Genomic DNA, 143,038 nt, shown 5'->3' with positions numbered 1-143,038 from the left:
CTTTGGGGAGAAAATGCCTTCCAAGTATCACTCTTACCTGTTACGCAGGTTGAAGTTTTGATCACAGTCAGTATTTTTTTTTTTTTTTGCACTGCAGTGTTGTGCCCCCAGAGTTGTGGTAGCAAGTGTTAGAGCATTGTCCTGGGTACACATGGAGCAAGTGAACCACCAAGATTGTATTTCCATCGTTTAAATAGCAGTATTCATGTGTTCCTACTCTGTATGTCACAGTAACAGTTCATGCTGTCAGGAGCTGAACTGTTGGCTCCTGTAGACCAGATTTTCTTTAGTTTTTAGTTCCTAGGACTGGTAACCCCACCCTCTATTGCAAACTTCTGTATGATGTCTAATATTGCAAGTGTTTTCTATAAAAATGCACGTTTGGTGGCATAGCAGAGTTTGACTGAAATGGTGGGTTTTCATTACAGGTACTGCACCCTTCTGTGGAATCTCTGGACCTCCGAGACTGTGATATTTCAGATAATGCGTTATTGCAGCTTTATAACTGCAAGCAGCTGAAAAAAATCAACTTAAATTCTTGCAAGGAGAGCAGATTTGGAATTACTTCAGAAGGTGTGTTATCTGTGCACTGGGATCTTATTTCTGGTTTATTTTTCTTGTTAGATTGGAATAAATTGCAAAGAAAATATCTAGGGTAAATATTGCTTTAAAAAAAATCCCCAATGCCACCCCAGTACTAATTAAAAGTCGCTCCAGTGGTGTAAATTTCAGGCCTAGAGCACTAATTATCTTAGGACAGAGCTATCGGGTTACTCTCTTGTTAGATTTCTGCTAAAACCGTGCTATGCTCTATGTTTTCCACTTTATCTAAATTTTTCCTTCCTCAAAACTTGTTCTAGAGCCTTTGGACTCAGCACGGTGGTTATGTTAAAAAATGAATAACTCTTTCAAGTATTGTTTCTTTGGCAGGGGTCATAGCACTGGCCTTATCCTGTCCTTACCTGCGTGAAGCATCCTTCAAAAGGTGCTGTGATATAACTGACAGTGGAGTTCTGGCGCTTGCACTCAACTGCCAATTCCTACAAATAGTGAACCTGGGCAGCTGCTCAGGCATCACGGATGCATCTCTGCAGGCACTGGGAGAAAACTGCAAATTTCTTCACAGTGTGGACTTCTCATCTACTCAGGTAGCTAAGGTGGCAATTGGCCATTGATTTTAGTTTGTTTCTTTTTGGATTGTCATCAGGGGATCATTTTAACTCTGCTCTTGACAAGATTTAGGACTGCAGTTTACTTCTAATTTCTGCCTCTTAAGGAAAAGGAAAGGTATACTTTGCTTATTGGTGACTGGAAAAATACACATTTTGGTATTAGAGCATGTATGGTGAACTAAAGATAAACTTTTGTTAGAATCTGCTTAGGGTGTTTTTTTTTTTTACAATATTTATTTAGTGCAATCATTTTCTTAAAGTTGTAAATTAATCAGAAATATTCCATTTAAAGAAAGTAGAATCTTGGACAGATTATTGTCTGCTTTCAGTTAGAACAAACTGATATGGGTAATAATCTAGGATGTCAAACAATACAAGCCCCTAGTAGAAGTAATCACTCCGTAATTAAATGATATTTTAGGAGTGATTGTTCTTGTCAGAGTTATGTTGCAGAGTCAACACTGAAAGAATGGCATTTTAAATGTCAGAAATGGCAGGGAAGAGATTTAACAACAGTATTTAGCATGAGAAGGGGGAGACGAGCTGCAAAAGCAATCCTGTAACGTATTTCATAATTACAGTGAGATAATGAATCGAGGGAAAGGTTTTTTGCAGTAAGTGTAGCTTTCAATTGACACTGATTGTTGCCCGGCAGAGAGACACGAAACAACTAGGTTGTTTAGTGCGGTGCTTTATTGAGGGCCCTGGGGTCTGAGGACTAGCGTCCAAAGTCAGAGCCCACCGTTCCCCTTTTTCGTCAGGTTTTTATATCCTTTTACAAAGTGATCTACATACAGAAGTACACATTCTTCAAGACAATACAGTTACGTAAATCTTGTAGATATTATCTCTAAAAGTCATAAATTCTACACACTTGTCTACTCAAAACTATAGGTTACCCCCCTTTAATCCCCCTTGCTTGTCTTCCCACCACCAGAACCCTTTATCATTGATTATACATTAACCTTTATCATTTATTATTTCACTGTGTTCTGCATGCTCTACTAGATCCTTTAATTATTAGTTTGTGGTTCTTAGTACATTCCCAGGTCTGTTTCCCAGGCCTGTTTCCCAGGACCTACTTGTGAACTGCTGCTTTCTAAGCCTTAGCATAACTACTGCTATTGCTATATCTACATTAGTTCTTTTCCTCGTTATTTCGGTATCATGATGGTGAGTAATTATGTTGAATGTGAGTCCAGTCCAGCATTCACAATGAAATGTCATTTCTGGAAATCATGTAAGAGATTCTTATCTTAGATGGTATTCTTCTTTTGATTTTTCCAGAAGTAGAGTATCAAGAGAGTCTTAATATTTTGTTTGGTAATTTTTATTTATTGCCATTTAACTCTCATTTCTCCAGACTTTCTTCACTGCTTTTTTTATTTCCTTGCCTCTCTTCTTTTATAGAAAATAGCTATTTCCTTGTGTGCATTTAAAATGAGGTAAAAGATTCTTGAGTAACTACATGTTTACACTTTTTCTTTTTACTTTTCTGCTATGATTATGTTTTTTCCCCAACCAAGTTGGTCTAGGTAGAGCAGAAATGCTTTTTAAACCTATAAATTAGAAGTGCTGTGCTCTGACCATATTAGTGTACCCACAGTTAAATGAGACAAGGAAGCTGCAGAAATAGCAGTTACATGGTTGGAAACATCCTAGCAGAAAGCCAGGCTGGATCAGGTGGCAGGAAAATGAAACACTATTTAATAGAATGAAAAAAACCCTCACGTTGGATAATGTTCTCTACTAGTTTAGCTGGGAAAAAATACTGTAGTGTTAAGTGTATTCACTGACTGCAGGGAGTGAATAAATGAATATGATTTTCACATCCAAATAGCTGTTTCAATTTTGAAAAAAAAGAGCTGTAATCCATTGTGTTTTTTTCTTCAGGTAACAGATGATGGCGTTGTAGCACTAGTGAGTGGAAGATGTTCAAAGAATTTAAAGGTAACTGACTTAACCTAATAAAGGGATGAGCAAAAGAAAATACCTGCATTTTAAAATCATTTTTTAAAAATTAAATTTATTTTAAAATTATTTTTATTATTATTATCAGCAGCATTATGAGGGAGAGTTTTACTGACTGACCTTCATTTTCTGTCTTCTTTCAAGATCCTTGGAGTTTATTAATTGGAAAGACTTCCGAATAAGACAATTTTTTTTACTTTTACCCTATGATCTCCAAAATATATTTTACCAAATCCTAATTTTGCTAGATTTGATGGTCTTTTTTTCTGCATTTCTTCTTATGTGTTGTATTTATTGATAAGTAAGGCAATTGAGAGGAGGGGGAAAAAATTGGTAATAATCTATTTCTTTATTCTGCTTTTAATCTTTTCCTAGCATGTACAAGAGGCAGTAGTTGTACAGCTGCAGAGAAATTAAGAAAAGAGCAGGGTTTAGTCTAATCTTGAACAGTTCTTTGATTCCTTTTAGGAATCATGTAGATAAATAGAAATATGAGAAATTTCAGCAGAGGCTATTTTGGGAAATTGTGGGAAACACCAGAATTTAGTTTGGGTTCTGTTTTCCTGGACATGCAGTTGGTAGGAGAATGTCATAGGCAAAGTGATGGAACTCAAACACTGTGGAATCTCATTGAAGAGTTTACTCAGATGTCTTGAATAGTATGTGTGTATTGGGACAATTCAGCTTTATATTTTTAGTTTACACTCTCTACAGAAAAGCCGTCATAATTTTCCTTAGGGTGTTTTCCTGCTCTGTACAGGACCACATATGAGGTCAATGCACAGAGGTCATGATTCCTTCTGGCTGGGGACTCTGGCATGGGTTGGGCAAAGGAAAGCTTTGCCTCTGAAACTCTGGGTGCTCTGACAGGCTGTTGTCATTCCTGTGTTGCTAACAGGAGATCCACATGGAGCGCTGCGTGAATCTGACAGACGTCGCTGTGGAAGCCGTCCTTACTTGTTGTCCCAAGATACACATTTTTCTGTTCCATGGATGCCCACTGATAACAGGTAGATCTAATCACAAGAAGGTAATTACTTGCTGTTCATACCTTCTTGCTTTCTGAAAAGCACACTGTACTCCATAAGTAATCCCAAACAAAGAATAACTTAGATAAAATAATCATCACACACTGAGATTTTTCAAAGCAAGGTAGAGTTATATTTTGAAATGTGGCAGCAGCCTTCAAAGAGGGGAATTTTTTTGTTTTTTGTTTGGAAATGGTATTTTTTTCTCCTTCAGCATGCTGATGAAGATCCAAGGACTTCAGAAAAACATTAGTGTCTTAAACACCTGCTCTATTCCAAAAGTGTGGAACAGCATCCATTCAAGAAACAGTGGAATGGAGTAGGACATGGGTGTTAACTTCTGTTGGTTGCTGATGCTTTACAGTTAGGTGATTAGAGAAAGAACCACGAGTGTTTGGATTACTACAATGTATCTGAAGTGTGATATTGTGATAGCAAAAGAAGCATAAATGCAGATATAGAGTTCCTTTACTGTGCTGTGTACCTATTAGAACACCACCTCTATATTCTGAACGGATAACAAGAAATTCCTTTGTTCTTTTTCAGATCGTTCCAGAGATGCTTTAGAGCAGCTCATCATATCGAACAAAATCAAGCAACTAACATGGACTGTTTACTGATTATTTATCCTGTACGTGTGAGGGTCATGTTTACAGGTGGGAGAGCTCCTTCAGCAAACAAGCACCTGGAGAATTAGCTGGTGGCTCCTGTGCCACCAGGTTGCATCCCTCCTGCTTCCCACTGGAGGTCTCCGTTGCCATTCCAGTCTTTGCCTGTGAGCCTGGGCTTCCCCATTGTCTCTCCTTGGAGCCCTGTCTGTCTTTGCATTGATCATACTTCATTAAGGGGAAAGTTAAACTATAATTAATATTACAGGGCCGTTGCTCAGGCTTCATGAAGTGTTGGATTTGGCTGCTTAGTATCCTTTAGCAACTTAGCTATATGTACAAACCCAGTTTAGGTAAGTCTGCTTTCTGAGTTCTGTATTCTGGGATGGTACTTGGAACTGCAAGTACTGAGACCAAACGTAACATTGTTACACAGAAATGTCTGTGTGATGTTGGGAGTTTAATCTAACAAAATTCAACAGACAGAACTGGTGAATGGAGGTGGCATTAACAGCAATAAAAATGTACTTTCAATAGTTACAGAGAATCTCCTTTCACCGTGTGCTTTTGCTAGGTCTGGAATAAAAAATGTAGGTACCTTTCTTCTGATGTTACTGATGCTGCAGATTTCTGTTCTTACTTACCATCAAATACTTGCTGGATTTTTACACATCTGAAACTACAGCTCATGAATGTGTAAACATAAACTTGCTTTGGAATTGTTATGGTGACTTTACAAATTTCAGGGTAGTAGCTATGACCAAGGAAAGGACTTTATATATGGGCAAATATTTAATTTGTTCTGGCTTTTGCCTGTGTTCCTACATGAAAATCCTTTTAGGGAACAAAACACTGGTACTTGTAAGTGTACCTGTGAGTGAAATAGGACCAAACGTAGTGTCTGAGCACATAAATCTCAGGATGGTAGAGTGTGTGTTCTGCTGTATGCAGTTCATTATATAGCCAGTGGCCCCCAGAAGCTGAAAATATAAATAAATTGATTGTTCAGTTATAGTAATATTAAAAATAATTTTTGAATGTAGAATGAGTTTATTACATGATGGAGCAGTGCTCTTGTCACAATTATAAGACATGTTCCTTGGCTTTTTTGAACCACCATAACCTGTAGAGAGAATTCTATGATTTCTGCATTAAGCTCCCTGATGCCAGCTGTTTTAGCTTTGTAAGGGCATGGTGCACACTGGGTTCATCCTCTGGATCTGGAAGTAGGAGGGTTTAGCTAGTGTGGTGTAATGTGGATTTGATGACATTTGGAAACCTAAAGAGTTTAGGCAACCATAAGGGATGTGTTTACTTTACTGTTTAACTTTTGTCATAGCCACACCTAAGTGTTGCAGAAATAAACCAGTCTTATACTAATCTATTTAAAGTTCTAATTGCATGGAAGGTAATTTTGGTTGCCAATATTAAAGGGTATTTTGATGATCTTTGTTCTTCTGTTGATTATATGGTTTATGAAAGTGCAAATCTATTTAGAAAAATTGTTCAGGTGTAAGTAAAAGTGTATTTTTCCAAGATCGGCACCTAAATCCCTTACTCTTGTTGCAGCTCAGCCCAGTGGTGAATTTGTTCCTATGATCCCTGTGGGTATGACTGCACCAGTACAAACCATTGGTGCAAGGAGTTGGTTTTACTACAGTAGCCACAAGCATCTTGGAGCTGTCACTGCAGCAAATCCTTGCACCAGATAGATGTCTAATAACCTAATCTACCAGGTTTTATTTCCTTTTTTTTTTTTTTGCTGAGGAGTAGTTTATTGTTATGCCCTGTGGAATTCCTGGGATCAATCACTGTCCATCATTCCTGTGAACGCTTGGACAATAAATCTGTGTTGCACTATTGTTGATATTGAGTCATACAGCTGTTTGGGCAGCTCTCTGAAACAGTACTACTGTTGACCTCAGTGGCAAGGTTTGCCTTTTTTTCCTTGTTGATATAACCTTGGATTTGTCATGTTGAAGGCAAATACAGCTTATACTGTGTCCTTAAGTGTGCCTGTATATTCACCATCTTCCCCTACAGCCTCTTCTCAGTGTGTAACTTAGCGGTACATCCTCACCTGATGCTTAAAAAGCTGTAAAACACTGCAACAAGGTAACACTGTAGTTTTAGGTTTGAAAGGTTAATATAAGTTATTTTAAATCCTTTACCCTTAGTGTTTGAGTCTGCCCTTCGGTGTTTAATATTTATGTAACTCCACTGTAATGTTCTTTGGTTTACAGTAATTTTCAATTACTAAAATGTTTACTGGCGCTAGGTGAAGTGGGAGAAGAACCTCATGGATATGTTTACCACTTTGTATTCTCTATTGTTTGGATATTGTTGTTGTAAGCCTTGCAGAATGTTCACATATTGTTCTGAAGATTAAAATTTAGAAGTTGGCTGTTTGAATAGTTGTGAAAACTTTTTGGATTATAGAACCATGTATACCTGCCTGTGTTCCTAAACCTCCTCCTTCATGAATACCATGGTTTTCTGAGTGATTACCACATGCTTTTTCACATTTTTAAGCTTCCACCACAGAATGTGGCAGGGAGAGAGTTGTAGGTGCACTGTGTTCTATGGTGCAGTTATTAGCTCCTCATCACTGCTTGTTCAATAATGGACTGCTAAAGTTGACACTTCCTGTAAGCATTGACTTCTCTGGAAGCATTGGTTTTTTTCTTCAAATGGCTACAGTTACAGCATCTGACCTGAGAATCAGATTTTTTTTTACCATGTTTGACAGAGGAAACTGGTTCTTAGGTGGCAGATAAAATAAGAATGATTCTGGAGTTTGTCCAGCATCTCCTCAAAAGAAGAGCAAAATAATAATATCAGACTTTTATTCCCTGTTTTTATTTAGATACCCTCTGTTTGTCACAGAAGTAAAGACTTCTTCATCGCTCAGCAGCTTCCCAAGGTGATAGATTGCCTGGTATACCTTTGCAAAGGATAATGTGAGGGAATGTAGATCATTTTACCCTACTCTTAATGGGATGAAGTTACCCCATAGCTGGTACTATTTATTCACTTTCCGTTTATTAAAGCTTTTACACTGGCTGGCAGTCAAGAAGCAGATTGGGTGCATCTCCTACATAAGCACTCTGGCAGTTTCAAGGAAGAGGAAATTCTTATTACAGAGGGAAAGGAGGAGAATCAAATTAGTTACTTTGACATTCAGAAGAGATGACCAGAAAAAGAGCAAGGCACTTCAAGTTGAGCATATTATGAGCTAATAATCTAGTGGAGAATTTTTTGGAGGACACCAATAATTTAGTATATTTAGAAATTTTCTATAAATTAGCTGCAAAAGCTTATGGAAACAGTGCAGTAGTCCTTCAGCCACAGCACTCTCCCCACAGCAGTATGCTGGACATCCAAAACATTTCACAGTAATGTCAGCAAGATACAAATATACATGGGAAACATCAAGCATGCAAACTCCTACATGTAAGTTGTCTGTAGATCTGCACTTCAGCACAGGCCCCTTTGAACACAGTTTGCATGTAGCTTTTACCTCAAATTGAGAAAAAAACTCAGTGAGTATAACGGGAATCAGTCCAGTCAAGGTCCAGTAAGCTGCTTTACTTTAACAGATAACGTTCCCTGTTTAATTCCCATTTTCATTTTATATACCTGCAGAAAGCCAACCAAGTGAGACAAAATCCCATAGAAAGGCAGCTTCAAGAGTTGTCTAAGCTGTTTGAGGGCTGGTAACTCCAGACAATACTTGATGTTAGCCCGTAGTTTTCTTGTCTTGTATGCTCAGGCAGTGAATATTCTATAACTTTGTGCAGCTGACTGTGAATGCTGTGGCTTAAAAACTGATGTCTGCCAGGGTCACCAATCAGCACTTCAGTCTGGTGAATCCTGATGCACTTCTGCAGCCAGTGATGCAGACCATTAGCAAGCTGTTCATCATAAAACATATCTCCTAGAACTATGAGGTCCCAGTTGCCAGCCTCTGAATTGATGATGTTCTTAATGGTGATAGGGAAGGGATTCAGGTGGTTGAGTTCACAGTTCAAGATCATTGCCATTCCTGCAACTGAAGAAAAGTCATAGGAAAATTAAAGTTACATTTTTGGGCGGTGTGCCAGCCAGCCCCCTTACATATTTCTGTGACACACCTTTCAGTTTTGTCTCTCAAATGTTTTTGTTCATCCTCTCTAGGGGGCTTCCACAGATTTTATTATGAGTTAAAATCTAGCATGAAGTGGTAAAATTTTATCCTCATCATACCGTGACACAGGGAAGAAGTATTCCTAGAACGGATACCAGTGGAAACCAATAATGGAATTGAAGTAGAATGTAATAACTGCCTTAATCTATGGATATCCTTCCTTCCTAACTAATGAGTAATTAAATTATGAATAAACTGTATTCATAAGTCAATTACGGAAAGACAAAGTCTAGAGGAAAAAGGCAAAATCTAGGTCCTGATGAAAGTACAAGAGAATGCTATGGTCCTACAGAGAAGCCAATTTGCTGCTTGTACTTGGAGTTCTCATTCAAACCAGCTGTGATGGTGTATGGGCAACACTTGACAGACACTTTCCTGTTTGTTCTAAGGATATATCTATGAAGATATACCTGAGCCAAGAGAGGCTGGTACAACCCAGCTTCCAATACTGGCAAAACCCATTCCTCTTTTTAGCATTCCTGGGATTCTGTTTGGAACTTGAATTTCTTCCAAATGGAGAGAAGAAAAGTCTGTGTTAAAGATGCTTTAAAAATTAGTATCTTTACACTGAGATGAAAAGAAAAGCCTTACTAGGGTCAATGTCATTGGCAAGGACTTGGGCTGCACCACTCATCACAGCAGCTATTGCTGTTGCTCCACATCCACTTCCAAGATCCAGAACCGATCGCCCTTTAACCACATGTGGGTTATCTAAAATATACCTGAAAAAGAAAAGGTGTTAAAGCAGAGAACAAGATCACACAAATTTCTCAGGTTTACATTACACTGCATAAGTTTCTTGCCAAACATGTAATGAAGTGTGGCACCTAACACTGCTCCACATGTGCAGCTGCCATGAAACTCCTTGTCTCAGATGATATAAAAATCAAGAACCATAATTTTCTCCTTTATTCCTCCCCCACCCACAAACAAAAAGAAATTCAGACAAGTAAGCAACATTTTATGTCAATCAGCTCATTTTCTGACAGGTGAGCTTATCTGTTTGTTAGATACAAACTGGTAAGTAGATGCTTCTGGTAACTAGAATTCATCAGAATGCATGAGAAATAGAGTAAGGATTTGTAGAAATTAAAAGCAATCTGACTGAACAAACATGATGCATTTACAGCTAATATGATGCCCACCTATCAATCTGAAACATTGCTTATACAACTGCTTGGAAGAAAGGGAATTTCTCCTCTTTTTTTCCTGAACCATGCACCTAGAGATGCAAATACTTTGAGACTGCTTGGAGTTGTTCCTGAGTAGCAACAGGAAAAAGAATAGAGCTGTGATAAGTAAAAAGGGTATCCTCATCTAACTGCTGACACCTGCCAAGAGAAATCCTGAAAAACCTTTAGACTGGAAGTGGAGAACTGACACAAGGTAAGAAGCAGTTATTGTTAAATACTATGAATCATATTTTAACCATTGCAGAGGATTCAGAACTTGAACAGCTGCCTTGAAATTCAATTGGCTGCAAAGGGGAAAGCCCCAAGTGTCAGGGAGAAGCGCTCTGGGTTAAATTAATTACTGCAAACTGCCATAATTTTACTACCAATTTCCATAACTTCTTTTGAAGTAGAAACAAGAAAGGATTCTACATTTGTGTTATCTGCTGACAGGGAAAGTGATGGCTGACGCTTCACAGAGTGCTAGAGGTAAGCACAGCTTTTGCGGGGGGATTCCAATGCAGATAACTGTAACAGAAATTTAAGACTGGTGTGCCTTGGGAAAGGATGGATGGAAATGCCTGGAAGCACCAGCAGGAATGGCACCAGGAGCCTAGTAAACTTGTCAAGTGCAAGACATTTGTGTCAAGACTCAGATGTTTAACAGCATTCCCCTAAGGCCATCGCTCCCCTAAGGACAACCCTTAGTTTACCACTAGGACCAAGGACAGGTGTGGGATCTCCACAGAAGTGCTGCATTTCTCCTTTCTAGGGGCTCTGCTTGGATTTGCCATGACTTTCCATTAGACATTTTTGTAGGGCATGATGCAGCCCTAATGCTTGCTTCCAGCTGAGTGGTTACTGAGTTACTGCTGCTGATTGTGGTGGCTCAGGACAGCTGGATGCTGCTGTATCCCCTGGCACAGCGCACACAGTGTCTCTGCTCTCCTGGGTTAATGAAGAATATTGGATTACACCAAGAGTAGCAGCTTGAAACAGGAGACTCCTGATGCTGTGTAAACACCAACTGTGAAAACAGGACAGTTATGGAGACAACCCTATGTTTTTCTGCTCCCTTTTTACTCTTCAAAATTATGCAACTGATTTCTGACATGTCTTAATACATCAAATCAGTGCATAAACAGTAAGAGAATAAAGTAATTAAATGCCAGATAATTATTATTGCTACCCAAATATCTGAACGTACAAAGCATATAATAACAAATGAAGAAATTAACCAATCTATTTTAAATAACCCATGTTTAGGAGCGCTCTAGTTCATCTACATGGCAGGCTAATCAACTCATAATTTAACAGTAAGACTCATCTTTTACCTGGTCAAAACTGCCTTCTTACTTATGCTTTCTTGCAGAAAAACAGTAACGCCCCAATTCAGATTCTTCCCTTTCATCTATGTGGGGACTCTCTGACAGCTTGTTCTCTGCTGTAAAAATTAAGATTTTTTTTCCTGTTGTTTAAGTGAGAGATTTCATTTTACAAAATAACTGTTAACTAGTTCTTGAGAATCAGGAGAATTAAAGACATTTTGACAATCAGTGTCCAAAATCAAAACGTGGCTTCTGATGTGACTAAAAGCCACAATAAGTCTGCTGAAATCCTAGATGAGGAGAGCAATTCAGGGTAACCAGCACTCCAAGTGCATCAGCATTAAACTTATTTTTCTCAGCAGACCAGAGGCACATCCACACTCCTGTCTGTCTCCAACAAAAAACCCACACACATTATGACAAAACAGCAATCCTCTTGTTTGGAGTGATAGAATTAAACATCTCACTAGGTTTTGATGGCAACTGCACAGCCCTTCCATGGCTGCAAATTGACCCCATTGTCAGCACATGCGTGACCACTGAATATAACAAATTTCTAATTAAAAGACACAAGTTATTTTACGCAGCAGGTACTGGAACTCACTGCCAGACAGCAGAGATTGGGACACTCCAGTGTAAACAGAGAGGAGAATGGATAATGCAGATAGGCAAAGAGACATCACTAGGAATTGCTGCAAACAGAGCCAAGTCTGACATCCTAGGACACTGGACTTACTGGCTTGGTGAATTGTGCCACATACCTGGAGAGGGCTTGGCCTCCTGGCCAGTAAATTGCCCAGAAGGGGTCCCCATAAGGCCACAGGTCAGGCTTTTCTCTCCAGAACCTGCAGCGAGGGGTGAGGAGGCGCAGCCGGATCTCTGGTGTGAGGTGCCCACTGTTGGTGACCTCGGTGTTCTCCTCCAAAAATGCTCTCACCTCAGGGTCCAGAGACTTGACTGTGCTCCAGTGGCAGCAGCGCTTCCAGCATAGAGAGGGGCCTCCCCTCCTGCTTCTCCACACCTTGGCAAGGGTGTTCTGCCTGCCCAAAAGGAGCAGCTGCTTCCAGCCACGGAAGGCCATGCTTCCCCAAGGACAACAGCCTTCCCCAGGAGAGCTCGAAGCACAGCTTTTCTGCAGTAAGTGGTGAGGCACAAAGCTTGAAACAAACTCACAGGATGTGTTTTTTCATAGTGATGGATGACAATTCCTGAAAGGAGAAAAATGCTTTGTAAGTGATGTTTCTTCAGTGACTTCCAAGCTTTGCACCACCAGGAACTTCAAGAAGAGATCCCTCTTGTGCATTGTGCATTACCCCTGCCCAGTCTTAAGTCTGAAAGAAATGGTATTTGAGGAAGAAGCTATCAAGAGACCCATTCACAAGAGTACTCTAAACTTATCCAGTGAGAAACAACCAGTTAGTGGGACAGCTGATAGAGCTAAAAATTAAATGTGCAACCTTTTAACATCTCTCTCCCTCTGCCCTGAAGATACACACAAAGCAATCTACTCCCATTTAGGGTTCATCCATTGCATCTTCAGATTTTGCAGGAAGACTCTGGCATTGCAGGGCCTGTGGACATAGCAATCGTTAAATCAGTAGGTTGCTTGAAGAGACACCATTAATTACCAGTTTTATAATGATGATGCATCTTTAATACAAAAACATCTTTGTAAAGGCAAGCAATTAAAGGATTTCCTCTCCCTAGAGTTTATCAATCCACCAGCTCAAAAATTGACAAAAGTAGAAAATAAACAAAACAAAACAAATCTTAACCAGAATAGTCCAAATTTATTGCATTTCACTGTATTTTAAAGGATTGGTTAGTCCTATGGTGCAATAGTCTCATGTGGATGCTGTCAGCTGCAGAAGAAAGCAGGCCTCCAACCCTGTAGCCCACTCTGACAACTATATAAACATGCTCCAAGCTGTCTGAAGAGAGAAACTGAATCCAACACATTTAAATTAAGTTTTAAAAAGGTGATATATTCAGACAGGACGGCCTTCTAACACCACTCAAGATGTGAGTACACTTCACACAAGCAGTGAAGGAGAACAGAAGATGAGTATCTCAGAGTTTAGATTCATTTAAGAATCAAGAGAATGGAGAGTGGAGAGGTACAGCAGTGCACTGAGAGGCAAAGGAAGAGCCTCTCAGCACTTCATCACCAAACTTTCCTCACCTGCCTTCTCTTGCAGACCCTGGGCCTTTCCTATGCTGATCCTGCGAGTACACAAGGAAGAAGAGGCCTGAAGGGAGAGGAAATGTTTTCCAGCCTTCCTGCTTAGATCTCCTTCACCCATCAATAAGTATTTCTGTATCTTTTTTCCTTCCTCACCTTGCTCTCTAATTTCTTTTCAATAATTCAGACTTTCTTGCTTCAGGGCACAGCTTTTGAATCTCCCCTGAAATGACAACCAGGGAAACATTTCAGGCCTGTGCTTCCACAGCAGCAAGACTGCAAGTACAAACAAACAAGAAACCAAACTCATTGTTTTGTAATTGTTTTCTCTCTTCTGCAGTGGTTTTCACAAACCAGCAGAATGATGCATGAAGAAAAACAACTTTCATCCCAGCCTGACAATTTTTCACAACAGAAGGGTCATGGACAAGTTCTCCATCCAACAGCTGCGCAGGTTGTCCTTAAAACTAGACAAAGGGACAACAGGAAGGATCTGTCAATGAAACAGTCTTACCACTTTGTAATTCATTAGATCAGTTTCTCTTTATTTGTCTATATCTTTGGAAAAGAATTCATACATGTTTAGTGGTATTTTTGTTGTGTGCTGGTCTCTGCTTTAAGAATTGGCTTTAGTTTCATCACTTACTAAAACGTTAAGCTGTAACTTCACACTTTGCTATTTAGGCTGATACTCCCACTAAATCTTTGTTTAAATCATTGGCTAGAGGCTTTATGTTTCTATTACAAATAAATACACACGATCAAACATTTTGCATTTTTCCACACTGGAGAATGCCATTCAGCAGAGTCCATGTAATTAATGAATGCAATTAGCAAATGCCTTCTTTCTTGAAGGCAGAGCTCTATAATCCTCATCTGCCTAAGGGAAGCATGATGTTAACTGCAATCAATTGGAGAGATAATTCTTGTCAGCAAATGCTGTATGCTAGCTTTTCTCCACGAATTGTTGCAAATTAGCAGGGCCGAGATTCTGTAGCGTTTATTTGCCTGTCACAATGATTACTCTCCTGAAATTAATCATTGGTACAGAAACACCTGCCAAGAGCTCAGTGCTCAAGATGCCAAACTGAGCTTAAGTGCTTAGTGAGGGAAGGCATCAGGATGGGCACCCCTGTGTTTGACACTCCTGGCCCGCCTATTTTCCTGGGAATAAATTCAGGATGGATAGCAGGATAGATATCCCTGTGTTTGGCACTCCTGGCCTGTCCATCTTACAAGGAATAAAATTAGAATGAATAGCAGGATGGATATCCGATGTCCCTGCATTTGACACTACTGGCCTGCCTTACTATAAATCAGTGGGCAAATAGAACTTGGACAAGAAGACAAAACGTACCAAAACATATAAGATAAACCTTACCTCCCCCCACAAAAAAACCCCAAACCCTCAAACCCAAATTTCCATGCAATTTAAGCTTTTTTTTTTTTTTTTTTTTTTAGGCACCAAGAGCTGCCCCAAGAGCCCGCCGCACCTTCTCCTCGGGGGATGCCAGCCCTACCCACGCCCGCTCCTGCGCGGGAGGCAAACGCGGCCGGGGCCGCCCGCCGCCATCGCCGCTCGCCCGCCGCTGGGCTTCCGCGGCAAGGCGGCCGCCGGCCTTGGGAGCATGGGCGGCTCCCGGCCGGGGCCAGGGCACAGCCGGGCCCGCCGCCCGGCCCGGCCGGAGCCCCGGCGCGCACGTACCTGCTGCTGCCGCCGCCGCGCTCCCGGGGCCGGGCCAGGCCGCGCTCCCGCCCGCCAGCCCGCCTTAAAGCGGCAGCGCCGGAGCGCCCGCACCGCCCGGCCTGCCCGTACCGCCTGCACTGCCCGCACAGCCCGGCCTGCCCGTACCGCCTGCACTGCCCACACTGCCCGCACTGCCTGCACCGCACCGCCCGGCCTGCCCCCACCGCCTGTACTGCCTTGCACCGCACTCCCCGCACCGCCGCCCAGGCCTCGCTGCAGCTCGGGCCGGCTCTCCTTCCCGTCCTGCAGCCGCTCCCAGTGTAGACCCCTGCGCGGTGCCGTGGGCTTGCTCCGCTCCTAATGCTCTTGAAAGGCTTTTCTGAAAGCCGTGCGGCGATGTGAACTGGCCCTGTGTTTAAAAACGGTGATAAAAATCCACGCGGGAAAAGGAGCAATAACACAAGTCCCAGTTGAACAGCAGGGAAAATGAGGGGGTTTTCCCCCCTTTGCACATCAGATCCAGGGCATTGTCAGTCCGGTGTGGCCCAGGGAAAGCTCTCCAGCCCCTAGGACACGGCAGCAGCACTACCGCAGGCAGCGGCTCTCTGCCTTCTCCTCTGCACGTTCCCGTTCCACGGGCTCCATCGCTCCCGTCCATGCTCCTGCTGCTCCAAGGATCCCTTCCTTTCTCCCCCTAGACCCTGTCCGGCGTGGGCAGGAGGGCGGGGGCTTCCCTCCCAGCCCCGTGTTGTTGCTGTCCCTTTGGAGGGCACAGCTCAGCGGCAGATCAGACACACCTACATAAACTCTGGTGTTTCCTCCGAGGCCCCCAAGGACCACATTTTCACGTGGGAGTGGCCGTGACTCATTGGCGTGGGACAAGGAACCAAACCCACCTGCATCCCCTCCATTTCCCCTGTTTCTGAGCTTCACAGAGAGACCCCCCCAAACGGGCTCACCTCCCTCTGAGACACCTGCCACTCCTCAACAGCTCCCACCTAGTCTCTGCCCCATCTCCAGTCCCATCTGCTGGGATTTAGGGAATACGAGCTGCTTCTAACAGGAGTGACAAATGTGAGTTTACCTTCCCGGTGGGACAAACAGTACCACATTTCTCGCTCTGCATTTTTAAAAGGCTCTTGTGCATCGCCAGAAATGATGATTCTGCAGCACTTGGGGTGCCAGGAGTTTTAAACCTGATGATTCCCGAACCCAAACCTGGGTCTGCCCAAATCTCTGAGGTTATGAGGCCATCTAGTGATCTGCGAACTTGTTACAATTAAAATGTATTTTCCAGGGTCGGAAAGCTGCTTGTAGACTAGGATCTCTTCTTCAAGTGCAGGTGGTCTGCAGTCTCCTGAGAGAAGGTGACTCCTGGATGCTGGGCTGCAGGGTGACCAGGACCCAGACAGAAGCTGGTGTCCTCCTGCCATATGAAGGAGCCCGGGATCCACATACATGTTAAACTACCGGGATACTTGCATACCTTTCTCTCTTCTGAAGCAAGACCCTCAGTCTTTCTAGAAATGTTCCCTCAAATTGAATAAACATGGACCTTTGTGGTCTAAGCTCAAGGAAGGACATTATTTCTTGGAGCCCCTAGGGGAACTGTTTAGTTTCAAAGCATCCAAAGCATCCAAAATTGTGAATAAAACATGCAATGTTTGTGAAATAAAAATTGTGAATAAAATTTACCCTCTAGGTACTCACCTCCATGCTAGGAATAACGAACTCATAATGTTATCAACATCAGCTCAGCATGGCATGTAAGATATGGTACCAGGATGCTGACAGGTACAGCTCTACCCTGCACATTTTATTTTATGCCCAACATGGTTCTCAGGGAAGCTTTTACACTTAGATCACCAGCCTCTTTGATTGATATTTTAACAAGTGTCTTCTCAGATCTAGTTTTTCTGAACCTCTGATGATTTTACATAGTAGCTATGTGAACCTCGATGAAGTCACTGGTGTCTGATACAGACCGAGATCACACTTGAAAAGGCAGTTGAAAAGGATAGAATCATAAAACCACAGAGTGGCTTCTGTTGGAAGGGACCTTGTGTTGGAAAGATCAGCTAGTTCCATCTTCTCAAAGAAGTTGTCTGGCTGCTCCCAGCTGAGAGATTTCTTATGTGAAAAAGGAGGGGTAAAGTCTTTGCTTTCCAGTAACAGTGACAGAAATGTTAGAACCAGAATTTTTCTCATTTAACTATAAATAATTAGTTAATTATTAGTTTTATTAGTTTAATTAGTTTTTACAATTTATAATTATTAGTTAATAATTATTAGTTGTGATTGTATGGACTCCTAGCATGACATAAGAAACCCCCAATATCAGTGATAATTGCGATACATCTTATGACAGTCTAGGTGTACCCTTTAACCTTTCAGGACAAGCTTTGTGCTTATTATTTCAGCAAAGTACCAAAGCCTGTAATCTGTGAGAAAAAGAGTCTAATTTCCAAAGGCTTTTTGCTTTAGATGGTGACATCTTAAGAATTTCAGCTACAATTTCTGGTATCCTGTGCAAACTACCAGAAGCGTGCTGGAATTTGCTCAGAGGGCAAGGACGTCTTTGATCACCTAGAACATCGATTCGGTGTATCACAGAGGAGCGCAACACTTGCAAAATGCAGTTGTAGAGTAGCACACAAGGGACTCCCGGGTGTCCGAGGGAATTAGGGGTTACTGGCTGGTGCTACAACCGCCCAAGCGTTAGGGGAAATACTGTTTGAGACAATTAATAACAAAGAAATGGAGCTGTCCAAGGACAGAGAGGAGGGCAGGGCAGAGTGGAGCTACCTTCACATTAGCATGCCCACAAGTAGTGAAGCTTCACAAATAAAAAGCTTAAACTCGAAGGAAGGCAGGCCAGTGGTTCAGCAGCCAGGTGGTCTCCCCAGGTCACTCTTCCTCTTCAGGTGACAAGGTGACAAGGTCAGCTGCTCCTGTTTGCTGTGGTGAAAAGTCCTCGGTGGAAATTCACCAGGAGGGAAATGGATGGATTCAGGATGCTGCTGACTTGTAAAAAGCGTTCCAGCAATTCGGTATGAATAGTCAGGAATTTTGCACATCAGAATCAATTTGTGATTGCCCAGAGGCTGTGGAAGCAAATCATTATCAGAATGTAGCTGGTGCAAGTAGCTAAGGTAAAATTGAAGCTGAGAGCTCTGGCTAGGTAAGGGAGAAGCAATTCAGTTATTCTGTCATGCCTTCAGCTACAATCCAATTTTAGAATAACAGTACATCTTTTGCAGTTGAAGAATAGGTGTCTTAACATAACAGCAATCATGTATTACCTGTGATGTGTCTTGAAAGCACTACATGTGCTTTTCATAGGATTACCTTTCCCCACTGCCTTGCCAGCTGCATTAGGTTAGGAGCAGGAAGGAGCAGCAGCTAGCAGAGTTGAATGCAAGTGCCTTCTAGCAGTGGAGGCAAGAAGGTGAAATTGTAAAGTGCAGCTATTTTTCAGACTGGAGGTGGGGTGATGAAGTGAGGAGAAACGGTATTAATCTTACCCTTGTGCTGCTGTAGATTCAGGTTTTTGGGCACAGAAATCTGTCCTGTAAGAGCCTTGTTGCTAAGAGTGAGAAGTTGTAAACTATTATCTCTGAGCTCATTATTTGTTTTGTCTTTTGTCCATGTCTGTGATTGAAGTATTCTTGCCCTTAGTTGGCTGTATTTATTCATGTGCGGTCAGACATGACAGTACATTTTTAGCATGAATGAAGGTTGGAAAGATGCACAGTCAGGTGGCTTGTACTTCTCTTTGGTGTATTTTTGGATGCTTGTTTTTCTCTTAAAACTAGAGGGTTCCTATTTTCAAGCTGTGTTTTTGAAAAGCTGAAGTCTTCTTTAGCTAGTGGAACTTTGGCTCTTATATATCTCATGCAGTAACAACCCTTGGGCTCCCGAGTTTCAGGTCTCACTAATATTTTGTTATAATCAACTGAGTAATAGTTGTTGACTGGCGTCAGAACATTTATTTGTTTGGGGGTTTTGTAATTATTTTAGGCATTTTCTGTGTATGTACTCCTGCAAAGCCCTGAAAAATTATGGAAGCTGAGTGGGTATGGGCACCCAGGGCAAAAGGCTGCTTTGGCACCATGGAGTGTCTCTGTTCTGCTCTCCAGACATCAGGTAGCTAAGACACAAAGACATTCTTCATGACCTCATCCCTCCTGACTTCCTGGGACCATAAAACCCATCCCATCTGTCTTCCCTGTGACTTTGTACCACATTCTTTCCATGTGTGATATATCAAGGGCGATATGCAAATATTATTATTTCATTGTATACATTAGTCCTTAGCTTCTCCCAGACAGGCAAAAACAATGTCAAAGACCAGAGGTCAGCCAACACTTAGTCTGGAGCATGAGATGAAGAGCACTAGCTGGGACTATAATGCAAGTGGTGCTTCCCAGTCCTGGCTCTCTATGTTGCCAGGCAGGCTGGATTCGCTACTGTGTTTAAACCTCTAATTCATCTTTGACAAATTCTTCTTCTGACTAATACTTCTCTTTTCTCCAGGTAGAGTAATTGGTCCATCTTGTTCCAGCACCTTTGGTCATCTGATTTTAAGGATCATGCTAACAGCAGCTGGTGCCAAGGGACAAGGTAAATAAATTAAGTTTTCAAGGAGCTGCATCAGTTCACAGCAGCTAGTTTGCTCTTGCAATTCAAATTTTCTAGTTTTTCACGTGTGTTCAGAGCCTTGCACTTGCAGAACTTTTCCTTTCACCTTCCACACGGTAGTCTGCCAGAAATTTGGATCTAGGGACAGAGAAAAAAATGGAGGTCTGAGACAGACAAGATAGACAGGTGGTGCTTCTTCTCTAGAGCATCTAGAGGAAGCTCTTTGCCAAGGACTTAACACAATATGCTTCCTCTTTTGGCTGATGTTTGCTATCGTGTCTTGGGCAGGTGTCAGGGTCCTCAAGCAATTTAGTTGTGAGTAGGGTCATGCTATGTCAGGACCTGTGCTATCCATTATTTTACATTAATATCCAGAGGGCATGGAAAACAAGTGATACCACTGCAAGGAAGGGAATGGACAAAAACTCCCCTGCAACACCAGCCAGCTCCGTCACATGATGAAGAGGGTGAAACTGAAGTTGGAGGTGACCAAGGACAGAATATCTCCTGTTTATGCACATGGAGGCATAGAAAGGTCACAAGGAGCTGAAAAAACTTAGTCTTTGAAACCCCTCTCAATTTTCATTGATACCCTACAAAGTGTTAGCTCCACTGGCTTTGTCATCCATACTTATGCAGCATATCCTCTAAACTGGGGTGTTTGGCATACCTCTCCTTTAGGATACAGGCAACTCTGTCATTCTCGTATCAGTAGATTTCAAACACACTTGTTAATAGACTAAGAGTTGGGCTCAAGGATTTCAAAGGTCTTTTCTAATCTGAATGATTCTATAGTGTTGGTTTGCAAAACAACTCAAGCTGACATTAGCCCATATATAATGTCTTTGTGTATTTCAAGCTTCTCCAAGTTCGGTGTGTTGGCAGTGCATTGCAATTTCTTTGCCTGCAGCAGAGGATATGGTACAGTGACACCCAAATGGCTTGTTGGGAGCAGATTGCATGGGAAGCTGCTTGGACACCTCCTTGTCACAGCTCCCAGAACTCCAAAGAGCAAAGGGAGCCTGAGAACTCCCAGCCTTGCACTGTGTGATCTCACATCTTGGGTTTTATCAGCTGAGGTGTCAAGCTTCAATGCAAGCAGCTGCATCGAGTGGAAGCAGCAGTGTCACCGTGACCCTAAAGCTCTGTTACTATGACACCAGTGTCACTGTGACCCTCTTCAGCTGTGGCACCATGAGCTGGTGCTGGTGCAGCCAGGGCAGGAGCACCTGCAGGTGAACTAGTCCTCAATATGAATAAATGGCCCAAGAACGATGAAGCATACTGGCTCTGTTATTTTCCAGATAAGAAGGTAAGCACTTCCACCACTGAAAGCAGCACATCTCAGCTGCGTGTGCTGAGTGTCAGGGCCTTGAAGGCACTAATGGGTCTTACTGGCTCTGGCTCTCCCCACACCCTAATCACAGCCCAGGAGCCTATTTCAGCACCTCTGGGGCTGCCAGTCCTGCCCAAGCAATGTCACTGCAGTGCTGGTCTCTAGCTCCCCACAGTACTGCCGAGTCCATTCATGGATCCCCAGCGAGCCATCCCCCTCCTGCTGGACATCCCAAGGTTGTGTTTGCAATCTGGCTCCCTTCAATGTCACCCATGGGATGACAACAGAGTTGGAGCTGCCACTCTGACAGCGCCTGGCACCAAACGTCACTGATCACCTCTTGCCTTCCCTGCTGGGAAATGTTGAGCACCAGGAAGTCAATGGCTCTGACTTAGCTGGGAAAGAACTTTTTGCTGGGTTTTCCAAGTAACAGCTCAATTTTAGCTTGGAGGGAGGTACTGAGCTAGTTCATTGCCACATTAGACAGTGTCAAATGCTCCCACCCCCAAAGGATATGCTTGATGGGAACTGCTGGAATTGCTCAGCATGGATCTAGGCTTTAATAAGTTGTGACTATTGCTTTGCAAGGAAGTCAGTAAGAAATATGATCTTCAAGGAGAAGCAAACTACTTTGATCTCTGTCTTTCTGGTTGAGCTCCTCTATGTGAGCTCAGAGCTGATTTCCAGTAAAGCATGAGCACAGTCAGCCAGCACAGAAAAGCTGTAGTGTAGCTGCTGTCATTAGTAACTCTTCTAAGCAACAAGTACTGCAAGGAGATGTGCTGTTCTTGGGCATGAGGAATAAGTGGCAGAGAGATATGGCTGAACCTGTGGATGTAAATGTTCAGCTATTTTATAAAAGCACTAATAAGGAAATTGAAATAGACCCTTGATTAGTATGAACTGTTTCTAGATTCAGAACATAACACCACTGCAATGATGTGAACACAGAGGGAAGAGCAAAAGGCAGTCCTTGCTAAATGACATAACTATTCCCAATGCATATTCATTGCAGGAAATACTTTTCATCCGTCCTTGATTGCATGTTGTATATTGGCTATGGATTCGATGGCTTTGGATTTCTTTAGCATGCCCTTGGGCTTTCAAGTGTGCTGGGATGCATTGTAATGTAGATGCAGGGTGTCTAGCACTTCTTACTGAATGAGGCTTCAAAGAGAAGTGGGGATCAGACTCTAATTGCATTTGTAATAAGGCCAAAGGCATTTTGACAAAGAGATTACCTGCTGTTCATGGACAGACTTTATCCAGAGCACTTGAAACCGGTGAGGTTGGTTCATCGGGTTGGTTGCCGCTGGTATTGTCAGACATAGGATTACCTGATTTTTGGTAACTGAGATAAAGGCACGCAATATTTGTGGCTAGGCTTTGAGCACAATGGCGTTACTCAGGTAGATGTGACAGCTTGAACCCATATTCTGTCTCTGGAAGCTTTCCCAGTGCCAGAGATCATCTAACTGGGAGCACAGACTACTGACACAGCTGTGCCTGAACCCCTGCCACTGCAGACAATATTGCTGTGGGCATGTGGTCCAAGCAGCTTGCCAGGATCCCCTCATGCCTTTCTCCTTGCCACAATATGTGCCTTTGAAGCCCTAGTGCTTTAAAAAGAAGCCCACAGCCTTTTTCTCATGCTTTACGTGGGCAGCTGTATTACGTTGCAAGACTCTTCTACCTTCTCAGGTCTTTCCCAAACAGTCAGTTTGTAAGGGACTGGGGTCCTGGAGCACTGAAAAGAGAGGAATTGGAGTTTAGAATCAGGGAAACAAACACCTTTAGCAGAGAGCAGAAATTAGTTTGAAATGAAGAACAGGGGTTCGCTGGCCTCACTGAATGCCTGGCATGAAAGGCATCTGTCAGCAGATGATGGTGTTGGGACTCGTGGGCTGGAGGGACTCGGCGTCGGGGCTGCTGCCCTTGCAGAGGTGCATCTGCCTCCTGGTGCAACGCCATCGGGCTGGCCTGGGGAACAATAGAGCTTTGTGCCTGCCAGATGCTCAGGCAGTTTTGCTTTCTTTTGCTGAGGGTAGTTGAAACACAGTGACCTGATTTGCACAAGGGTGTCTGGTGCTTCTGCAAGTCACGTTACAGGCAATTTGGCCAAGGCCATGCAGCAAGTGAGTGATGTTGTCAGAGATAGATGGAAATCTCAGTGTGGGTGCTTTAGCTTGATGCTCCCAGCACAACACCTCCATTAGTGCACGACATGCTAGTGATTTATCCAAGCAGTACTTTGCTCAGGTTTTATCTCAGCAGCAGTGGGAACAGTCTGTGTCTCCTACATCCAAAGAGCAGAAAATGTACCTTACTCTGAGCATAATAAGGTCTTTGACCCAAGGATCTTGGTACTGGATCAAACAAAAGGTAATGGTTAAATGTGATCTTTCTCCTGACTTCCTGGAGTGAGGGACTGGAGCAAGCTCTCATCTAATGTGCTGCTTGGCAGGAGAAGGTGAATCTCACAAGCTCAGTACAGAATCACAGGCAGAAGATGGAAATGGCAGGAATCACCACAGATTTTTGCCATACTGAATACAGGGAGAGGAAAGACCGAGGTGGTGAAGGACACAAACCTCCAGAAAGCAGGCATGGCAACTGCAGGACTTGCCTAGGAGTGGTTTCTGAGGCGGTGTGTGAAGCCTGAAATCTGTATGCCCTATCTGCCTGAGGGGTTGCTGTCACTTCCCCACTCCAAGACTATACCCTTGAGGAGGCAGATTCAGGCTGGGGGAAGGTTGAAAGGCCAGAGAGGAGGCCAGCCCTGAAGCAGAGCTGCTTCCTCAGCAGAGGGATGAGCTGCATGCTGAGAAGCCTGGCTTTCAGCATGATGATGATGTGAATGAAAACGGACAACACAGTTCCATCTCTGCGTATGTTTTGGGATTCTGTTTGCTGATGGTGAACTGGATGCACTCAGGAGAGGCAGATGAGGCTACAGATTTGTTTGTGAAGGAAGCAGTGGGAACATAGAGCCAGTCCCAGGAAGGAGAGGGGGAAAAGGTGCAATAAACTGTTGCATAATTTCAGTTGCCTCATGAAACCTCTACCTCAAGGATCCTCTCAGAAAGCAGATAAGAGTGGAATGCATCCATGTGTGTTTGCAGTGCAAGGGCATGTGGATGATGAATGTACATAAAATTAATAAAATGCAATGGGCTACAATAGAGAATTCAAGATTTAAAACCTTCAAATTTTAAATCACTAGAGCCTCAGAGGTCCTATGGCAGAGATTCTGGAAAGTAATAATCTTTTACTTTATCTGTAAGTCTGCTGTATGAATAGTAATTGCACAATGTGGCAGAGGAAAACCATGTGCTTTTATTTAAGTTTAATCTTTATAGATATGAAGCAGGTTTAGAAGGTGAGCTATTTGCTTTAGTAGTATTATGATTTGATTAGATATTACAATATGTGCCTGCAGTATCTGCTTTCTAAGCAATGATGGATTGGGCTGGAGGAAGTGTTCCTTGCTTTATGGCTTATTTGGGTTTAGACCCTAAGGTAGCCAACACTTTTTCCATGCTCTAAGCAGTCTTCTTGCCTAAGCTCAGAGAATGAAAATTGCATTCTTTATGAACCTCTCTATAAAATCTTCTGCTGCTGTTGTTTTTCTTACTTCTGCTATAGACTCTTCCACACTTTGTGCCAGAATGATTTGCGTTTTGGTCTTACAGTCCATCCCTAACCCATCCTTATCCCATTTCTTTCAGGTGACTATTCACATCCAGCTCCAATGAAGGAGCTGACAACGCTTGTCAACTGAAAGTCAGCCAATGGTTGAAATGTTCTGAGCATTACAAACCTTTGTATTGCATCTTAGTGGTTTTCCTTCCTTTCACCCTACAGGATCTCATGACCCCATAGATACTAGAGCAAAACAGGAGAGGCTTTCAATGGAAAATCAATGTGGCTTGGCAGCTTGTAAAAGATCTTAGGGAACTGTAGACCTGTGTGGAGGAGTGAGCAATCCATCACAGCAGCATGATTTCCAATTCATGGATGAATGATGAAGAAAATAGAAAGTGAAGCAACAGTGTCACAGCAAGGGGAAGGGACTTAATCTTTAAATAGCAGGTTTTTCCACCTCTCTGAAGCATTGGGCATGGGCTCCTTGCAGAAGTAGGACAAAGAACTTGATGGTCTGATCTTTTATGGCAGATCCTAAGGGCAGTGGAAGCTGACACACTTGTTAGTATTTGACCCAGTTTAACAGGTTATGAGGAACAAAGACTCACTGTGAGGTTATGGAGAGGGAAATCTGAACCAAATTGACATTGAGAGAAATATTCATGGCAACTAGAGATCCAACTACCTAAGGAAGAACAAATCTGCCAAATCAAAAACCTTCCCTTGCTTTGTTGTGCCAGTAACAATCCAGCTGGTGAAGGAACAAAGCTGCTGCCAGGAGAGAGCAGATCAAAGTGAAAGGTCACAGGCAGATCTGATCTATGCCAATAAGTTTTTTGTGCTTGTCCCAGTCTGAAATTCTCAGTCCTACCTTATTCCTGTTCCTTGGAGGAACATGTAAGAAGTTCTGACACTGGTTTATGCTCTGCTGTGCCAGTGATAAACCTTATCTCCCCGGGGTTATTGTTAATATGATTTGAATAGAGGACACTCATCCTGTTCAAATCCCTTGTGGAACTTCAACACTTTTTGTTGCTGAAAGGCAAAAATACTCATAATCCCATCCAGTTATCTCTGATCATCCTAGATGTGTCTCATGGTGCAATCCTATCAGACACTGCTGCTTCCCAGGCTGTACAAATATTTTTTCACGGCATTTGGCTGATTAGTTAGTATGTGCAACATTTTGTGATGTTTTAGGCCTCACCTTTGTTTTTCTCTCACTCTTGCAAGAAGCTCCACAGCACCTTCCTGCTGTGACTTTTGTAAAATTTAAGCACTCAATGTTGCAAGTAGAGCAGAAGTACTGAAAGCAGGGTAGCCTTTTAAGGAGGCACTGATGATCAGTGCAGAGTGGGTTTGGATGGTGAAAAGACACCCCAAATGCCTAGATTTTGCTAAAATTAAAGTTACAGATTCCTTGGGATGAGAGCCAGGATGGAGGGGGGAAAAAAACCTGTAAGAGTGAAGAAGTTACCCAAAGGCAGTGTGCAGTGTCTAAAGTTAGATCAGCTTGGAAGGAAAGACCAGAATAACTTAGATGGAGGGGTTTAGGGGAGAAAATCCAGGCCCAGGGACATGACATATCTTACCAGAGCCCAGGCAAGCTGGGTCTGCTGGCACTGCCTGGCAAAAGATCTGGCCTCATTAGGATGACTTTTGTGCCCAGATGAATAGTCTTAGGAGAAGAAATCAGTGCCCCCACAAAATTCCCCCACAAAAAAGTGTCTGTGGGAGGTGGATGTGCAGAAATGGGAGCTCAACCTCACAGCTAACCCAGGAAGAATGAATTTATTATTTTTACACCTCCAATCCCATGTATTGTGCTTTTTTCTATTGTTTAATGCTCTATGCACTACTGATTTTATTGAGATTGAGGTGTCTGCGCACTGAATTTTATTCAAGCAAAAAATGCTGCCCTGTACAGTAGACAGCTAAACCAAAGCAATCTAGAACCTGCTAGCAGCTGGTTTTTACTGAAGGTAAAAAGGTCAGAACCATTGTGCTAATTTTTGGGTTGTTTTTAGAAGCAGTCTTAACTCATACATCCTTTAGAGAGGCTGGTGAAGAAGCCTCTGTCTTGGACTTCCTGGAGACATCAATGCCATTGGGCCTCAAAAAACAGAGATACCTACAATATGAGCGCTTGGTTTTGAATGAGAATAAAAGACTGACTTGTCAAGCTCTTATCATCTGACCTAAAGCTGAATAAGCAAATACATGCAAGTTAATAAACAAACCAAACTAAATAAAACAACCTAGCTCTGGTGCAAAGTCGAGAAAATGACTGGTCTCATGGAAAATTTCTCTGCAGCTCCAGCAAGGTTCAAGTTGTTACTGAGTGCTGCAACTACAAGAATTGAGGATTGTGAGAGAGGATTCATCCTCTTATTTTTTTGAATTAGAGATTGGGGTTATTGGGAAGGGAAAAAATTAGTTTAGCTCTTATCTGCTTTCACTAGAACACTACAGGAAGTTAAGAAATAAAAGGGAATAAAATTGGTTAATGTGATGGGATGAAGAGAGAGAGAGACACTGACCTAGGTGGCTTCCAGGTTAGACAGTTACTCCATGTACCTCCGTAAAATGACAGATGCTGGATGCAATATCAGTTTCCTCGTAGGCATTTTCTTATCAAAGGCACCTGTTGAACAAGGACAAAAGTAAACCATAAAAAGAAAAGATGTGATTCACACTGCTAAGAGATAAAATAAAGGGTCAGAGGAGTCCACAGTAAGAAAATGACAAGGCTGCAATTATTACAGACGGCATGGACCAAGACTAATAAATAGATAAAACACAAAAGGATGAAAGTGAAAATACTGAATTCTGCCAGCAACCTCCTTATGATGTCTAGATATCAGAATTATCAATATATGGAAGATGTCATCACTTTGGAGAAGAAAGAGTTAGAACTTCAGCAGAATCATCTCTATAAGTCAGTGCTGCTCCCGGACGCAGCCGCCAGTATTTTGGCATCGAGTGATCCTAACGAGAAAGATTCTAGCAGCTGGGGTAAAATAACGCCGATTTCTTTAGGGACGCGGCAGAATAGCCAGTAAATCTTAAATAAACTGGGAACGAAGCAACATTTTAGATTTTTGCTTTGAAACGGAGTAGGGAAGGGGAGGGAAGAAACAGCTCTCCCAAAACGTGGTACGAGCGGGAGCGGAGACGCACAAAAGCCATCCGCCGCGGGTGGTGGCTGCTGCTTCCACAATCGCCTGGGGAGGAGAAGTCGTTGTTTCCCCCGGCAGCATTCCCGCAGGAAGCGCTCAGCGGGCTCGGGCTCGGCCCGTTCCGGCAGCGGGAGCTCCCTCCTGGGGCGGGGGGGAAGAGACATTCCCGGTAGGAAGCGGCACCGTCTCCTGCCTTATTTGAACAAAGCCAGCCTCTCCCGCTCACACGCGGGGGAGCGTTAAGCTTTCACCGCATACCGCGGGGATTGCGGACACCCCGGGTGACAAAGCCGCCCGCGGCTCTCCCGACGCGCCGGGAGGGCCGGGCCGAGGGCCGGCCGCGCAGGGTTTAAATGGCCCGCGGGGGCGGTCCGGCAGCGCGCCGCGTCCCGCCCGTCCCCGCCCCGCTCAGCTGACAGCGGGGCCGCCCGCCGGAGCCGCCGCCGCCGCCGCCGCCGCCGCTCGGTGCCCGCCTGCGCGGCCCCGCGGGGATGGGGCTGGGGGGCGGCGCGCCGTGACCGGCCCGCGGGCGCGCCCGAGCCGCGCTGTGCCGCACCGAGCCGCCGCCGGCGGGATGAGCGGGAGCGGCAACCCCGGGCCCGGCGCGGCGCCCTGCCGCTTCGCCCACTACTTCGTGCTGTGCGGCATCGACGCGGAGAGCGGGCTGGAGCCCGACGAGCTGGCAGGTGAGCGGCGCCGCTGGGAGGCCTCGCCCGCGCCCGCACCGCTGCGGCTCGCCGGGCGTCTGGGATGCGCTGCCTCAAAATGTCTGCTCCCCCCGAGGAGGGAAGGGGGAGGAGGGGGCGCCGCGGCGGTGGGAGCCGCAGGGAGGGAGCCACTGTGGAGGATAAAGCATCCTTCGAAGGGGCTCGTGGAGCATCCCCCCGAGGGCAGCTCCGGCCGGGCGGCGGGCAGCGCGGGGGATGCATCGTGCCCGCAGGTCGGGCAGCGCTGGCCCAGGTCCCCGATGGTGGCGGGGACTGGCAGCCCCCGGCGGGTGGGCTCAGTGGCCGCCGGCGGGAGAAGGGAGCCCAGGGCTCGGAACTGGAGGGAGCCGAATGACCGAGCTTTCTACCGGGGCAGATGCGTTTTCTTCAGTATCTGCACTGGAAAGGAGGGGGAGGGATCTGGAAAGAACTGAATATGTTAATGGTATCGCATCTTTATTATGTCTGTTCAGATCTTTTGTGTATTCGGAAATAATCTTCCTCCATCCTTCTTTCCTCCACCACCCCAAAATGTTAGAGGAAAAAAGGAACAAAAGTATTGCTGTAGGCTCTAACACATTTTCTAAAATATTTATTTTTGGTGGGTTCATGACTGGATATGTGCTGATTACATTGGCATAGGGCAGCAGTTCTTCCTCAATGTCACTTTTGTTTATGCAAAAGAAGCTATTTAAATCAGGTTTTTACATATAAAATTTGATCAACTTCCAGCTTAATAACAGGTATTAATCGCATGGAAGCTGAGCGTTTCCTCATGGAGTTAGGAGTTCGGAAGTGTTAAAGTGCCAGTGTTTGCCCATTCCCGTGTGCTCACACTGCAGGCAAGGGAGCTGTGCGTGGCTGAAGTTGAAGGCAGCTGTAGCTGTCACAGTGAGCACCTCTGCCTGGCAGTGGGATCCTGAGGATGGGATCCTAATGAGCTCTCCGCAGCTATTGCATCAGGAAGTACCTTACCTTCTCGTTGTGTAAGAGAAAGACGTGATGATGTATATCAGTGGTCAATGTACACTGGTTGAAGTTCATGTTTTTGTCACCAGTAAAAGGGGTGGATGCACGTATGTTTCCAAGGAACAACTTTCCAAGGAGCCTTATCTTAAGGCAGGGTAATTAAGTCTCTTCCCTTGGTGAGCACACTGGCCATGGGATCTCCAAGTTGAAGCATGTATTTTCATCTCTTTGTTTTTTTCACGTGTACTTGTGACCGCAGTTGCGTGTTTTCAGTTCTGCTGCTTTTAGTAGAAAACTCCTGACTTGTGAGCCACCTCCCAGCTGATGGCATACAGGGTTTGATTTGCATTATATGACCTATTGGGGTTTCAGCTACCTAAACTTTGAGTCATCTGTCAGAAAAGAAACTGTTTTTAAGCTGTGTTGGCTAGTAGGCTGCGCCTTCCCTGATGTACCCGGACTTTCCAAGTTGTCTTTTGTGGATTTCTGCACCATTTCCCAGGGAAGTGCACAGGTATGTTCCTGTGGAGCACTGCTCAAGGACAGCCTGAGTATGGTGGGTTTGTGCAAATGTTGTGTCTCGACTACAGAGCTCCTCTTCCATGGTCATTCAGTAGGTTTGGCTGAACTGCTCTGGTAACACTAAGCAGATTCAAAGCTAAAATAATCTCCCTCTTCATTTTTCAGTGAAAGAAAGTAATTTAGGCACATCTAGGATATACCCATTTATAAAACACAGTGCAACTGTGACTAATTTCAAAGAGAAATTAGCAATTTTCAAAGCAATGTCTTTGTAACTGGTTTAAACTAGGCAAGGTCCAGCAATATAGTTTGGCTATACAAACATTTTTGGTAATGTCAGTTTGGGAGCCATTCTAAATACCTTAGGAGGGTTGGGATGTGATAGAGGAAGAAGTGGAGTAACAGAAGTATGATGGGACTTAATATTGCCACTGAGCAATGTTATATTTTTAGGGACTCGTGACAGGAGCTTTCTGCTATCAGCTGGGAGCTCAGCAGTGGGAAATGCTGGGGAGGAACAGGGAGTGCTGTGAGCCACAAATATAATGCAGCCATGGAAAAATTAACTCTGGTTTGAGATGTAGCTGAGAAAACATTTCTGTTAAAGGCTGGGGAGTACTAATGCTGCTGTAGGCTGGCAGTAGTGAGAGCCCACCTAGAAATCTGTGTTACAGGTCTCAAAACCCAGGGTACTGTGGTTGAATTCGCTGCTATAATGGGTGGGGAGAAAGATGCTTGATGGAACAGAAAGTCTGTTCTATCACAGGAAACCTACAAATAGCTATTCTTTCTAAATTGCTCTTTGTAGAAGTAAATGACCCTGTTCTTTCAGTATTATGTAGCTGTGATAGCTACATCTTGCTGTCCTTGTGCTTAAAGAGTTTGTTGAGGTAAGTCACAAGGCATCAATGAAAAGTTGCTGACTTAAGCTGCTGCACAGATCATCCCCAGTTTAGCAAAAAAAAAAAGTAATGAAGAACCTGCTTATCTCCAAACCTGTGAATCCCTTGGCAGCCAGTGTTCAGAAAGCACCCTGCTTGCCCCAGCTCTGACTGATGGAGCTGCCTTAGGGCTGAGCAAAGGAGCAGGAGAAAGGACAAGAGGAGCTCTGCTCCTGCTCTGGACGCCCCAGAGCATCTCCTGTGAAGAGAGAAGCAGGAGTTAGAAAATCCTTGAAGATCTGAGATGAACTCGGAGGTGAGCTGCTGATATCCAGGCAGCTCACCGTGGTACATGGTATGCTAAGGAACTGCCTGTGAGTCAGCTCTGGCTCATCTGGAGCTCCCTGACCTGTGCCCTGCCTTTGCTGGGGACAGCCCAGGACTCTCCCCTGTGTGGAGGCTTTCCTTGCTTTAAGCCCAAACTTACTTTCCACAAAAACTCTCTTCAATTAAAAACAAACAAAAAAACCCACCAAAAAATCCTCATCTACTGCATCGGGCATGGAAGTGGAATGTTTCGGTGTTACTTGTGAAAGCAGGGCAAAGAACTGCTTTTCTAATTCTTGTGGTGTTGATAGGTTTGTTCAGAAAATGAAATAAAATCAACATTTATGGTTGTATAACATTTTGACATGATTTTAGGGAAGAGTATTTTTTTTCTAGTTCTTGTTCTACTGAATGGATGCTCAGGGTTTAAAATAAGCTTGGTAGATGAGAATTTTCCACCAAGAAAGTGGTTAATTTTTATTCGATTATTTTTGTCTTTTGAATGTACAAAGTTTTCTGGTACAGATTTTTTGTTGTTGCTGTTTGTTTTTGTTGTTTTCTTTTTTTTTCTTCTTTCTCTTTTTTTTTCTTTTGGGTAGTGAGTTGCTCTACAGCTGGCTCTTCAGATGGCTGATTTGGGGTTTTTAAGTGAACTAATTTTGAACAGCTGAAAGCTGTTTACCTATTGCTCAACTTGTTAGTGTATCTAGGCACACAACAAAATTGTGTGTAGATCATGATGTTGTCAAAACACTTATGGCGCTTATCACAAAACTCTCGCTCAAGGATGGAAGGGAAAAAAACCCCATTTTTTTTCCCCCAGAGACTTTTTTCCAGGCTTTTTCCAAAGACTTCAGGAAAGGAAACTATCTAAGAATTTCTTGGTGTTTAATAGGTGGAGAAAGCTAAGATAAAAGTAGGGTATTTGATGTGAAATATCTTGCAAAGCGTGTAAAGTTCAGTATTGGTTTCAGTGCCCTGTTGAACTTCACTAAAGTAGGGTATAGGGAGCTTTTTTGTCATGTTTAAAGCTGATGGAAAATAAATTTCAGTTCGCTTTCCTCTTCAGGCCTGTTTCTTTCAGGTAAAGCCATCTTGAGACTATCAGCTTTGGAACTGCATGTGCTCGAATGAATTTGTTACAGTAAATATTTAACATTGCATGTAACAAGAAGAACTAGCTGTTCATTACATTGTTTCTGTCATATATTTTGCTACACTGTATGAGCTTCATGTTCATACATTGTGACCTGTATAAGTAGGGCACAAAGTTTTCTAGCTGTAGCAGCTTTTACTGTTCGCTTGGGCAACATGTTGCATTTTGTAGTATCTTGTTTTGAGTGTCATACGCTACAATTTAGAAAAATCCAGAATACATGACTCAATTAAAAATACACTTTATTGGGAAAGTAATGTAATGCAGTGGAGGAAAGTAGGGACAGAATTAGGGATGGGTGTCTTGTTCTGAAGTGGAAGAACTGGTCTCCATTGAGGGTGCACTAAGGAGGAAGACAAAGTGCAGTAAGCCAGTGTGGGAACTGGGACTTGAAGGACTATCTTGGATGGTGCCTTCTCTGTCTTAGAACATGAATATTGTTGGAGTTATGATAGCCTGCTTGCTGTGTGAAAAGATTTATTCGCGTTTTATAGGGTTTTTTCCCCCACATGAACAGTAAATGTTACCTTACACTGTCTAGTTTTGGCCATTATGTAACGATTCAATGTCTTACTGTCCCATTCAGTGTATACTTGGAAACTGAACAGAGCTTCATTACTCTACTTTTAAGATCAAGTTCTTTATTTTAATGACCAACAAAGCAGAGAGTGGATACTGGTCATGCTCACTGAAAGTGCTGAATGTCTTGGCAAAAATGTGCATTTCTTTTACCTCATGCTATTTCCTTACAAATATCCACATTAATTTCCCTTCAATGAAACGCTGAGATTCAAACGGGGTATGCTGCAGTCTGGCTAACTGTGCTTCTTATCTAGTAGGCTCATATTTTTAGAAAGCTAAAAGACTTTTTTGTCCTTGTGCATGCTTGGCAGTGGTGTGCTCACTCCTTGCAGAGCCTCCCCACCGCCTGTACCGTTCTCCTTCACGCTTCCCCCGTGCCAGGTCTGTGCGCGGCGCGCACTGCCAGGAAACTTGGTGGCATTACTACAGCGATACAACTGCTTGTGTGCATGGCTTTTCTGAAAATAGGCAATTGGATCTTTTCCTAGCTTGCTGGAAATAGACTAAGTTTCCCTATACCGAGGAATATCTGATTAGTTGTGATTGCTGTTCGTGACTTACGCAATTGATGCAAATGGAAAGCAGGCTACGGAAGTTTTGCTTTTCATTTTTAAGTACAGTCCAGATTTGCACAAAGAATTTTTAGAGGGATTGTCCAGATTAAGTAACCTGGATGTGGATGAGAATGGTGCAAACAGAGGCAGAGATGGCTTATGCTGTTCAAGTTACCAGAATTTAACTGCTCCTCAGAAGTAGTTGAGGTTGATTGCTTAGGCTTTCTCATCTTTGCATGGCTTGTGGGAGGGATGGAATTCAGCATTTCTCCAGCCACCCTTAAGAAGTGATGCTCAAATGCAGCATTAAATTTGACATTATAACTGGAAAAAAAAACAAGTCTCATGGATTAGATATTGGATGGACTAGCTGGTTTATTGAAGTAACTGTCAGTTACAAAAAGAAAACAAAACACCATTTTTTGTGAACTGTCATAGTAATAGGGAAATACTGTGCATTCGTTTAGGAAACCTGTTTGATAGAAATCTAAGCTGGGTTAATATTTTGTTCATGTGAAACCAAATCTTGTTCTGCATAGATAAAGTGTTGCTTTTCTAGTTAAAGTAGTATGGAGATAATCCCTGCTTTTGGGAAACCAAAATTGGGTGCTGAAACAGAAATAATGTTTCTGCTCTCTTCTACATCTTTCTCTCTTCTACATCTTTAAAGGTGGTGGCATGGATAGTTGCCATAATGGTTCATTCTTTACCTTCTTTTTGCTATTGGAGGAAACCAGAATTCCATTGTAATACCATAAAGATTTTTATTTTATTTTTAAAACATCTGAATTATGCATTAAAGACTTTGCTCCTATAGGAGGATTTCTATAGCAGCCAAAGGAAATAGAGCTTTTTATAAAGAACTGTCAATATTATTGACAAGTATGATCTCCAGTTACAATAACCTTTAATAAGGAGTAACTCTCTTGCTCACTTGGATAACAGACCATTTGTGGAATTGCTGATGGCTGTGACGTATTGCTGTGTTTTAGCAATAGCACTTTCATTCTCTATCTGTATATATGCCAGAGAAATGCTGGATTTAAATGCTTACCCAGCCCTGGTGTGATTATTCTGTTATACATTTGCCTTCATCTGAGTTTTTTATACTGTATTCCTTAGAAAATAATGTACCTTAGAAAATAAGGTACTGATTGGACTTGAAAAACATCATTATTCCTATCAACAGCACTGACTCACTAATGCTAAACCAAGGAGAATTCCTTGTACTTTGCTTGCCAGATAAGCTGCTGTTTTGATTTCCACTTAGGAGGACTAAAGCCTCTTGCGCGCTCAGAGGCTGCTTGGCTGCAGGTGGCTGCTGCGGTAGCACAGAAGGTGTGACAGTGTACATGAGGGGGCTTTTTCAGTGACAATCCCAGGAGCTGCCCTGTTAGTATTGCAGGAGGCAGTCCCTTTCCTAGACACACTGTAAATGCAGTAGTAATCAAAGCAATGCCAGGCAGAGTGGCTGAGCTGCTGTCCTTTATAAGAACGACCTAAATCCAGCCCTAATCTTGTTCCTGCGCATCAGCCTGAAGTCGCTGCTGGCCCCATCCTGATGGCTTAGTGGTGCAGTGGCTGTGGAGAGACGGGGTGCCAGGCCCACAGCCGCTTGCCTGGGGGCACAGAGCTCTGAAAGACGAACGTGGCACACCCCAGGGAGTGCAGCAGTGCTGGATTGGGCTTGGCACGGCTGTGTGTCAGTGGGGTGGGTATGGATGCGGTGGCTGTGAGCCTGAGGTCAAGGTCCCTGCTGCCAGGGGAGAGGCTCCTGTGTTGGTGTCCCCCTCAGGGTGCTGCAGGATGGTGGCACCTGGGGCAAGGCGATGCCCACCTCTGCGAATGGAAGAGCAGTAACCATAAATATGTCAGAATTGCTCAGGGCAGTGAATGACTGTAGTATTGATTTCTCTGCTCAGTTGTTTTCCCGTGTCCTCGCCAGAGCCATTTCCCAGTGCTGCAGGAGCTGTGCCAGTGCCTTGACACCCTTCCCGCAGCTTTCCTGTGCCAATGCAGAGCTCCACGTAGGAATAGCTCCAAAATGAGCTGCTTCAGGAGAGGCTGAGCTGCACGTAAGCCAGCAGGGCAAGGGTGTCAGGGCTCTCTTGCCTGCCTTCTTTCACCCGCTTGTCATGGACTAATCACGTTGTCCTTAATGCCAGCTCGTCCCTAAAACATGCTGGCAAGTACAGCCTGCAAAGCCTCTCTGTGGGCTGGCACTGGATACGCTGCTGGCACACTGCTCCTGCTGCAGTTCTGGTCTGTTGCAATGAGGGCTGGAGTCAAGGAGAAATGTGAATGAAGGGAAAAAAACCAAACAGTGTGTGCACTTTGATGCAGTTAGTGATGTCGTCTTTGGCTGGTGCTGTTAGAGATCACGTAGGACCACTTGCATAGGTGGAAAGAACAAGTAGCTTCTTCAGCCACCTCTGGTGTGCATGGAGAGGAATTGTGAATATGTGAATCTCTATATAGTTCAGGAGTGTAACCATCAAATAGCAGAAATATATACAGTAGGAAAAAATTGCATTGAAGAAAACCAGATTTGGTCAGGAAACAGTAAGACTTCACTGTGGTGTTTTGATCACATTAGGCATATTGATAATCTCAAAAGTAATTAGGGAAGAAATGGTGATAGGTCATCATAGCAAAAGAAACATACTGGGGAGATGGTGAATGTGTGACAGACTGCTGAGGCATCAGATACAGGCATGGCTGGAAGAAACTTCTGTTATATTAACAGTATGAAAATATAAGCAACGCCATTTGTGCTTCTTGCTTGCAGTAAAGGTAATTCTAAATTAGCTGTCTGATCATTGTATCTCAAATAAAGATTCCCTCATTAGGGTGTCCTAGGCTTGGTGGAGGTGCCTGGCTGAAAATGTGAGGCCATTCTCTTTTGAGGTCTGAGGTGTTGCTTTTACCTCCATACCCACCCAAGCCATGAAAAATAGCCTCAAAACATCCAAGCAGATGCTTAGAGAGTGAAATGGGAAGAGTATTCCCATGCTAATACATACTCTGTGATTTGAAGGACTTTGCCAGATCTCAGTGACCTGCTTCAAGTGATAGTAAAAAAATTAACTCTTAGTAGAATATGATATTAGAGTGAAAAGTCTGGTTTTGGTGGATCTATAAAGAAAACGGGTCCTCTCACTGGAGAATAACCTTGGCAATTTCATACAAACATGTCAGCTGTTCTTGGTTTGTGTTCAGAGGCAATGTTTAAATATGTCAGTCTTGTAGAGTGAGCGTTCGCCTCACCCTGGAGCATGAATTTGCGTTTGCTTTACAGTCATTTTAATCATCAAATTGCAATAATAATTCTGGGATCTGGTAGCACTTTGCAAAACCCTATTAAGCTTTATATCAAGCTTGATATGGAGTCAAATCATCCTTTGAATCTGTGTGAGTAGTAAGTTGCACAGCATAAAAGTCAGAAGTATCCTCTGTCCACCCCCTTCTTGGTATTCTCTTGTCATGTTAAAGACTAACATGTGGAAGGGTAAAGGGGCTTAATCTGAAACACCATTCTGTGTAAACAATGACAGGATTAAACAAAATGAAAAAAAACCAAGCTCAACTGTCATGGGTGTGTAGTGGCTGCTGCTTTTCACAGATGAGTGAAATTATTTGTATAAATTTGCATTTTGCCCATAGCATCTCTATAAACCTCTACTCATTTCCATGAAGAGCTGTTTCCACATACAAGCGGATTGGCATGTGGTGGCACACGATGTGATGTCATGTCACTTGTGGGAGGAGGAGCTGAAGTTACAAGGGAAGAGCAAGTATTGCCACGTTTGCTCCTTACACGAGGCTGCCCAGGTATCAGAGGTGCTTTGAGTCCCTTGTGGCTGAAACACAAGAGGGCTGAGCTCCTGGTAGTGAAATGATGAAACCCAGAACTAACTTATCTGGTAATTCCTCAATGAAATATTGATCAGCTGGGCCAAGCAGCGTGCTTTGGACTGACCAGCATTTGGAATGCAGCTGGAGCCTTCTGGGAGAGGATGCTGCTGTCATGGTCCAAAATAGGTATTGCTTACACTGACTTCAGGTGTCTGACAGGTTCTGCATCTGTATTCTCACTGAGAACCTGGAGCCTGCCTGGAGGGTCCAAATCACTTGCTTAAGAGCCCCCTTCTCCTGCTTTTTCTCCAGATTGCTGCTGAGATTAATCCAGTCAGATGGTGTCAATACCTTCTGCTGGGCTCTCGGATCTCCCCTGAGATGCTCAGGAAAGAGAATTGAGACTTGTTGTTTTAAGTTCAAATTATGAAGTATTTGAGCAAAGAATGCAATATGCAATTGAATAAATATTTGGCTTTTCATTGTTGAGGGAGGGGAGGATTTGCTGATGAGTTAGTTATTCACACAATACTATTTTTCCATCAGCATTCGCACTTGATATTCTTGTTTGTTTTATGCTGTGCAATACTTTGACATGAATTTAAAATGAAGAGCAATTTAATGTTTAAAAACAAAACATCAGCTCTGTTAACACAAACTTTCAGCTGTGATGCTGGCTGGTGTGGAAGAGATAAAGGGCTGCTGCACTGCTTCTAGAATTGGACTTTTTTGTAATGTAGATTTTCTGATTTCTCACTTTATTTATTCTTCCAGTAAAGCTATAGGAAAATACACAGTGCTAAATATTTGAGGAAGAATTCACACTTTTTGTTTAAAAAAAAAAAAAACAACAAAACTAAAGAATCCAAACAAAACCAACAGAAAGGCTGAAAACACCCAACCCTCTACAATTTTGTGAGAATATGAGGATTAAATGTTGGTCATGGCTCACACTGCTTGAAAACTGCCAGGTGCTTTATAAAAATGACTGATGGTAGATGTGTGCAAAACTGTGAAGGGTGTATTTTGCTGTACATGATGCCTTGTAAGCACTGCAGGAATATCAAGGCCAGGAAGAATGGTATTACAGTGTCTTTAATGTACCTGCTTTGAGGTTGTCAGCCTTTGTCTGTAACCACCATTGCCATGAATCCATTAAGGGAGGACATTTATCTCTGGAAATCAGGACAGCAGCTATTCAACATGGATGGATTAGGTGTTTAGCCTTTTCCCAAGATGAAGATGATGCTGTTCAAAATAGATTTCTCTTACAACATATTTGCAAATATGTTGACTCTTTCTGGCTTCAGTGAGTATGATAGCAGATGTTGTTTGACTCTCTTAATTCAAACAGGGATGTGTTGTCTAGTGTTGTCTCAAATTGGGGAATGACTAAGAATTAAAGAATCCTGGTGTAGGGAATGCTATTAAGTAATAATTTTTTTCCTCTATAAATATGAACATCTGCATAGGGTGAGGCAGCTGTAGCTGTGGTCTGCTGTTGCACTTAGCAGAAGGGGAATGTTAACTTTTACAACAGCAGTTCTGGGTAATAACTTACTGTCATTTCTATGCCCACGTCTTTGTTTTTTTTGTTTTCTCTCTGCTTGGAGTTGCCCACAGCAGTGGTGAGTTGAGTGGGGAAAGAAAGAACCCTGTTGAAATAGACTGTTTAAAAAAAAAAAACCAAAACCAAAAAAACAAAACCAAAAAACCACCCCCAAAAAACCTCAACCAAAACAAACCCCCAAAAAACAAAAACAAACAAACAAACAAAACCCAACCAAAAAACCCCCAAAAACCTAACAACAACCAAAAACACCCCAACAAAAACCAAAAACAACCTAAAAGAGTTCAGCCTAACGTGGGCTGAACTGCCCATGAAAAGTGTGCCTTAATGAGCTCAGGCCCCTCAGCCCTGCTTTGTCCCTGTCAGCAGGTGAGAAAGAGCTGGGGTCCCTGGTGGGTGCCCTGGCTGTGACCCAGGAGCTCAGGGCCCGATTAGTTCAGCTCTTGTGCTTTGGGCTGGAATAAGAATGGCAAAACATCTTGTCTGGGGGCCAGGATGTATTCTGCTCCTCGCCTTCAGGTCCGTGCTAGCGCTGGGAAAGCCATTTGTCCAGGAACCGCAGAGAACAGGCACAGATTTAGGTCTGTCCCAGAGCTGAGAGTGAATTGTTCAGAGCAGCCATATTCTAGATACAGATCATACATGATGGTGATAGCAATCTGAGAGCTATTTGCAATTCAAAATCGGTATTGGGTGTTGGTTATTGGGTAATATTTTATCAGCACTTTGCAATAATGACTTCTGACCGTGTCCCAGTACTGCTTGTGATGCACTGAATAACTCAAAAGGGAAGATGATGCTAACTAAGCAGGAGACCATCTGTGTTGTTGATAGTGCAGTGTTATCACACTCAAAACTCAGCTTGAGTGATTGATCACACTAGGTTTGTTTCCTTTTTATTAAAAAAAAAAAATCAACCCCCAAACCAATCTTATCCTTGCAATCTTATCCTTATCTACCAACTTCTGAGCACACAGGTCAATTTAATTTTGTCAGAGATGGAACGGAAAAGAAAGGGAATTTTTTTGAGTGAAGTTCCTGCAGCTAGAGCAGAGATCCTAATTAACCTTCCAATAGTACAAAGGCTGCAGGAAGAGCAACAGCACTTTCTAAAGCAAGGGAGGCCTCTCCATGTGGGTATCCTGGCAGGGTAACTGGCAGCCCCAGAGCTGGGATCTGAGCAGAGCATGTGTTGCCTCCTGCCCATCTGGTGGGGTGGGGAGTTAAGGTAACCCCTGGTACTGAGGGGCAAGGAAGGAAGAAATATTGGAGCTAGCAGGCCTGTGTGAGCAAAAGGAGATGCAGATGAGAGGACCATGGTTTGTGTCCTGGCATCCTGTTGCATAATTCCTAGTGCTATTCACCCATACCCGTGAAACCTTACAGCTGTGATAAAGTCATCATTCTGTCTTTCTTGCTCAGCTCCTACAGTGTGATAACAGGCAGTAGGAACAAAGCTATGTTTGGCAATAAATAGCAGTTCTCAGATGCTTGTCTGCAGGGTCCAGGTCCTTCCTCAAGCGCAATGAAAGGATACAGGAGCTTGACTATATTGGTACAAGCACATCCAGAGATGTCTGTGGAAAAACACTTCTGTATCTTTTCAAAATGCACTGAATGGGAGATACAGAAGCAGAATATGCTAGGGAAGAGAGTTCTTCACTATCTTTTTCTTTCCTTATCTTCCCCCTTCCTATATTCAAGAATGAATCAGCTCATCCTCAGGCTTTATTGTTCTAAAGTGCTATTGTGACCTTTCTGATGATATTGTTAAGAACAAAAATCTGTAGTCTGATGTATTAAAGTGCTAATGATGCATTAGGAGTCATAAAACTGTATAAAGTTCATTAAATTTTGAGTAACTCCAGTAAAAGGTACTGCAAGGGATGTCTAATCACTTCGAATTTATGAGTTGTCTTGGAAGTAAATTACAATATCCAGCTGAATCTGCCTGCTGAAATAGCCTAGAAGGAGATGGCATTGCCTTGCAGTCGAAGGTTGGCAATCCATGCTTGATGAATCTGCTCACACCAAAGTGGCATTACTCCATGCTTCCAGCAGCCTTGTAATAGATGAATGCATTAATAAGCCCCTGGGTAACTGAGACAATGCTCAGGGGCCAAGGCATGTGGGGAAGGATAAACATTGCTGACTCAGTTTCTTGTTCTATTCTTGTTATTTTTTATTTTTTCCAAGCTGTGCTTTAGTGATTCTATGTTAAAGTGAGAGTACTAAAGTGCCTTCCTGCATGACTCACAGTAGCAGAGCTATTTGCATGGATTTGACCGGTTGGGTTACTTAGACCTTTTTTGTTTCCCTGAACTTTTTTTACCTGAAAAAATGTTATGATCTTCAGATGTGAAAGACTGACTCCTGGTTAGCTGCTGCTAGACCATGCTGAGTCTTTGTATGTTAGAGAGAGGCTGGGATCAAACCTCCCTTGGGGCCAGCCAGTGATCCACTGAGCCATCGTCATCTTTTGTGTGTATTCAATTAACTGGCTGGTAAAAGTGTGTGGAGGCCTCTGAGGGCTGATGACAATATGTGGTCCAAAGAGTTTGAAAATTATTCTAGCTTTAAGAGAAACAGTTTCAGGAGGCTAGTTAGCTTTTGCAGGCTTGATTATCTTTAATTTTCACCATCTGAATAGGTTTAATAAGAAAATAATTGCAGTTAAATTTAAGCAGGCTTTTGCATTCAGGAATTAAATTTCTGTTTTTCTTTCCTGTAGTAGCTTACTGGCAATTGTCTTGCTAATGCATTTAAATTCTGCTCCTTAAAAATGTATTAACTGGTTTATTTGTAGGAGGTCATCAGTTTCACAATATTGTATAAAACTGAAACCAAATCCTCCTGTCTGCAGCTGCAGTGTTAAATAGAGCATTATTGTCATGTGGTGAGCATGGCTGTCAAAACACTTCGGTCAAAGGCAGTAACATGAACAGTTCTTCTACATTAAATATTTATAGGAGAAAATGCAAACTCAGAGGGCTGCCAGCAGACAGACATACTGTTTAAATACATTGTTATGGTGGTGAGGGCATGAATCTTTGCGCTGCAGCTTTAGAAAGCAGACAGCGACCTGTTTCTCCTGCTCATGGGCTCAAGGGTGTGCTTTTTCTGCATGTGAGCATATATGAAAAGGAAAACAATAGCTGTGCACAAGGGATTTGGCTGCCAGCATCCCCCAAAATGGTCTGTTCTACTGCAGGAGCAACAGAGGAGCACAGCACAAGCCTCTCTTGTGTGCCTGGCCTCGAGGGCCAGCACGTCTTTATTTCAGGTCCTCTGGTGCAAACAGGTGGTGAACTGCAAGTGGCGAGATGCTGAGGAGAAAACCACATAATTAAATCTGGCACTGTAGTATAATAAATCTCAGTTGTATTCTTTAGCTTTCTAGACACCTTTCGAGTGGTACACAATGGCTGTGATTAATGACTGTTGTATTGTCTTAAATAATAAGCTTGAGCCTTTGGATAGGTGACATAATTTAGCCGTAATGAACGTCAGCTTCATGTGTTTGATCTCAATGCTTTGCATTTCAGTGTCGCTGTTGCCATGTCCTTGAGAGATTGTTTTATGCTGAAGAAAACCAGTAAAGGAGGGGGATGGGGAGCAATTTTTATGAGGGTGTGAAGAATCCAACCAAACTGTTGCTCTGAGGACGCTGACTTTCTTGTTGTCTCTTGTTTTTAGATATGTGAGATGAAAGTGATTTGAATTGTTCACAAACAGATCCACTGCTATTGAGAGAGCTCTTTTCTTTGATAAAAGTGTTTCTTGCTGGGAGGTGTCTACTGAGACTACCAGTGATGGGTGTTTTCTTTTGTGTGTCAAGATGCACCAAATAGCCATAGCAGGGAAAAGGCTTTTCCATCCTTTCCACATCATCGCCTCGTCCATCACCAACTCAGCAGGTTTCTCTGTTGTTTTCTCCCTGAACTGAAGGCAGCAGTTCTTTGATATGAGCTCCTACTTCTTTACATTGCCGGGATTCAGCTGGCAGACAAGAAAAAGCCTTATATTCTCTTCCCTGCAGTATCTGTGAAGAGCTTTCCCCATCTCTATGCTGTGTATCTGCAAAGTGCTTCAGCAGAGCTGGAAAGGGAGGGCTGAGAAACTACAAAGCACATCAGACCTAATTATTCAGGCAGCATAAGGGCCTTTCTTTCCTGCTTGGGATATTCATTCTTGCCTGTGTAGGTAGTTTGACTGACAGAGCGTGCCAATCCCAAAACCATTGCACTGCACCATATAAATGCTCCAACCCCAAATCCATCCTCCTTTGGGCAACCTGGCCCAAGGGGGCAGCCCTCATGTCAGGGCTTGTCAGTGGAGGGTCAATGCAGACTCTCCCCTTTGTCTTTATTTTTGCGGGGATGGTGGGGAAAGGGATTTAAAATCCCTCACCCTTTCCTATTAAGTCTGACTCATTTTGTCTGGTTTAGCGTTGTGGTAGAAAGAAACATAATGGATTTGTTAGGGTCAGTGCTTCACAATGTGATGGTTGACTTTGATGCGCAATAGGGCCTAGTTTGCCACTCCAGACAAAGGATTTGTAGGTCTTGCAGGCTGCCATCTGTTTCTAAAAGCTAGTTTTTGTGGAGAAGTGATGCAGCTTGCATGCTGAAAAAGTTGGGGTCTTTTTCTTGAGAATTGCTGTGCCCTTATATTTGAGCTTTTTCAAAACTAAACACAGTTTATTAACAACGGGACTCCCTTTTGCCTTTCCTCAGGCAGGCTGAACATCGAAATAACATTAGTGATGTGTTGACATCTTCTAAAGTATTTGTCTTTTAGAATGCACTCACTGATCCCTGAGTGGGTTCTATTCTTTTCTGCAGCCCCCACCCAAACTCTGAAATGCAACATCTGGCTGCATTCAGGTAGTTTCCCTTTATTCTGCTACATAAGCATATAAGGCACAGATCGGAGAACAAATGTTCAGCTTTCATTTGATTTTTCTCTTGTGCTGAAGTTTTGTCTTCTGCTCCCTTAAAAACAACAGAAAAACAGTTGATCATCAATGGTTGAACAGTTGATTCTGCCCCTATAATCCAGAGTAGAAATTCCTGCTTTCCTGCAGTGAGTCTGCTGCAGAGTCTCTTAAATACAGTGGCCAGCTGACCTGTAGGGCTTAGACATGCTGAAAAATACGGTCTATTTATGTGCCATGCATTAATGTGACTGTTAATGGATTGTTTCCATGTGTAACTACTGGAGGAAGCACAGAGCTGCACAGCCCAGGTCTGGAGGGCAGGAAGACATGCTGCTGCAGGATGTTATATTTAGCAAATATAACAAGTAAAGTCTCTTCAGTTTTCTTGTTTACAGCTTGAGATGAACAGGACTTCCAGCACTATAAAGAAATCCTGGATTCTGATCCTGCCCATTTGTTTAGCTCATTACTCTTCTGGTGCAGTCCTTCCTAGACACTCTTACAGTGCATTTTTCATTTTTGTTAAGGGGACTGGCTGGTGTATCTTCTGTAACTGTGCAGGTACACAGGAGCATCACTAAAAATGGGGCTGAAAGTGCTGTGTTGTGACGCTGCTGCTGAGTGTCATGTCAAGACTGTGGTGGCAGCCAAAGGAAGCTGACACCTTCCCTTTGCCACACAGCAGCCCAAGGCATGCCTCTGCAGCCATCCTGGGCATCTTGTCACTCTCCTGCAAGCCAGCATTTGCTAGCCACTGGCAGAGAGAAGGCAGGCTGCACTGGGACTCGTGCTCTCACTGCCCAGGTGCTGTGTTTCTTGCTGTTCCTGGAATTAACCTGTTCTCCAAACTTGCTCCCAGCCCTGGCCAGTGGCTTTGTGCTGGGGACTGGCTTGACAGGAGGTTTGCTGGTTCCCCTGCCCTGCTGGGCAGAAGGAAGCAGTCATCAGCTGATCAGCTGGCAGGCAGCACATCTAGTTCTGGTTCCCTATCCTGGCTTTCCTCTCAGCACCGTGCCTGAGCCAGCACTGTGCAGGCAGCAGTGAAAAGAGGATTTTTTTTTTCTTAGGGAATTAAAGGAGTAAAATGACTGTCTTTGATGTGGTGGCCTGATTCTGTACCGAGCTTTCTGCCATAGGAGCTGATAGCCTGTCCCTCTGCCAAATTTTCCTCTGAAGGGTGGAAAACACTGCTGACAAAGACCTGAGCTCCAGAAAAGTGGCATTCCTGATCAATAGGATTAATTTAAATAAGGGAGTATCCAGCTCTCGTATGAAGATGAGAGCTGATCCATAGTAGGCAGTCTAAATACAGGCTGCTTCTACTGATTCAGGCTCCTAGGTGCTCTACCTGGCTGTTTTGTGGAATTTAAATAGTTTGCCAAGGAAGGGCTTGTCAGGTAAATCTGTTTGATTTTCTTTGGAGACATGATGATGATTCAATCATCAAATATATGTGCCAGGAGTGAGCCCATCCAGCTACCTCTAAACTCCTTTGAAGCAGCAGAAAATCTTTTGTCTCCTTTTAGGTGCAGCATTGCCATGGTGTCAAGTCCCAACACCTCTATGGGACCCTAGGAAATATGCTTGAGGAAGCCCATCATTTTTATGCAGTTAATTTTAAAGCTGGAGCTGAGACTTTCTTGACTCTCTTTCACTAAAATATAGGTGACACAACAAGCTTCATGGAAGTGCAGCCATTAGCTTAAGTGAATCAGATAAAAATTGCAAGGGTTTTGTTAAGAAAAATTTGCGTCAAGTATTTCTAGGTAGTTGTGTTACAATTATATCTAAAATGAGTATTGAGTTTGAGAAGCCAACATGTTCTTTATGGTTCATTTGTGGACTCCAGGTTTTTGGCAGTGTGTATATACTGCAGATTTGGAGCTATCAAATTTATCAAAGTGGTAGGTGTATGACCCTCAGTATCTTTTTTGTGTAGTCTTTTTATTTTCTACACCAGGATAAAAAGGGGGAAGCTAAAGGAATAAACTTCTGAAGAGTGAGGACAAAAATGGTGGGATTATCATTTATAGAAACAGCAGTTGATTTAGTTGAGCCAAAGAATCTTTGGCTCTATCAGAGAAGAACTTTTTCTGTTGTACTTAATTGAATTTGCCAAGCTGGAACAAGCCCTGGCATAGCAGTTTCAACCCCTGCCTTTGCTAGTCAGCAGCATTCAGAGCTGCAGAGAAGCGATGAAAAACGCTGAGCAAATGCTGTGTGAACTGGAAAGTCAGCACTGAAATGCCTTCTTGACCTGGTTGTGATGGTCATTTCCTCCTTCTGAGTCAATTTGGGACATTTGGCATGTGTCCAGCACACAAAAACGAATTATGTTCCTCAGGGATTCTCTTTCCTGCAGGGGTCTGTGTGTGCACTCTGCACTGTCCGGGTGGGTGCCTGCACAAGCTGTGCTTTGGAGAATGCAGCTGATCTGATCAAACCTCTGTGGAGGAGGGAAACTGATTAGCTGGGAGCTGCAAGAGGAAAGCAAAAGTTTTTACATACTGTTACATAGGAGCCTTACTTTTGTCTGGAAGCAAAAGGGTTACAGTGCCTAAATCCTAAATTTGAGTCCTGATGTGGCATTCACTGTAGGTCCTGAGGAGCTTTATGTTCTGTCATTCCTGCAGTCTACTGGAAAAAATGTGTTATTTGTACAGGCAATGAAAGCATTGGCTATGAAAGCTGCAGTCATTTGCACATACAACTGGATGGTTCTGAACCAGTTCGTGATGAGTAGTCCCAGCTTGCCTAGTGAGATAGTGGGGAGCTAACATCCTACCAGATTAGTTGTTACTTGATTCGGGAAAGAGAGGAGTGGTGTGCAAATGAATGCCTTCCATTTGAGTTCATTTGGATGTAGGAGCTGCTGCTTTTGTTTGATAAACCTCATCTGCTGTAACAGTGATTTCAATTGGAGGAAGATAAATTGAGGTGGAGAAGGAAATTGGAGGGCACAGGCTCAAGCCTGAGCAGGAAGGTTGTTTTAATAACCTTGTCAAATGCGTGTTGCTCTGGTTCAGGGTAAATGCCAATTCTTCAAAGTTCTTAAGATTAAAAAAAGACAGAGACATCAGTTTTTCAGATATATTTGAAGATAATATTTGAATGCATTTGAAATGCCTCTGAAAAGCAAGCCCAGTTTCAACCAACTGAGCAAGACAGGAGAATGTGTCACTTCCTTGAGAAAACAGGCAGACTCTCTGCTGGGTTTGTTTTCCCAGTCCTGGAATGAGAGCTTTGTGTTTGTGCTATCCAAAATGCTGATTATTAAGATGTCCTGACAAAAAGGAGAAATTTAATGCAGTAAGAGAAAGAGTGTTATAGGAAGAGTGATATAGTTTATCTGTGGTCATGGGTGTGCCCCCGTGGGTGTGTGAGATTCCTGCCCTGGATTAAGGGCAATGGTGTGTGCTTCTGTTGGACCCAGAGGAAATGACTTTTGAGTGCATTGAATAATGTTGGGTGTGTGTGTATGTGTGTGTGTGAAGAATAGAAGGCAAGGAGCAGAAGCCTTTTTCTAACTTAAGGTTAAGTTTCACTTTCATTTGATGCACTGCACTAAAATAGCCCAGATACAAAGCTTGAAGTTAAAATGCACACTAAAGCTGGAATACCAACTAGTGCTTGGAAGCACTAAGTCACAGAAATTTGTAGAGAGCAAGGAGTCTGTAGCCTAAGAAATTGCAAAACCAGTAAGAGACCTGATAACCTTTTTAGGTTATAAGGCAAGAAAGATTATCAAACAAGGCAAAGAAGCACAGTGCCTGGGAAACTGAGGGCAGTGGTGCCTGTTCTTTCTCTCTATCAGTGGGGAACGCTGTGTGTGTGCAGATGCAGACGCATGTGCAGATCAAGTTGCTCTTTCCCATCACAGAAGAGCCCCATGTAACCTGATTTGTTAGAAAAGGGAGTTTCTGCAGGCTCACAGCTCTCTGAGACCCTTTTCCATTCACTAGGTAGCAATTCACTGGATATTTCTGATTGTCCTAAATGAGAGACAATGACCTCAATGGCTAACAGGGACAGCTACAAGAAGAATCCTGGAAACTTGATGGCTTCTTGTGTGCGTGTTTTCTGCGCCAGATCAGAGAATTGTTGTAACCTTTTGCATAAGGTGTCCATCAGTGATCTGAGTGAAGGAACCTGCTTCATTTGGTGCCAGGGCTCTTGCAGATGAAGGATGTGCAGTGGCACTTTTCTGTATTTTTTTTTCTGGTGCCAGATAACAACCAATTCTAATGTTCCACCAAGAGTGATCTTCTAAATCTCTCCAAACTTTTCACTTATGCTAACAGGAGAAATTTTGACATCTTGTTCCGTCACTCTGTCCCTCAGTTCATGAAGAGGAAGCTGTGGAAACATGAAACAGAAAATCAGTCTTTTTGTGTCTGTGTATGTCCATGATAAGTCAAGAAAATGTTCTTAACTTTCTTAAGGCTCTGAATATAAAAACCGTATTTCAAAATCTATGAGGTAAGAAGTAAAAAGGGAAAGTAAATGGGAAGTGCTTTTGATGAATGTTTCTAAGAGGATTTGTTGAGATAGATGACATATAGGGATTACCTCATATATATATGTATATTTGTACTACAAGATGAGCCAATGTTAAACCTCTGACAGACAAAATCACAGTATTTCTTAAATGGGTACAGCATTTACATTTTTCATGTGGTATGACTCTGATGTGGAGTCATTTCCCCAAGCTTATTCAGAAAGCTGTTGAAGCATGAGCTCAGTTACATCCAAGTTCAGCAAAACATTCAGTGAAATTAGAAACAACTCACGGCAGACAGCAGTCCTTTTTCCTTTCTCTTTGAAGCTTCCAGACAGGTAGGATGTTGTCAGCCAAGGTGATGATTTTCAGGGCTGCATCATCTTTGTCCTTACACTGCAGATACCACACAGTTCTGCAAGGTGATGGATGGCTTCTGAGGCAGGCTGCACAAGCTGTCCTGCTGTTGGAGCAGTGAGTGATGGCACTGACAAAGCACTGGCTGCAGGAACAGGAGAGCTGCAACTGTTCATGACAAATTCTAGGGGGATGTGTGACTTGATTGTGACTGTCCTGTCTGGTGACACTTAACTGCAAAAAAAGACTTTAGCCAGACTACCATGCTGAAAATCTGGGAGCATAGAGCAGATTTTGACAATTTTCAAAATTGTTATGTCCATTCACTGGTATCTGAAATTCTTTCTTTCAAAAAAAATTTTTTTCAAAAGAATTTTCAAAATTTCAAAAGAGTATTAACAAAAAAGAGGGGTTTATCTCAGGGTCTCTAAGCCTATTTTGCAAGGAGAGGTGTGGTGGAAGAGGCTTCCAAAGACTTGCTCTGACAGTAGATACCTTTCGGAAGAGAACTTCTGTGTGAAATTCATCTTCACAATACTTGCCTGAGAAACGTCTTACCACTGTCCTTGCCTTCTCTTTTACCTTCCTACATCTCTGAAGAAAAGTAGTTTCCTTTTTGAAGCATACCAGTTTAATGCAAGACAACTAATCATAGTTGCAGCCATATGTTGTATTACTGGGCTAAATTCTGTTGGAAGGCTGAATTAAAAACTGAGATGTCTCACTCAAGCAATCCCACATGTTTATTAAGTAGCTTGAGCTACAGATGCTGTTCTGTGCTGCATATCAATACCTATGTAGATTGCCAAAGAGTCAGTCTAATGCCAGAGATGGTCAAAGTGCTTTCTGTTATCCCCTAAGGGTGGTAACTCTTATGTGGGAATTCCTGTCCTGGTCAGGTGTACTGTCCATCTTGTCTAACAGCTGCTGTATACTGTAGAGTGTGATTCATGGACAGTGTTATAACTCCCCTGCAGGGAACACGTCTTTGGAAAGGTTAATTTCCACACTGAAATAGGAGGGGACTTGTGAGTGTGTGTGCATGTGCATCCTTCTGCTGAGCTCAGTATGCTGTGAAGGCAGACATGGGCAATGGCTTTTCATCCTCTACTGATACCAAAGTGAATTTTTGTTTTTCTGTCCTCTGTGCACTCAAAGTTCTTCTCTTTATGGTCATCCCCAGCATGTGAAATAATTCAGCTGATGGCTGTATAATTTTGTTCAGTTTGTTTGATGGGTGGGATTTATCCCCATTACTGTATGACCTCCCTATTTCAACTTGTACCCTTATTTTAGAAAGTGGTTTAGTCAGTTATGAGGGGGAGGTAAACAACAGAGCTTGTGATGATATTTTTGGAAGTGAGAGAGAAGAGAATGTAGTTATTTAGATTGCTTCCTTGATGCTGCCAGATTAACTTTCTGAAGACTCCCAAAGCAGGCAGATTTGGCATTTTTGAAGAATATGCTTACTGCTCTTTTACACAATATTAGGAAACTGTTTCAGCTCAGGAAGATGCTGAACCTCTCCAATAGTCTAATAAACTGCAGCTGCAGCATGTGCATTGTCCCAAAAGGGAGTTGGTGTACCCTGCCCTCTTGGAACTCTCTCTCAAGTGGTACAGCAGTCACTCAGTGCATGATTACTCATGCTTAACAAGCCATAGTCCTTCAAACAGAGCCAAGAATATGAAGAAATAAAATATTAAGCAGATTGAAGTTCAGTGCCATCATGGCGTTAATCAAAACTGCCCTCCTCCACAAAACCAGCTGAAACAAAGGAATGGACTCATCAGTATGGATTTAATTCATTTCCAAATCATTCCATCAATATGTTGATCTTTGATGTATTCATTTTATCCAGTTCATTTTTTACACAGCTTTTTTCACCAGACAATCTCAGTCCTTTACAGGAAGCAGCTTGGTATGGCAAAACTTAGTTTTTTATCAGTGGCTTTTCACATGTCTGCCAATGAAGTAGTTGTTTGTAGGCCAGAATCCTTCTAGGAGGGGCTAAAAGAGGGGATATGAAGTAATTTGGCTATTTATGGAAAGTTCAAGGTCTCACTGTCTGTGATGGTTGCCTACATCCAGTCTCTTGTGGAAGAAAAGAAGATGGGAGGGAAATCTCTTTGGAAGTTGTGTGAGCACATGGCATGGCTGGGACTGGATGCTGTGTATGATTTCTGAGCAGCAGCTCCTGGCCCAGTCATCACTGATTAAAAGATTAAATATCCTTATGGTGTAAAACATAAGTTGATGTGTCTTTTCAATGTCACCCTGTAGGTTTTTTTCCAAGGCTTCAGTTTACAAGACAAACGTTTTGGTTGTAATGTATGGCCAGTAGTGGCTCTAAGGGGCTGTGTGAAGGAATGCATTCTCCTAGGGCAGGAGACAGGTCACTGCTTTCCTGTGTCTTGGAGAACTGCAGTGTCTGGCTGAATAGAAGGCTTTTGCAGGTTGTATGAAGTATTTGGTAGGGCATGGCACAAGGTAAAGCAGCATGTTGTGAAATATTAATGTACAACTTAAAATCTTGCTTTAAAAACTTGTTAAAGTTTTATTACAACAAACACGGCTGAACCACCACATTAAAATGTTAGAACTTGGTGTTCAGTAAGTTCAGGCAGGCAAAGATCATCCTGAAATATATATGTGAACAGGATTTCCCCTGTCCTTTCTCTTCAGAATAGCAGGGAGAAAGCATCAGAAAGTAAAGTGTGACATCAGCAGTGCCAGTTACAGCAACATGCATGGATTTAATTCACTAGGTTCATACCTAGAAAAGAGCTGCCCCCAGGAAGTAAAAAGCAATTGTTCATCACGTTCTTAATGGGGCTCATAAATCTGTATGACCTAAGGAAGGCTGCAGAGCTGGAGAGGAACCTTAATTCTGTCATGCAGTTACAGGCTTAACATGAGATTGAAGTACCTGTCCACACTCCCAGGGTTTGTCCTTCTGTTTTACCCAGCTGAGGACTGGGCCAGGTGTTTCACCTGACTGTGTTGAGCTCATCCCACTGAGATGAGTGGTGTTATAAGTGCATGACTTATTGTTGGCTTTTTGCAACTATTGGGATAAATGCTATATGTATAATGTTAAAATAGCTTTTCTGTACGAATATAAGTTTTTTCTTTTCTTCTAATAGCAAAAGTTAGACTTAAGTTTTTTTAGAAATAGTATGCTTAAACTATCTGCCTAGTTAAAATAACAGCCCATAAATGTGAGATGGGGACCCTGCAGCTGACACAACAATCAACACTCACCTGCTGCAAAAGGCCAAGACCACCACCCAAATTAAAAAATAATAAAAAGAAAATTAAAACCACAAGCCAAAAAACACACATGCTCTAAAAAAGCAGACTCAAAGAGTAACCATGCTAAATAGCTCCTAAAAACTTTTTACTATGAAGAAAAAACTATAAATATATAACAAGTTAATGTATTGTAAAGTATATTTAAAAAGCAGCTTGCCAAGCAGCTGGCTGTTTTAACCCTTTGCTTTATGTGTCTCCTATTGTCTTTTCATTAAACCTTTTAAGTTTTTCCAAAACAGTAAAACGTGTTTTTCACAGTGGTGTCACTGGGGAACTGTGGAGGTACAGTCACCTTACAGGTCTTGTCTGTGGCCGTTCTACAAGCTTTTTGACTTAGCCAGGCATGATGTTTTTCCTTTACTAAAGAGTTGTCAAAGGCATGGCATCACTTGAAGCATCCTTAATGAAGGACTATGACTGATGATTGTCTTGGAGCTTTGGAGCACTATGTTTTGCAGTTGGGTGATTCATTTGGAGAACTCAATCACTGTTCTTGCATCTCCAAGAGGACCTTTTGTTCTTGGTTGCAGCAATTCTTCAATAATTAATAATTTTTAAAAAATCAAGAAAATGTCCCTAGTTTGTCACTGGGATGGCTGTTCTAAAGCAGTGAAGAGCCTCAGCCTCTTCAGGTGCAGGTTTCTCTCATCAAAGTAGTTGCCTTGGTATAAATCATAAAAGCAATTATGTGCATTAAAAGTGTGACTGGAATGCCTATGCAGTGTGTGGGGAGTGAGAGGGAGGGGAGAAATGAGCAGTGTCCCCCTAAGAGGGAGCTGATGGCTAGATTTGGAAACCCCACAATTACTCCTTTATAAGCAAGTTTTTGGTAAGGTAGCTATGGGAACCTTTTTTCAAAAAGAGGTAATTAAATATATTTTGTCATTCCACATTTCAAAGTTGTTTTTCACTTATTTCATTCTTACCTTTCTTTCTTCTGTGTCCTAGCTGTTTTCTTTTGCAAGTTTGGGCCCTCAAGTTCTAAAGAGGATGTCTGTCTCTTGTTTCCATTTTTTGAACCAGTGCTCATTAAAATAAATTTTCCTTTAAATAAAATTTCCATACTTGAGAAATTTAAAACCCTTTTTGCCTGCAAAACTAGAGACAGTTTCCTTGAACTGTTTAAAGCTGGTGTTGCTTGCTTTCTTCATATCCTCCCCATCCTCCAGGTGCCTTTTTAATAGAAGAGGCTGAAAACACCTCTGAGGCATCACAGCCTCCCATGGAACCCACTGGAGCTTGTGGAGATTTTTATATCATAATTAACATGCAGATGTTTAACACGGAAATTCTGTCTGTGGATCTGAACAGCCTCCCATGGAACACACTGGAGCTTGTGGAGATTTTTATATCCTAATTAACGTGCAGATGTTTAACATGAAAATTTTATCTGTGGATCTGAACATAACATAATTTACCATGTGCAAATAAAGCAGGGACAGGGTTTTGCAATAATAATGAGAGTTGTTAATAAAAAAAAAAGAAGTGAAAAACTAGAACAGAAATGTCCAAGTTTTTGTGGCACTCAAAATGATATGAGTCAGCTGCACAGGTGTTTAGAACAAGGACACAGGAAATAGAAAACTTTGATTTCTCTCTTAAAATAAAGCCAAAATTAACAAGCACGGCTTGTGGTACCTTTTTATAGCTGATACAAACCTTCTTGGTAGAACACCTGTAGTCTCCTGACAGCAGTCCAGCCAGTAAAGGCTGTTAGCTCTGGGTTAGTTGTGAAAAACTCCCAGTGACATGAGTACATGTTTTATTCAGTTTTTCTAATGCTACAAAGGTCATAGTTCTGAAGCTCTGATTAGAGGTGGCCAATATTATAAAAGAGAACGTAAGAGTACTGGTGGCTTTCCATGTTATTTACCACATCAACTGTACTTTTGCAGGGTTCCATGGGATCCCAAACACTCAGAAAATTGCTACAGGTAAAGCAGAGAGTGGCCTGTGGGAACAAAGGCTCAGTGTTAGCTAGAAGTGAGTGTCTGCAAGACAGACTGAAGAGTGTGTTTGAGCAGCAGCAATAGACAGAAAAGTGTAAATAAGCCAGTAAAACTGTAATCAGGAAAGTTATAAGAAAAAAGTATCTGGCTGTGTCTGATCCTTGCTCAAAACTTGACGAGAGATGCTAAGAGAGCCCTGAGAACAGAATGTTCATCTCTCCTGCCTCTTCCCCAACCAGAGCCTGGGGAGCAGGAGCAGGGATAAGAAATTAGCAGAAGATTGCAGCCACTTTAAGGACAGCAAATCCTCAAATGAAGCTTCAGTAGCCATCTACATACATTTTATATTCTACTTCATCTCTCATGTGGTCTCACAGAGATCCCATAATTTTTGTAACTGCTTGAAAAATGTCCATACTCTTTCTGAATTGAGGCAGCAAATTAAATAGATAACTACCAAAAGATTAGTTACTTCTTCTTTAAATGATAGAACATATTAATAATAATTTTAAAGTTACTGTATTCGCTAATCTATGAAAAATGGATATTATGCTTTCCCATGATGTACAGGCCTGTCCCCTATAGTGAATACAACATGAACATGTTCCCATCTGTTTTTTTGTTCAGTTGTTTATTGTGATACAGTGTTTTAAACAGCTGTTGCTGAATAATTGAATATGTCTCCAACTCTGTTTTCAGATGAGCCTTACTGTTAATGTGTGAAAAGTAACAGATGCTTCAGGGTGGTGGCTATCTAAAGTTCTTTAGGAAAAAGGTGTAAGTGCATAGATACCAGGTGCCAATGTAGACCTTTTTGGTTCATAATTTATATATTTTACCTATGTTCCCTTTATTTGTGTTCCCTTTAACATCTCTATGACCTTGGGCTACGCATTTGGTTGGCTTGGTTCCTGTGGCTTTCTTTTAAAATAGCTCACTTGTGTTTTTTCATGTTTCCCAAAGGAAAGATGATGTGCCAGAACTGCGTCATTTTTTACTTTGAAAGATTAAGTAAAATTTAGAATATTAAATTCATATATTTGTGTGAGTGTTGCAGTGGAGTTGTTGTGTTACTGAGGACTGCCATTGTTCATCCAGTTGTCTTGCTATGGTCTGTTACACAAAAGGCCAGCTACAGGAAACATATGGTGTCAGTTTTAGTGTGTTAATTAATGATTTGTATTCTTAACCTGTTTATTGAGCCTGATTTTTAGTAACCTCCATCAGTAGGGTTGGTTTGTTCTATTTATTGGTTGGGCACTGCATCTGTTTACAACACAGATGTCTGTCTCCTGCAATAGAAACTGAGTTTTTTTTTAGAGCCATTTGAATGTTTTTAATATTCAAGCCCACTGCAGTCTCATAACTTAACCTACCAGCTGAAGTGAAGGCTTTCAAATGAGACTCTTCATTGCTGTTCCTATGGTTACACTGGAACAGAAACCTGCTAAATAGGAGCCAGAAGGGCAGACAAAATCTAGTAGTTGCTGTCATTATTGCAAGTTTATAATTTCCAACTTATTTCATTTTCTGTGCAGCATTTTCTTTTTGAGTGGAAGTGTATGTTTCTGAGGATCGGTGACTGGTAGTGTTGGAAAAAAGTAGCTAGAATATGATGGAGACACCCCCCTGGAAAGAGGTTTTTGTTCTGCTTGCAAGGGGGTTTATATTTTCCCCCTTTACCAGTTAACCTAAATTCAAAGCACTGTTGTGTGCAGTTCTAAGAGACAGATCGTGTGTTACGGGTAGGAGACTTGCATGGGAGCTGTGAGCCAGCATCAACATACACCTTCCTATCAGATGCTGGGAGTAATAAGTGGTATGGTAACTGCTATTGTGTGGAAATAATACATATTTAAAGCAAACAACAGTCAGTTCCTTGAGTGCTGGAACAAATGGAGCCCAGGTCTCCTGTGGATTTGCCTTGTGCATGATTGATTCTTGCCATCTGAGAATGAGCACGAGCATTTCCTTGCAGCTGGGGCATTTTGTGGGGTTTCCCTTGCGTCACATCTCCTGGGGGAAAGCACACATGACACTGCTGGTGGGAGCTGTGGTATCTTCCTCTTCTCTTATTCCCACCTTACAGCCACCTTTGGGCTGCAGCAGAGTGGCCTCCCCAATTTCACTTTCTGTTCGAAAGCTTTGCCCTTGTGAAAACATCCCCAAGCCTGTGACAGGAGTGCAGGAGAAGTCAGCTTTTGTATTGCAAAATACCTAAGGTGATTAGACATTCATATAAATAGCAGTTGAGGATACATTAAAAAAAAAAAAAGTTTATTCCAGCTTCTCTCTGGATGCCTGAGTTTGCTTTGCTTTTTACATTATTGTAAATGGTGGATAGAAGATCATTGCAAACAAGGAGCAAAAAAATCTGATTATAATCACATAATATAAGCTTTCCTACTCTCTTTAATGCTGTTTGTGACTCAGGTCATGTGAGAGTAAAGAAATGTGGAGGTTGTTTAGGAGGGACTGAAGGGAAAGCAGCAGAACTACAAACTGGGAATTGGGGCTCTGCTTCCTGTTCTGAATAATTTCAAGCTGTATCACATGGTGCCTACTGAGGCAATCCATGCTTTTGTATCAATGGCAATGTGTCAGGAACACCTGGGGCCATGGGGTTAGGAACAGCAACAAGCTGTTGGGGGACTGGGAGGGAATGCAGCGAAGCAGCAGACTAGCAGTACGCACCTATCTGGCAATCAGGCTTTGTGGTGCATTAATTGCTTTTGGTTGGGGACTCTGCTCTCTGAATCAGAGAGAGCACACACTTGGCCTGTGTTATTACCTGGCACCAGGGTTGGGGTTCTCTCAGTCCCTGCCCTATGGCTTTGTCCTGCCTTGCACAGCTGGGGACAGCCACCAGGGTTATGCTGGTTTCTCCATAATATCCAGAGGATAGAGGGTTTCATATAGTGATGGTGCTCTGGTGCTGTCATTTTTGGGATAGCCACCCCAAAGAAAGATAGTATTGTCTTATGTCCAGTGCTTGACCTGAAATCTTTTCTAATGGGAAGCAGCTTGAGGTCAACATCAAAGCTATTTTGTTTCAAATTTATTTTACTAAATCAATCACGAGGTTGAAGTGCAGACGGTACAGTTGCAAAGCTGAGAAAAAGAGGTGAACAGGGATGAAAGGAAAGCTAAACTGAGCTCTGTTGGACATCTTCTGCTTAGCCAGACTATACCTCCCTGCTTTGGAGAGCCTTGTATCCGTCTAACCCATCTCCCCAAGAACCAGCCAGGTGTTCCATACTTCATATCAAATCTTTTAAACCTATATGAGGTATAACAGCCATCAGTGCACCTCAATGCATGCCTTGAGGTTTCACTCCAGACCGGCAAAGGCTCTAATCAGTTACTGGAGGTGATGGTCCTTTTTAAAGGTAAGTTGTGCAACTTGGTCACAGGGAACAGTGTAGCAAAAGGATTACCACCAGGGATGGTGGATTGATGAATGCACTGCTTGTCCTGTGCTGGATCTGAGACTTCTGCTAAGCTTCATCTGTAATAATGTTTTAGCAGAAGTGACTTCCCAGCACTGGTGCAGTAAATAACTCTGCCATGGTAAATTTACTGAACTGTTTATTGACGGTTGCTGACTGCAAAGAGACCTTTCTGCCCTGTCTGCTACTTTCAGGGAAGTGAAATTACTCTTCCAGAAACTGGTGGTTTACTGGTGCTCATCTTCAGATGCTTAAAATCTTCTTCAGTCTTTGATACGGTTGTATTTATGCAGACACAGCAAGTCTTGGAGGTAAAATGGGGAACTTCAGAAAGACTGTTAACTGCATGAATAAATTCTGAATTTAAAATTAGTAACGCTTCTGTCTTGTCAATATATAGACATGTAAAAGTTCACTTTGTACCTCTCCTCCTTTTCTGTGTCCATTTTTGTCTTGTAAGGAGGTTTCCTTTTTATTTCTTTTCGACATTGTCAGTAAAACTGGATTTTGCTTTTCCCTCTGTGTAAAAGCTATTGGTCAGCTGATAAGGAAAGAAAGGTGTTCAGGTTGTCACCTGGGGCTGCTTTCTGCATGGCTGGGTCCTTCTGCACGGTTCCCCAAATGACTTAAAATGCAAAGTTCCTGTGGTTTCCACCACTTTTTTGTTATTTTCTGTTGGGTTTTTTTTGTTGTTGTTGTTAGCAAAAGATGGCATATTGCTTTTTTGGAGTGTTGTAGGTAACATATGAAGTAAACCTAATATGAGGAATATCTTTCTTTAGATGTCTTCAGTTGCTGGGATCTCCTTTGATGGCTAGACACACTACTTCAGAGGTACCACACAGAGCCTTCTGTTAAATGAGGGCTGGTTAGGAGGATCCCAGTGTGTATAAAGCTAGGCAGAGAGCTGACCTGGACTGGCAGAAAATACATCTAGATAATTGCAGGGATTCTTCTTGCATGTCTTCTTTTAATGTACTAATGCTCTTTTGTGCAGCAAGCCATTTTTCGTTGATATCACCTCTTTTGGAAAGCAGGAGAGGGAAATTTAGATGCAGTGTCTCCTCACTCCAGCAAGCAAAAAATTGAACACATTTTTCATGCCTGAAGACATGTATTCTACCTCTTATTCAGTGTTAGAGCAACCCCTGAGAAAGAAGTTTGTCATGGTTTAGCCCCTGCCAGCAACTCAGCCCCACGCAGCTGCTCACTCACTTTCCCCTGGTGGGATGGGGGAGAAAATTGGAAGAGTAGAAATGAGAAAATGAGGGTTGAGATAGATAGTTTAATGGGTAAACTAAAACCAGCCTGTGCCAGCAAAGCCAGGAGAAAAGGGAATCCATTCGCTGCTTCCCATGGGCAGGCAGGTGTTCAGCCATCCCCAGGACAGCAGGGCTCCAGCACATGTAACGGTGACTTGGGAAGACAAATCCAAGCCAGAGCTCACTACTGTGAGGAAAATTAACTCTGCCCCAGCCAAAACCATCACAAAGATGTAGCTGCATTGTGAGGATGCTTGTAAAACACTTGAAGCTTTTTTGCTTGCTGGATCAGGCTATTCAGGGACTGGAAACCAGGGAAAGTGGTGCCTCAGCTGTAGCTGACGTGGGCAGGAGCCTTGTTTCTGGTGGCTAAGGGAGGAAATGATGGGAAGGAGCATCCTGCAGAACTGAGGCGCCCAGGCCAAAGGACGAGTTACTTAAGAAATCCATAAACCCCCAATCAGTGAGCAGCCAACCCTGCAAGTGCCAAAAGCCAGGCTTTTCTTAAATACAGGAGGAAAATCGTATGGTGCTGTATCCAGTTTTGGATATGGGTTTAAAGACTTTTGCAAAGACCAGAAAGCTTAGCAGTGTGACTTTTCCATTTAATCAATTTTGTAAAAGCCTGGGTAATACAAGCCTTGTTGACAATAAATTTGTGCAAGCAGATCACATGCAGCTTTTGCCTCTGTGCATGTGCTGCCTCCGGGAAGATGTTGGGTTCTGTAACCATGTCAAGAGATCTATGTTTAATTCTGCAAACAGGTGATACCCCAGATTAAATCAATAGATCACTCCTGAGCAGGAAACCTTCCTAACAGATAACCCTCTGCATTTTAGAAACAAGGGCAGTGTGAGGATAGGTGGGGTTTATGAAAGCTGGAGGCTTTTCTCCTAGGGCTAGAGGAAAAAGAGATGGGAGGAAAATATGCTCCAAGAAAGCATGCACTGACTGTCTCTCTGGCTCTGAAAAAAAAAATATGGGGGCATTCTGCTTGTAATCTTACCCACAAAATACTTTCTTTTTAAAACTCCAGCTTTTCCCTGAGTTGGGGGTTTGCTTAACACAAAGCATACACTTCTCCTCTGGCTCCCTTGAGCCCAAGTTTCATCTCACACCTTCAGAGCCAGGTTGGCATCTCTGGCTTTTAGGATTTGCTCTGTCCTTCTGTCTCATGCTGGGCTAATTTAGCCTCATCTTAGTAAACAAGAAAAGGGTCCTTATTCAACAGATTTGAGCTGGAGTGACTGCAGCTGTCGTCTGGTCTGTGCGCAAACCAATTTTGTTCATTCCCTCGCCTGGCAGGAAGCCTGAACCAGAATTGTGTCGGGACTAATCAGCATTAAACCAATGTCAGAGGGGCTGCAGCAGACTGCTCTGTGGCAAGGCAAGAGCAACAGGGCTGTTTGGGAGGGATTAGCCTAAGTCCTGCTTGGGATGCAGCTGTGCTAGGAAAGGCACTGAAACTGTGCAGAACCTTTTTCTTTCACAACAAGCAGCAAACTGCCAAAAAAGTGGCTTCCCAGTGAGAAATCAGCCTGATTTACTGTATGTGACCATAGATTAAAAAAAAGCCAGGAGAAGGTGCAGTGTCCACAGAGCTGTAATATCCAGGAGATAAAAATGATGCCTTTGAGCGTGCTGGGCTTTGCTCTCCTGGAGAGGCAACGTGGCAGACAATGAAATTAATTCAGTGTGTGGTCTCCAGCCAAGAGATGGTGTTAGTGATGCTATTGCTATTGTTATGTTGTACCATAATAGATGTGTTAGCACTAACTACAACATAAAGACTAGGGAGTGGAAAAACTTTGAAGAGAAGACCAGAGTCTTGGCAAGGGCTGATTCATTGCTCAAGTGCCACACAGACTCTGTTTTCCTGCCTGGCATTTACCTTGCAGGTTCACAAGTGCCTCCTGGTTTGCACTGCAAGCCTTAAGGCAGAGGCGACCTGCCTTACACTGTTTGCTCCAAAGATGCTGAAATATTGATGTCTTACTTTGCTCTCCCCTCCTTCCAGCTACTGAATTACCCTTGCACTTTTTAATCCCAGAAATTATTTTTTTTGCTCTTGCTCCTGAGCACTATGATCTAGCTTTGAAGTCAGCCCTGCTTTAAACAGGGGCATGGAATCAGATAACCTCCAAAGGTCCTTTCTGATCTGGGTATTCTGACCCACTCAATCCTGATCCCCCTGCTTTTACAGGTATATGTTTTGGATGATTCTACAGCTGAAATTCTTCAGCTTCCTCTGTTACTGTCAGGGGTCTGTCTGTTTGTGTATGTGTATGTTAGTCATCCCTTCTCTGACTGCAGCTATGAGAGTTCTTTGGGATCAAGCTGAAATGGGCTGGTATGTTATCCACAGCAGGCACAGCCATGCTCCGAATGCCTTCTAGGCCTCCTAAACCTCTGCTAAATATGTCTGCCTAAATTTACATGTCAAAACTGTTTTCTTGTACAAAGCTAAGCCGAAATGAACTTTTGAACCATATCCACATGCTGAGCATGTTTTTATCGTTTCAGAAGCTCATTTAGGGGGAGCAAGCAGACCTTCTGCTCTGGGGTGCCCCAATTAATTATAAGCTATGCAACATAAGAAATCCTCCTTCTTAGAGAAAAATCTTCAGTGGCAAACCTGTCTGACATGAGAGACACAGAAGCAGAGCAGCTTTCTGAATGCTTTCGTCACAGAAAAAACTCCTTCAGGTCTCAGTGAAGAAAAAGGAATCAAAGGCCCAGCCTTGCCTTGTGCTTACTGGTGTATGATATGGTCTCCCTTGGCAGTGTCTGATGGCCTGGAACATTTAGTGGATGGGAGGTTATTCATGAAGCAGAAGAGTATTAACTACTAGCAGTGCCTTCTGGAACACCATTTTCCTAGAGGAAGGTGAAATGGTTTGGGGCATACTCTTAAGTGAGAGTAAAAGGTTTAAAAAACCCCAACTGAACAAAAAGACCACTAATATTCTGGAAACCTGCCATCCAGCTGGGTACTAACTGAACTGGACGGGCTTTGAAAGGACCTTCCAGTGCACATCCTCAAATAGTCAATGAAATTATTGGAAAATAGGTACGAATCTCTCAAATTCTGCTATTAGTGTTATTATATTTTATTTGCTATTTCTGGCTGAGAACATCCTGGCTTATGTGAGGTCTGGGTAGGGCCACTATCAGAAACTAGATTTGCTGTAACCCAAAGCCCCTTTTATCTTCTGTCCTTCAAGACTGGTATCTTTTTCCTAAACAAATTACCACTTTGAGTTTCAGAGTCTCTCTGTTAGTCTCTGGATATCCAAAAATTGCTTTCCCCAATGCGGTTGTTACGCTTGGATTGTGGAGGGACCTATTTTTCATGCTTTGTTATAGGCTGTGCTGATGGCAGTGGCTTCAGGCTGTTATCCTGAAATTGCCACCTCTTGCCATTTCTAATATAAGAGGTGGTTTTTTTTAATTCAAGGCATTTGACAGGTTTGGGCCCCCTCCCTGTGGGAGCACAGATGGCAGCTAAAGGGATGCTGGAATGATTTCACTCCTACCTTGGTGATGACATACTGGGTTTCAGGAGAGAGAGGCAAGACTCTGCAAATCTGTTTGAACATATTCTGTGTCTCTGACAAATGTGGAAGGGATTTAATGCTCTCTGTGGTAGCCAGTGCTGAGGTCAGAGGTCCTATTTGCTTACCTACACTCTCCTGGTTGATCATTATGTCCAGGGCTCCCTTTCTGTCCAGATTTCAGTGTTTGGCTTTCTGCTTCAGGGCATCCTCTGAGAAGTACAGAGCTGCTCTTGTCAGGGAATTAATTCTTCATCTTCAAGTAGAAGGGCCCTTCAGGTAAATTAATAGAATCATAGAATGGTTTGGAAGGGACCTTAAAAATCATCTAATTCCAATCCCCCTGCCATAGGCAGGGACACCTTTCACTATTCCAGGTTGCTCAGAGCTCCATCAACCTGGCCTTGAAGACTTCCTTGAAGACAGGGCATCAACAACTTCTCTGGGCAGTCTGTTCCAGTGCCTCACCACTCTCACAGTAAATTTGAGTTGGTGCAGTTCATTTCTCCATCTTAAAGACCATGTGTGGTTTCAAGTTTTGTATGTGCCCAGCTTGCATAGCCCGAGGATTTGAAGAAAGGGACATCTTGGACTTGAAATGTCTGGAGGTGCAGCAATTTCCAAGTTCATGATTTGACTTTGGAGTTTTGTTTTCTGATGAGGATCTTTGCAAAGCTTTGTGTTACATTTTGTTTGGAATACGCCGTACTGTAGTTTCCTTACTGAACTATGATCTTTCTTGAAAGGGCACAATTTCCAAAATATTAAATAAAAGAAGGGTTAGGGAAAGGGGAAGACTGACCTTGGGTCACAACTGAAGTCAGTGCTTTTGCTTCTGCAGGTTAACACAAAGTTGCAATTAAATGCTTTTTCAAAGGAGAAAACACAGACTTAGGAAACACAAGTTATTTTAGGCAATATTGATTTCCTGGCTTCTTTGACATGCCCTGACAGTTCAGGGAGATGCAGCAGTGTTGTTGTTTGTCTAAGAAAGTGCAAACCTCTGTCAGAGAGTCCACCTGGATGACTGTTGCGGGGTCATGTGAGTCTGTGTGTTGTCTTTTGGGTAAGGCAGTTGCACTTTGATCTAACCTGGAGAGGGAGCTGTACCTGTGTGGGGCTCAGGTTGTGCTGTCATTAACTCACCTGCTCAAGATCTCCTCCTGTGGGCTGCATCAAAATCTATCGACTCTTTAGGCAGGGAGAAAGCAGTGGAGAGGTGGGAAGGTGATATGGATTAGTGCCTTTAATGCAGGATTTTTGTATCTTCCCCCTTCACTGTAAAATCAAAGTGTTCCTGACCTGAATGAAACAGGGCTCACTGCTTAACCTGCAGCCTAAAGCTTTGTTGGGAAGCACCCGTGTAAGAAAAGAAGCAGGAAAGGTGAGGAAGATCTCCAGATAAACACACAAATAGTTTAGATCTCCGGGATGGGTAGCAGAATGATGTTTCTTTTGGGAGGCAATAATTTGGGAAGGGGTTAACCAGAAGCACCACCAGAACACACAGTTCCTCAGGTTGTTTATAAATTGATACTCTGATGCTACAAAATACAGATTCAGGTTGAAGTTTGATATTTCTGCATTAAAATAAGTCACATTCAGGCTGTCATAGCAGTATAAAGAGAGAATAAACCTTGCTGAATTCAAAGCCTGGGGTGAAGTCCTACTTTAGCAAGCAGCCTTTTGCAGAGGCAAAAAAGCATGTTTTGGAAGCTTTGTTGTTTTGACTGATAAATAAGTTTAGCTAGAAGTTTGAATGTTTTGAAATTCTTTCATGACTCTTGAATTTGCAGCTGTAGGATATATGGGAGTGCTCAGATTCCTTTAATCTCATACATACATTGTGGTTTTGATTTCAAAGCGGAATTCTGTTCCCCACATGCACCGCCTGTTCTTGTGACAACTTGGAGACCAACCCCATTGCACTGATTGCCTGTATACATGTGAAGCCCTTGAAATATTCATTAGAGTCCTTAAGAAGAAAGTATTTTCTCATCCTGATAGTAAAACTAGCAAATATCCAGTAATACTTGTGCTCAGGTATCCCCTGCTTAGCTTATTCCTAACATCTGTGTAACTGCTGACATCTATATTATTTGTTGTCACAAATATTCTTTAGTTTGCGTTTTTCTTCTTGTGTATGCTTCCATTTAAATATGGAAAAAAAAAACTTCCTTAATGTAAATATTTAATGCAATGCACACAGATCTGTTAACCTTTGCATTGAGGAGGCATCCATCAGGGATGCTCCTGGTGTATTCTGCAGGTTGCAGAATAAATCACCACAAACCTGTCAAATCCTGAAGAGGTATGCAAATTCCTGTGTCTCTTTAATCTGACATGTGTATGCTGCCTGATTTGAGATGGGAATTTTAATCCCACAGGAGCAATGTAGGAACTCCTGGTGCTGCTGCATCGCTGTGCAGAATTAGGAGCCAGCTGGTGTCCAGGTTTAAGGACTGTGTCTGTTGCTGCTCAGGCCATTCTGTGGAAGAGCCCCAGGTGCAGGGGGTAGCTTTTATCCTGGAGCAATGTTCCTGCCAGTCCCCTCTCTTTGGGGGAGAGGGAAAGTGCACACATATGTGGTTGTGAATATATGGTACATGTGCTCTTTCTTACACAGAATAATGATCTTGAGTTGGTGGGCTTATGTTTTATAGGGAATGTTGAGTGGCGGCTATTGAAACCCATCCTTAAGCACCCACAATTACTCTCTTCTGCCTTGATTTGAAGGAATAACAACTTTTTCAAAGCAAATGATAATGCTCTTTTTTTTTTGCAACAGGATGTTCAGATTTAGCTGTCCTACACTGTCACACCAAGGCACCGCTGTTTTCAATTGTGTTGCTACACCTTTACATTGTGTCAAGTCTCGCTCCTTTTGCATTTACTTCCTTGCATTTATTTGACCTTCCAGACCTTTGTGCACTCACAGAAAGCATAGGTGCTAAAGTGTGTTCAGCTATGGTCTGTAGCTAATCCTTGATCTGCTCAGTGTGAAATGCTCTGTTTCTAATGTGTAATGTTGTAACAGCTACCAAGGCTCCAAAGCAGCATGGCATGGTTTGCCTCATTAAGTGAAGCATTTTATTTAACTCCATAAAATTCCACTTTATGCCAAAGGAAGGTGTAAAATACACGTGTCACGTAGAAATAACAGGAGTTGTGTGCAATGGCCAGGGGGATTCTGGTGTCTGAGGTGGCTCTAAAAGCCTTGGTTTTCAAGTAGATCTGTAGCTGGTGACAGCTTATGCTTATGTAAAAATTAGAGCAGCAAATACGTGCTTTCTACCTATGTATTTTTAGCATGCCAATCGACCTGGGATCCAGGCACCAAAAGATTAGTGGATTAGTAGTGAAGAGGAAACATTTGCTTAAATGCCAAGTAATTTTAGGTTTATTCAGATTTCTGTTCTCTGCTGCTTTCATCTCTACTAACAGGGCACTGAATAATAGGTAAGACATGCACTTTGGTTGAAAGTGGACTTCAATTTCTTACTCATCTTTCTGTGCATCTCTCCTCTTTCAGAGTCCTACTAGCTCTCTTCAACTCAGTTTCAGGCCAGGAATTGCTCCCTGTTCCCTTTGTGACTCATCAGTCTTTTTATCTTTAGGGTCTAAAAACTTTCCTGAAACATATGCCATTCCTAAATGGATATCTACTGGTAGAGTGATTTCCTCTGGAGTGGCTGTAGAAATGTGAAGGGAGAAAGGATGAGACACTGCTTTTCATTGCTGGGCTTTGGCAAAGGGGAGAGTTGTAAGGTATAGAGCCTTTTGCACTTTTCTGTGTTCTTTAAGAGATATTGCTGATGGCAGTGGAAGGTGTATCCCGGGGTTCAAAGCTTGTTGGGAGAGCAAGGAACCCCAAAATACACCTGAGAGAAAATGTGGTAGAAGCCTTGAAGAAGTATTTTTGGGGCTCAAGGGTCAGGAATGTATGTGCAGAATTGCCTTCATTTCCAGGTGTCTGTGGGGATGAGTGGGACAAGGAAAGAAAGGATCTGAGGCACATGGGCATTTGTCAGCTGTACCCAGAGAAAATTCTGGCCTTTTTTCAAGTGAGATCCTTCTTTCCACAGATGCTTTGGCACCTAATACTCCCCAAGGCATTAAGGGAAGCCGAAGGATTTTGTTTCTGGCAGCCTTTGCAGGGATTTGAACTAAATCTAGAGGCATGGTAGAAATGATGCTTTGAGTTTTCCACCTGGAATTTAGTTTGGATCCAGAAATTAATGTTTGTCCAAGCCTTGGGATTTGAATCCTGAGACTTTGCAGTGACTTGGTGATCAGGTCAGCTTTCTGTATCTTCGGCAAACTTGGAAACTGGCCACAAAATGGGCAGGAGTGAAGTATAAACCTGGGGGTTTATGCTTTGTCTGAAATAGAGCTCTGCTGCAATGAATAAAACCTAAAGCTGTATCTAACTAATCTAACTAGTAATGATTTACTTAAGGTTTACACAAGCATAAAGAATATTCCTCTCATGGCTTACATGCTTACCGTGCACTGGTGCACTTAATGATCCCTTCTGTAAACTCATTGGCATTCTTCAGATTGTAAATGAAGCTGGTGTTGTCTAAAACCTGTAGAGATGTTCTGGAGTAGTTACCACCAATCTATCCTTCAAGATTATATTTTTTCCTTTTAAAAGTGTTCTAACACTTCTAGTTGACAAAATCCCATATTTTTCCCTAAAGCTAATAATAACTGCATCATCCAGCATGATGTATAAATGCCTTGGTCCTTTGGTGGCAGCTTTGCCCCATTTTGAAGCATTTGCAGCAATATGCTGATCTCTAGTTACTGTGGTACAGCTGGGTAGAGGCAGCTGAGAACAATCTGCAAATTGAAATGGTTTTCAGGTAGCCCTGAAGTGTAAGTATCAGCTTTTAAGGATGAATATGGCTGCGTGGGCAGCACATTCTTGTCTCCTTGCAGTTCCATTCCTGCTTGCCACCCTCCTCCATCCGGAAGCTCTGGTAATTTCAAGCCTTGCCTGAGGGTTCTGGTGACTTTTCGATTTGCAGAAGGTTTTTTGTCTTTTCTTCTAAAGGGTTTCATTTGTGGAAGACTGGCTCTTGCAGACTGTTACACAGACAGTTCCTTATTGGCAGCAATTTATACAGCAGTTGCTCAAAGCTCCCTAAGCAAAGTTTGTGCTACGTAAGGGAGTGCTTCTACTTTATCCAATGAGAGAGCTTTGATGGCTACAAGAAAGAAAGTTCTTTCTTTGCCTTACCCTTTTCTCATCATGACCACATATTAACTAAGCTTTCATAGAACTTAGCAGTTGCAACCTTTGATAGGTGACAATTGTCTTCTTGTAACCCTGTGCTTGTAAAGGATGTGCAAAAGGAGTAATTCATTATAGTGGGGAGCCAATTCTGAACCCACCCTTTCTAAATCCTCCTTTTGCCCCACTAAGAAAACCAGCTGTGTAAGCCACACAGGTATGGGCCAGCTCTTCAAAGCACTGCAAAGTGGCTGCCCCTTCTCAGGATGTTTTAAGTATCCATCTTGAGTGCCAGTGTTGGGTTATGGACCGTGCTGTTGGAAGAAGACTCTTCCTCAGAACCTGGGGAATAGCTTCCTTCTGGTGTCAATGTGGGCAGTGCTGAGTAAAAACCAACCATGAGTCCCTTGCATTCTTTGTGTGGCTCAGGATGTCAAGGGATAGCTTTTGGCAACATCAGCAAGGAAGGGCTTCCTTTAATCTGGAGAAATCCCAGTGTAACATTGCTGAGTCCAGGAACTGAGGCCTCAAGCTTGTGTGAGATGAGTAAAAAGAAGGCTAAACCCCTTGGTTTAGCTGGGTATTCAAGCTGCAGCATGGACATCTTCATGCTCTGTTGGTGTCAAAGTTGTTTAGTGCTGAAGATGGTCCAGGTCAAATTAAACTTCTTTCTTTTCTTGTACTGATTGGCAAACTGAGCTTAATTTGGATGGCAGGAGATGTTATATAAACGCAGCTTTGGTGAAACTTTCTTGCTTCAAGTAACAGAACACCTAAACCTTGCCATCCTGATGAGTGGAGACTAATATGGGTGCATGATAGTATGTGCAGTGCAGAGTGGTTTAAAAACCCTTAACTTAATACAGTCCAGTTAAAAGGTAACTGAACGGATTGGAATTATAAAAATGAAGCTGTTTGTTCCTGTCTTAAAAATGCACCAAAGCAAAATTTACTGAAAAATTCCCCTTCCTTTCCTAGATTGTTGCACACAAACCTAAACAGTAGTAGTACAGGTATTTTTAGGATTACAAGGTTCTACTGGTTTGTGGGTTGTGGTGGGGTATTTTTCCTTTCCTCCAGAAATGCCAACAACTGCAACAAAGCAGATGTTGAGACAAGACTCTGGTACTATCTCTGTCACAGTGGAGTAGAGAACAAAATCTGTTTTAAGATTCAAGTCAGAAATTATATTGGTGAGACTATTTCCAAAACCAGTCTCAGAATGCAACATCATATTCTAACACAGATACTAGATGCATTTGAACTTGAACCTGTCCCTGGAAATAAGTAGAAAGCACAAGCATGGAAGATGTGCTGTGCAAAAAGTGTGACTGGGCACCTTGTCCTGTGCTCTGTCCGTGGAGGGAGGTGAACACAGGAAACTGGTGTTGCAGTAGGTAGGAAGCTGTTCAAACTTCACAGGGAATGTGATGGCATCTGAAATACTTTCATTGGCTTTCCATTTAAGCCCAAGACTGCAGTAGTCAGGTACCTGTTGCTTCAAAACCAGGGATCCCCTTGCTGGACAGGCTTCAGCATCCCACTGTATTTAAGGACCCAAACCAGTGTCTTATTCCTGCTTGAACACTTGCCACTCCACCAGCATTAATGTTCTTTTGGGAACTGAGGGCTGCATTTCAAACTTCAATTTCACGTGGTTAGGTGCATTGCTCATGGCCTGTGTAACGAGGCAGTTGAAGAATAATGATATATGAAACTCCAGTTTAAATGAACTTTTAATTGTTGCTCAGATTGTTTTCTCTATTAGTAAAAATACTCATTCATTCCGTATCAAGTGTTTAAAAAAACCCAGCAGTTTTTTATATAAATATGCAACAGAAAATGAAATATGCCACTTGTATGTGAACAGGATAGGCCAAGGATCTCTGGGGCATGTTTTCCCTAGATTGAGAGCCCATACTTGTAAAGGCAGTATGAATAGTATGCCTAAATTCCATACCTTAATTTCTAGAGAAAATGAAGGCCCAAAGTACAAATAATTCCCTGTATCTGTAAGTACAGGTCTGGTTCTACACCTGCTCCACTGTTGCTTGCTGATGCCTTCAGCCTTTGGAGACAAACTCCAAGGTAATTGTGTAGGAGCACCATGCCTTAGGCACCAGTTTACTAAACTCTGCCTGCTCCACTGCAAAAAGTCACCCAAACTGATGTAATTTGATTTTTTGGGTTTGACAAGATTCTAATGTAATTTTGATGTAAAAGGGATGGTGTAATTCATATTTGCTTGCTAATGTAGTGGCATGTCTGTGGTGTCTTGGCAGTTGGGACTTGGGGCTAATTTATGTTGGTGCTGTATAATGTTATTCAGTAGGCAGATAGGTCAGTATTTTAACCAAGGACAGAAGGAAGAGATTATGGCAAGCTACATTTCTCATTTTAAGAGCCTTTTCTTCTTTATGTACACATGCAATGACTCATTTATGTGAACAAAACTCCCTTTTAATAGAATTTTTTAAAATACTGCACCTTTTCCAAGTGTAATTAATTTGTGGTAATAGTAGTGTTTCATTACATTGTGTGAAGAATTAGGCTGAACAACACAGGGGAGTGTCCATAGCTCTATATTTGTATCATTGTTGCCAATTTGACTTCCTGTGCAGGAGTTTTCACTTAACTTCTGTGACTGTTTAGCCACATGATTGATGACAATAAATGGTCAAAGTACTGAAGTTGGCACCAAACCAGAGCCTGTCCTAGAGCACCTGGTTATACACTGTTTCATGGGTTGCTCCTTTTCACTCTTCCTGTTGCAGAGGTGGTGGTTACTTCTATGGAAGCTCAGTGCCAGATTCCCTTTGAATTAAAATCTGTAGGGGAGAGCTGAAAGGACAGCCTGGTGGAGAGACTTGCTTAGAAGTAGTGTGGATATGAGCCATTAGCAAGAGGCATCTCTACCTTTGACAATTGTTTTGTTTCCTTTAATTTAATATTTATGCAACTTTTTAGTTCAAACAGCTCAAAATTAGAATGCAATAACTTAAGACACATGGGGTGGAAAAACATCATCCTGCAGATTTGAATGTGGGCTATCTTCAAGTGCCTTCTAAAGAAAAATTATCCTAAAATAAAAATTCACATCTAAAAATCTCCATTGAAAGAACTCCTATGCCTTCTGCTGAGGGTTACCTTCCCCAAAATTCTGCCCTTGGCAGAACTGTGTGCTCTACCCCGATGTCTGGATTAACAGCTCAAGTAGGAGGTTGTAGCAGAACTCCTCTGAATTTACACCTAGAGAGTGAATCACCAGAGAGGTCACTGCTATTGCAGCTTTAACATAGGTGCCAGCTCTATAAAAAGAGATTTAACTTGAGGAGGATTGTGTAATGTCTTTGTGTAGTATGTAAATGTGACTTCTTTTTGGTGAAGAAATGCCAAGGCATCTGTGGAAACGTTGTTTGTCTGCAGATGAACAACCATTGGAAGAAACCTCAGTTAGACATGCTAGCAGGAAGCTCTTCCTTTAGAAGTGGTACATGTTACTGGAAGACATTAAAATTGTTCATCCATCTTCTAAACACAGCTTATTTATTCAAATTTTAGTCTAAAAACACCCAGTTATGAGGCAGAAGTGATGAATAGAGCAATTAAGTAATTTCAGTAAGTCCTGAAGTACAGGATTGAAGGTATAACAATATAGCACTATACAAAATAAAACTTCTTGAGTTTAATTCAACAATACCTGAGGGACTGATGTGTTTTTTCCCCTGAGCTTCTCAGGCTCTGGAAGGGCTCAATATGTGAACAAAGATGTCTTTCATAATAGGGAATCTGTAAAGCAGCATGTTGTTTGAAGTACTGAGAATTTAATCTTGTTACTAATTTTGACAAGTATTTCTGCCATGTCTGTCATTGCATTCAACACCTCTATAGTAATCCAGTCGTGGAAGGTTTTATTTATCATGTGGATTTATCCTTTGCCAGTAGTGGGGGGAAGAGAGATTGTGAGGGGGAATATTTAATGTCTGCTTCATTTTTTTCCCTTCCCCAGTGCATTGTATGTATTTTCATTTTGTTCATACTTGCTTTTTTTTATTTGTTTGTTATGTTGTGTAGTCTTGTACCAATATCTACAAGCAGATCTCCATGGCAAGAGCTCAGACACTGCAGACAAAACCTCAGGTAAAGAGGGGTTAAGGATAAACAATGATCAGGACCTCTCTATTTCTTTATTTTCACTCTTCTAACTCTTCTTGAATCAAATTAGAGATCACAGATCAAAACCAAAACCAAAACTCTTCTTTTACCTAATTTAAATCAATATTTGAAAATTTTCTTCTATTTCTTGAAGCTCTCTTGGCAGATGTGGTTCTCCAGCAAAATCCTACTAGTTATGTCAATATATTGGTGGAGAGGAGACTGTGCTAGACCTCTGTGCTTAATAGACTGAACAATATTTTGCATGAGACCATTTTAGAGGATCCTTATCTGGAGATCTAACGAGGCTCAGTTATGTGGATTTGTTCATAGAGGGAACTATAAGATTCATCTCCACTAATTTCTGCTACAGAAACACAAATTTTCCTGACACCTCAAGGGAGCTTATTTTGCAATCTAGATTTAAATATGAATTCTGGTGAGGTTCACATAGACACATGCTACCCAAAAACTTCCAAATAATTTAGATGTATAGATATGGTACACATCCCCCTATGGTTTCCTGCTTAAATATGATCCATTATTTCCTTTACATATTGGCACACAAAAGGCAGGTTAGATACTGCCCTCCTCCTCAGGCCTCCAAAATTCACTACCATTTTACAGGCAGCTCAGATTTTAAAACTTTGGAATGAAGACTCTTTGTCTGCTTTGTCCCAGCCCTCCCTTTCATATCATCTCTGTCCTCTGCTGTGAGATTATGAGAACGTGAGGTCAGAAATAAGAACTTCGAGTTAATGTCCTTGAACTCTGATCAGCCTCCCACTGCCACCTTGGCATCGTGGGGAGGCATGGAAGAAAAGCAACAGAGCAGTTTCTGCACTACTTAAACTAACCAGTTCCTGAGCCTGATAATTAACAACTTGCTCCGCAGCCAAGCATTGTTTGTTATTCCTGTGCCCACATTGTTTTCTCACTCACACATTGTGTATAATTTGCTTCTCGTGCAGGGTCATCCTGTTATTTAATAAGCATAACAGAATTCCATCTGCAGGGAGAGGACATAGCTGGGTGTGCTGAGCACTTTTAATTAGAGGTAGCGATCACAGAGTTGGTGACCATGAGCACTGTGCATAGTTGTGCACAGTTCCTCTAAAGGAATAAAAGATATTTTTGTTTCTGTAGTCACAGGCATTCCTGTCTACATTCCAGAGCTTGGAAGGAGTGACAGATAGCTTGCATTCCCTGGACCCGAGGGTGTGGGTGGAAGATGCCTCTGCCTATTTGGTACAAAGCTCTGTCACTGTGACAATCCATTTAAACAGATCTGTTTAAACCTGAAGATCACTAAATTTTTACATAGGATCACTCTTATGAAAGTCATCGTGGTTGATAACCGAATGAGTGTAGCTGCATTTCCCTAGTAATTGTATCCTTCATCCAAAACATGGATCCAGCTTGTTTTCTAATTTTTAACAGTCTTTTGTTTTGAAATAAAATTACTACAGTTTTTTCTTGATCTAGCATCCATCGCTTCACCATTTGCTTTCAATTTGAAACTAAATGTGCCTTTAAAAGCCAGCTCCTTAAAGGAAGGCACAGGTTGTTTCAGAGTACCATTAACAGGATGTAGTATCCAAATGAAATGGAAGCTGAAGCTGACAAGTTTTACACAAATTTTAAAAGTATGTCAATTTTGTTTTTAAATATCCTGAAAACAAAAGGATTCAATTCAAATCCAATTTTTAAATTTGCCTCTGAGAGACAGCTGTCTGTGTCTGAAAGTTGTGCTGTTCGCATGGGCAGCACGCATCAAATACAATGTTCCGGTCCATATTCATAGTACTGTTATCTGGGCATTAGTATTTTAGCAAATGGATTCAATTTGCACTTAATACTTGGTTCACTTTAAACGTGCTTTGCTAATCCTGTTTGGAAGGTTAGCAAAGAGGCGCTTAAAAGCACGTGGGAGGTTTAATGAAAATTCACTGTTAGTCTAGAATAATAGCAAGTAAATTCTCTCTGCCACGTGTGACTCAGCAGTGCAGAACCACCAAGGCTGAGAGCTGATAGTGCCAGGTACCCTTCAGTCCAGGTGCCTTCCCTCATGTTTGCCAAGAAGATTCTGCTCCCTGTGGTTCTCTTCCAGCTGCTTGTCCGTGCAGAGCTGCCTGTTGTGGTCCATGCCTCTCATCTGGTTTTGGTGAGAGCTGGGGTGTTTCCCTGCTAGCTTGGGCAAATGATGGCATTTCCCCCTCGCACACAGGCTGCTCCTGTCACATCCTTGTGCTGTTCTTTTTTCCTAAATTATGTATCTTGTCTAAAAGCTGCCTTGCTTGTCTTTCTGTGAGGCAGCTTTGTATGGAGGGTGCAATGTCATCCTTTCAAGTCAATGACAGGTTGATTTACTCCAGTGTGGTGTTGTGGCTCTTCTCTTTTCACTTGTGATCACTGATTGAGAGAATTGTATTTTCCCTATGTGTGTTTTACCTTAAATTTATATTTTTCTTAAACTACTGGAGTGGTAAAATGCAAACACTGCAGAGACTCTACAAAGGTAAGTTATTTGTGCCATTTACTTTCCTGGATAAAATGAATCCATGTTGTCAGCCTGTGGGGACATTGTAACTGCTGGTTTTGGGCAGCTGAATTTCTTAAAGCAATGCTTATACTTGATAACCCAAACTGTTAGGTTTTTTTTGTCATGAGAAAGGAAACCTTTAAAGAAATTTAAATTTCAACAGTCACTTACAGTTACTGGTAGAGAATTTAATGAAATTGTTCAGATATTCTCTTCTAACTTTTAGTTGAAGCAACCAATAAGTTTAGTATCAAATACCTGCCTTTCTGCCAAGTTACAGTGGTGAGGGAAACTCTGTCAGATGTGAGAATGATTGAAGATCTAATTGGGAAATAACCTCATGCCTATTTGTTTGATTATGCAAGCATTTTAATTGCTATTTAATTCTAAGAGCTAAAAATGATGCTGAGTATGTCTAAGTACATACCTGGAGAGAAAATTTTTACTGGCTTTGCTTGGTTGGATCTTTATTTTATGAAATTTTGGGAATTGGATAACACTGTGTCTATAATGGCTCTGCAAAGAACTTTTGGACCAAAATAAGAGGTTATTCTACTGCCATGTTCTGAAATAGAGAAGTGATCTCTGTTTTTGGTGTACTTGTCTGAGCTTGTAACTGAGCATGAGGATGATCTTCATAGATTATCTAATTCAACCATTAAACCTGACACTGCCTTTTAACTACTAAAACATACCCCAAATGCCTCATCCACGTGTTTTTTTAATACTTCCAGGAATGGTGATTCCACCACTATGATGCTGCAATGTGTCTAAATCCTGTGTTCAAAATAAGTATTGTATAAATATAACACTATATTTAAAATCTTAGAGATGACATGGCAAGGAAAAGATTTTAAACCAGAACTCAGAATGCACTTGCACATGAGTGCTGTTGGAAGAGCTGGTTTAGTGTGATAGTGTAATAGATGGTCATGTAATTAATAGATTTTTAGAACTACTTGTTCTGATTACTGTTTTGCATGCTGTAGGTAATCCAGTGGGGAGAACTCCATTAACAATATCACTATGAAATACAGTATTTGTGTGCTGATAACTGGATGCATTTCTGCTTGAAGTCTAATTTCAATTTCCTCTTTGCACTTGCTGGGTTCTTTGTGTGGAAGAAATCTGTCCTTGAAATTTGATGGAGAAAAAATAAATGTTTAATTTTCACATAGGACTTGTAATATAAAAAAGATCATCTGTAATGAATGCTTGAATAATTTATAATAGCCAAGAGGTGCTCATATTTTTTATTGACTTTAGAGACAGCTTCTGACAAACTTGAGGGAAAGTGCTCTTTCACTAAGTAAAGCTGTCTCTAGATACTCAAGCTGTAGGAGAAGGTCAAGAATCCAGCTGATTGCAAGGTCTTTTTATATAAAATTTCAGGAGTGATTTTTCTCTTGACAATGTGTTTCCGTTCTGTAATTACTAAACTGGAAGCTGTGTTGCAACTCCAGTAAGATTTTGTAGGAAGGAAGGTAAGGTTGACTGGATGGGAATCTTTTCTGTTTCTCTTTTAAAAGTAGAACCTCTGTGGAGAGTCAAAATATCTATCAGATTTCACAAAAAAAAAAAAAAAAAAGAAAAAAAGAAAAAGAAAACCTGAGCCAGCTCTCTCTGAAGCCTCGCTGCTGTTTTGAGTCATTGTTTCTTCATTTGCTGCAGGAGAGAATTTTGACCAGAGTCCCATAAGAAGAACATTCAAGTCCAAAGTTTTGGCCCATTACCCTCAGAACATCGAGTGGAACCCTTTCGACCAGGATGCTGTCAACATGGTAGGTCAAGAAAAACTCTTTTCTGAAAATGTTACCTGACGGCTCTCGAGAGGTTCCTGGGTTGTTTTCAGCCAGCCCTTGTGGTGCTCTTGTGAGCTTGTGGCTGTGGTGGTTCTGCTGGGACTAAGAGCACTCACTGGGCATGCTGCATGGAAAGCTGCAGGGGAAGAGCTATTGTGAAAACACAGAATGCTTACAGGCACAGCAGAAGTGAAGTGCTGCATTTCCCTCCTTAGTTCTGAGTGTGCTGCATGATGAAACAAGTCTGGGTGAGAAGGGGTGTGGTCACCCAGGACACCTGTCCCCAGGGAGGAAGGAGGTTTTTGAGTACAGAACACCTTGCTCCTGCAGACAAGGGAAAGGGGAATCTTTATGCAGAAGCTGGAACTTCCCTAAACCCCAGCTTTTGCTGGGTCATCACTTTTAATGGCACCTCTACACCAATGCATGTCTTGCACATCTCTTTCCTCTCAGTCACATTTGATGTGGCCTGTGTCCCATGGACTGGGAAAGCAGGGGAAAAGAAAACAGCTCCTGGAGTGGGGGCAGTGACAGCTGAAAGGCTGATCATCCACGGGAAATTTTTCTGAAGAGCTGGTAGTAAAAGGGTGTTTCCAGAATCACCAAAACACTTGTTAAAAACATAACCTGACAAAGACAACAGATTACTGGTATTTGAGCTTCCCTGTACAGAAAATGCCATTTGTTTCTTAATTTAAAAGTAACCAATTGTTGTAACACTAACATTAAACCATGTTACCACTTCTAGCTCTTTTCCAAAATGTGTAATGGTATAATGTGTTACGGTGTAACTCAGTATCGGAAAATTAGGGAGCCCCTTCCCCCAGCCTAGGTTAGATGAGCTTTGCATTTGAGGAGGGCAGGACAGCACACTACCTGCTTCAAAACAGAGCTGACCTCATTGTATGGTGCAAGTAGGAAGTCTGGAGGTTCTCCTGGCCCTCACCCAGCAAATAGAGAGGTGGGGAATACGTGAAGCCCATTTTAACTTGGCTTTTGCAAATGCAAAAATACATTTGGAACTTCCCTGCAGTCATGAGGTGTAGAAATCTGGAGTTCATCTCAATTTCCACTGAATTTTATTTTTAGCACTGTGCCAGTTATTTAATACAAAAGCACAGGAGCTGGAAGCAGCAGTGACACAGAGCTGATGCTGTGGCACTGCACTTGCATAGAAAGGCTGAGATGAGCCCTGTCACTCCCTCTGCCTGCTGGCAGCTGGGGATTTCTATCTTCTGCTTACAAATGTGCACTGCTGGAATTGGGGTGGTATTTGGGCTAGTCTCCATATCACTTTGCTTATACAGAAGGCATGAAGGGCTCAGAGCAATGTTTCATCAGCAGTTAAGATGGCAATAGGTCAGCTGCCAAGGCTGTTGGTGCCTTTTAGTTCTGCCTTTGCATTGGGGGTGTTCCAGTATGAAATAATGAGGACTGTGCAGCAGGAATAAAGCAGCTGGAATTGCTGTGTTATTTGTCTCTCATGTTACAGTGGAGAATGTCTAATATTCATGAAGTGTGATCACAATATCAGACAAAAATGGAATGCTAAAACCAGCCAGAGACCTATTAAAATAATTGATCTGAGCTGCATTGAACACATTTTTTCATTTGCAATGTGTCTTGGAGAAAAAAAAAACCAAAACATTTACTAACAGTAGCAGTATTTAATGATCTTTTAAATTATCTTTTGGAAAACTTCTTTATTGTTTTGATCTGAAACATCATTTAAAGTTATATCCACTTCCACAGAATCCCTTGAGGTAATTATTGGCCTTTCTGATCTTGCCTTGCTGCATTAGTTCTGCCTATGTGTTTGCTTTATGCGATCTTCCAGAAGCAATTTTCCTCGGAGAAGAAAATGCATAAATTCTTGAAGGTTAACTTGTGAAAACTCTGGCTTTGCTGGATGCCTAAGGAATTTCAATTGCCTTCTGGAACCATCCTGTTGTTTTAAAAATAGCCCCCTGAAGTCCCAAGCAATCAAGCTGCCAAAGAGTCATGTTTTCTCTCTGTTTCAAAGTATGTGACAAAGTACAGAGTTCTCTTTAATAGGGAATTGTGTCTATCCCCCTGCTGCTTTTTGTTATTATCCCTGCCTAACCTCACATGGTATCTTCTGCAGCCATTCTGCAAGTAAGCGTTGTACCAAACTAAAGTTATCAGTAGAAAGATACAGAAATTTTTAGAATATGAGCTTCCCATTTTAGCCCTCTGATTCATCAAGATAAATAAATCTTTGCCTGTATTTCTGAAGCTCAAGGATGCATTATCTGTTTAATGTCTCATGTATTGAAATAAAAAAAAAAAAATAGAAGTTCCCTGGTGGAATATGAAGGAGCAGGCTTTAGGACAAACAAAAGCATCTTTCCCTCCACTCCCTTGCCCACAGTGCAATTTGGGTATGGAGCTTCCTGCCATGGAATGTTGTGAACTTGCATTTCATGGCATGAGAAATGTGTAGAGGCTTAAAAAGCGAATTGAAGGGTCTAATGGAGAAGAGGTGAATCAGTGCTAGTGGGCAGTGGTCCAGAGAGGACCTTTGGTTCAGAAATACCTGCAAATGATGATGGCTGGGAGAAGAAGGAGGGAGGAATTATAGGGGCTGTGTGTGTTCTGCCTCTGTGCTTGGGGAAAGGGTATCTCCTAGTCAGGACTTCCAGAGATGGGTTATGGATTAGCTGATACCTTTTTATCTATCCTGGTGCTTTTGTTTTTACAGACCATTTTGGTTATAAGCCTTATTGCAAATATGGTGTAATTCCACAGTTTTCTGCTGATGGATACCTTTAAATATAAATAGTGAAGTGCTCAGGAAAACAAAATCCTATCATTTGATTAGTTATCTTGGCTAGTTCTCAGTGTTTGTACAAAGATGCAGTGCCGGTGACTGACCTGTATTCTCAGCATTAGTGAGCCAGATTCACACCAGCAGGCTAAAATTTCACCCCCTTAGCACATCCCAATCTGCTCTCCAGTGCTCTCCTGTGGCATGTGTGACACAGATGAGATGGGAAGTGATTGATGTCTGAGACCCTAAGATGAAAGTTTTCATGAATTAACCGCAAATTCAAAGCTTTCTCTATTGCTGGAAAATGATTACAGGCTCTTCCTTTTGATCTTAGCTTCTTAAGTGACTCCTGGTCATTCCTCCTGCCTTAGTTCTTCCCATCGTCTTTTTTTTTTCCCTCTGCTTTTTCCTGTGTCCTCTTATAGGTCCAAAAACAGCAGGAGTCTCTGGGCCAAGGTTTGCAGCCAGGGTCTTAAATGTCAATATTCTACATGTGTCAAGTTGTGGCTGAAACTTAATAGATGGGCATCCCTTTGTGTGTGTTTACCCAGTATATAAAGGACAAGGGAATAATAATTAAGGTTTGGAGGGGATTTATTTAAACAGTCTTCTGAAACTGTCTCAGCTGATCTGAATTTCCCTGATGCCTATGTGTGCCTGATTGTAATAGTATATCTAATTTGCTTATCCAGGTATTTTTCTGTAAAGTGAAGAAAATTCAATCTCTGATAGCATTAAGATTTAAGCCTATGATTTCAGCCTGGTTGGCTTTGGTAAGACTTACAACCACCACTGAAAACCCACATTCTAGAAGTAATTTTTTTATTAAGCAATCCTGCCAAAACATGAGGTTAAGAGAGATATTTATTGTGGAGAATAAATTTAAATAAAGTGTGAAACAAGGATTTTTACTACTTCTTTATTGGAGAAGCCTTAACCATGGCACTGCTGTTAATGCCTCAATAAAAACTGTAAAGCACTTAAATAAAAATGTGGCTGCTCTTCAGAAATAGTTCAAGCTGCAATTTCATGGTTTGTGTCAGCAAAGCCTATCAATTGAATTTAATTCTTCTGCCAACTTCAGGCTACTTATTTCCCTACACATCACCTTTTTGAGCAATACATAAGAGCTGTCCTAGATAATTTAGGGGCCTGATAGCCTGTTCTGAAGTGAGTCTGGACCACTTGTCTAATTCCCAGCTTTACCAGGCTGTTGAATAGTCTCTGCAAGGTGCACTGCTGAAGTTCTGGTTAGAATGTACCTGAAAATATATACAGTAATTTCACGATTATAAGCCGCACTGATTATAAGCCGCACTTCTGGGTTTCAGCAACTTTTTGTTCTTTGTCCATATATAAGCCGCACCTGATTATAAGCCGCATGTTACAATATAGAGTGTGATAAAGGGTATCTATTCTATCACCATCTGTTGAGGGTGGGGACAGTGATCCTTATCTCAATGGCAGATAATCTGCTAATGGGCCATCCATTGAAACCAGGTTGGGCATTGTTCTTTATCTTTTCACACCCCATCCTTCCTCCAGCGAGTCATTTTCTGCTAATGGTCCATTGAGTCCCACTGTGTGACTGAGAAAATTACTGCATCCCATTGGGAGTTGCTCCAGTCAGGGGGAAGAGCCCAACATTTCTTACCAAGATAAAAACAGAGGCTTTGGGACACTAAGGTAGCCCCTTTCTCCACTGGACTCCAGTGGAAAACCAGATTTCTCCACATCACCACTGGACCTCCAGAGGGAAACTGCACCTTGTACAGGAGCACTGCTCCAACTGAATCACATCTGTCACTGCAGGAGGATGCAGCCACCATTTAATGGGACTGCTACCAACACCCTGCCTGACGGGGTGTCAGGTTGTACTCTGACTTGGTCAGGGTTTGGAGTTTGTTTCTTTGCAGTACTGTATTTCTATTTTGATTTCCCTAGAAAAGAACTGTTATTCCTAATTCCCATATTTTTGCCTGAAAACCCCTTGATTTCCAAATTATAATAATTTGGAGAGAGGGGGTTTACATTCTCCATTTCAAAGAGAAGCTCCTGCCTTTCTCAGCAGACACCTGTCCTCCAAACTAAAACAGTAACTTTTTGTTCTTTGTCCATATATAAGCCGCACCTGATTATAAGCCGCACTTTGGGTTCGGACCAAAATTTTAGTCAAAATGGTGCGGCTTATAATCGTGAAATTACTGTAATTATTTCTCCTGACCTCTTCCAGCATCAGAATAATTTACTCCTGGTTAAGGTGAGATATTAGGAGACACATTCAGTTGTGCATAGGTTCACACACCATGATAAAGTTGGTTTCTACTGTTGCCTTTTTTGAAAAGGAACACTTTGAAGATTCTCCTTTTTTTCTTTCCTTCTGTTTCTTCAGATGTTGTAGATGAAGCTATAGTCCTTCCTTTATAAATATACTTATTTAGCATGTCTAACATGAGGAGTTTCCTGCTGATGCACAATTCAAACAAGTTTTGCTGGATGTTTGTTGTTTTGTGTTAGATGGTTGATAGCATTCCCAGAGAATGTCTGGAAAAATGCCTCAATTTATCTCTAGGGCCATGCTTCAGAGAAACACCCAGTGTAGCAGAATCACTGCAAGGGATTTTGCTGAGAGGTAAATAAATGAGGCTATCATAGATTTTGGGTGTTTCCCTCCCTGCCCCTCCTTTTTTCTAGTCTAAGCTATTTGATAGCACTTAGAGAAGAAAGTAAATGTAATAGCTGCCCGTCAGTTGGGGTTTGGTTTGTTTGTTGTTTTTTTCCCCCAGAAAATTAGGGAAGATCAAAGAATTCCAAGAAGCCTATGTAATTTAAATTCAGTGGTATAAGATGCTTCCTTGGCTCTCTGGTTTCAGAATACTGTGGGCACGATAGATGCAAATGAGAGCAAAACTGGATGTTTTTATATGATGCTGAAGTAAATGACACAAAGACTATTCAGTAGTGAAAACAGTTTCAGCAAGTAACGAAAATGAGTTGTAATGACTTAATAGATGGATTATTTTGGAGGGTGCTTTCCTTTCCTCACTCATGACTCCTTCTGAAGTAGCATCAGTTTTAGGCTGTTTGTTCTTGGGTACTTTTTATGTCTAAAGGTAAATGGCTTGTTGTGATGCAGCAGATTAAAAGAATGTGCCTGTACAGCAAAACCAGCAAAATAAAATTGTGTCTTAGGTTACTCTATTTCTTTTCTCCTCTCTTAGCTGTGCATGCCCAAGGGGCTGTCTTTCAGGACGCAGGCGGATAACCGAGACCCGCAGCTGCACTCGTTCATCATCACCAGGGAGGACGGCTCCCGCACCTACGGCTTTGTGCTCACCTTCTACGAGGAGGTCACGAGCAAGCAGATCTGCACAGCCATGCAGACGCTGTACCAGATGCACAACGCAGAGCAGTACAGCAGTGTCTGCGCCTCCTCCTCCTGCAGCATGGACTCCCTGGCCAGCAGCATCGACGAGGGCGACGCCACGTCCCTCGCCAAGCTCCAGCGCTACAACTCCTACGACATCAGCAGGGACACGCTCTATGTCTCCAAGTGCATATGCCTCATCACCCCTCTGCCCTTCATGCAAGCCTGCAAGAAGTTCCTGATCCAGCTCTACAAGGCAGTGACCTCTCAGCAGCCACCACCTCTGCCCCTGGAGAGCTACATCCACAACATCCTCTACGAGGTGCCCCTGCCGCCCCCGGGCAGGTCACTCAAGTTTTATGGGGTTTATGAGCCCATCATTTGCCAGAGACCTGGGCCCAACGAGCTGCCACTCTCTGACTACCCTCTGAGGGAGGTCTTTGAGCTGCTGGGTCTGGAGAACCTGGTCCAGGTCTTCACCTGTGTTCTTCTGGAGATGCAGATCCTCCTGTACTCACAAGGTAGGCACTTACCCAGCAATGCCTGTTTCCAGAGGGCAGTTCCTGGGCAGCTGCAGCCACAGGAACTCATAGAATTTCATATTATACAAAGCTAAGGTTGATTTTTGAAATGTAAGAATGCATTGAAAAAATGAGAGAAATTAGTCTGTCCTAATGAAAGTGCTAAATAATTGTTTCCTCCAGGCAGTCTAGGTGCTGCTTGTTTAATTATGCATTGTATTTATCACTTGTGGCAGCTAGCAATAGAATACATTTGATTATTATCCTCATGCTGCCCTTGATCATGCAAGACAGCATGAAATTAATCCTATCTTCTTCAAAAATACCAGCAGAAAGTAATACATCTTGCAGAAGACACTCTTGCTACTACTTTGTTTTTCAAATTTCAGCAGCTCAAAGTCTGGTGTAATTTCCTGCTTCCCAGATGATGCATATGTTCTTGTTAAAACACTGAGAGTGTTTTAGCACTTGGAGGCTAAAGATTTAATGGTGGGTTAAAACTGACTAGAGCTACAGGTCGTTCCTTTTTAGTCCTGCTTGAGGTATTTGGAAACGTTGCTGACAAGGATGCTGGTACTTCCTTTTGAGACACTAAGATTGCAATTGGCCAAACATTGGCAGAAGTTCCTTGCACAGAGCCTGCCCGTGTTCTGTGTTGAAGTGTGCCAGCAAGCTTTGGAAAATCTGGTTTTGAAAACCTTTTCTCTTATGGTTGTATCTTTCTGTAATGGCGCCAGACTTTGCTGCAGGTTTGGGGAATCCTGATTTAGCACTGGGCATGCTTTGGGATTTTACACCCCTGTTACTGTTTCCTCTAGGATGCTGGTTCCTGGGAGTCTGGCCCTGGTGGTATTGGGATGCCCAACATGTCGAGTTCAAGTTTTATTGCTGACTTTCACGGGGATGATCAGACTTTTGGGATGTTCCTCTGAGTCTCGCTGGAAGCCTTCAATGTAATTTGGCTTCCCAAATGGCATCTGTGATTCTGACCCTGAATTAGGACAATGTGCATCAGGGAAATTTTTTTTGGGAGTGGAGGGGAGTAGTTTCATTAGAGGAGGATGAAAATCCTGGACCCAGGAGGTACATGTGCCTTTTAGTGAAAAGAGGAAAAGATGCTGAATACCTGGGCTTTTGAAGAGAAGTGGCTCAAGCAGCAGACAGCTTGAAATGGAGCAGGGAGAGAGGATGGGAAATGGTCTAAAATGAGTATGGGTAATGAACCTTCAGGCTCCAGAAGGGATCACTTGGGTTTGTCATATAAAAGAAAAGGTCAGGAAGTGTGTAATGGTAATGCTGATAACTAAGTGACTGAGAATTGGGGAAAAATGTTCAGAGAAGTGGAAAAAGGGTAGTTCTTCTGCAAATGACTGAATTCAAAGGATTGATAGTTCTTTGCAGAGCTCTTCTCCACATGGACTCCAGGGGTTTGCTTTCAAGAACTGAAAATGAAAGGTTTTATCTTTCAGTTTGAAGTGTGAGCAGAAATCCTGCTGTTAGTTTTGATTAGGCTGCTTTCCCCCTCCCTCCTGCTTCTGTGTGTGCACTTATCCCCTTTTTTCCTCAGTTTGAATCGTGATGCCTTTGCCACTTTGCACTGGGGTTTGATATTAAACAGCAGCACCACTGAAATGCCTCTCACCCATCCCTGCTCATCAGTCCCACCCTGGTCCCTGCTTGTGGACTCACTGAGAAATTTTTTTTTCTTTTTTCTTTCTCACTGTAAGATAGTAGCATTAGGAAAAATGTGCTTGTCAGGTCACATTTCAGTAATACTTTGTGCATGTGGAGAGCAACCCATATATGTATTACTTTTGTAATAGTCATTGAGACAGCTACAAAATATCTACTAAGTAATGTTGACTCAGCCTTCATGTCCGCCAGAAGTTAGATAAATGTTATTTTTCCAGTTACTGGCTATAATGTAAGGGTTTACTTGGTTTGTTTGATTTCATTGTGTGGGGTTTTTTTAAAAGAAAAATGAGATAGTGAGCAGTAATCCTTTCCACCCTTAAAATTTCAGAACTTTTTCTTCCCCTTCTCTTCTATTTGTGAATCTGGGATATCTTAACATAGGCACCATTTGATTGTTCATGGGGGAAAGCATATAGCTGTATTAGGGAAATTCTCTCATTATGTAAATAGCAGGGTAATGCTGGCTCCCAGAGGTGAAGAATGTGGATTGGAGGGCAAGTGCAAAGCCTCAGTTTTGGCATACCCTGATAGCTGAGTACTTGGCTAATCGTGCACTGAGGCTTCTTTTAAATGTCAGTCTTGCAATTCCTGAAAAAGAAAACAGCAGCTGTTTTCCAGTTTGAGATATAACCAGCCTAGAAGGTACTGAAATCTGCTCTCCTCAGCTTTGAGACCCATCAGGGAGAAACTTTTTTAACTCCGAAGTTCTTTCAAGGCAAAAGATGAAAAGGCTTTGGCTGACATATCTCTTGTTCCAAAATAACAAACGGGAGAGGGATTTTGCATGTTCACCCTTCTTTGCCTTCCTGCTTTTAAAGAGGTTGGACTCAATGGACTATGTTTCCAGAGGCCTGGCCTTGCTGCAACCTTCCCAAACTCAAAAAGAGATTAGTAGATGTTCTGGTTACAATTTCAAGCAAGACAGCATTATTTACTCAAAATCACAATTTACTGACATAATCCTGTAATACTCAAGAAATCAGAGCTGCACCAAATCCTACTTCAGTTCACTAAACTATTTCAGTGAGAACTACTGCTAACATATATGGGAAATGTAAGTTGACTTTTTTGTGGTTCTCCTAGACATGTTGAAAGGAAGCTTTTCATTTAATCTTGCCAGAATTTTAGTTTTTCTTCTATAGAATAAAGGCTTCTTTTGGAAAGTGGAGTGAAAATATAAATTGTTGTGCAACCCTAACTATACAAAGAGCCTGGTTGGTAATAACAGCAGTGAAGGGCTGGCAGGAAGATTGCACAGAGACTGTATTGGCTTTTCTGGAGTGTTTTTTTCTTCAAGGGAACTGGGAGTCGAGGATGAAAAAGTCTATTTTTAACCCCATAGTTGGGGCGTAATGTTTCCAGCAGCCTTAACAAAAGCATCTAAGTCAATGAAGAGGTGAGGGTGTTGGGTGACTTTTCCCAGCTTGCTCTGGATGTGTTTCCCAGCGTGATAGGAGAGTGTGTCTGGCACAGCTCTGCCTTGGGGACGGGACAATGAGTGGCTGTTTGTACCATGGCTGCTGCATTCATTTTTGGCAATCCAGTTGTACTTTTGATGGTGCATTAGGGGTGACTGGTACCCCATCACTTGGGAAATGCAGGGATTGTAGTGGATTGTGACTTCACTTTATAGCTGTGGTGATCAAGCCAGAGGGCTGAAGGGATTGGCAGCAAAGAATGATGAGCTCATGTTTTAAACTGCTTTGCTCCCATACATTTTGGACTGCAGAGCTGGGTGACTGGCAGAGAGACCTCAGTGGCAAGACTGAAAAGATCAGGCCTCACTGTTTCTGGAGGCTGTGTGGCTTTCCAGGGAGTTAATCACAACCACTGCTGGTGGGAAGTGCCAGCTTTGGGCTGCAGAGTTGGTATGGAAACCTGTACCTGGAATTGCTTTCGCTATACATTAATTCCTGCAGCTTCAGGTTACATCCTTCACATACAGAGAATATTTTTAAGATTAAATAGGGCAAGTTTTCAACATTTGGGCTTTGAAAACCGATAGGAGAGGTTAGATATATTTTCCCTGCAATTCTTCAGGATGCAGTCTTTGCAGTCCTCTTGTAAGTTCCCTTGATTCAGAGCACAGCTCTCCCATGCAACTGTGCACATGTAAGGTCTTGTTTATGTCCACTCTTCAATAGCTACTACAATTTCCAAAGGATGAATAACAAAACACCACTGGTGTGAGATTTCTGCTGAACAGAGATGAATTAAGCTGTAAGCTTTGTGGAAATCTCTGCAATCCATTTTGTATGTCTGCCTTTTGAGGGATTTAAGCATGAGAGGGAATGTGTGGATGAGACAGAGATAAACTTCTTAGAGCTTAGGCTGTTTCTACACATTATAATTTTGAGCATTTTCCAAGTTGTTTTTCCCAAGGCTTGAGTAATTGCTCGTCCAAGAATGAAATATTCTTTGCATTTTTTTAATAGTAGAAATTATAATACAAATGACTATGCATATATAAAACCATTGCCTAGAAAGCGTTGTGTCTGAAAGATCTTGCGAAGTCTGTTTTGGGGTAGATTTTACAAAACTAATACATACATAATCTGTTGTCTTTTAAACAATTTTTACACCAAATAGTTTCATAGAAAACCTTTGCTTTTCTACTACCTTTAACACTCTGCACACACACATCACGACCTCTCAGCTTTTTTTTTTTTTTAATTTGGATCTCACTTTTTTCCATGATGAAACAGCTTTACCTTTTCAGAATGAGGGGAATAAAGTTAAATTAGGCCTTTACATTGTAGTTATGGCAAATGTCAGATAAATAATGTGGCAGTGATCTGGAGCAAAGCTGGTCCCTGCTGGACTCTCCCCATCATCTTGCTGCTGGCTGGGGAGCCTGTTCTGCCCCAGCAGCCACAGGAGAGAGCAGGGGGCTCTCTGTGTCTTCAGGAGCACCTTCATGTGTCCTGCTGGCACCTTGTCAGCCTTGTCACAGGGTTTTCCCCTCTTCTCAGAGACTTAGCCATGCTGGTAATGGGAGCTAATTCTTGAGGTGGCTCTTAATCATAAATTAAATTATACTGAACTACTGATGGCAGGCTGGGATGTAGTTAAATTATATCAATGGAAATGTATTGAAGCAGAAGCTTTTTATATTAAGTATTGGCCAACAAGGAAAAAGGGTAAGAATTTGCCTTGATGAATATTGGCCTTGGGGTGTTTCCCTTGGGACAGAGCAGACCCCCAGTTTGAGAGGTTAGTTCTTTAGGCAATTAGATGCAGGCTTGTCTTGACCCTTCTGTTTAAGAAAACTTATCTTTTCATATTTGCATAAATTGCCACATGGCACTGAGATGCCAGGGGTCATTTCCTTGGGACAGTCTGCTGGTTACAGCACCTGTCCAGGTTCCCTGAATGCAGCACTGCTGCAAGGTGATTTCTGCAGTGAATAAACATTTCCTGCACCATTTTTGTGTGTTTTATCTTAACATCTCTTAAAAGTCACCAGGACTGACTTGTCAGTTGTCACAGCTGCCACCAAGCAAACCAGATGAAAGGTGGAAGCTTCCAGGGCACTTTGATGTGTGCTGCTTCTATGGAGCTGTTGAGATCTGATTTGAAAATCTTTGCTTTCATAAACAATTTTTGTCTCCAATGTGAATTTCAGATTTCATTTTTCATCTGCAGTGTGCTATATATAAACATTACAGATCTGAAGGTACCCAGACCCAAGACAGGTCTGGTTATGAGCTGTTCTTGTCTCATACTCAGAGCTCAAAGCAAAATAATTGTATTTTCCAGTTTTTCCAATATACCTGGTTCATCTAATTCAAAATTGTTACAAAAAAAAAAAGGCTAAAAAAAGTCAGTTGAATAACAATTGCTTATAATACCTCAGCTGAAGAGGTAGCATGTGGAAAAACTGTTGGTCACAAAAGGTGTTTTAAAGCCTGTTCAGGTGTTTCCCTCAAAAGAATTAGCATTTATTCATTCAGGTTCATTGATATTTTGGGGTCTTTTCCCCTCTGTTGTTTGGTTTATTTTGTTTAAAGACAATTGTTATGTGCATATTGATGAGGTCCTCTTTGAGAATACCATCTGATCATCATCTTTCAGGATACATTTTTAAATATGTGGCTTTGCAAAGCTGCAGTCATCCTTTATGCATGTTCTAAAAGTGGTAGAGGAAAGGAAGTGGTGTCCAGGTAACTAATCTCTTCAAATGCTTCCAAGTACTTTCAAATTGTATGTAAAGTGAGACTTCAAAAGGAAAATAAAGGAGCACAGTCAATTTTTAAAGCCTTGGACTGGATTGAGACGATCCAGGCTGTGACTCCAGCTCTGTGGTAGGCTTTCTGCTCTACCTTTGGTAGGTTACTGGAACAGAGAGTTGGAAAACAGCCAAGCTGTGCTTTCATTGGGAAGGCTGGAGGTGTTGAAACTGGAATCACAGTACACTGTTCCCAGCAGGAACACCGTTTCTGGGGAGAATGAGTGTGTGTGCTCTTACAAATTCCTTACACACAAAGTTCCTGTGATTGGCAATTTGCTGAGAAGGCTCCAGGTGAAATTCTCTTTGGTTTGATTATGACCAAAGATTTGAATCTGTTTTGGGGGTAGAACCTAAATGTGATCTTAGCTATTTGGAACAGGGATAACACCGATGCCTTTTTGCCTTTTCAAAGGATCTTGATTTTGCTTTGCTGCAGCATGGGAAGGATTTTGAGATATCAGACGCTTTTGTGGCAGGAAAAGTAATTTTTATGTTGAGTGGATCCAGAGTCTTTGAGCTTGACTGCTTTGCCCTCTCCTTCACTTAGTGAAAAGTTGTGTGAGAGAACACTGCACCAAATCCAGCTAAGCTATTAGGAGGCAGTGGTTGCAGTAGAAGCCTCAGGGACCACTTTGCCCTGGGGTTATCCTCCTCGAGCAGTTTCTCTTGGAAAATGTTCTGTTCTGTGAACAAATTAGAGATGGAGCTCTGAACATGAAGAGTCATAGAATAATTTTGGTTGGAAAAGACCTTGAAGATCATCAACTCCAGCTGTAAACCTAACACTGCCAAACCCACCTCTAAATCATGTCGCTAATTGCCATATTTACATGTCTTTTAGCTGCCTCCAGAGATGGTTACTCAATCCCTTCCCTGGACAGCCTGTTGCAATGCTGAGCAACCCTTTCAGTGAAGAAATTTTTCCCAACATCCAATCTAAACCTCCCCAGGCACAACTTAAGGCCATTTCCTCAATACCCTGTTTCCAGGTTGTTCTCAGTAACCATGTAAGCTTCCCTCAAATGATGACAGGTACAAGAATCTCTCCATCAAACATTATTTCAGGCTTTAGGGGATAGGTGTCTAACCTTGTACTGGCTTGAAAGTACATTAAAAGTAACCAGAGTTTCTGACTTCTTTAAACAGATAATAAAAAAAGTATTTACAGATTTTTTTAGTACAGTAATTTCATGATTATAAGCTGCACCATTTTGACTAAAATTTTGGTCCGAACCCAAAGTGCGGCTTATAATCAGGTGCGGCTTATATATGGACAAAGAACAAAAAGTTGCTGTTTTAGTTTGGAGGACAGGTGTCTGCTGAGAAAGGCAGGAGCTTCTCTTTAAAATGGAGAATGTAAACCCCCTCCCTCCAAATTATTATAATTTTGAAATCAAGGGGCTCTCAGGCAAAAATATGGGAATTAGGAATAACAGTTCTTTACTAGGGAAATTAAAATAGAAATACAGTACTACAAAGAAACAAACTCCAAACCCTGACAAAGTCAGAGTACAACCTGACACCCCGTCAGGCAGGGTGTTGGTAGCAGTCCCATTAAATGGTGGCTGCATCCTCCTGCAGTGACAGATGTGGCTCAGTTGGAGCAGTGCTCCTGTACAAGGTGCAGTTTCCCTCTGGAGGTCCAGTGGTGATGTGGAGAAATCCAGTTTTCCTCTGGAGTCCAGTGGAGAAAGAGGCTCCCTTAGTGTCCCAAAACCTCTGTTTTTATCTTGGTAAGAAATGTTGGGCTCTTTCCCCTGGCTGGAGCAACTTCCAATGGGATGCAGTAATTTTATCAGTCCCACAGTGGGACTCAATGGCCATTAGCAGAAAATGACTCGCTGGAGGAAGGATGGGTTGTGAAAAGATAAAGAACAATGCCCTGCCTGGTTTCAATGGATGGCCCATTAGCAGAATATCTCCCGTGGAGATAAGGATCACTGCCCCCACCCTCAACAGATGGTGATAGAATAGATACCTTTTATCACACCCTGTATTGTAACCCAAGACAGTTGCCGACACCAGGACATGCGGCTTATAATCAACTGCAGCTTATAATCGTGAAATTACTGTAGGAAAGTGGAACTTCCCTCTCTTCAGTCAAAACTGCTGGGTACATAAACATTTTTTAACTGGTAATCACTGACAAGTATTGCTAGATGGTAACAGTCTAGTAATTTAGTGGTCACTAGTTTTGTTGGTTTTTTTAAAACAACTTTTCTCTTAGTAAATTGGTTACAAAATGTGTGCTAGTGACCATGTTAAATATTATCAGTAGCACCAGAGAAAAGTCAGCATGCATTTGCAGAATTGAATGCCCTTTTCCAAGAAGATCCTTGCAACTTTTCTGCCAAGACCCATTTCTTTATGTGACTGTGTACATCAGAACAGACTTTGAAGGTGTTTCACATACTAAGACATGCTGCTTTCTCTATTTGATTTATTTTTTAAATCTTTAAAGCTTTCAGAGTTAAGAAATGTTATGAGACTTCTCCAGTAGGTATTATAACTTGAGTTTGTGTAAGTGCTCCTCAACAATACAGGGAATGCACATGTGTAATTATAGACCATTGCATGGGCAGGGATTGATAAGCAGCTGATCTGTAGCTGGGCAGTGTTTTGGAGGTGTAACCTTGAGATGACTTGTATGTATGAAAATAATTTTGAAGACTGACTGAATAGCTGTTAGACAAGATGAAAAATGGTTTTGTTCTGTCAGCTGACCTTCTGCAGATCGTGGCTGGTTTTCCACAGAGAGGTGCTAGCAAGGGGAATGGGTTATGCAATTTGTTGTTGTAATTTGCATATTTATTCAAGAACATCTTCCCAGTGACCTCCTAATAGCTGAGCAGTGTCAGATGACAGCGCTTTTGCTGTTGTTGGTGTCTGCCAAGGTCTCAGGCTGGGATGTTCAGAAAATGGAAAGGGTCAAGCTGGGCTCCTCTCCAGACAAAAGCAGTCAGTGGGGCTGTAAGAAAAAAGCCTTGTCTCCTGACTCAGAACCAGGGTGTTCATACATGTATTTTTGATTTCTGGGAGTGGGGCAGGGAGGATTAGGAGAGATGGGCAACAACCCAAGTGTTACCCATTATCTGGGTCTGGTGTCTGCAAGGGGGAAATCTTTTGGTTGCTCAAGCCAGAGCTTGTGAGATTTGCCTGGCACTGATGAGGCTTGGGTTTGGACACAGCCATGGAGTTTACAAACCCAGGAGTCTTTGCCTTAGTTTCCAGATGGATTGTCTGCAGTTTGAGATTTGCTGTAATGACGACCATCTCTTTAGACCAGTATGTGATTTATTTATTTATTTTAAAAAATTATTCTCAATTTATCCCCTCATTTATATTAATAAACAGCTTGTGCTATTTCATCATGCCAGCCAGATATTTGATAAATAATTTGCCCTTACCCAAATTTTGAAACTTCCAGCTTAGCTGGACCAAAATAAATTTTAATTTAAAAAATAATGCACAATGTGCTTACTAAAATCAAAATATTGCAAAGCAACATGGGTTAAATACAAATTTGGGAAAGTAACGTAATATAAATATACTAGCTATAATATACTAGCTATGCAGAATATATTTGAGAACTAAATTTATATTAGGCTTCTGTTTGGATTTAACTTAAAAACATTGATTTTATATACTTAAGGACTGTAAACTTCTGCTGGTATGTGGCCAAGACAAGTCTTCTGGAAAGTACATTCACCTTTGGAAATAGTAGCAAGTGGAGCAGAAGCAGGCAGGCAGGAGCAAGCAAGAAACCACAATGTTTCTTTGAAGTTCACGTCTTTCTCCTCTTCTTCCATGTAAAAAATACATGCTTATTATGGAATTAGAGTATTATTATCCTGTACTAGAGACAGAACTGTTGGTATCTTTTTAATAAATTAATTTAATGATAGACTAGATCTAGAATATGGTATGAATACCTATGCTCAGCAGTTTCTTTACGGGAGGAATTAAATAATGTTTAAGGTTCTTAAGTACTGTCTTATTTTCCAAACAACATCTTATCCTATAAACATGGTTTCTGTCTTGTTTTGTCACTGATGTCCTTGCCAAACAGATCTCAAAAGCAGAACACGGGGAGATAATTCAATTCTGTCTTTCTCTCTCCATGTCTAGATTATCAGCGTCTGATGACAGTGGCAGAGGGAATCACAACGCTGCTGTTCCCATTTCAGTGGCAGCATGTGTACGTCCCCATCCTTCCTGCCTCTCTCCTGCATTTTCTGGATGCTCCTGTTCCCTACCTGATGGGGCTGCAGTCTAAGGAGGGAACTGACCGCTCCAAGCTGGAGCTGCCTCAGGAGGTCAGTGTCTGCCTTTGGGGCTGCTATCCTGAAATGCCTTATTAGTATTTGTGTGAATTACTGCTGGAAAATAATGCCTGGTGTTAGGAGGCTTCTCTGGCTCAGACTCATTGCCAGCAGGAGCGAGATAGTAGAGAAGCCTCCACAGCCCTCCTTGGTCCATTTCTGAATTTAATGAGTACCTGTTACTGTTTTGATGTCTAAACGCTTCTCCTTCTGCTGTTTGTTGTGACAAAGCTGAAAGTTTATTGGCTTTCCCTACATCACACGCTTCGCCAGGTTTTGTTACACCATCAGTGGCACAGTCGTGCTCACAGAGGGCTAAAGAGCATTTCATTTGGGGAGAATCTTGATGGATCTGGATACAGTTGCTAGATGGTGTAAACCTGTCCTTGTCCCCCTGCAGCTGAGGAGCGTGCCTTGTCCTGCCAGCCCCATCCCATCCATGGCTGAGCCCACGTGCTCCTTGTCTATCACTAGACCAGCATCCTGGCCTCAAACAAGCCAGGTTTGCATTAATACTGTTCCTATGAACCACTTAGAAAAAAAAGGAAGTAGAGGTCATCCTCTTAATCTCAGGGCTAAATCCTTGGTGGTGGTGGAGAGTGAAATGGATATTTTTCTCCTTAAAATTTGACAAAGGTGATTAAAACTACTTCACATTTTAACCTGGCCTTATGGCAAAGTCTTTGGGATATGCTCACCTGTCTGCATTCCAGATGGTGACTAGAACCAGAGCATGCCATGTGCTTATAAACTTAGTTTTTTTTCTTAAAATCAGTGGGAACCCCAAGAGTATCTGTTCATACAGCAGTAACATCTCCTGCCAATGGCTGTGCTGAGGGGACTCTCCTGGGGACAGAGTCCTTAAGGTTTCCAAATACCTCCTCTGACTGAGAAGGCAGATGGGAGCAGCAGCAGAGGAGAATATGCAGGGGTGGGAGTTTTTGTGTGGAAGTGGAGGGATAAACACGGGACAGGTAATACAGTTTATAATAAAGGTCTATTTTGCATATTGCATGAAGGTGACTGAGTCACCCTCGGTGGCATGGAACTGCAAATCAAGTTTTACTTCATGGATACAGTGACTGAAGCACATGCCATCTGCACTGGTGTGGAAGCAAAGCTGTTATCTGGCTATGCTCCTCAGTAAAACCCTGCTAATATGACATAATTACTGTGATTTTAAAAATTATTAGTCACATGCTTTTGGGTAGCAGATTAAGCTGTCATTTTCCTTAAATGAAAATTTTAATGTGACAGTATTTGATATTGCATTATCACTGGAATAACAAATATCACCAGGGAGAGAAGAGTAAGGGTGGAGTGGAATCTGCCCCCTCCATGATGTTTAACAAATGAGTGAAAAATACCAGCATTTATGAATACCACAGGTCCAGTAACTGTGGGAGAGGGAAAGAAAGAAGACATATTGAACAGGGAAGATCTTCAATCTCTAATTCCTTTAGACAATTAAAAAAAACCCCTCAGCATGCGAGCAGTGATGAAGTGCTGTTCACATCAGCATTCCTTTATTGTTCAGGCCAGGGGCTAGCTCTTGCTCTAAATATAAACCATTTGTTTGTTAGAGATAAAAATTCTAACAACTGGCCATTGTGCTGTCTTAAGGTTACTAATCTCCCTGCATTGACTTTAATCATCCGATGTTTTTGAAGAGAGAAGTGAGACCAATTTCCCAAGGGTTTTCTGAATCCAAATCTCATTTTTCAAATTTTGTAAATGATATGCGGAGCTGAAATTAAAAAGCCTTTGAAATGAAATATTGATAGATAAGAAGGCAGTCCCTGAGCTAAAGGCACACCACAACTGTGTAATAGTTGCATAGTTAAATAAAGCAAATCATTTTGTATGAAGAAATGCTTTTCTTTGTACAGACTAAATTTAATATGAAAAAGCTGAAGGGACACTTCTACTTCGCTGAATTAATCCTAATACCCTTTAAAGTATCTATGTGAAAGGTGATTAATGTTAATAAACATGTCCCTGAAATATCCAGTATATTATAAACATGTTTGCTGTGGAATGTATTGTCCTGCTGAAAATTAACTTTTTTAAAAATGAAGGAAAATAAATCTTCACATAATCTGAAGATTAGTCTAGGCATTTGGTAAGATATAAAGAACACTAGAAATGCCTGGGAGAAGGCAGAGGAGCTGTGCTAATGGCCAAGTCAGGCTAACAAAGACCTGCTGCTGCCCTATGGGTTTTCTGCATCTCCTGTTCTGCAGTTTTATGCCAGGATAAAATGCATCAGAGCTGAGCACCTTGGGAATCTGACCTGGTTTAAGATTTTACTCAGTGCACTCAGACAGTGAATTTCAGATGTAAGCTGCCATTCAGAATATCAATTACTGTTTTTCATCCCGGTATTATTCCTGAGGGTGCATTTGCAATGTAATTAATTTTTATGTGGGGTTCTTCTATCCCTCCATCGACACTTTCCTAGTAAAAATATCTGCTCTGCTAGATTAATGTCTTCACTTAGCTTTAATCTTACAGGCTGAGATCCATCTCCATTCACAGCAAAGCTAAGAGCACTCTCTTTAAGTCTCAGGCAGAGGAATTGCCAATATTAAAAGCCTCCCTGGAAACAAGGGGAGTGGGGAAATAAGACTTGGCTCTAGTGGACAAGCTATACTCAGACATAATCCCAAAGGATTTAAGGATTTCCATGGGACCCTATTCCATAGTTTTGCTTGAAGCAGCATTATCTTTCTCACTAAACATCTCATTTCTTGGTAGCACAGCTGCAGAGGCTTCTTGCAGTTGGATCCTGCTAAAGTAAATGTGCCTGTGAGATGCAGTAATTTACACAAAGGGTATTTACATGGGCCGAGAAGTGGTGCTGCACTTGGTGGTGTCCTTGGCTTCTCTGGGAGGGCGTATGAAATCTTTGCAGTGGAAAGTTTGGGGTCTTCATGTCCTGGGGGAACAGGAGAGGGCCAGGAGTCTTTATTGGTCATGCAGTTGACCCTCAGCCTCACTGAAATTTGAAATATCATGGGCTAGACAACACAACTAAAGTGTCCTTCATACATGTGCACTTACCTTTCTGTCTGAAAGAGAGACAGAAAGTTTCTCCTTTACTGTGGGAGAAAAAGGGCTACATCACAGAGGAACCATTCAGTGCTGAGTGTCCATTTTGAGACTTTTGTTTGTATTTCAGGCAAACTTGTGCTTTGTAGACATCGATAACCATTTCATTGAGCTGCCGGAGGAATTCCCGCAGTTCCCCAACAAGCTGGAGTTTATCCAGGAAATCTCTGAGGTTCTCCTACAGTACGGGATCCCTCCAGAAGGCAACCTGCACTGCAGCGACAGCGCCACCAAACTCAAGAACTTGGTTCTTAGTGACCTGGTGAACGACAAGAAGAACGGGAACATCCCCAGCAACGCCCTCAACATGTACGAGCTGCTGAAGGGCAACGAGACGATCGCCCGCCTGCAAGCCCTGGCCAAGAGAACGGGCGTGACCATGGAGAAAATGACCATCACCAGCCCCCTCACAGAGGAGAAGGATGGGAAGCTGTCATGTGAGGAGCTGGAGCTGAGGGACTACAAACTGAACGTGCAGCTCCGCGAGGTTTTCGCCAACCGCTTCACGCAGATGTTCGCAGACTACGAGGCTTTTGTCATCCAGGCTGCCCCCGACATGGAGTCGTGGCTGACAAACAGGGAACAAATGCAAAACTTTGACAAAGTAAAGATAGCCATGTTTTCGTGTCTCCATCTAAAAGGGGGAGGGAGGATGGCTGTGTTTGTGTATATATAGCCTATAATCTGCCGTTCCTCATCTGCCTCACGGAGAGATTTGTCCATTTCCATTACACAGGGCCAGATCTCCTGCCAGAGTAAATCGGAGCGCGCACACTGAGCTGTTCAGAGCCATCCTGGCTCGTGCAAACCAAGCTGGCAGGCTTCTGCCCAGCTCATGGGGCTGCTCCTGTGGGCTTGGTGGAAGGGTAGCAACGCAAAGTGACTTTTTCTGTCTGTCTCTCTTTTTTTTTTTTTTGTTTGTTGGGAGGAGAGGTGCACACTAGAGACAAAAAAACAAATCTAGTCTTTCATTTTCCTAATCTCATGGTAGAGGTTTTTGGTAATGGGTAACATTGTTCTGAAGAAGGTTGTCACTTAGAGAATATTGCTACGACTCTATTGGAGAGTATGCATGAAGGAAAAGGAGTCCCTTGAGATTAGAAATGGGGATGTAAAGAGATGGGAGGATAGCAAAAGTAATGGGAAATGTTAGGAAGCTTGCACAGCTGCTGAGTGACCCTACAAAGCAGATAGTGTTCTTAGCCATCATCTTTTTTAGATAGAAGTCTTTCTCTAAGGAAAAGGTTAAAATTATGAACAGTGAGGAACAGACGAAATACTGATCTGAGTCAGTTTTTAATTTAAAAAAATTGCTGCCCTGCCTTTTGGTGGTTTGTTTTCAGGCATTAAACAGTTCAGCATTCAAAAGGATGGGGTTGTTTAGGCAATCTCTTCTAGTGCTTCTGCAATAAAATGGGCTGTTAAGTTTAGGGTTTTCAAAGCTCAGTTAGAGACTTAGAGGCACAGTAAATTCTAATTGGAAATTCCTGGTTAATTGCCCTGTGTAACATCACAGAAGAGCATCACACCTTGATATGTTTGACACCTTAATAAGTGATACAGTCGTAGGCAACGATGCCTAGAGGTCCCAAGAGGGCACATGTAATGGTCTGCCATGCATTTCATAGGGTTTATTCCTAAGGGTGAGAGCTGCTAGGTTGCTCTGAAAAAGCAGGCAGCATGAGCATTACTTCAGTAACTCCATATTCCCTTTGTTTCAGCTGTCGCAAAGCCTCCCCGACTGTTTATTTCTTACATTTGTGAACCAAACCCCTTTGCAGATAGATTCACAGCTCTCTGAGAGGTGTTTTTGTGGTGGGGGAAACCTTGTCCAAGCCTTCCTGCTGGCTCTGGATCAGTTCTGTGCCAAAAGATGGCTGGGTAGGAACATGGCACTAACGAGCTGTTCTGTATTTCAGGCTTCCTTCCTTTCGGACCAGCCTGAGCCTTACCTCCCATTCCTTTCACACTTCATCGAAACACAGATGTTTGCAACCTTCATAGACAATAAGATAATGTCCCAGTGGGAAGAGAAGGACCCTTTTCTACGAGTTTTTGACTCCCGAATTGAGAAAATAAGGCTATATAATGTCAGGGCGCCTGCACTGCGGACATCCAACTACCAGAAATGCAGCACTTTGAAAGAAGCAGGTATGTTCAGATGGGCTGGTAAAATATTCAAAAGTACAGTGTCAGCCACCAAGAAATATAGGTCCTTAGTCATCTGAGTGTTGCAGTTGATGAGGAAGTCCTAGAGCTACCTGAGGAGGACTCAGCAGTGTCCTTTTCTCATCTAAGCAAAATCTTTAGCATGCTGTTAAACACTAGGAATGGCAGGAGCCTTCACCTTCCCTTTGAGCTTTCCCGAGCTGGTACCTTTAATAAAATCCAGCCAAGCCCAAATGGAACTGGCTCACAGTTTCTCATTTCAGGCAGCTCCTTTTCCATTGCCAGGAGAGCTTTCCTTCACCCTGGTGGTGGGACCAGTGCCAACCACACTGAGGAGTTGAGCCCTGGTGTCTGCCCCACTGGCCTTGTCTCCCCTTCCCATAATAACATGTTGTTTTGCCTTACACCATTTGGTTAGAGCAGCAGGGGATGTAATCCTGTGTAGCATATTTAGTACCTCCGGCAATAGATGTTCAGTGTTAATGAACAGTAATGCTCTACTGAAGGCTTGGAACCTTTTTCCTTTACTGTCACAAGATGCCTTTTCAAATTATACTTGAATTTCTTATTTAATGCTTGTGCAGGTGTTTATTTAATTTCTAAGTAATACAGGGAAATTATACTCCTAAATTTGTTGGGACATGTATTAGTAAGCTAGGGCAAATCCATTTCTCATGGGTCTTTTTTGATTTAACTCCTTCAGTGTTTTACTTTCTATAAACATGTCAGAAATAGAAATCTGTGTCTGTTTAACCTTTTTTCTGTCTAAACCCAATTCTAATTTGCAGGTCAGCTGTCTATTCAGCGTCTAGTTTTGGCAGATATTGTGGCACCAGAACCTCATTTTCTGTCTTGTGAAAAGCAGCAAACTGATAGTAATACCAATTTTCCTTCATATTTACCATTCACAGTATATGTGACCCCAGCACTGATCCAGCACCTGTTTGTTTAACATTTTCAGAACCCTTCAAATCCTTTGACCCCACACTACCCACTCCTTTTCTCCAAATGGAACCATACAAAGTGATTTTTATTTTTTTAAAGGGGAAAAAAATACTTGCTAAGTTTCTAATGATAATGGAAATCTTGTGACAGCTTCTTTCCCATCACAGTTTTAGAAAATAGGAAATTAGTTTTATATTGTTCTTAACAAATGGAAAACAGATTTAACTTCCACATTTTGTGTATGTATTCACTAGCTGTGATATGCTGAAAGAACAGGTCTGCCCATTAATACATGGTCTAGAAAGTTGAATATTAAAGTTGCTAATTAAATGCTGAATTTGCCCATACACCTCCTTTCCCAAGTTCTTCACAAGTTAACAGGGTGACAGGTTTTATTTTCATTCTGCTTGAGGTTTGAGTTTGAAACCCTCAAGTCCTTGAAGGAAAGGATTGAACTGCTTTAGTCTCAGTGCAGCTGAGATTCCTGGGGAGCTCTCTCCCATCTTACCATAGTCTTCCCTGTTTCCAAGAATCTGCTCATCCTCTTGATCTCTTGATGATGCTGAGGCCTTGCTACAGTTAGCTATGCTTTTTGAAGGCCTGCCATCCAGTAAAGGCATATCTAATTTCAGGAGGAGGATCATTACAGTCCCAGATGTTTTCAAAACTCAGGTGTCCTCCTGCCATGCATCTGCCCAGGGAATGTGTCTGGGGCTAAGCAAGGTGCCCAGTCCCACAGGGGTTGCAGCTGGCCTTGGAGGTCTCTGTTCTGCTGAAGAAGAAACAAATCAAACAAGGAATTTCAGGGAAAGATTGCACTAATGCATCCTGTAGGCTCCTGTAAATACCTGCTTGCTTAACAGCTAACTTGCTTGCACCAGTGCTCGTTGTGTGGTAAAGAAACTTAAAACAAAATTTAAAAACCTACAGCACAAGCGTCTCCTCACCTCTGTGAGTGGCAGATTTCTGTGTCTGAGGTCACTGTTTAATTTCCTAGAGGGTTTCCAGGGGTGTGAGCATGATCACTGCTGTTGTGACAGCGCGTGCCCTCGGGCGGGTCGTGACGTTGCTCACCTGTGAGTGTCACCTGCAGCCCAGTCCATCGAGCAGCGGCTGATGAAGATTGACCACACAGCCATCCACCCTCACCTGCTCGATATGAAGATTGGCCAAGGGAAATATGAGCAAGGATTCTTCCCAAAGCTGCAGTCGGATGTCTTGGCAACGGGACCCACCAACAACAAGTAAGCACAGGTTCTATTTTCTGGATTTAAAAAGAGGTTTCCTGTACAAATAGTTCACATCATTGAACATTAAGTCCCAATTTTGGATGGCATATAACCAGTCTAATGAACCCAACAGCTGTTTCTGTTTCTGGTTTGTATGGACTGGGACTTTTGAAAATATAACCATAGTTTAGGTTATGTCAGGAAGTGCTAGCTCTGCTCCTCCTGCTGTTTTCTGTTGAGTGCTAAATACTCTGTCTTCTCAAGCATAGTTCTTGTTTTGTAATCAGTCTTACAAGTTTAAAATTAATTGTTTGGCTGTTTTGCACTGAATACTGTAATTTGGGAACTCAAACCAACATTCAGATTCTGAAAGAAATTTTGGTGTTGAAACCTTCACACCATCTTGTGAAATGAAATTAGTGTCCACTCAATTCCTTTCTTTTCTTTAGCTGTTATTACACCACCCAGAGATTTTTATAGCACTGTTTCAGTTGCCACATTGAAATTCCCTGGAAGACTAACTTGATGAGGGTGGAAATTATGTGGTTCTGTACCTGGGTTTCTTTTTTGAGTCTGGTAAGTTTCTGTGGTACTCTTTGACAAGAGGGTAGGGGTAGCTGTAGCTGTGGAATTTAGCGTGCTATTACATGGTTTATTTTCCTAATGTAACATGGGAACCTGGAGCACGGATACACTTTACATCTCTTCAGTTATAATACAAAGAACTGTGAGTTCCTTTATTTTTAATCTTTCTTCCTTCAAAACCCATAAGTGAGGGGCTTCTTGCTCCTCAAAAGTGAAATATTTGTGCATCATTGATCACAAACTCATCAAATAGTCATCTGAAGCCTTCAGTTTAGTTTCTGGAAGTCAAAATGTGGGAGCACAAGTAAATTCAAGAGCTTCAAAGGCCACGATTGTCCAAATATTAAAGCTACCTCTTGTTTTAGACATGCATGCACACATACTTCTCTGAGCTTCTGCATGAGGTGCCCACTCAGTTCTATTTATACACCTTTTGTGCATCTAATGCTAGCTAAGCCCTTTTTAATAACCTGCTAGGAATAAGAATTACAAAAGATAAAAAAAGATATCCTTGAGCACTGAATTTTAAAGAAATGGAGTTCCTTAAAAGAAATTTTAAAAAACCCAGGACCAACCAGCAAGGAGGAACACGTATTTCAAAGTTCCTTTGCTTTCAGTCTTCCTGCAAATAGAGACAGAATTGTATGGGTAATGGTCCTTTGAGGAATGAAGGATTTCTTCATCCTGTGAGATGCTGTGTTTAGCAGTCTGCCTGCTATCCTTATGGGTGGGTTTCAGTTCTACAGTGTCAGCAACAGTGTGAGTGTGCCCAGCCTGCCTAAAGTTGCTTAAATCTTCTGTCTCTATTGCAAAACCTTAGTGAGTCTATGAATAATTACCACTTAAAAACAGTTTTCCTTATGCCCTTTGAGATTTGCTTCTGTTAGACTGGTACCTGTTCTAAAATGACTTTAACTCCTTGAGTGATAATTTTGATTTATATTGCAGCAGGTTTCAGAATTTGTAAGTACAAAAATCCCATTGCTTACCACAAAGCGATGTCAAAGTGACAAATGTTTGGAATTCCTCCAGCTGTATGTTGCCAAAAAGGGTTGTAATTGGAAAATCTCAAGACCATCTGTTTATATCTTTCTTTTTCCTGGTTTTCATGTGAGCAGCTGAGAAGTCTCTTTCTCTCCCATACAGGACATATAATTCTGCTGATTTTACACCCATGTATAGAACAGCTTTTCCATGCTTCCTACAAATACAGCATGACTCTTTTGACCACAAAGTCAATTGAAGTATAGCTTTCCATTAATTTGAATTTCCCAGTGTATGATTCTTGGAGAAACGTTTTACATACAGGGCTGTAGCTTTGCTTGTGGGTATGGTGTAAGAGGATATTCCAGCTACATTTCCAGACTCTTCAGGTGTAGCTGTTGTGTGCTTATAATATAAAATTAATGCCAAGGATATTGTTGTGTAGATGAGAATTATTTTTGCAGGCTTCAGTTTTACATAGCAAATTTTGTCCTGAATTTTGTATGGAAGTGTATTCATGGGAAATGGGGAATAATTCCCACGTTGCAATCAATTGTTGCTGGACAGTAGCAAATGAACCAATTCAAAACTCAGTGGCCAGCAATCAGGAATTTATTGCTTTCCTTTCTGTGCTGATAAACTGACAAATAGAGCTCATAATGTTATCTATCTGTTCCCTTCCTGTAAGCAGGAGGGGCACTGAAGATACCTCTATCAGTTACTGGGCTGTTCCAGTGTAATACTGTGATTTGTAAATCACAAATATAATGCAGAAAACAAGCACTTCTAGTTTCAGTTCTAGATCCTATATGTGATTTAAACAATTTAAACTGAACCAAACCAAAACACCCCACCCAGTTCTGTCCTCCTTCTCATCAGGCAGCAGTGTCCCACTTGAGGGACTCCCTCTGTGCTCCTGGCCTTTGATACATCTCCCACATCATGGGAAAACCTTCTGGATCTACAGAGAGCAGCTGCAGCTTCCTCTGGGTACAAAAGCATCCCATCCATGCTGCTCTAACCGTGTAAAGCAGTGGCTTCTGCAGAAGTCCTCCTAGAAAGCATCCCAGGAGAAAACAGGCTGCAGTCCCTCAGGCTATTTGTTATTCAGGAAAGAGCTCTGTTTTCCAGAGCCCTCATTTCCTTTCTCAAACCCCAGCACCACACTGTGGTTTCTCTGAGTTCCCTACTTCCCTGTGTGTATTTTCTGCCAGACTTTAAAATTGTAGCTGGGACTCCACTGGCTGGTGCATTTGCAGGAATGGAATTTGAATGACAAAAAGCCAAGCTACAAAACACTTCATGGTTTTTGATTAGCTAATTGTTAAATTAGGGGGAATATGCTTACAGTGCAAAATTAAAACAATGAAACAAGCTGTGTTTTCAATCTAATTGATTACCTTGTAACTTAATTTGTACTAAGAAGCTTGATAAATGAGATTAAATATTGCAGAGTACAACAGTGATTCCCAAGCATGGCAGCATTCTGGCAATTTGTATTGAATGCCTTCAAAGAACAACTGAATGGATTTTTTTTCTTGTTTCTTTTGGTTTTCAAAAGAAGGGTTTGCTTTGTTACACATTTACAAAATGGCTTTAATTACCCTTTTTTTGCGTTCCCCTCAGTTTTGGCTTGCTTTCCCCCCCACTTCTTTGTTGGAACCCTGCTTCCCTCCTTGCTTGCTTTCCTGACCAGCCTGTTTCCTCTTTCCTGCCCTGGCCACTTCTGTCACCTGAGCCCTCTCACTTGCATCCCGGCTTCCTGTGAGCCTTGTGCTTTTGTCCTGTGTCCCCTACCTTTCCTGCAGCAGACCCCAAGGCAGGGCACAGTCCAAGTCTTCAAGCACAGATCCCACTTGGCCTCTAACCTCAGGCTTTTGCTGAGTGATAGATATGTTGCTCTTACCCATGAAGCACATTTCAGAAGTTATTTGTTGGCTTTCTCCAGGCATTTGTTCCTGAGCTGTGTTTTGCTGATCTGACCACTCTGTCAGTATTTATTTACAAAACCTATGCACAATGGTTCATTTTTGTGCTCCATTTTATGACATGACTTGTGTGGGCACTGTCCTGTGGCCTTCAGCTCCCTCTTTCAGGTTGGGAACTCGGCAGAATTTTTCTGCCTGGAGCTATGGTTCTCCTCATTTTTATGCTGGACTCCTGTTTGATTGTTGCTAGCATTTAACATCAGGTAATGATTTTAAGGAAAATACGATGTATATATAACATTAAGGGGTCAATGTATCACTGTGTGATGACAGAATTTGTTCTGATTTTAACTAAATTATTTTTGTATGCCAAATGGTCTTTCTCTTTTAATGAGTGCTGCATATATAAGGCCTTTTACTACCCCCTATCCGTGGGGTGCTGTTTAAGGGTGTGTTAAATGAAGGCACCTTCTTTTTAAAATCAAGCCAAACAATTGCAAGTAATGTAAAGTGGCATCTCTGCAGCATCTAGGTGAGCATTAAATGAATCAGCAATGAGCCATCCACGCACAGCACCGAGGTTATTTAAATTTTGTGAGTAGTAAAAGCTCACCTTTTACTTAAGAAAATCTGAAACAAACTGTTACTATACCTCAGGTAACCTAATATAGCAAACCACTGATGGGTGCAATGAAAATATGAACCATTTGTACTCAAATACATTAATTTTCAAGAATAAAGTATGACTGACAATCTGCATTTAAAATGGTTTTGGAAATACATGCTGTGGTGACTTGGAACCTGATGGGTGAGTCTCGTGAGCTACTGTTCCTCTTCTCAACTGGTGCAAGGCAGGAGTGCAATTAACTGCTTTGAGTTAATATGTCATTTTAACATAGCTATGCAGAATTAAAGATGATGGGGAAAAATGGACATTGAATCTTTGCATCTGCTATTCCATTTGCTCTGCCCTGCATTGTACTCCTGTCTCAAGGGACTTGCAAATCAAGCACCTCATAGGACAGTGGTTCCTCAGGGCTTAAGAGGTGATTCTGGCAATTCACTACAGCTCTTCCTTGCAGAGGATGGCAGTTGTGTGTGCCGCCATTTAATAGCAACTCTTTTCATATAAACTGATAAAAAAGCTTGTCAGTGGCAAGGCCACTCCCTTTAAGGCATTTTACTATTTTTTGTCCACCCAATGAGCAGTTTCAAAGCTTTTCTATTCCACTTTATGGCAGAAATGGAAAAGGTGCATAAGTCTCCATCTAAGCCTTCATTTTCCTTACCATGGAGCAGTGTTTGTGGAGCAGATTCATACTGTGGATCCCCTCCCCTGTCAGCCCATCCATGATCAGGTGGAGCTCAGTTTCATTGTTCCTTTTCTTCTTTGGTCCGACATGTATTGGACCTGGAATCTCCGTGTAATCCCACACAAACTACATCTGAGCCCAAGGAGTTTGCCTGTGCAGGCTGTGTGTATTTAATGTGTGCGTGCTTTAGGGGAGTTTGGTGGAGGCTAATTAGTGAATGCAGAAACTCAGATAACTCCTTTGATGGACTTTCATAGGTAGAATGGGGATTGTCATGATTTGCAGACCTAAATAGCACCCTGCCTCGTGAGATATATATATGAGGAGATTTAGTTTCTGTCCTGTAAACAAGTGCATTTGTCTTCTTCCTTCTCTCTGTTACCATTATAAATGGATTGTTAATTACAATAGTGATTTTCATGGTAATGGCAATATTGGTTAAATCCATCTGAGAAAGAAGTTCTCTAGCAATATGTTCATATTTTGCAGTATAAATTTTGCCCGCTACACCCATGTCTGATTTGGGAAAACATAATTTCTTCATTTCTCCACGGAACTTTAAAAAGGGGGGCCAGGGAGAAGGTAAGGCAAGAAAAAGATATGTACACATGGTCGCATTGCAGCGTGGCCAGTCCCTGGTGTGAGGTGCTCTTTTGCCAGATTGTTTCTGACTGTGTAGCTTTGCTGCTGACTGCCTTACCTCTTTTGTTACAGAAAATTAAAAGATGGTACTTAACATGGGATGTTTCAAATGTCACCATTACATTCCCTCCAACCTCTGCAAACCTCTTCCTATGCTTGTTGGGTCTAATTTGATACTAAATGGTACTGACTTGACTGCATTTATGTTACAAAGGTCTTAGTTAGAGGTGCCTTACTTCATTTCCATATGTTGAACTGAGCACAGTCCTCCCTGGTCCCTCCTCTGAAATATCACTGCTATTCTGCAGTCCCTGGAGGTGAGGAGTATTCATCTGTGGATATGGGAGTTAGATACAGGCAGACACACTGAGATGAGCCTTTCCTCACTTTTCCATGGAGGCAGCTTGCCCCTAGGCTCCCTGCAGGACGGCACCCGAGCTGCGTCTGCTCCATCCCTAGAGACCTGGTGCTTGTAGCAATGCCTCCACTGTGAGGAATAACTGAAACACACCAGTAGTCCATGCTCATGGCCCTGCCAGCAAAAAACTGGCATTTTTGGTGTCAGGGAGTCCTTGGGCAGCATCCAGGCTGAGCAGCAGGAGGGCTGCATCTCCTCAGGACAAGGAGCCGGGGGACACAGGCAGCAGTGGTTAACTGAACAGCACACGTCTAAGGGCTGACAACAAGCAAAGGGCTGCTGGAGGGAGAACATCTTTTCTTGCTTCTTGGGCAGCACCTAGGCTGAGGTGTGAATAGAGCAGCAGCTGATGGCAGGGCCAGCAGAGGTACCCACACAGGATATCAGCAGCCACGGGGAGGTGGTGTGACCACTGGGGCTTTTATCCTCCTTAAAATCATTTCAAGTGATCACAGGGAGAGGAAGAGCAACTTAAAATGCAGTCACTGTGAGGAGAGGGAATGCTTATTGTAATACTAAAGCATTGTTTTGGGGAAATTCTATGTGGCACAGTAAAGAAAAGGCTTTAAAAGATTTGGCTGCTTAATCCTATTTATCTGCTGTTAGATCTTCACAAAACCTCCCAGAGAGATTCAGAGCAGCAACCGAATGCACAGACCTCACCCAGCGACTCAACAACTCCTCTTCCTCAAGTTAGAGTTTGGAAAAAAAGGGAACATGCAGCTCACTGTGTGTAATTGCTCCAGCTAATGAGCAGCAGTCCTTTTTTTTCCATAAACATCCAACAATCTCCACTTTTGTATGATTAAAACATTCAAATAGTTCTGATTACTAATCTGGAAAATGCTCTGTGCCATCTCCCAGATGATGTACAAATCTGGAATGAACTGCAAATGCTTTAATGATGGTATTATTTTGTAATTATTTTGTGGTTTTCGTTCTGCTTTCACCTTTGGTGAAATGTTTTCCCTTAAAGGACACTTAAAGCAATTCTTTCATCTCCCAGTAAATGTAGAAATGCAGGTGGAGATGGATCCAAACTCTGTCTAGAATTCAGAAAATAACCATATAAATTGGAGCAGAAAAACTATGATATGGGTAATATTTGATCTATAACTTAAATTTGCAATGTATTATTTGCATTCTGTTGTGTTAAATATAAATGTGGTCCTGGCTTGCAATAAATGGAAGGTCTCCAGAGCCAAGTGGCTAAAGTCACATTCATATCTGCTATCCTCTGTTCAACAGTGTGATTTTCTGTGGCATTTCTGTTTGTTGAGATTATTAAAATGTAGGGGTTTATTTTCTCCCTCTTAGTCATCTAACAAGACTTTGGCTGTTGCTTCTGGAAAAAAAAAAAAAAAGGTGACTTATTAAACTCAGGGGCTGTGCATTTTTGAGACTTCTGTGGAGGTGCAAAGACACTTATGTCAGTGATGTGTTCCTCTGAGAAGGTATCAGCATTTGCTGTGCAGACACCTATTGAGCTGTTTTGTTTTGTTAGCAGAGACTTGAGGCCACAAAAAAAAAGCCTGCTTTAAAAATAAATGTATTGTCATATGGGATACTGAGGTGATGAACCATAATCACATGCAGACCCAGATTTCTTTCTTTGTACTTGTTTTCTTGATGTTATTTGTGAGATATGATGGGACTTGAGCTTGACTTTTAAAACAATACTTCCTGTGGCTTTTTTCCCCATTATATCTGTGTGGTGAGCCAAAATTCAGTCTTTGGTTGACTCTGAAGGAACTGGTGAAGATAGTTATGTACACATTTGCAAAGTCCTTTTCTCTGGAAACAGAGGCCTTTTTTTGGTCACTTCCCTGCACTACTCTTGGGTCAGATTCCCCTCCCTACGCATCCCCAGTGTTTTGCCCAATGTGTCAGAACCCAAGTCCAGCTCTTTGCAAGTCTCCTCCCCAGGCATTCATCTGCCTGTGTCTCCTGCTGAAACTCCTTGTCCAAACACTTAGATCCCAAATTTTATTTGTATGTGCTTCTGTTTGAGGTGCACACAGAAATACATGGGTTTGGGATCTGGAGACTGCTGTCCTCACCAATACTACCTGTGTAGAGGGAGAAAAAATTCAACTGGATGTACATGAACAGGTGGTAAAAAAACAGGTTTTCTCTGCTACTTAGAAATCAGATGCAAAAAAAAGATAAGGTGAAAATAGCAACGTGACTAATCCCAGGAACATCAGTATTGTTTATGGCATAGGTTACAGTTGTTAAAATTGCAATGAGACGTTTGTCTCAAATAATTCCTGGAAGTACCACAGAAAGTGGAGAAAGGAGAAGTAGCAAAATTGTAGAAGTTGCTACTCAAATAATTGTATTTTGTTTTTTGCTAAAGACACTGTTCTTATCAAACCTCATCAAATGCAGCAGTGGTGTTGGGTAACTAAGTACAGTGACTTACCTAGTGATGGCATCAATGTTGTGGCATCACCTGCATTTCAGGTACCAGGAGCTCTCACTGGAAACCCTGGCAGGCAGGGAGCTGGGCACATTTGCCTCAGGATTTTTGTCCCTTGGGTGAGCACTGGTCTGTCACCTCCCAGATGAGGCAGACCTGCCCATGCGGAGGTCAGGCACCAGCTTGCACCCGCATTTACTGCAAGGTCCAAGCTTGGGCTTTCCCTTCTTTTGCTGCATCCCTTTGGATGTCCCTCAGCATCTGACCCAGGCTTTCCCTCCTGATTTTCTTCTGCTCACACGTCTTCTCTCTCTGGTTTCCCAGCCGCTGGGCCAGCCGCAGCACCACCACGCAGCGGAGGAAGGACCGCCTGCGGCAGCACTCGGAGCACATCGGGCTGGACAACGACATGAGGGAGGTGGGTGGCCTCATCTGAGGGCAGCACAAGCTGTAATCCAGGAGCTGGAGGTTTGGACAACAATGTGCCTATTAGCTGGGGCAGTTTTGTGGCTACTGTATGGTTTGGTTGGGTCTCTGTAGCCATTTGGATACTGCTCCGCTTGTCACAGATGCTGTACAACGTCAAAGCGCACAACATAAAACAAGTGCTTTTATTATTTTGGAACAAGACAGCCCCATTGTCATTAGGAAAATGGCTTATTTGCTGATTTAGACTCTGGCCTGTATTACTACACACAGATGGCACAGCCCTGGCAGTGCAGCTGCCAAACTCTGGCCAGGATGGAAGTCTCTGGAAAAGTCAAGTCCTTGAATAAATGTCCGCCCTGTAGAAGCAAAGGAGGCAGGATTCCCCCTTTTTTATTAAAGGAACATTTTTCCTGTCTCTTATGTAGATTTCTGACAAGAGTGTGCCTATTTGAAAGGTTAAGACTTTGGGGACTTTTTATGCCTAAAGCTTGGAAACTCCCATGCATCTTGTAAATGTCAGTCACATACATGCATTTCTTTCCCATCTTTTCAGTTCCTCATCCTTCATTAAATGTTTTCTGCCACATTTTTCCATTGATGTCCATATGCTTCTATTGTATGTCACTAGCAAAAATATAACACTCCTGCTGTTTTGTGGTAAAACTTGCTGAATAACGTTGGTCAATGTTGGAGTTTGCCCTCCAAAAGAACCTGAGTGGATGAGGGGGCTCTTCAACCATAACTTTGAACGATGTTTCATGGAAACACAGCAAAACAGCACTTGTACATGTTTGTTGCTATTTTTGCTAACAGGGCTTTGCAAGTATGTTTTAAACAGTGCCTCGTGCGTGTATATTGCAGCAGAGCCTTTTCAGTACTTTGTCATGTATTTACTTTCTTCTTTTTTTGGCTGTGGATCATATGCATGCTTCTTTTGCTTTGTCTCCTCTTTCTTTCTGGCTGTTCTGCCATTGGGGCATCTGCCTCCTCTTAGCCATCGGAGGAGCTTTTGCTTCGTCAGAACTCAATGGCCTTCTGGGAGTGGGATCAGGGACCACCCCCTCCTGCACGGCCTCCTAAAAAATCCTTCTCTGAATGCTGCCTGGTATGTTTTAGTTTTTCTTGTTGAAAGCTGCTTTTGAGATGTTGTTAGCATGAGGAACCTCTGTCTTTGCTGCATCTCAAACCTGCGCCTTTCTTGTAGAGTATGAGCATGTCCCTGTAGCACTTGGAAGTGTGGTTATAATTGGAAAAGTAGCTGGAAAGGAGCTTCCACACTGGCTCCCTGGAAAACACAGTGGCTCCAAGGCTGAAAGATAACAATTTTGTTTCACTTTGGGGTTTTTTTCCCCCATGTTGCTCACTAGACAATTCAGTTCAGGGTGTCAAATCCCAAAAGCATTTCTTTCTGGCTGCCTGGATCATTTCATCACAGTGTGCAAGAGGGTGGTGGTGCATGGATGCTGATGAACAAGCAAAGGGCAATCAGCTGATTCTCTCAGCCCACCCTTATTTTTCTCTGGAACCTTACAGTTTTGTTTTATTTTTAATTTTAATATAATAAGATATACAATGAATAAAGTAAGGTTACCTGTGTTTTGTACTCTTCAGACTATAACCACACTTTTTATCCCTTCACATTTAAAAAGAAATATTAGTTTTTCTAGTTATATATTCCCTGTATTACTTTTTCATTGGTTTTGCTGTTATTTTCTGCACTGAAGTGGAAGTCACTTGTGAGGTTGCTTGCTGAACAACACACTTTCATCATCTGTAGCTTTTTCTTTTATTCCTACCTATAGTTTTTGAACTATTTTAAATCCATACAGTACTGGTGAAACTGTAGTTATGTAACTGAGAATTTCAGTAGAACACAGCTTTTTCATGGCAGAACCCTACATTCTTGTCTGACCTGTTAGAGTGATGCTAAGTGTTCTTGTCCAAATTTCTGTGTTGAGAAAAAACCATTCTGTGGTTCTATGGAATAAATTTTCTGCCCAGACAGAAAGCTCCAAGGACGCAGCGGCCATAGTGACCTCTCAGTTTCCCAGAAAATCCAACCAGTAGCAACAAGAATTCCCTGGAGGGATGTGGTCTGCTCCTTCCAGGAAGCAGTGGTCATTGTCACATACCATCCCCCAGAGAGGCATCATTAACTGGACAAAAACCCGCTGTGGAAACAGAGCATTCCCACACTAGGCTATGAGCACTGGTTTTCAAGACTTTTATTTGGCAACATTCTCTTCTAATTCTATTATTTTAAGAAAAAAATGACAAATAATGCTTGAACAACGTTTTGATAGTTGTGGTCTCAGCCTTGCTCAGTATGTAGCTCTCACTGATGCTGGGGTCAGAGGTCACTTGCTGATTGGTTTGTGGATTTAGACTTACCAAAAAAAAAAAAAAAAAAAAAAAACAAACTGAACAAAAATACCCCCAAAAAACAGACCAAAGCAAAAAATACCCTACCCCTGAAGACAAGGCAGTGGAGCAGGAAAATTTGAAAGTCTTCAATTATAGCTTTTTTTTAATCCATATTTAACAATTACCATAGTAAGAACATTAATGATCCCAAGTGTCAATACTGTTTAAAATGAACTTCACTTGTAATCAAGAAGTTAATTGAGAATAAGATTGTCTCATTTTTCCTGTATAAACTATCTAGATGAAAAGTAATGAATGAATTTTTTCTCATTCATTAAGTGTATTTCTGCTTATAATTTATTTACAAGGGATTCTTTTTCTATTCATATATAGTGTGGTCACAAATTAGACAATTTTAATTTTTTTTTTAAAGTGAGAAATAACAGTGGAAAGAAGCTTTTCTTGGTGTTTTGACTTTATTGCTGAATGAAGGTATTACACACTATGCACTTGTTGTGCCTAACTTCATGCTAGTGACTAACAGCACAGTTCACTGGCTAATACTGTCCGATTCTGTACCACTCAGGAAAATATCTTGCTTTTTATGTTGTCAAAAGGGATCATTCTACTTCTCCAGCCTGACACCTAAACATCAGACAAATCAAGATTATGTTTCTAGATTAACACAAGCTCATTTGTTTTCACCGCCTTGCTTGCCTAGGATGAGGAGAGTCACTCTGACCTGTAATATCTAAAATTATTCTCTTTATTTTTAGAAATACATGCAGGAAGCAAGGAGTTTAGGTAAAAATTCAAGGCAGCCCAAACTGTCAGACCTGTCTCCAGCTGTGATTGCACAGACCAACTGGAAATTTGTGGAAGGGTTACTGAAGGAATGTCGCATGAAGGTAGGTCATCCCCTGGGTACTCTCCCCTGGATTGCTCAAATAGCACCTGCAGATGTTCTCCTGGTTTGCAGCTGGAATGGCATTGTTCTGTTGGAACATCTGGTTACTGCAGGGTGGATGTCCCTGTAGTGTTTTTGAACAGCTAGAAGAGAAAGGAACGTGTTTTCGCTCTTCTGTTTATGCAGTTGGAGTTGATGGAAGAAGTAGAAAGGACAGGAAGGATAATCAGCATGATCAGACATCTTCTGGAGGATTTCCTTTAATTGTTCATATCGACATGTAGCCTAAATAAAATGGCTTGGATGCCCTTGGTCAAAAGGGAAGAATTCAGCACATGTGGCTTGTGCATGTTGTTTATGCAGAGCAAATGAATTATAACACTTCCTAATATTAAAGAAGCTTTTGTAGCCATGGACATGCAGCTTTTTGTGTCTGTTGCAGTTGGTAGTATACTGCTTTACTTGAGTGTTAAACTTTATTGGCTGTAACGAGAACTAAAACAGAAGCTAAGTAAGACTGAGAATGTATTCTGTACTCTGCTTGGTAATAAATCAACAGCATAGAAATAGGACAATAGATAAATGATATAGAAATAGGACAGCTGGAACAGCCTCCCCAGGGAAGTGGTCACAGCACCAAGTCTGCCAGAGTTCAAGAAGTGTTTGGACAGTGCTCTCAGACACATGGTGTGACTCTCAGGGTTGTCCTGTGCAGACACAGGAGCTGGGTGAGGTCTTTCTGTGCCTCTTCCAACTCAGGGTATTCTGTGATTCAAAGTAATTAAGCAAACTTTTTTAATATATAATTTTTGTTAATTTACCATCTCTGCAAATAGATTTGAAGCTTCTCTCTATTAGCCATGATCTCTAGATTAGGCATGTGTAAGTAAATCCATCTGTAAATTCTATCCATTATTGGATAACATTCTTAGAAACTGTTGGGATTTTTTCTTTAATAGACTAAACGCATGTTGGTGGAGAAAATGGGCCATGAAGCAGTTGAGCTGGGACATGGAGAAGCCAACATAACAGGTCTGGAGGAAAATACACTGATTGCCAGTCTCTGTGATCTGCTAGAAAGAATCTGGAGCCATGGTCTGCAGGTCAAGCAGGTTGGTAAATACTGCATGTCATCTCTGCCTTTTAAGCTGTTACTCTGTCGTATAACTCCAAGATAAAGCAGGAGGTGTCTTTGGGATCCACATCCCTGGTTTATATTTTGCTAAGGTTTGAGGAGTTTTGAGTGTTTGGGGTTTTGGGGTGTTGGAGTTTGTTTTTGTGTTTTTCCCTCCAGAAATTGTGGTGATGTTGTCAAGTATGTGTTTGGTTTACTCTCTTTGAACCTTCACACAGGAAACCAAGGGGGAGGACAAGGAAGAAAGGTGGATGGTGTGACTGCTGGATCAGTGGGATGGTCCTCTCTCCCTGGGGTTTCATGGCACAAAAGAGAAGGATTAGTTTTCATTACTGAACATTTTACCCATTCAAATACCATTTCATTATTCTGCTGTGTTTATTGGCCATTATTATTGGTTGGGTTTTTTGCCTGGTTTATTTAAAGTAACATACTTTATTCCATTTATAGGGGAAATCTGCACTGTGGTCCCATTTGCTTCAGTACCAGGAGAGAGAAGAGAAGCAAGAGCACAGTGCAGAGTCCCCAGGTGAGTACTTGGGAGGTGACTCCATGAGAAGTCTATCACAGCAAATGAACTCAGCCATGGGAGAAACATTGCAACCACATGAAACCTGTGCAGGATTTTCGGTGTATTTGCTTACTAATACCACATTTATATCTTGAGACTTCTTATAATCATTGTGGGGATGTCTTTATGTCTGGACAAAATGGATTGAAATCATTGGAGGCAAAAGAACATAGTTTCCATCTTTGTCTAGAAAATCACTTGATGTATGTGCACTACCTTCATTCCCTTTTAATGAGCATTGAGGGAGGTATGAGAAGCAGTGTCTCCACAAGAGAGAATTTCTGAAGAAGCTGGAAGTGTGGAGCTGGGAATAAGACAGCTGACATTTTTCTCTCATTGAGCATAATCTGTCTCTCAAATCCCAATATGAATAACTCCATGTTATTCATGTTATACTGGTGGGTGGTACAGTTCAGAAATTGTGTAATTAATCTCTGTCCGTCAGTCTAGGTGCTCAATTTATGCTTTGGCTTGGCCCCTTACAATCACTTAATTACTTCTGTGTTTTAAGAGAGGTTTTCTGATAATCTTGAGATGTCCCTGTCCTGTGGCTGGGGTACTGTTGTAAAAAGTCTCTGAACTTCAGTGGGTCATTTTGCAAGGACTCTCCAATTCAGATCCTGCAGATGGGAACTTGTATGATCAGTCTTCAAAGAGGCATTTATGGAGAAACTAGTCTCTCCCATGAAAGGACTTTCTAATAAGCTTCAATGAGTAATGCACTAAACAATCTGGCTGGCAGGCACAAATTCCTGAGAGCAAAATGTGTCACCACAAAGTGGTTTGATCAGAGCAGAGCACAGAAATGCATGCCATTCTTTGCATGGAATATGTTACTGTAGCTTAATTTTATTTCAGTTGTTCTCAGTTGTGAGCTTTCCATAGAAATAAACTCTTATTAATTCTTACTAGTAAAACTCAATGCTGTACAGATTTAAGTGAAGGTATTTCACATACAAAAAAAAAGGAAGCTAGACCTCCCAAGTTCAATGCTGGGTTAAGATATATGCAGAATTTTCATTTTGTCTACTTCTACATTTCCAAGATAGAGTTAATGACAATGCACAGAAACAGTGCAGTTACCAGGCACTTAAGATTGTTTTCAGCTGTATGTAGAACAAATGTATTGCAGGCTATTATTGTAGTGTGGTATTAACTATGTGTATTTTTTCCACTCTAGTTGGTGGTGGAACAGAAAGACGAAAGTCTGATACAGGAATTACTCTGCCTACATTGAGGGTTTCCCTGATACAAGATATGAGGTATGCAATTTGGTTCCTAAAGCATTAATTGTGGGTTGAATTGTGTAGCATAAGGCAAAAATCCTCACTGGCTTTGGGTCTATAAAGGCTAAGGAGAATTAAACCTTCTCTTCAGCCCACATTCAAATCTACAATGTGTTGCCTTTCTGTTTTGAAAAACTTTTTTGTGTGTTCACTTGATCTATTTTAGTGAGCAGAGAATGAAAACCACACATATGTTACTGCAACTTCTGTTTTCCCAGGGGAATTCTTCTAGTAATAAAGCCAGCTTCTACAAATAACAGCAGCTATGTTAAATTCCTCGGTATTTTCAATTTGTTTTTAGTTCATTTTTTAGTTACTGACTCAGCAAGTACAGTTGATGGGCAAAGCGAAGGGACATTAAAACCTGCTTGCAATGCCTGAGCAGTATTCTTTCTTTTCAACTAGCATTTAATGGCAGGTAGCAATAAATGTACAAGTTTAGAAGTTTAATCAGGCCTAGAATTTGGATGAGTTTAAAGCTGGGATGTGAAGTTAAGGCAGGTTCTTTCCAGTGGACCACAGCCTGGCTCTGGAGACCTTTTCAAGCAGTATTTGTTTGGAACTGGAAGGATTAGAGAGTCAGAAGAGGTGGAGGCTGATGTGACAGCAGCAGGCAGAAGTTCTTCCAGGCATCTCCTCGATTAAGCCACTGCCAGGTCAGGCCACTGTTTTGACACTTGTCTTGCCAGGACTAAGGATTGCAGTGGGATAAACAGGCTATGAAAACAGAGAAGGAGTAATGCAATAATGCTCATCTGTGAAGAGCTGAGAGCAATTGCTGACAATTTAATGTGTAAGACAACATGAGTACTGTTTTTTATGTTCGTCTTACACCTAAAGATACAGCAAAAGAACCTTAGGGTAAAAATAAGATTTATTATAGTTAGCTCACAAAACCCTGATTACAGTGGTGTGATTTTTACTACATGTGTTGATAGATTAGTCAGATTTTTCTCAGAAAAAAAAAATCACTGTACTCTCCACCTGCAGTGTGCAACTTTTTAGTTTGATGCTTTGTAGTTTGAGTCTTTTGTTCTGATTTCAAAGAGCATGACATGCCACGTACAGCTAAAACAACATGTAAAAGAGGGAGAGAGAATACATACAGTGTAATTAGGGGTGTAGTGCCAAGAGGTCATTTTGAACATGTGTCTGCCGTTTTAGCATCTGTCTCATGGGATGTGGCAGCTCTCTCCTTAATTCAGTCCTGGGAGACTGACAGGCATGTAGAGGGTCAGTCTGAGGCAAGGATGAAGGAGGATCTGGAGCGGAAACTCCTATGCTGGGAGGGGTTTGCTGACAGAGGAGGCTGTGCGTGCTCACTGCTGCATGCATGGGTTCTGCCTTCCATGGGCTTTCACTGGAATAATGAAAGCCAGCATGGATTTGAGCTCTCCTGTTTGAATCACAAAAGTCTTCTTCAGAGAAAAAGTACAGAAGCAGAACATTACCTTTTGTAATATCTTGGGTGTTCGTGATTGTCCACGAATATGTCTGGTCATAGAAAATGCTGGGCAGATGGTGAGTTGAATTTGTCATCTGTAATCTCGAGGCATACTTTCTCCTGCATGGAAGGAATGCTGCCTAATATTCGTTTGCACACACAGACCCAGGCTGAAGTTGAAGTTGTTAAATTGTGCAGGGCTTGTGGTGCTGACTGAACTAATGGCTGGAGGATTAAGCACTGCCTTAAGCAGGGCTTGTTTCTGATGGCTCATGCAAGGTTGTGTAAACAACTTAAAAGCAGGGCTGAGTCACAGTCATGCTCTGAATGTGCCATGTGCTACAGGTACTGTGGTGTGTCCTCTGCCCCGCCCCCAAAAGCCAGGCATCACAGATGTGGTCAGCAAGATGCTCAGGGTGTTTATTTTGGTTTTGTGCATGGAATCTCAATGGCACGAGCCAGCCCGGGGGCACTCTCTCTGGCCTTTCACTTGGCATGGATCTGCCTCATCTCTCCAGCCCCTCTTCCAGCTACGGCCTGCTTACAGCATGGCCTCACCCTTCAGGCATTGTTGAGTATCCAACCCAACCAGTCAACATCAAGGCCTTCCCAAAACCTTTGGTCCAGCCGGATTCAAGTTTCTGATCCTTCCCCTTTGGGCAAGCTGTACCTTGCTATCAACATTTGCTCTCATGCCTGTGTCTGACCTCCCTCCTGCGGGGAACTGGCCACTGCGCCTACAGCAGTCATGTTTAACCTGCTGTGTTCAAAAAGAACGCTGAATAAAGACCTGCTGCCTACCTGGATAAGCTGTAAGCCCCTCCCTGACTGTGCTGGCATGGGAGTGTGCACAGCATCCCTGGGGCATGGTGGTGCTGAGCAGCTGTAACTTCTGCTGTCGGCACAGCTGTTTGCAGAGGGCTTGTCTCACCATACCCCAGGCTTACATTTGACAGGGCAAATAGATTTTTCTTTATTGCTAATGGGATTAAAAGCAAGTCCAAACCGGGGCAGTTGCATTGAAATAGCTGTTCAGTGCTCTGACAAGAAGAATTTGCTGTGCAGTGGTGAGCATACGGTGCTTACACTTAGGTCACCGATAAAAATAGAGCTGTTCTGACTCTCACAACTGACAGTGAAATAAATTTGGGTTCCTGCATGCTCTGCTCTGTTGCACTCTGCTTTTGCTGACACCAAGACTGATTACTGAATCTTTTTAATATCTCTGGCAAGCTGCATGCTTGCAGATATTTATTTTTCCCAAATGCACAATTAATGCTAATCTAGTCTGAACCAGACACAGGTAATGAAGAGGCACAGAGCGTGCGTGGAATAAGGTTGAGTCCATCTGTATTTGAATCTTCTCACAGTGAAATAATATATTCTGCTCAGTGTTTCATATTAGACGTAATTCAAGCTGAGCACTCAGGGAGAAGGGGAGGGAGATGATAGTCTGTGCTTTGATCTACCCATTTCAAAAGGCTTGAAATGTCTGAGGAGAGTGTCTCAACATTATGTAGTTGAGTGTAGCTTGCATCCTGTTTCTCAAGGACCATGGGTCACATGTCCAGCTCTCTGTTGGAAGGTCTAATGCTGGCTGCCATGCTCTGAGCCAGGAAGGCTTTTCCTGTGCCAGGAGCAAGGCTTGCACAGAGCAGTGCTGCTGGGCTGTGTATCCTCTTCATTTGTGCAGAGATGACTCGTATTTCTGGACAGCTCCAAGTTGTTCTTTGCAAATTTGCCCAAAAGGTTCTGGGCCTGCTCTGTTAGAGGCTCTATAAACAAGAGAGTAGTTTTCTCAAATAATTCAGGGACTAAATATAACACAAAGCACACACTGGGGTGTAACAGATGGGGGAAAGCATGAGACAGTGAGACTATAGTAGTCAATGTAAAAAGCATCAGTCACAGCATGACTTTGTTGGATTTCCTTTGGAGTAAATATTGCCACATCCCCCAACACTCAGCAATGCTGAGGAGGAGGGCTGTCAAGGAAGTTGCAGGAGTTGGACAGTAAATTGCAACTGGGATTAGTTCAGACTCAAGTGATGGTACTTGGAGTTTGCCATGGAGATTTGGAGGTCTGAATTTTCTGTACAGTTAACATGCATGAAAATTAAGAAATTGCAGCCTTTTCTCCCCCCTGCTGAAAACTGTTACTCAATTTTCCTTGTTTTGTATTTAACAAAGCGTGAGTTTTTGGAAGCAACTTTATCCTGCCACAGCAGTTCTTTTCATCTTCTTAAACTCCCTGTGCTCTAAAACTAGAGTTTCTGGCATTCTCCAAACTGAAATGTGGGAAGTTTAAAAAGAAAAGAAAAAAGGCAAAACCATAGAAGAAAACTCCTATGGAATAGTTCTGTTTTCCTGCAGATGAAACATATGGAGAGCTGTTCAAATTATCACTTACAGGAAGGTCTTTTATATCCCTAAAAATGTGATCCTCCTTGCAGCTTCCTGTTGCTGTTTTTGCCTTGGCAGTCCTCCTTTTCTCAGATGTGCCATTGCTGCTGCCCTCAAGGGGTTTGTTAGCACCTTCAGAGCCACTGTGGTTTGGAGAAACTCAGGATATGTGTTTGTCCTCTGCCCTCCCAGACACACTGTTCAAGTCAGCAGCTTGAGGGGGCAGCTGAGATATAAGTGGGTCTCACAAGGTGCCTGCTTTTTTTAAGTGTTACCAATGTCCATAAGAAATCTACCTCGGGCAATGCAGGGATAAAGAGGTTTACCCCTCCTCACCTTGGCCAGACAACAACAGAGCAGCTCCTGTGGGCTGCCATGCCCAGGAAAACCTGTCACCTGTCCTTGTGCCAGCCTGGGGCTGCCAGGGATCCCATTGCCACAGTGCAGGATTCTGGGGGAGCCCTGCTGGGGATCTCTCCAGAAATTGTGTCAGAAGACATTTTCCAGTTCACCTGCTGCATCGTCACACTGGATGTTGCCATTTGAAGCATGCAGAATTTTTATGATTCATCTATTTATTCTTCACACATTTCAGGCATGTTCAGAACATGAGCGAGATAAAGACTGATGTGGGGCGAGCTCGAGCCTGGATAAGACTTTCTCTGGAGAAGAAACTTTTGTCTCAGCATCTGAAGCAGCTGCTTTCCAACCAGGCACTTGCAAAGTAAGCCAGCTCTTTCTTTAAACCTTCTCTTTCACGTTGTGAAAGCGATGTCTCAAGCTGCTGCTGCTTGCGGTACAGCCAGGCACCCTCTTTGGGTACTGTGGTTTCCAGCTAGAAGTGATTGAAGGGCAAGGAAGAGTTGGGAGACGCAGCACTGCCCACCCAGCAGGGCAAGAGTCTGCTAATCTGCATGGAAAACACATCACAGGTTTCAGAAAGGAGGCATTAGTTCTTGGTCAGATCTCTGCACTCACCCAAGCCACATAGCAGCCCTACAGATCCTTGAACTGACAGAGTGGTGGGAGGACCCCAGCTGCTGCTTGGTGCATTCTGCTGAATTTTCTGTCACAGTAGGGAGCAGAAGGAACATGAAGTTATTAGATGAGACCATTCCACAGTGGGAAGGTATGGGGAAGAAATTAGGTTGCAGTATGTTGGTTCAGATCAGCTGCTGCTGTGAGTAGGGTTAGTTTTAACCTGTGCTTTGCAGCAAACCCCAAACTGAAATGAACTCGGTAGCCTTGCTGTGGGAGTGAGGAGCCAAGAGTGCTCTGTAAAACACGTGCAGCACATTTACATGCCCTCTGTGGGTTTCTAGCAGCTTCTGTTATTGAGGAGTTATACCTCCCATTAAGAGCCACTCTTCATCTGGTATTTTAAGATTCAAACACCTGTTAAGATACATGGTGCTTTTTCAACAGCAACAAAAATGCCATGTGCTTGTTTCTCCCAGGAAACTTTACAAGCGTTACGCTTTCCTGCGCTGTGAAGAAGAACGGGAACAGTTTCTGTATCACCTGCTCTCACTTAATGCTGTGGATTACTTCTGCTTCACAAGCGTCTTCACTACAATCAGTGAGTTGGAGAATCAATTTTTTTCCCCTGACTGAAAATTAGTTGCTGTCATGATTTGTAAGAGATGATGTTGCTGGTGCCTGAGTAGCTGAGCCCTTATCTGGAAGCCTTGGTTGTTGCTGTGGGGCTCCTGGGTTCTGGGTGTTGCTCTGGGAAACCAGCTGGAGTGCCAAGGTTGTGTGGGAGTGCTCTGGATAAGAGCACTGCACAAAGGAGAGTAATCAGCAGAGAGTGCTGCTCTCTGTATAGTTTCTTTCAGCCTCTCTCCCAGACAAGTCCTCTACCTCCTAATGCTTTTTTCTGGCATTCATTAAGTGTGCATACTAGCAGTCTGCTCTCCTCAGACTGACAAGGAGATGGAAGATTGGAGGATGAAATACTTTGTGCTCCTCTGTGTATTTTAAATCTTTTTATCTCTTCTTAAATACCATAAAAATTCCCTTTCTCACTCTTGCTTGTAAGGAGGAGAGCAGAGATTGGATTGATATCTGGAAATTAATCTTTGTCTCTCTAGTACTGGAGAATGCAGAAAAAACAAGATCCCATTAGATGGCCTAATTATTTGGATTCACCTGGGCAGCTGTTATTTTTTATTTTCCTGCCTGTTCAGAGTGAAGTGAAGCAAGTTTTATATGGCTGTCAAAACAGGAACTCATTCTACTTTTTCTCCTCTTAAAGCAATAAATCCCCTCAGAGCTAGTGCAGCACAAAGAGATTTATTCATCCTTGATTACCTTATTTCTGTGGGGCATCCAGCTTAACAGCTTTCTCCTGTAGGACAAGTGCTTTGGATTTGAGGGTATTTTTTTGAGTGCAGTTGATTGGCTCGCACACAGAAGAGGCTGGCTTAGCTTTTCCAGTCAAAAAGGCAGCTTGTGAAACAGAAGGGGAAAGTGAGTCTTGCAGTGCTAGAGGTGCAGTGTCAGAGTCAAATCCAAATTGGGGTGGGTGGCAGTCCTTGTCTTAAGCATGTATGAGTGGTACAGATTTAGAAGAAGAGGAGTAAGAGAATAAGAATAAAGAGGGGGATGTCCACAGAGACACGCCAGACCTGAGAGCCTGGCTGTGGTGTTAGCAGCCCTGCAGTACTTGAAGGGGGCCTGTACAAATATGGGAACAGGCATTTTGTCATTTACCTGTTGCAGCAGGACAAGGAGTGATGGTTTTAAACCAAAAGGGGGTCAATTTAGGTTAGTTATAAGGAAGAAGTTTTTTACATTTTGGGTAGTGAGACCCTGTCACAGGCTGCCCAGAGAAGCTGTGGATGCCCCATCCCTGGGCGTGCTCAAGGCCAGGTTGGACAGGGCTGTGAGCAGTCTGGTCTGCTTGAAGATGGCTCTGCTCACTGCCGGGGGTTGGACTAGATGGCTTCTAAAGGTCCCTTGCAAACCAGAGTGTTGAATGACTGTGACACTTCTTTCCACCGTGACCGGTCCCATCCTCCCGCAGGCGGGGCTGGGCCGTGCCATCCCGGCCCCGCTGTCCCGGCCCCCGCTGTCCCGGCCCCCGCTGTCCCGTGCCCCGCTGTCCCGGCCGGGCCCCGCTGTCCCGGCCGGGCCCCGCTGTCCCGGCCGGGCCCCGCTGTCCCGGCCGGGCCCCGCTGTCCCGGCCGGCCCCCGCTGTCCCGGCCCCCGCTGTCCCGGCCCCCGCTGTCCCGGCCCCGCTGTCCCGGCCGGGCCCCGCTGTCCCGTGCCCCGCTGTCCCGGCCCCCGCTGTCCCGGCCGGGCCCCGCTGTCCCGTGCCCCGCCATCCCGGCCCCCGCTGTCCCGGCCCCCGCTGTCCCGGCCCCCGCTGTCCCGGCCCCCGCTGTCCCGGCCCCGCTGTCCCGGCCGGGCCCCGCTGTCCCGTGCCCCGCTGTCCCGGCCCCCGCTGTCCCGGCCGTGCCCCGCTGTCCCGGCCGTGCCCCGCTGTCCCGTGCCCCGCTGTCCCGTGCCCCGCTGTCCCGGCCCCGCTGTCCCGGCCCCCGCTGTCCCGTGCCCCGCTGTCCCGGCCGTGCCCCGCTGTCCCGTGCCCCGCTGTCCCGGGCCCCGCTGTCCCGGCCGTGCCGCGGGGCTGCAGCTCCACCGTGCGGCACCGCTGCCCCGCCGGGGTCTCCTGCTTCGCTTCCGAGATACGAATGATGCCTTGCCTTCCAAAGAACGGCGTGGATTGCCCCAGAAATTGCGTTTGCTGTACGGGGGGGGGGAAAAAAAAAATAGATCAAGGCTAACATACTTCCCCCTCTGCCTGTTCTCAGTGATCCCTTACAGGTCAGTGATAATTCCCATCAAAAAACTAAGCAATGCAATAACCACGTCAAACCCGTGGATATGTGTGTCAGGAGAACTGGGAGATAGTGGTGTCATGCAGATTCCTAAAAACCACCTAGAAATGACATTTGAGGTGAGTACATGCTCTTCACTTTTTTCTTTCAATTTGAAACATGCTTCCAAAATATTAATTTGTTAAGGGGTTTTTAAGGGGGTTTTCAGGTTCGGCCCTGATTTTCAACGTCACTGTAGGTTCAAAGATGCACAGGAAAATAGCCTGCCCCTCTTGCGTGAGATGAAGGTTTCTTGTTAGCACACACCACTTTTAACCACAGCCCTTGTCCCTGTCTAGCCCAGAATTCCCTACCTTGCCTATTTCCGTGTCTCACTCCCTTCTACACCTCCTTGCTTAATTTTCTCTTTCTGTGCTCATTTCCAACTCCTCATCTCCCTTCAAACTCTTCTTTTTCCTTCTTTCACTCTGTCATTCCACTAACCACCCCCCAGGTCCGTTTTGACTTCTGGCCAGTCCCAGATTTCTTCTCAGCCTTTTGTCTGGCACTGCTCTTCAGCATCCCAGCCTCAGGTGCTATTTGTGGCACACTGGGAGCTGCCATCCCCACTGGGCTCTCTCCCCTAGACTTGCTGGGGTTTTCTCTTTGCTTTCCCCTCTGCTTTCCCACCCAGCCATTACAGGTTGGCTCGGTGCCATGCCAAAGCAGCTGGTAGTGGGAATTGCAGGGAAAGCCCCATCAAGCTCCTCTAGCTCCGGGCTGTACCATATCCATTAAGGAGTGATTTTGTAGGAAAATCTGCTACTGAAATTGAGGTTGCATCCACTGAGCATATGCACTGATCTTCAACAACAATAGCAAAAAAAGCCTCTTGCCAAATATAGGTCGATTTTTACAAAGAGAGGATATTTTTGAGATAAATGCCCACGTCTCATTCAGATATTACTATTTTGTAGGAAAGACCTTCAGGCTTCTAACAGGCAAAATGATATATTTAGATATTTCTAAGGACCATATTGATGCTGTTCTGGATTATTCCTTTGGATGAAACTTTCCTAAAATATCAGCTTAGGTAGCCACCCACTTACAGATAACGTCAGCCCAAGCTGCTTGTTTGGCAGCATCAGAAGCAGTGAAAACCAAGGTCTTTCAAGGGAAGTGTTTAGGTGACATTAACAGATGTTGTTGCCAGCCCCACCTACATATTACACTGGAATTCACAGTGCCTTGTTTTCCTTCTTCTGTGTCTTTGTGATGCTGAGTCTCATGTAAGTGATTTTTGTTTGGCCCAACAATAAGCAAATCAATCTTTGAAAATAATAAAGGATCTAGGGACTGCTGCATAGTGTGGAGTGAGACAGCTGAAGGTCAGTGTGCACCAAATGGATTTTGGAAAAGCTCTTTGTATTTGTAAGCTGAAGATCTATTTCTTCTGCAAAAGCACATCTTTTTATCACCTTACTCAGAAATGTGTCATTAATACTTCTCAGAAATATTCAGAGTGAGTGCTCCTAACAAAGAATGTAATCTCTCCACAAGCTCTTAACAGTTTTATTTATTTTCTCCTGTCTTAAAATAATTACGCTGCTTTTGAAAATGCTCTGCATGTTTGGTCAAAAATACTTGTTCTATAAATCAAAGAAAACTAGAAAACTGAATAAAAGCCTGTATTTGAGACCATATGCGTGCATGTGGTGGGGGTGTGTGTTGTCTGTTCTTTTTTTAATGAAGCAAAAACTGTTACTCATTTCAGTGCCAGAACTTGGGGAAGCTGACGACCGTTCAGATTGGTCATGACAACTCAGGGCTACTGGCCAAGTGGCTGGTTGATTGTGTCATGGTCAGGAATGAAATAACAGGACACACGTACAAGTAAGCAACAAGTTGGAATTTTCCCTGTCTGAAATTCTTGTTGAATTTAGAGAAAGCAAGAAGACTCTGACTTAGCTCTGGTTGGGGCTCATTTGGGACTCTGATAGGGTTGGGTTGGTCACCCCCACCCATGGTTCTCTCATTAGTTGAAGTCAGATAATCTGATAAATATTAAATGGTATTTGAGTGCAGGGTTTTCTTTGCATCTTTCTGAGACTGTATGGATACTTTTGAAGTGATTCGTATGTTTGTGTCTAATAAATCTCTTGATTTAAAGTAGTGTGGTAAAATTGTGCACAAATTAACTCTTTAAACCCCAAGAGCTGAAATGATACTCTTGGGGAAATACTAAGAAAATAAAAGGTTTTTGATGATTTCTTAATCTTACATTGAGCACGTGTCAAAATGGTCTCCTAATTAGTTGTTGGTTTTATAAAACATGGCTAAGCAAACTCAGTTTTTTTAAAAATGTGAACTTTGAAAAGAGAGGTGAGCTCCAGATCTGAGAGTTGGCCACAGTATATAGAGGAAAGTAGGAGGACATGGAATAAAATTATTAGGGCTATGGACATGTGCATGGATTTCATTAGGGCTGTATGGGATCCAAAGGTACAGCAGTAAATTTTGAGGTGAAGTGTGAGTATGAGAAGATGAGGAGATTCCACAGCCTCAGCTGGGTGGAAATTCAGTGGGGATTTGGTTGTTAATCATCACAACACTCTTAAAGGCTGCATTATCAGTTGTGGTTGCAAGTGCAAAATAATTCGGCAGAAAACAGGATGTGTGGATCATAAAATATGTGTGTGAGCCAAGCTTTGCATATTTCCCTGTTTCTAAGGATGATCAGTTGTGGTGCAGGAGCTGCTCCTGCAGAGCTCTGCTTTGTGGGAATTCTCTGTGAGCAAATTATTCCCTGTTAGCAGTGATTATTGGGTGCCAGCTGTCCCCCAGCTTTGAGATCAGGCTGCAGCTGTGTGTGGGGCTGACCTGTGCTTGTCCTGGGTGCGCTGCAGGTTCCCCTGTGGGCGGTGGCTGGGAAAAGGCGTCGATGATGGCAGTCTGGAGCGAATCCTCATTGGAGAGCTGGTGTCCTCCACGTCTGATGAGGAGCTGGGAAAGCAGTGCCGCACCCCGCCCCAGCAGAAATCTCCCACTGTGACTCGGCGGCTGAGCATCACTTCCCTCACAGGGAGGAACACCAGTAAGTCCTTGCCTTCCTCCCCAGGGTCAGAGAGAAGGGGTCAGCTGCCAACTGCTGGGAAAAAAAATCTTCTGTGAACAGGAGGGTTCATCCTGAAGCAAGGCTTGGTGCAGAGCAGCAGCTGCAAGCTGATGAGCTTTTTCTGCATTCCCTGGTTGGTGTTTGCTCTGTGACGCACACGTTGCCTGTTTCAATGTCCCCTTTTGACTGTTGAGAGATAATAATCTCTTTCCTTGGAACATGAAGATATGAGATGAGGGAGGAGGAGGAGGCAGCAGAATTTGCAGTAGCTGATGGTGCTCAGCCTCCCGGCTCACTTTGCAGTCTGTGGGAAGACAGGCGTTTCTGAGGGCAGCTCAGAGCTTGATGTGGCTGCTGTGAGCTGCCTTCTGGCAGAGCTTATCTCTTCAGGGACCCTGGGGCACATCAACCTCACATCCCTAAAATTAGCTCTTATGAAGAACTGTGCTTGACTGCAACAGGACACGGGACTGTGAGGGTCACACGAGACATTCTCTGTTAAAGCACAGAGATGGGACAGTCTAGATCCTGTTCATACATCTGTCCAGCTCCTGTAAAATTAGAGGACATGAATGCTGAAATGTCAAGCAAGGAAAGATTAACCTTCAGCTAGCCTGCTCTCCATCATTTTACAGAGCCTAATGCAGGGCAGATCCAAGAGGGAATTGGGGAAGCCGTGAACAATATTGTGAAACACTTCCACAAGCCAGAGAAAGAGGTAATTCCTACTTTTCATTACTTACCTGCAAATTTTTATAAACAGAAATAGCACTGAAGTACTAGTAGATATACTACCTTTAGATCTGAAGATTATGGCATCCAAAAAAGGCGAGTTGTACTTCCCTACTCTCCCTTTTCCACAGAGAGGGAGCCTTACCATTCTGTTGTGTGGAGAAAACGGTCTGGTTGCCGCACTGGAGCAGGTCTTCCACCATGGATTCAAATCAGCTCGCATTTTTCATAAGAATGTCTTCATCTGGGATTTCATAGGTAAGCTGGTATATGATTTGGAGGAGAAGGTTTAGGGCAGAATGACTCCTCACGTGAGAATCCTCACTCCTTGGATTCTCATCAGCTAGGGTGCCATTTTCTTATCAAGCCCCTGTTCCAGGTTACTTAAAGTCAACGAGAAACCTGGTGAGAGATGAGAAATTCTCTATAAAAGAAGAGTATTAGTCTGTGCAGAAATTTAGATGTTCGTAGTTCAAACAGCTGCTTTTCTGAGAGAAAGAAGGTAGGCTGGAGTTTGGGGTAGAGGAGCACTCAGTGTTAGGGAAGAGCTGGGAAAGGGCAGGGAGTGGAAGGTTTGGATTCCCAGTTGATGAGAACTCTCCTGATCATTGCACTGGTCTTCTGGTGATCCTTACCTGTAGGCCTATATAGGGGTAATTTGAGGTGTACTTCCTGCCTTGGAACAGGCTTGCAGATGGAGATGCTCAGCCTGAGGGTAAGTGCTTACTCAGAAAAATGAAGAATCAATGCTGATGGTATCACTTACAGTGAAACCATTGAAGAGTGCTCTGGTGCTGCTTCTTGTGTTACCTGTGTTAGATATCAACCAGACTGACCAGTGCTGTGCCATGGCAAAGGTGGAGGTGACCACCTTCCTATGGTCTTCAGAGTCAGCAATTAATAGATGAACTGTGGAATAGCTCTCAGCAGGTTGGTTTTTTGAGGATTCACTTGTGTGATTCACAATGAAGTGCTTCTTCTCACTGGGTTCTGATGTTCTCCCTACCACAGAGAAAGCTGTTGCTTACTTTGAAACCAGTGATCAGATTGGAGACAATGAGGAGGCCCTTTTGCTTCAGAGATCTTCATGCAAAACTTTCTGTCATTATGTCAGTGCCATCAATACAGCTCCAAGGAACATTGGAAAGGATGGCAAATTCCAAATCCTGGTTTGCCTGGGGACAAGGTACCAAAATGCTCTTCATTATGTGTATCCTCTGGCATTAGACTAGAGGAATATTTTTGTACCATTGTTATTACCTTTAATTTTCCATTTTAAGACATCTCACACCTATCTATTATCCAGTGCCTATTTTTGGCAGCTTTAGTATTACGTCAAAAATTGGAACAAAGAGGCACTAATAATACATGGCTAGTGTCTAAACTGCTAAAAATGTTTTGAGCTTTTTTTATAACTGTTAGCTTGAAAGTCATGTGAATGAAATACGTCTTGAAATGCTAATTTTGATGAAGTAACTGACTTCAGAATGCAGAATTCCTTTTCAGGAGCTGGTGAATTTCTAAATCCTCATTCAATTGCTTTTGAAAATGGGATGCCTGTTAAAATTTTGACAGAACTGTTCTAGATGAGCCATTTTTTCCTTATAGGGTGCTTTCTGTCTTGCACTTGGGGAGGGGCAGGAGGGTGGGACTTAGTTGTACTTTGAAGGGTAGAAGTTGGTATGTCTAGAAATAAGTTCCATTTTTGTCTTACCTGTGTGGATACTTGGAAAACCAGTTGGCAGTCTGTCAGATTTTCCTTGAGTTTTACTTTCCCTGTTCCCAGTCTGAAAATGTTCCTGAATTCTTACAAATGTCCAATTCTGCTAGTACCTTTCAATTTTCATTTCTACAGTAGGTAATATTTTTACTAACCAAATCAAGGGTTTACATGGCAAACTTGCACCCACTGCTCACCAAAAGGGGCTGCATGTTTTGGATTGTATTCTTGGACAAGAATTCCAGTGTGAGGTCTGTTGTACTTGGTGCTGTAACCATTCCTGTCCTGCACTTTCCAGGGACCACTTGCTGTCTCAGTGGATCCCACTGCTGGCGGAGTGCCCACCCATCACAAGGATGTACGAGGAGAACGCTCTCCTCCGGGACCGCATGACTGTCAACTCCCTTATCCGAGTCCTACAGACATTGCAAGATTTCAACATCATCCTAGAAGGATCCCTCATTAAAGGAGTGGATGTTTAGCATGGCTTTGCTGAGAACTTCATTACTACTTTCCCAAACAAGCAAACCACAATTGGAGACCTGTCAGGACTTGAATGCCATGGTAGTGCACCACTGTAAGGCAAAGCTGCTGGTGGAAGCAGGATTGGGAAGCCCAGTTTGTGCCCAATGGGGACTGGCCTCTAAAGCTGCAGAAAGCTAAGATGCAGTATTGTAGTTTATTTGAAACAGAAATTTAGTACAAAAAATAGAGTATTTTCATGTGTTAGATGTGTGTAAATATGCTATCTTCTTTAAGAAATTATATTACTCTAAGAAATTTTTCTTAGACTGAATGTTCCTGTTCTGACTATGAGTAGCTTAAACCCAGGGGAAAGACTTGGGGGAGGGAGGGAAGGACCAAGGTGGGAAGGGATGCCGCTACTTGCTTGTGAGGAAGAAGCCAATCAACGTGTAAATACAGCGCAAACTCAGCAGGGCTTTTTTCAGGTATTGCAGATTAAAACAGCAAATATCCTTATGTAGCCATTGTGGTTGTGTCACTCTTGGAAATGCTGTAAGCATACGCTGGTTTGCCCTACTGTACGTGGTCTCTCTTAGTTTGTTGTTTGTTCGAAGACTCGTCTTCCCATGCATGGAAGTTGTGGGTCATCATTTTTTTTCTGTAAGGTCTTTTGTGTCATTCCTGTTGATCTCCAAAAGGGGAAACAAATGTTGGAATGCTTAAACACTGGAGAGAAGGACTGCTGTCAGCCTCAGAGCCTGAGAGGATGAGACATCTGTGGAAGCCTTGCTGCTGCAGCCTGAGATTGGGAATGGTGGCTTGCTTGACTTGCTCAGTGTGTCCCTTCCCTGTCTCGATGTTCTCATGATTCACCCTCAGCCAGTTTGTGTTGTGGATGACCATTTTTTTTCCCCATTATGGGAATTTGGTTTATACCAAATGCTGTACTTGAGAAGAATCATTGCTGTAGAGCCACAAACGCTGCTGTTGCTGTGCTACTGAACTGTATCAGCTGGCTTTGAAATGCCGACAGGTTATGAGTCTTCCTTTGTCCTGCAGAATGGGTGTTCCTAGAGGAGTACAGGATCTTGCATAACTTTTTTTTTCTAACTGTCCAGCCACAAAAATAAAAGGAATTAAGCAAAAGGAGGGGGAAAAACCATGTTGGTATTTTGAGGCTTCTCTCCTGCACTCTTTCCGGTTAATATGTTACTAATACAGTGCCTCTATAGAGATACAGCTCTTGATGAGGAGCTGGGAGCAACTGTATGATAAAAATTGAACAAGAGATTATATCAAAATTACCTTGTGAATACCATGCAGCAAATACAGAGTGTATTTTTTATTCTTGTGGATGGGATTTGGAAGGATCTGAGGACACAGCTTCACCAGGTTATAATTTTTGGAAGTTAGTTTAAATATAGGTTTATTGTTTATTCCCTACAATCTTGAGTATTTGGTCAGCGAATTCCTTGGATGTCTCACTGCCAGCTGAGACTTGGGAAAGGCCTCTGGCTGGTTCTGGAAGTGTTTCTTTGCGTTGTGCTCTCAGGTGGCTTTGGAAGGGACTTAGCAATGGTGGACAGTGGCAGGTCTGGGCATAGTGTGCACATGGTGGAAAGAGGGATGGGAGATAAGGAGAAGGAAAGAGGATGGAAATTAGGGTTTGTTTTCTCACCCGCCTTTTGTCAAGCTTCCCTACTTTCCTGTGGTCCTTCTGCTGCCCAGTTCTTGGAACAGCACTCACTTCAGTGTCAGCTTCACATCAGATTCCCAACCAGAAGAAAACTCTTTGTGTAACTTCATTTCATTGGAGAGTTTTATGTTACAGTCTTTTTGTTTCTAAGAAAGAAGTAAAATAGTACTGTCAAGGAGCCTTCCTCTTTAATGAGGGTTCCAGCTTTCAATAACCATTCTTTCCTCCTGAGCTTGTGCTTCCTTAAACTGACTAAGTTCATCCCAAATACTGCAGGCAGCACTGCCATGTCCCTGCTGTGGGTGTGAGTCACTAAATGCTGTGAATGGTATCTCAAGTTAGTAGCCAGAGCCCACAGCTGTGTGACATCTCTCTTACATTTCCAGAAATGTGAAATTTGGAGTGTTAGGAGTTTCTGTATGGCCAGGCATGTGTGCTTCAAGTCAGCAGATGATGCATGACAAGCCTTCAGCAGCAATTGAAAATGTGTCCCTGTACTTAACTCTATCAATGAATTACACATTTAGCACCAGAAACCATGTGGCAGAGTTATTTGGTAATGAATGCTTAGGATGTTTTGATTTCTATTACAGCTCAGGCCTTTCATGTCTAATGACTGCTATACAGGATTTTTTCATGCCCAGCCCTGTCTAAGTGACTTTCATTTTACTGAAATAACCACCTCTTTAGTCCTTGGATTTCTTCACAGCATCATCTGCTTTTGTGGGCTGGATGCTTCCCAAAGTACACTGCTGCAGACTTCTCCAAAGGCTGTGTACGACTGGAGCAGTCGTAGCACTCATCTGACATGACAAGGGTTAAGTCCAAGCAGGATAAAGTAGAAATGTAAGCACCTCTAAAGGTCATTCATTTAAATGAATAAACCACACACAGAGAAAAAAAGGCAATAACTCCATTAAGTCTTTCTTAAGTTAAAAGAAGTCCAAACCTGAGAATTTTTAAAATTCAAATCAGGGCCTTTCCCCATTTCAGACTACATTAAGAAACCTTTAGCACTTAACACAACTTCACCTCAGCTTTTTCAGCAAGTGTTGACTTGTTTGGTTTTGTCAGGTTTCACATCATATTAATAATACAATAAAAATTATGTTTGTCTCATGTTTTCTTGTAGGCAATAACTGACCCCAAGATATACTGAAAGGGGCACAGCTGAGTGCCTCAAATTCCTAGAGCAGTTATTTGACAGCCTTGGGAGAACGGTTCTTCATAGTGAATTTTTATTCTACCATGTATGATTTATTTTTTTTAAGTGGACTACTTTTGTTGATTGGAAACTGAGGTTTTTTTCTGTAAGGTTTACAGAAATCATTCTACCCACTAGAATGGTGAGAAACCCATCAGGATTCTTCTAAGCTAACACAGTTTTTACTTCAGTGTTAAAGCACCTTCTTTGGTTGAGAAAGGGAATCTTGGAAAAGACCAAAGCTCTCTGGTATCTGCTTTTTTAAAAAACAAAAAAATTCCTATTCAATGCCCATCTGCAGATGTCTGAGTTTGCATAGTCCAGTTTTACTAACAGCCAGCATGGTAATTGAGGGAGTCAGAGAATCAAATGCCTCACTATGTACAAAATGTGTATTTATAATTCTCTGAAATAAATGAAGTTGTACTGTTTAGTGAAAAATCTACTCATGTTTATTCCAGGTTGGTTTGTGTAATTAGCTATCATTGTTCAAAAATGTGTTTTTAGGGTAGTTGCGCGGCAGCGTATGTGAGAAAATTCCTTCTTTCAATCAAATGAAGGTGCGCATCGTGAGGGGAAATATTGTGTGTTACACTTGAAATGTACAGATGTGCCCTGTATAGCTTAAAATGATCCCTAAATGTCTCCATTAAGTATATTTTGTCTTTACATTATTACTAACGGAATAAGAACTGGATTATTTTCAAGACGACATTAGTAAAAGTATTGTTATATCAAGCACTTTAACATACACACCACAAACCGACATGGGTTTTTCAGGTTTTGAAGTACACTGAAATACAGCTTTTCATGCTCTGTCCTTTACAAATAAAACTGTGAGAATAATGGCTGGTGTCACTTTCTCCTTGCAGAGGAACTAAGAGATTGGGGTCTCAAGCTGAGGAGCTGATCTGAGCCTGGAGGGAACAAACTGAAGAGCATGATCCAGCTGGTGGTGTCTCTGGTACTGGGAGCTTGCTGGAGCAAAGTCGGGGAGAAGGGGGGGTATGAGGGACTGTTCCCAAAACCAGCCCCTCTGCCTCCTCTGGCACAAAGGGGAGGCAGAGACCATTCTGAGTCCAAGCAGCTCGTTATTCCAAGTCTTGGGTAGAAAACGTGGCTGGTTAGAGGGCAGAAATGGGATCACAGTGACGCTGAGCTGTTACCACCACAGTGGCATTCACTAGGCAACCAGGATTGCTTTGCCCTTAGTATCTGGAGGAGTAGGGAGAAGGAGGATGGGATTAACCTGCAGCAAAGAATCTCTTTCCTCTCTTGACATGAGTTGCTCTGGTATTGGAACTCAGGGTTAAATTGCTGGAATGAAGCTCCTGCTCTCCAGTCTGTCAGGTAGCATGTTGTGGAAGAAGGAAGCTTGATGGACAAGAGGGAGATGAATGCCTGCAACAAAAGTGGTGCAAATTAAAAAAAGAAAAGACAGTGAAATTTCCTCTTTTCTAAGTTGGACTGGATTTTCAGAAATTTCCCCCGTGTCCCTCTCTGCTTCAGATATGCTGGAATTGGCAAAAATAGGAGAACTTTTGGAGACTTTGACAGTTTGAAATGCAGAGCCCTGCGTGAGTGTGTGCTTGGCGCATGTGAGGTGTGGCATGTCTGTTCATTCATTTTAACTCTCTGTTTTGAAGAGAGGACTGAAAATCTCAGAGCTTAGGTATACAAGTGGGAATCCTGAAATATATTGTGTGATGATACTGATGCTAATCAACATTTTATAGATGTGACTAAAATCCATAGACCTGTCTATTGTCAAATGTCAGTGGGTGAAGTGGCTGTATCTTTACACCACCTTACTAAATGTGTCTAAATTAGAGATAGTGAGGTCTGACATCTTAAAGGTAGTCAGTGCTTGAAATAGGGCAGAACTAAGCCTGTCCAGGTGAGCAAGTGCAAGTAACTTCCTCTCCACTGTGCTGTCTTTGATGCAGTCTAGGAGCACTGCAGTGTTTTCTCCAAAGGAGGAATAGAAGAAAACTGTCTGTGAAAACTGACATGGGTAGGAGTTGAAATAGCTCATCAATTTAGTTTGTTCCTTTCCAGCATTTCAGGTAAGCTCATTCAAGAAAAAAAAAATGTGTTCAGTGAAATGGTGAGTGAAACTGCTTCCCTGGCTGTCAGCCCATCAGCTCAGAGGCCGAGTCTCCTGTTGCTGCAGTCAGGGAGCATTTCATTGCTGACATTCATAGTTTCTCTTCTGCTTTTCCATCAGCCGTGCATCATAAGCTGCTTTGAGTCCAGCACAGGGTGTGAAGGGATTGGGAAAATTCCTGTACGGGTCTGCTATCTGGTGGCTGGTTATGGTAAACTCTCTGCCAAAGCCACTGCAGAGCTGATTTGTCAGTGGAGAGCTGTGGCTCTGCAGGAAGGATTGACACTTCACAGTGCCCATCTGCATTGACTGCAGAGCTCACAGGGCAGATCCCCTGAATGAACTTCCTCTGTCAGAATGTGACTAGGCAAATTATTTTTGCCTTGAATCAAGCCTGCCTTTGTCCTGAGGGGAGGGAGGGAAAAGCCATAGGAGGAAACACAGCCAACCCCCCTGATCCTTACCCACAGCATATTTTTCATGCTGAAAAGGAGCTCACTGCTAGGTGATCTAATAGGTACCTTGTTACAATTCAGGAATGGATTCAGTGGGGTTCCTAAATGTAAAACAGTTGCGGTTTGCATGAGAGAGACTCAGGTGTTCGCACCAGTCACTGAGTAATAGAATAATCGGTAAGAGACATCCCCATCTTCACACAGGACAGATTTTCCCCTGCTCCCATGGCAAGCTTATACAAGTCTAAACTAAAATGGAGCTAAACTCAATAGCAGCCAGATGTTTGGTGCTCTGCAATCCTTGCATTCTGCTTTCAGTGAGAAGTTTCCACAAAGGCTGGTGTTAGCCTAGGAAAGCCATTTCCCTTACCCTGCCCCTGCAGCCAGTGGAAGAGATGGACTCCTTCAGTAGGTCTTGCAAGGAGAAACCTCACTTGGCTGCTTTTAATTATGCCTAAATAAGTCCAACAGAGGCAGCTTGCCCTTGGAGGCTAAGCAAGCATTAATCTTCATTAATATTTCCACCAATACTGTCCTTCCATAGAGTTAATTCCTTCAAAGCCACCCAAGTGTTGCATTTACACACACAGAAAAAACCAAACACAACTTTACAAGAGTAAAATCTAAAGGTGATGGACTCAGGCAGTTATTTTTTTGCCATTTATTCCTTATTTTTCTTACTGAGGCATGCCATAGAGACCAGAAAATGTGGCCTCAATTTCTAAATCTCCCTGACATCCCCCATGAGTTTTAAGCAATTTACTTGTGTCATATCTCTTCTTGCAGGTAGGGAGCTAATGTACAGAGTGGGGAGGACTTTGCTGCAGCCAGTTCTGGGGGTCAGCAACCTGGGGGTCAGCAACTGCCCCTTGAGCATCCACTGGTGTGTGACTGAGAGCTGCTTTTCAGTGATGCTGTGACAGAAGTGCCCTGGGGTCTCATCTATGGTTACATCCAGTTTAAAGGCATTGGTGAAACCTGTTGATTTGTGGTGTTCTGGGCTTGCAAGTCTGTCAGGCTGTGTGTGGTTGGAGATTTTTGTAATAGTGACAGAAGAATAGGCTTTCTTCCTACTTAGCTATAACACAGGAATTATGGTTACTAACAGCAATGTGATTAAGCAGTGCAAAAATGCACAAAAATCCTTGCTTGGCTGATGTGTGAGGATGGCAGTGATTCCCTACCAGAAGGGAGGAAGAGGAAACGGATTTTGCAAAAGCATGGCTTTTGCAAATTTTCCATGGCTTCTCATCTTGAGTTCATAGCTCTTCTAGGAGGTGCAGACATTCATTAACATTGAGTTAATCTTGTCCTCTGTCTGCCCCACAGCCTGTCCCTGCTCATTGCAAGCCCAAATAGATCATACCAGATCCAGCACACCCATACCAGAAAATGCATGGTGGAAGACCTGTGTAGTGCTAGCAAGAGATTTCCAATAGTAACCAGAAGTGGTCAGTACAACTGAGAAACCATCTTTGTGGTACTGTTGTTTGGTTGTGGGGTTTATTGTAAAGGCATGGATTCAATTTCAAATGAACAGGGAAGTCAGCCCAAAGGCTGTACTTGAGGCAGTGTGAACTCTTCTATGAAGTCTCCTTAGCCTGTTTCTTCTGCTCAATGCTCTCACCCAAGTTCACCTGCTTGCACACGTGCAGCTTTGGAGCTGTCATTACACCATGAGATAAATAGAATGTGCTCTAAGGACTCTGCAATATTGAACCCTCCAGCTCAGAATCAGTGTGGCTACTGGCTTGCCTAGGATCTGACCTTCTCGCAGATGGTTTGTGGTTCCTGACTGTATAAATAGTGTGAAGCTGGCTAGAAGTGGGTGTGGTGCACAGGATATTCTCCCCCAACCCATAAAATGACTTAAAGAAAAACTGCATTCAGGAAATCTAAGTGGAAATACCACCCTATGGCTCTGCCCAGCTTTGATGTTCCTAAAGCTGTGGAAAAAGTTTCCATTCGTGGTAACAGAAACACAGGAGAACTAGGAAAAACTTGCAAACCAGAGAAGCTATTTCATTCATCCTCAGCATGGACTTTGTTAGAAGAGAATTTCAGATGTCAGCAGGAATTTATGTTAGACAGGGGTAGTGTGTTCAGTGAGAAATAGGATAGCTGGTCTGGGCTTAGTCCTTTGTGTTTAACTGGCACAATGCTAAAAAGTGAGGAATGAGCTAGCTGATCTTCAATTCAAATGTGTGTCCTGGGAAGTGCAAATACAAGTTGATCCACCATGGCTTGCTGAAGTCAGTGAAAGTTCCTAAAACTGATGAGTTTAGACAGGCGTTCATGAACAATGTAGTCTGCAAAACCTGTTAGCTTGTGCACAGAAGAGAAGCGACCCTCTTTTGGGAAAATTAATAAGTGACTGCTGCTGCTGTTTTCAACACACAATGTTTATTAGGACAGTCCCAGTCTTCCACGTAAGAGTTGGATTCTGGATGATCTCAGTATTTTAAGTACAAATAGTTATCTCTGTGAAGGGCCAGGCTTGTGCTAGAGAAGATATTGTACAGCCTTGTGTTAATCTCTTCAGTCGAGATAGCCTGTGAGAGAAAAGTGGCAGGACACAGGGCGTGACAAGCAGGACACTGACTGTGAATGCTGCCAGTGTTGACTCTGGATAGAGCTGTGAGCAGCATGGCTTGTCTTATCATAAAGTGCAGGATGTTCTGGATAGACCCCCCTGAGCAAGTGGGAGCAAATCTGAGCCCTCATTCCCCATGGCAGAGTAGGAAGTGGCAGGAGAGGACAGCAGTACAGGCATGTCCCTTTTGTCCCCTCCACAGCCACTCCAGGCTCTTGTTAGCAGAAGCATTTTTCAGCAGGATGCATACATCCATCTTTCACTTGCACTTGTCACTGAATTGAGTTTTCCTTTGACATTGGAAGTTAAATCTGTTTGCAATGGGACCAGCTCCCGTGAGCATCCAAAGTGTTAGGAAGTTTTCATGCAAAAATTGGTGCAGGGTTGCCGGTGCATTTTCCCAAGCACTGCAAGCCTTATGCCTTGTCTAGTTCATCATCCAAGCTGGCCATGTTCCTGGAGATACCATAAGCTAAGCTACTGAGAAAGGTCCTCCTCATAGAGCTTCCTGGGATGCCCCTCTGTCCCTTGGACCTTGCTCCTTGAAACCTTGCAGGTTTCATAAGCAGGGGGATTCTGAGAGACTTTTGTGCTGAGGAGAAAGAAGGGTTATGAGGGGAAAGAGAATGAAGCAGCAGCAAGAGAGGGAGTCCATAATCCATTTGAAATGGTTCTCAGCAGGCAGTGTTTCCATGCAAGCGCCTCTCTGACTTGCCCCCAGCAAAGTATTGCTCGGGGGAGGATGGCAGCAGGGCTTGCACTCCCTCTGCTCCTCCCAAATGTTGAAGTGACTTTCTACCTCTGGCTTAGGCAATTAATCAGGTAAGGAAAACTACTGAGGACTCCAGGCAGAATACACACTGTAACATCTTAATCAATTTCCCCTTCCCCCTCTTTCACAAAAATACTTGCCTGCAAGAGCCTGTACTATTTTCTCCTATGTTGGCACATGGGTAAGGAGATGATGGTAGCAGTTCTTTTTGTGTCTGTATAATAACTCATGACTCTCTTACTCAGCTAATTAAAACCAAAACCCCTCTAGCTACCCTGAAAAATGTAAATAACATTTATTAAAACATTGTTCTGTGGTATAACCAGCACCCAAGTTACAGAAAGGCTGTTATGAAACACGACTTTGCTTGTGAAGAAGTGGATGGCTGCAAATCAAGTGAATACCAGGCTTTCCTCATGAAAGCATTAAGCTGGAGAGAAACAGAAGTGTGTACAATTAAAAATGGATGAAATGCAGAGGGCAAACAGCTGGCAGGGGCCAAAGCACTCTGAACATTTTTGCATTGTGCTTTACCCATCTCTGGAGTTAGCACAGATAGGGTGTGGAATATGCAGTTAAACAAGATTTCTCCAAGGGCATTGTGTTCTTAGCACAAGTAGCAAGGTAATAGGAAGACAAAACACATCAAAGCAGGAGAAAATAATTTTGATGAGACAGGAGAGTGTTCTAGAATCTCTGGCTAAATGCACAATGCCTGTTCAACAGTAGATATGATGTAATGTAAAGTAAAGGGAAAGTAATGTAAAAAAAAAACCATGTAAAGCCAGGAATAAAGTCGACTCAAATATTTGTACACAGCTCCTGTGTATTCAAATTTGTATCAAAATCCAAGCATGAATCCAAGCATCATACACAGAATGAATCAGAATGAACCCTTGGTGCAAAAGTGAGTGAGTGATACTGCTTGCTTGTTCCTTGCACCTGATAAAGATGCTACGGAGCAGGCCTGATTTAATTCTTCAGCTGTGGCAATGCTGGACTAGCTTGAAAGAATTTGTTACAACTTTTGGGCACTCTCATATGAATATATAAAACCTCTAAATATAACTAAATTAAGAACTCTGGGATTACAAAAGCATGTATAGCCGAGTGGATATTGTAGCCTTGTGAAGCAGACAGCATGAGCTATCCTAAATACCTGCTTCTTGAAATATGGAGACATTTGAAGAAGTGCTTCTGCTTTAATGCAGAAACAAAACCTTTCCCATTCACTATAGAAGGTCCTGCCACCACTGTTATAGTACAGTTGGCAGGGCTTTGGAAACAATTCGTAGAGGGTTTCTAAAAGTTCCATATGAGAACAGATGTTTTAAAACTTACGTTCTTTGCATTGTCTAGGAGCTCATCTCATTCTATAATCTCAGTTTAAGTTACTTGTCCAAAAGAATCAGATCCACTAACACAAATATCCCACTGAGTCAATGTTTGCTATCTTGCAAGCAGACCAGGATCAAAAATATTGTAAGCCTTGGTCAAATCAACAATCACAATTCCTCTCTTGTTTTAGTTTTGGGAGAAGATTCTGTCTCTGTGACTAGTAGAAAACTTTGTTCCAAGATGTTGCTTTATATCAGAATCCAGCCTTGTTTAGTACTCATAATTTGCACAGTTAACATGGGTCCATACAGAGTAAGCTGCTCTAGAACCTACAAGCTGCACAGTCTGGAAGAAATGATCAGGTAGTAGTTACCAGTTTGATTTATTCTTTCTATCACTCTCACTTTCTGTCACACCCTGGGCATTCTGTGGTGGTGAATAGTATGAGACATGAAAGCTGACAAACTTTTTATGACCTTTTTATGAAGGTTCATCTGATACAATCTAGATCAGGTGGTTTTTATCCAGTCAGCAGTCTCCAGTTCCTGAACAGAGTATGCTTGGCTGACTCTGCACTAGAACCAGTCTGCACATACAGGCACTGCTTCCTTCTGTCTTCCAAAACCTAATCCCTGATGCCTTTAGCCCCCTAGATGTGATCATGCTGGTCAGAGTCACCTCACAACCAGAGAACAAGGGAAGGTCTCTGTGCCAGCCCCAGCTTTCTGGTAAGAGACTAGATTAACTTCTCAGCTGGACACAATGATGCAATTTATCCTCACAGGACCAAGACTCCACTCTGCTTCACACACCATGTGTGGCCCTGTGTCTCTGTTGAGACAACTGTGTGGAATGAATCCTGCCATTTGATGAACACTTTGTTGTGAGATCATTTTATGGTACATGTACTGTGCAACTAGTTAATGCTGAATACTATTTTTAATTTCCTGTGACTGGTGTTGTGGACATTATTGATCCTGCTTGAGAGAAACGTGTTTTTCAGCAACAGGTTATTGACTACCTCAAAGAAATTAGTTACTCTCATTTCCTCTTTAAGGAGAGGGAAATGCCAGGACCACACATAGAACAGGTGAGTGAGTTTTATAAGTCCTTAGTGCCAGCAGAGAACTAACACTCAAGGGAACATGTCATGCTTCTTCCAGAAGTCTTTGGATGTTTTGAAGTCTAAAGCAGCTGTCATCCCATCACATCAGACTAATTCCTTAGAAGGGCTTCCCCCATTGATGGTAACAGATTGCACTCCAGCAACTCAGCCTAAATTTCTCTGAGGAATGTAGTTAAGATGGTACAGCCAGCTACTCTCAGTGTTTTTGCAAGGGCTGTATGTGAATTTCATACAGGCAGATGATCTACCAACCATTACAGACTTATTGAATGGAAAATGAATAACTGCTATCATAACTGCTGCCTCTAAATGGTTCTGGGTCATTTAGAGAATGTCTTGCCTGAAGCATGAATGCAACTATCTGTTGGAGGGGAGTCTGCGTCTTCCTCTGTGCATTTAAAGCACTAGAACAGTGGAGCAGGAAGCAGTGATGATGGTAGATTGTATAAACCTAGCAGGGAGGAGTGCTGTTGCAGAGAAGAAGCTGGCCAGCATGAAGACACACCAAAATACTTGGAAGGAAACACCTGTGCAGGCATCACTGAGTCCTGCTGTCCCCTAGAAGGTGGGGTGGATGTAGAAGCCAGCACGAGAGCATCCCAGCCTTAAGGTAAGGAGCGTTGGGAGTCTGGGATGGTGGGCATGAGGGGACTGTCACAGCACAGAGATTGCAAACCCACACAGATTTACCTGTTTACCCCAGAGCTCAGGGGTCCCTTGCAATGGACAGGGCACCTGTGCAGAGGGCTTGAAGGAAAGGAGACTGTGGCACTGACCTATCTCAGTCCTGAGATAGCTGAGTCTGGCACGTTCTGCCTGCACCAGTCCACATCCTGACATCCTAGTCTGTCTAGGGATAGATAAATAGGTGACAGTGATTTGAGTTTAGCCATTGGTATGTGTCCACCAGGCCTCCCCAGACACCCTAAAAATGTTGTTTCCAGTGGCCCAGTCAGTACCACATGCTGACTCAGTGTAAGGAGCATGCTGGGAGTCCATTTACCACAGCTTATAAAAGAGGCTTTAAAGGGCTGCTGGTGCCTTTAAGAATGGCACAAACAAAACTCCTCCTGTTTTGCAGACCTTCTGTGAATGGCTACTTATTCTAATTTACCGCAGGCTGTGTTTTATAAGAGGGTACCTTTGGCCCGAGTGTGTGAGAGGCATTTGAAAACTTACACACGTGAGTGGGAAAGACATGGACATTTCCACCTCACACACATCTGCTGGATGGGCACCGACACCCTTGCTCCTGAGGGTGGCAGCTGAGTCCCTCCTTGCCTTTTCTGTGTGGCTGAACTGTTGGATCTCTGTTCTGAAACAGCTTGAAGGTCTAGAAGTAGAGGGAACACCCCCGTGGCCAGACCTGCAGTCTGGGCTCTGTCTGGGACTGTGGCTGGTACAAGATGGCACAGAGGAAATTACCTGGGACCTCAAACTGTTTTGCTCACTATGTTGGTCCAAGCAGGAGGGATTTAGCCCCTGCTCAAACTTTTTTTTTTACTAGCTGGTGTGAATTGAATGTCTGTGATTCCCCAATCCACTCTGAGTGCAAGTGCTGAGCCCTGACATATGCACGGCAAAGAAGGATCAGCACAAGAGGTCATTTCCAGAGCTATCCAGTTTTCCCACTTTCCTCCTACAGATAATGCAAATCAACCAGTAAATCAGTAAATATTGCTCTTGCTTTTGAAACCTTGAGTTAGGACTGGTTCAGCTGCTGCTAGGGGTAGTCCTCCTGCCAAGAAGTCAGTCAGTTCAGCTATGGATAGAGATTTGTTTTGACAGCATTCTGAAAATAGCATCTCAGAAACCACACTGCTAGGTGGTTTTAGAAAGGCCAGAAAATGTTCAGAAAATGTTTCTGACCAGCCAGCTTGTTACACTGTAAATAGCAATCATTTTGTTTAGCTGTGTTTCAGAAAGTGCCCATGCCTGGAGGACAATACCATCCCAGGGCATCATCCTCAGCCTGGACATCCCTGCAGGCTGCCCTTACTCAGCCAGTCTTGGGGATGCCATTGCTCAAGGAGCCACCCCCCACATGCCTCGGGGCACTGCTTTCCGAGCCCCCTGTGTGCCCAGGTGAGCTCAGTCCAAGCTGGAGTGTCTCCTCTCCCACAGCTCCTAATCAGCCATAACCCTCACTGATAAACCCAGCTACATCCCACTGACTGAGAGACAGAAAACTCCAGCTGTGGCTTTAATCAAAGAAACTTCTTTGGGAGGTAAAAGGTATGTGGTGTAGAAGTCCTAAACTCCCTGATTCAAAATCCACGCTCTCCTTTCTGAGAGGCTTCTTACATTTCCCCTGGAGGTGGAAATAATTTGCAAAATGCTTTCTCTCTCCCTGAAGAGCAGT

At 42.6% G+C, this 143,038-nt stretch overlaps 3 protein-coding genes across 14 annotated transcripts in view; 2 read left to right on the top strand and 1 right to left on the bottom strand.

Moving 5' to 3' along the window:
* AMN1 (antagonist of mitotic exit network 1 homolog) overlaps positions 1-7,191 on the top strand; it is a 13,116-nt gene extending 5,925 nt beyond the window's left edge. For both annotated transcript variants that reach the window (XM_033057593.1, XM_033057594.2), the window contains 5 exons: positions 429-573; positions 931-1,148; positions 3,066-3,122; positions 4,042-4,153; positions 4,718-7,191. In XM_033057593.1, the coding sequence (XP_032913484.1) occupies positions 429-573; positions 931-1,148; positions 3,066-3,122; positions 4,042-4,153; positions 4,718-4,791 (606 nt within the window). In that variant the 3' untranslated portion in view covers positions 4,792-7,191. The remainder of the gene's footprint in view (positions 1-428; positions 574-930; positions 1,149-3,065; positions 3,123-4,041; positions 4,154-4,717) is intronic.
* ETFBKMT (electron transfer flavoprotein subunit beta lysine methyltransferase) lies at positions 6,527-15,405 on the bottom strand. 10 transcript variants are annotated; one of them, XM_033057599.2, is made up of 6 exons: positions 15,141-15,212; positions 13,804-13,870; positions 13,648-13,714; positions 12,227-13,036; positions 9,557-9,687; positions 6,527-8,830 (listed from the first exon to the last, which is right to left on the bottom strand). In XM_033057599.2, the coding sequence occupies exons 4-6, from the start codon at positions 12,544-12,546 to the stop codon at positions 8,466-8,468; spliced, it is 816 nt and encodes a 271-aa protein (XP_032913490.1). In that variant the 5' UTR covers positions 12,547-13,036; positions 13,648-13,714; positions 13,804-13,870; positions 15,141-15,212; the 3' UTR covers positions 6,527-8,465. The 10 variants fall into 10 exon arrangements, with proteins under 10 accessions (XP_032913490.1, XP_032913487.1, XP_032913494.1 ...); XM_033057596.2 differs by having other exon boundaries at positions 13,648-13,870; XM_033057603.2 differs by lacking the exon at positions 13,648-13,714 and having other exon boundaries at positions 12,227-12,673.
* Positions 15,406-28,694: 13,289 nt separating this feature from the next.
* DENND5B (DENN domain containing 5B) lies at positions 28,695-133,131 on the top strand. 2 transcript variants are annotated; one of them, XM_033057705.2, is made up of 21 exons: positions 28,695-28,821; positions 76,190-76,299; positions 82,333-82,999; positions 93,054-93,241; positions 96,429-96,962; positions 98,278-98,509; positions 100,566-100,716; positions 109,318-109,411; positions 112,563-112,694; positions 113,653-113,805; positions 114,279-114,357; positions 115,580-115,661; positions 120,128-120,256; positions 120,990-121,111; positions 123,348-123,493; positions 125,128-125,246; positions 126,260-126,447; positions 127,104-127,186; positions 127,332-127,458; positions 128,212-128,386; positions 129,219-133,131. In XM_033057705.2, the coding sequence occupies exons 1-21, from the start codon at positions 28,710-28,712 to the stop codon at positions 129,400-129,402; spliced, it is 3,807 nt and encodes a 1,268-aa protein (XP_032913596.1). In that variant the 5' UTR covers positions 28,695-28,709; the 3' UTR covers positions 129,403-133,131. The 2 variants fall into 2 exon arrangements, with proteins under 2 accessions (XP_032913596.1, XP_032913597.1); XM_033057706.2 differs by lacking the exon at positions 28,695-28,821 and adding an exon at positions 74,442-74,494.
* The last annotated feature ends 9,907 nt before the right edge of the window (positions 133,132-143,038 follow it).

Source organism: Catharus ustulatus, chromosome 4 (genome assembly GCF_009819885.2).
Source record: "Catharus ustulatus isolate bCatUst1 chromosome 4, bCatUst1.pri.v2, whole genome shotgun sequence".
NCBI lineage: Eukaryota > Metazoa > Chordata > Aves > Passeriformes > Turdidae > Catharus > Catharus ustulatus.
This window is presented reverse-complemented; position numbering and strand designations above follow the sequence as displayed.

What these genes read in the sequence shown, in the direction of transcription:
- DENND5B (XM_033057705.2), top strand. Translation starts at nt 28,710, where the DNA reads ATGAGCGGGAGCGGCAACCCCGGGCCCGGCGCGGCGCCCTGCCGCTTC. An exon ending in GGAGCCCGACGAGCTGGCAG is followed by an intron (nt 28,822 to 76,189) that starts GTGAGCGGCGCC and finishes CATTTGCTGCAG; the next exon opens with GAGAGAATTTTGACCAGAGT. An exon ending in GCACAGTGCAGAGTCCCCAG is followed by an intron (nt 114,358 to 115,579) that starts GTGAGTACTTGG and finishes TTTCCACTCTAG; the next exon opens with TTGGTGGTGGAACAGAAAGA.
- ETFBKMT (XM_033057605.2), bottom strand. Translation starts at nt 12,546, where the DNA reads ATGGCCTTCCGTGGCTGGAAGCAGCTGCTCCTTTTGGGCAGGCAGAAC. An exon ending in GGAGGCCAAGCCCTCTCCAG is followed by an intron (nt 9,688 to 12,226) that starts GTATGTGGCACA and finishes TTTCTTTTTCAG; the next exon opens with GTATATTTTAGATAACCCAC. An exon ending in TGCCAATGACATTGACCCTA is followed by an intron (nt 8,831 to 9,556) that starts GTAAGGCTTTTC and finishes ACTTTTCTTCAG; the next exon opens with TTGCAGGAATGGCAATGATC.